The sequence below is a fragment of the Sceloporus undulatus genome, chromosome 9, assembly GCF_019175285.1.
Source record: "Sceloporus undulatus isolate JIND9_A2432 ecotype Alabama chromosome 9, SceUnd_v1.1, whole genome shotgun sequence".
Taxonomy (NCBI): Eukaryota; Metazoa; Chordata; class Lepidosauria; order Squamata; family Phrynosomatidae; genus Sceloporus; species Sceloporus undulatus.
The window spans coordinates 3,593,294-3,717,000 of NC_056530.1; the positions used below are offsets into that span (position 1 = coordinate 3,593,294).

Genomic DNA, 123,707 nt, shown 5'->3' on the forward strand with positions numbered 1-123,707 from the left:
ATGACAGTTATTGAGGGAGGAGTCTTTTCTTCCAGGCTAGCCCTTGTGGAGCTGGGCTTGCCTGGTCAACTCCCTCACAGGCCGGAAGATGACAGTTATGAAGGGAGGAGTCACTTAGGGAGTGCTTAAGTGCACTGATAAGCGGTATAGAAATGTACTTACTGTTGCTATTGCTATATCACTTGTTCTCAAGTGCTGTTTTAAGGGAGGTGAAGTCTCAAGTGTTGTGTTTGTGACCCTGTATCTCTAGTGGAACACTGAGCAAGAGTTCTTTATGCACAGATGGGATTCAGACATTTCTGTGTCATTTCAGTGTGTCACCACTACCCCAAGTCAAGGTAGACAGTGTCCAAGGACAGACAATTTTTTTTTTTGGCACAGAAGTCCGAACATCCCCCAAACAGCTTTCTCCATCCCTGGCAGTAAAAACACAATACAAACAAAACAACTATTTTGTGCCATTTTATGGCACCCCAAATCAGACTCACTCTGCTTAATGATAGGCCTAGTCCTGAGTTTGGTAAAGAACTTGGTTATACTCGCTGGAGGGAGGGAGATTTCATTGTTGCTCCATGAACCAACAGACCCTAAATCACTTCTCGCTACCTTCAGCTTTGCTTCATTGTGCCTGTGTATTTGCACCAAGGAGGACCAAAGGAGAGGTTAATTGGTAGCTAGTGTTAACATATCCCCAAATTTCTTTCCATTAGCATTGATTTTCAAAGGGAGGAACTACTCAGTGATTCAGCTGCAGTCTGTTTCTGGGAGCAAAGCTGGAATGTGATGGAAGTGCCTTGGCCTTGCTATTCTGACTTTAGCTGGAGGCTTGGAAAGGGAGGGGTTTGAGGTTTAACTATGTCCATGGTTGCTGCTTTCACAGAAACTCTGGCCTTGGAAGATGTGTTTAATTTTCTCCTTCCAAAGCGGTGTTAGCAACACTAAGATGCTACTGCTGCTGCTTTTTAATACAAACAAGTAGAGATTGCATAGCCTCTCCAACCTTGCTTTTCCTACAGCATCCCACTATTTATTATTTATGGTATTTATACCCCGCCATTCAGCCATAAAGTATCAGAGAGGCTTACAATTATTATTTTTAATTAGACGATTCCCTGCCCTCAGGCTTACAATCTAAAAGACACAACACAAAAGGAGAAGGGAATGGTGGTGGGAAAGGGGATGAGGTCCAGTGGTTATTCCCTCCCTCTAAGGCCTGGACGAAGGTAGATGGACTGGAGAGAAGGCTCTCTTTCTTCAGGCTAGCCCTGGTGGAGTTGGGCCTGCCTGTTCACTCCCTCACAGGCTGAAGGATGACAGTTATCATGGAGAGAGAGCTCTCTTTCTTCAGGCTAGCCCTGATGGAGCTGGGCCTGCCTGTGCATAACCTCGCAGGCCGAAGGTCATGTAGAGAGGGCTCTATATCTTCATGCTAGCCCCTGGTGGAGCTGGGCCTGCCTGTTTACTCCCTCACAGGCTGAAGGATGAGTTATCATGGAGGGGGGACTATCTTTCTTCAGGCTAGCCCTGTAGTAGCTGGGCCTGCCTGTTCACTCCCTCACAGACCGAAGGATGACAGTTATCATGGAGGGAGGGTTCTCTTTCTTCAGGCTAGCCCTGATGGAGCTGGGCCTGTCTGTTCACTCCCTCGCAGGCCGAAGGATAACAGTTATCATGGAGGGAGGGCTCTTTCTTCAGGCTAGTCCTGATGGAGCTGGGCCTGCCTGTTCAGTCCCTCGCAGGCCGAAGGATGACAGTTATCATGGGGGGAGGGCTCTCTTTCTTCAGGCTAGCCCTGGTGGAGCTGGGCCTGCCTGTTCACTCCCTCGCAGGCCGAAGGATGACAATTATCATAGAGGGAGGGCTCTCTATCTTCAGGCTAGCCCATCACCTCAATTCCCTCTCTGGGACTGAAGTGAGATTAGGCACTGCCAGCTTTAATCATTGTTAAAAGAATGCCTTCTCATCATGTGAGTTGCCCGTGTCAGCTGGGTTCTTGGCTAGATGGGTTCAGACATCCGTGTGCTGCAAAGCAGCAGAAGCAAACTACTATATATACTCGACTGTAAGTCAGCCTCATGTATGTCGAGGACAGGTTTTGGGGCCACATTTATGGTTTTTGATATGGCCTGTGGTTAAGTCGAGGGTAAAACCTAGGCGCATGTAAAAAAGGATCTAAAGGATGAAGCAAAAGAAACAATGCCAAAGAATTTACAAAATTCCAGCAGGCTCACACTGAAGGCTGGATGGATGAGAGAGTAGAGCGTGTGTCTGTGCTTCCAGAGCAGGTTACACTTTTGCCTTTCACCAGCAGATGGCTCCTTTTTAAATAAGAGTTCAAATACAGTACAGAACCAACACTGGACCAGGTATGTCTGATCAAGCTCCCTTGTGTTTCTTCATCTCTCCCCCTCATGGACTAGTGTTTACTGGGCAATAAGGTGACCGGTGTTGTTGTGTGCTCATGCTGCAAAATTGTTTCCACCTTATAGCAACCATATTGTGGGGTTTTCTTGGCAAGATTTGTTGAGAGGAGGCTTGCCATTGCCTTCCTCTGAGACTGAGAGTATGACTTGCCCAAGGGTACCCAGTGGGCTTCCATGACTGAGTGGGGATTCAAAACCTGTCCTCCAGAGTCACAGTCCAATGATCAAACCACTACACCATACTGGCACGGAGGTGATCATTATTGTTTTAAATTCTTACCGTTCCCTGGAGTGGGTGGGCGATTTGGGACATAGCGGATCATTCAATTGCCAGCTCAAAGCTGTCCGCCCCTCACTGGGACAAGCATTCAGAGTGAGTCCTACAAAAGCATTAGATCTCCAAGGATGCCAACTTTTGGCTCTGGTTTGGATTCATCCCAGCATCAGGTTGGGAGGGGAATGGACACATTTGGAAAGACCTCTAGGATTTCTGTGGGTCCTGTGAAACATAGCTCATCCAAAATTCTGCTCAAACCTACAGCCAGTTATGCCAAGTCTATAAATGACTTGGTAACCCCTGAATAACCTGGCTCATCAAGCTCTCCTTCTCTCACCTGAAAGCTCCCAGCCTTTGCAGGTCACCTTATTCTTCAGAAGTAGGCAAGTTATTAATCCTCTCTCCCTTAAAGAAAATATGGGGGGAAAGACAGGCAGTTTGGCATGCTTTTTGAAATGCCTTTCTAGACAGACTCTTTAAACAGCACACTGCGTTGTTGCCTTTGAATTGCGTATTGTCTTATATTAATGGACTTTGTTTTAAAACATTGTGCAGAGATCACCTTGAGTATTCCACTCATTAGAAAGGCAATCAATTTTTAAATTGGACTAAAAGCATTTGTTGGCTTAATCGCTAGATTAAATCAATTAAACCTTTTAATTTTATTCATTGCTCACAGGTATGGATTCCAGCTTCTCTTCCATTCCAAATAACAACTAAGGACAGGGTTGGTGTCAGGGGTTCAACACTCTGCTGAGGTAGGAGGCCAGCTCCTGGAGATCCTGAGCTCAAGCCCCAACCTCTTTCTGTTTGTTCAATTGCCTTCACCAAGCAAGCAAGCTAAGAGGAGCCTTCCCTTCTCTTCCTGGGTGGCTGCATGGATTGGGGCCAAGGAGAGAGGACAAATAAATGGGGAATGGCAAAAGCAACATGAACTCATTGTCAGAATCCACCTTCAGGCAATCATTCAGGGTGTATTCTGCCATAAGGTTTGTAGAGATAGATAGATAAGACAGATTAGATAGATAGATAGATAGATAATTTGGGTAATTTGATAGTGAACATATTTTGGAATGCTTACACTACAGGACTAGTGAATAAATAAATGGATGTTTTAATAAACAGTAGTGGCTGTTCCTAGGCTGGGAGAATGCTGAACAATGCCACTGTGTCAAGGTGGGTGAAGGTGGACAGCAACTTCTCCTCATGGTGCAGGAGTTTGATGGCAAGGCAGGGCACTTCAACAAACCTTGCCTCAGGCTATCAAAGCCACAATGTCCCTCTTAACTCACATTTTTCTATTACAGTGCACCCTTGCTTTACGCGGGGGATCTGTTCCAGACTTTCCAGCGTAAAGCAAATACCACCTATGCTCAAGGCCCAGGGCTCGTCACGCGGCGGTGCAGTGACATGCGTGTGCCATTGGCATGCGCCCCATTCATCCCTATGGGACACACCGTCCCTTCTCCCCGTGCGGCTTTCAGCATATGCTGAAAGCCGCGTAAAGTGCACCCGTGTATGATGTGGTGCACTGTACCACTAATTGCAGCAGTTACATTTTATTCATAGTCTGACCACTGGGACTCTAGCATTTGAAGTCTTTGATAACATTGTGCTATGATAAGGTTACCTTACAGTTACCGTTAAGGTGCAGATGTTGCCTTTGCAGGTCTGCTAGCATGTCTGATACAAGGAAAGTGATAATTAAACAGATGTCTATCAATGTCTTAGCACAGAAAAAGCAGCACAGAAGCTTCTTAACAGCTCAGTTGTGCTTCTGATTGCCAGGCACAAACAGGGCACAGCTATTACATTACATTTGCCCACCAGCTTTCTCAGGGTTCATCAATGGCCTCTGTTGGCGGCCATACTGCTGGCCTACAAGGAACACCATTCCCCAACATAGGATCCTTCAGATATTTTGGACTACAACTCTCATAATGTCTAACCACTATCCCTGGCTTGACTTGATGGCAGCTGCAGTTGAAAACAACAGAAAGCACCAGGTTGGGGAAGAATCAGACCCTTGGTCTGATTCAGCAAGATTACTCCTACGGGTTTACAGACGGAAATGGATAAGAGGAGTATAAATCCATTGTCAGACCCAACAAGAGCAGACCCATTAAAGCAAATGGAAACTTTTAGTTGAAAATAATGTATATAAAATAAATGACACTGACTGCATCCGGTGTACCTTAGTTGGGACTAACATTGGATTTAGCTCAAGATTACTGTATTTTCTGGCATATAAGACTACTTTTTAACCCAGGAAAATCTTCTCAAAAGTCGGGGGTCGTCTTATACGTCGGGTGTTGTCTTATAGGGCAACTTCCAAGCCGGACTGGAGAATCTGCAGTCACCACATATGTAACTGAAGGGCGGAGCAAGCTGCAGGCGTCTGGGAAGCCCGGGGTATGGAAAAAAGAGCTGTGTTTGCAATACCGCTCTGATAGTCTTGGAGACAGGGAGGGCTGGGCAGGCAGGGAGAGCTGACCAATCCAAGCAGGCTTTGTATACAATAAGTTTTCCTGCTAAGTATCTGCATGTCATAAGCATTTGAATTAAAATTACCAGATTGAAATCAAATCTGATTTTTTAAAAAAAATTATTTGGTGTGCTTTGGAAGAGTAGTAGTCTTATACGGCGAGTAGATCCCAAACTATATTTTAACTGGAAAAGTTGGGGGTCGTCTTATACGCCCAGTCATCTTATATGCCGGAAAATACGGTAGTTTATCCCTGTCCTGGAGCACAGGGGAATTTGTTTATACAGACCAGTGAAAGGTAATCTTTTGTGTGTATGTGAATTCATATGTACACATGCAGCTCAGCACACTCCAAGAACTACAGCAAAGAGGGATTCTAGTACAACCTCCAATACAATCGCCAGAATAATTTTCTCTCTTCCAAATCACATCATTCCCCTTATTCTCAAAGAAACAACATGGATACAACTGCAAATTGGCTAGAAGGGATTTATCACTTTTTAAAAGTTTACATAGTAAAAAGTATTTTTAAATCACATGTTCATTACAAAAAGTCTCCCAAGAAAAGAGAGAGACAAGACTGAAAAGATTATAAAAGCAATATTTAAAAGATTGGATTAAGAACTGCAACCATAGACAATAAGATGAACAGAGTGAATGAGGGTGCCAAAGTGAAGCGACATTACAGATACTAATGATGATGCTCCTCCTCTTCACCCGAGATGAATAGGCTGCAATCTGGCACTGAACAATGAATCTTGTACAAAAATATACAGTACATTGTACTGGCCCCAGTACTGAACAAGGGTAGGACATTACAGAATTTTCCCTGCTAAAACCGATTTTCTTGCATCCATCCTGGACACCATAATAGACAACTGCTAAGTCTATGGTGACAACCAGACTCTGGCACACGGTAGGTTTTCAATGTACAGTTGGCCCTATATCCATGGATTCAACCATCCATGACTTCATAGTACTCAAAAACACATATAAATTCCAATAAGCAAACTTTGATTTTGCCATTTTAGTTAAGGGACACTATTTTACTGTGCCATTGTATATAATAGGACTTCAACATCCACAGATTTTGATAGCCATGGGTGTGTGTGTGTGTCCTGGAACCCCAGTGGATACTGAGGGCCCACTGTACAACAAAGAGGATGCTTGTCTATATGCTTTATCTCAAGAAAGCCAGTGAAAACATGAATGGTCATTCATATAAGATTTCAGAGTGTTGGCCTTAACTCAGAATTCAGGCATGCAGGAAACCCCCAAATCTAACAGCCTTTCCCTATGGCTAGTATGCTGAGATACCTTTACAAGAAATCAACCTTCATCAACATGATACCCTCCAGCTGTGTTGAACTTAAATTCCCAGCAGCCACAGACAATGCATTCACTAGCTGTGCTTGCCATGGATTATAAGAGCTGTGGTTCAAACCATATGGAGGGGAGTGGACTTGGAAGATAATGTAGAACCTTCACCATCCAATCCTTTGTTTTAGCTTAGTCCCTGTGATACATCTGAAATAGTTAATCTTATCAATATAATTGTCATATGAAAATAAGGCACTTATAGAAGTTATTTACCATTCTAGATAGGAAAACAAAAATGTTAGTTTTTGAAATCAATTAAATGAATCAAGTTAAAAGCTGCAATTAAAGAAAATCAAATTCCTACCCATTTCCCACACCAAGACCAGTTCTTTTTTAATTGCTTAACAAAGAAATCAAAAGCAGCATGGCTTGAGTCTCTGAAGGCACAGGTACAGTAGCCCGTTAAAAGGGCACAGTTCCTTTTAGTCAGGCATATTGTTTGAGAGCAGGCACATTTTAAGAGTCCTGGCTTTTCCAAAAGGCTGTTTGAGATAGGTCAGTAGCTCTCTGGGACTCTGAAAAGTCCCTATCCTTGGATTTGGTCAGCTGTGTAGGAGAAGCAAGGGAAGGATTAAAAGTTCAATGACTATAATACTTTTGGCCCCTGTATTCTGTATCTGCAGGTAGTCTGCAGTTCAGAACTGTAGTCAAAAATGAAGAGAAAATACTGTAGCCCAAGACCACAGAAAAAAGAGGGGAGGGGCAAGCATAAAATATTCTGTGAAATGAAAAGAATACAGAATGAATTGACGCCATTTCTGCCATCTGCAAGCAGCTTTAATGAATTTTCTTAAGAATTCTGAAATTTGAAAAGAAAGGTGAAGTGTGAAGCAAGATTCCTCCACCTTTGTTTAACTCAGTGATTTCAAAACTTTGGTCCTCCAGATGTTTTTGACTCCAGGTCCCAGAATTCCTGATGTTTTGCCAACCTGGATAGGGCTTCTGGGAGTTGAAGTCCAAAACACCTGGAGGACCAAAGTTTGGGAAACATGAAAACTGAATCAGGGTTCCTGCTCTCTAGAATGCTGCTAGTGCTATACCAAAATTCAAGAACCCAAGAAAATTAGCTAACAAAACTCATAGGTTACCACCAAAAGATCAGAGCAGAGTCAGAAAACCCAAAGCAAAAAGAGTTTTCAGAAATCTTCCTTGGCAACCATTTCCCCTCTCCCCCATTTTGGATAATCAGTCACACTGACATTTCAGGACATTTGTTTCAGATTCAAATAAAATAAAATAAAATAAAATAAAAATCAAGGAATTTTTTTTCTCCATTTGACAAGAACTGCAAGCACAATGTAGGATGTGGCCTGTGTATTCCCCACTACTTGGCTAGTGAACTGTGAGTGGAGGTCAAAAGCATGTTGGCTTGCCCTATCTTTGAATGATGCAATCTGGAGACAATTGATTTTTACAGGGTATTCGTGTTAACTATGCAGATCATTCTCCAGGTCATTATATTTCTTCATATAAGGCAGAAGGAGACCTGCTAAGAAGATGGAACTATTATTAACTATTTCTGAAGTCCTGGGTAGAGTTCTTCTCCTGGGCCTCTATTCCCCCTAGCATGGAACTACACAGAGAATTGCTTACTACTGAGTCAAGCCATTGGTCTGTCTAGCTTAGTACTGTCTACACTGACTGCAGTGGCTTTTAGGAAGGCATCTTTTCCAACCCTATGTGAATATACACGGGGCTGAGTGTGGCAACTTCTTCATGCAGAGAAGAAGCTATAACACAGACAGCTAATGTTCTATCTACTGCTGAAGGAATACAGACAGTTAGCACCTCTATCAAAATGCTTAGAAAGCTAAGTACACATTGGAAACCTCATGTTCATATTCTACACTGTTTATGGATTGTCACTGCCTCCATTTCTGTACATTCCATTGCCAACTCAGATTGAAACTGCCACCCAGTGTGCCATCATTTACAAGAATATGGGAGTGGGGAACACATTAGCTAAAAAAAATCCCAAGTGTGGCATGATGGTGACGGCATGTTTGTGGGTAAACAGGCCAATATAAATGACTGAACACTAGGATTTGTATGGTGTAGTGTCTAAGTTATGCATTCCAAACCACAGTAGAAATGGCACCTTCAAGGACAAATGTTATATGGTGGGATACAGACCAGCAAAATGTAGCATGGTGGCGGCAGTAGGGTTAGGAAGCGCGCACCATTCAGACGCTCCCTAACCCTAGTACGTACTAGAATCATAGAGTTGGAAGAGACCGCAAGGGCCATCCAGTCCAACCCCCTGCCATGCAGGAAATCCAAATCAAAGCATCCCCAACAGATGGCCATCCAGCCTCTACTAGGGTAAGCCTAGTACGTACTGGCAGCAGCAAAATGGCGGTGCCCTGTCTACATGGGTGCCACCATTTTGACGCGATGGACGCTTAGTGTCCGCATGTCCTGGCATCATAAGGACATCACAAGTGCACCATTGGTGCACTACGACGTCTTTATGGCGCTGCAAGAAGGGCCCGCTTTTTGCAGGTCCTTTTTGCTGCGCGAAGGAGCCACACGATTTGTCCACTGCGGCTCCCTCACACAGCAAAGCAAGACGCCGAGAGATCGGCCTTTTTGGGTGGTCTGTATACTGCCCATGTGAAAGACAGCAGCTAGTTTCTCCTGGTCCTTTAAAATATGTTCTTTAGAACTAAATGAATTGGACAACCTAGAAGCATTATTATAAGCATCTTGTCTTCTAAGATCTAGAGTGATTTTTAAAGTGTGTAAATCACCAACAAGAGTGAATTGCCCTTTCTTTAAGATACTGAAAAAATATATTCAAAGCTGTTCAGTGCTGCAAACAAAAGCACCAGAATTCCAACAAGGAATGTCTGAAGGAACTTTCCCAGTGGAGTTTATAGATGAATTCTCCCCCACTTGGACATTAAATTAAGTCTGAAGCACATCCTTGTCTGCTTTTGAGACTTTGGTTCAAGAATGTGAAATGTGTGGTCCTTTACCTTTTGAACTCTTAACTCTGCATATTCTCCAGTATTAACTATGATGGATGGGGCCAATGGGAGTGACAATCAAAAAGCATTCAGGGGGCCACACACTTTCCCATCCCTGCTTTGGTCCCTTGGCTAAATATAACACTGAGCTCTAGGCTTTGCTCCAACACCCAAAGTTCTAAAAGAACCAGACTAATCATCATCATAAGAGCTGGAAAGAGAAGACAGACAGAAAGAAGATTACATCTCCACCAGCCAATATTATCTTTCCCTGGTGTTAAAGTCTTACAATGAAAAATGTAGTGAGAAAGAAGGGAAGGTAAAGATAGGCAATTTCAGATTGGTAAAAAGGTAGGAGGGTATCCTAGTGGCACCTAAAATCAGCACCTTCCTTATGAGAGTGCCCAGCATCATTCAGTAAACAGGATCCCTCATATTAGTTTAAAGGCTTGCCCTTTGACAGCTTAAATATCAACTTGCAAGGAAATCCTTGCAAGATAGAGGTATGCACACCTAATGCTGCTGTGCTGATCTTAAAAGTAAAATTTAGTGAATATTTCCATTTATAACAGTTGTCCTCCATGAACCACTCCTACAAACTGATGTTACAAATCCGTAGATTTTATGTAATAACAGAGAAGGCTAGCTACTCAACGGTTAAAGTAGAAGTGGGGAAATGCAGCCCAGAGGTGGCATGCTGGCCCCAAGCCTTAAGACTCAAAAATCTCAAAAGTCCCCAATCCACTTTTTAAGAGGAAAATCTTTGAACTTTGGCTTACTTTCTGGTTTAAGAAAGCCCCCCCCCCCACCCCCGCACCAAGAAACGGTGAAACTGTCCCCGCCATATTACCTGCTGGTCATAGGGGAAGGGGGGATTTGCAGCTTGTTTTTGTGGGGAAAAAAGAATGGGCAGAATAGTGTGCCTTCCAAAGTCTAGTGAGGGGTGTACCCCTTAACCTTGGTTTACTGCCCATTCCCAGGCCAAACCAAGTTAGTATGGTTGACTATACAATGTACATTGCAGATGACCAAGCTCATCCATAAGCAGGCACTCTGTGATTCCTCAAAGCCACATGTGATATCTAGAGGGGTAGGGTTCTTGATCCAATAGCTATGATTTGCCACTGTCACCCTTTTCCAAAAAATATCCCTCCTGGACTAAGAATATGGACTCCATTGCTTATAATTTCCTATCTGAGGTGCTGCAAATTCTTCCCAGTTTAAGAAATACCACATCCATTAATAAGAACAGTTGAGCCCAAAAAAATTGGCAAAATATTTTTGTTTTCTCACACATTTCTCCCATTTTGTCTATTTTTTGGAGGGAAAGTAGGTGTGCAGTTCCACAATATTTCTTGTTAAAAGCTCTGTATATGGTACAACTCTTAAACATTTGTTTTAAGTTTTGAAGTTAGCATTCAAGAAGACTGTAAAAGGGATAGAGTGGGAATCAAAATCTGAGCCCATTTCCTGGGTAAGAAGGCAAGTCACTATTTCATAGCATCATTTACTGTTATGCATTTCCAATGCCCAACATACAGCTACATAGAAAGAGCATTGCCTTTAGGTTTATTGCCCTTTAACATGTTTGTCATCTTAACAAACACTTTTTGAATGCAAAAAGTGTCCTGCATTGTTAAGTCTTTTTAAAAAGTATATTCCTAACCCAAAATAAATCTATAAATAGACTCTGCCCGTTCCTTGGACCCTGAGATTCTGGAGATATGGGGGAAATTTTCATTTTCCTCCTTGCTGGGCAGGAGGCATAATACCAATAAAATAAAGATTATTTGGAAGCTTGATACTTGAATCTTTGGTTATTGGTCAAGAGATAAAAAGTGAAGAGTTTTTGCAATCTGGGAAGTTATGTGCATTTCTCTCTCTGTTGCAAGAAAGCCTGAACGATGGGTTGAAATTTAATCAGACCAATCATCCTCATCAAACTCTGAAGAATCATCCTCTGAATCGCTGTATTCTACTGCAATGCGGCGTGAAAGGATGGTTGCAACATCGTTGCCCACAACATCTCGTTTCTCTTGTTCGCGCTGCTCCTCTACTTTGCGAAGCTGGAATCCTGGCAGGAAAGGAAGGAAGGTTATTGATTGCCATTTCCAAGCAACAGGTTACTTTTAGTGTCTTTCATAAGGGCCAAAGGAAGGGCTACTCTAAGTAAGTAAAACCACAACTTAAATAAGGATTGAATTATTGATATAAGCACCCATTGTTAATAGAATGGGCTTGGGGACAGGATCTTCAATAGGACCAAATGAAATATCCCATGATAAGTAACTTTCAGTCTATGGACTACTGCTTTATGTTAGCCAGCCATTATTTTGATATTCAGTTTTATGACTTTCAATTGATCCTTAATAATTTATTCAATTATTTCTCGTTTGAATCAGCCTGAACTAAACTTCCTATTGGAGCTTTCTGATGACAAATAACCAAAAAGCAGTCAGGAAGTGTGGATGTTAACACCGTTTTCTGAAATGCCACTTGGTTAGGATGTGTGGTGTATAGACCCAGTTGAAATAAAACTGAAAGGGGATACTCTTAACTCTAAAGGCATTCCCAGTACGTTTTTATGGGCAAAATACAAAAAGTAATATTCAGTTTCAGGCAGTAAGACTTGGATTTACAAAACAAAAAAGGACTTACCCTGACGAATGGCAGAAAGCAAGTCACTTCTAGCCTCACTAACAGCAGGCAAGGAGGATTTGGGCTTGGAAGGCACTGAATCCGATTGTGGAAGAGGAGCTTCTGAACCATCCATGCTACCAAAAGATGAAGGAGGAGGACCAGGAGGGGGGGGGGGGGGAGGAGGAGGAGGTGCATTGCCTGGCTGCTGGGATAACTGGGGTGTAGGTACAATGGCATACTCTACTACTGGAGGTGGCGGTGGTGGAGGGGCTGCAAAATCTGGGTGTGGTGGGAATGAGGGTGGAGATGGTGGAGGTGGGATGCCTGCAGTCGGAAAGCCAGTAAGTGGAGGCGGGGGAGGAACACCTGTCATAGGTGGTGGTGGTGGTGGGGCAGGAGGTGGGGCAAAGCCTGGTCTGGCCCCCTGTGGTGAGCCCACAGGTGGAGCTGGTGGAGGGTGGCTTGGGCTAACTAGGCTGGACTTTTTCAGCCCTCCAGAACTGCTTTGATTGTGTGCTGGATAGCTGTTGAAACAAAGATTGAGAGGAAAGGAGAAGAATTGAAATGTTCAATTAGTTAGAGCATAGACAAAGAAATCTGCTATGCTGAAAGGACAGCAGTCCATCTCAGCTTTTTCTGACATTCTTCCCTGCACAAGAGCCTACTCAATTGGTTCTAATCTATTAGTCCAGGGGCAGGCAACCTTTTTGAGCCGGGGGCCGGGTTGCTGTCCCTCAGACAACTGGGGGGGCCGAAGCCAAAAAATAAATAAGTAAATAATGTTTTAAAAATTTAAATAAATAAATAAACCGGGACAAATGTAGTACAAAATTTTCACATGGTGGACACTTTTTTAAAAAATGTGGAGGACACATGAAAAAAATTGCTGATTTTTTTTAAAAAATGTTAATATAAATGCATGTTTCTGAGGCTTCTATAGACAATTGCCCCTGCGCGCGAAAGGCCAAAGGCCCCGGCGGCAATCGGCGGCAAGACCGGGCTGGGGCCGGTCCCAAGGCCTCGCTGGGCCACATCTGGCCCGTGGGCTGCAGGTTGCCTACCCCTATATTAGTCAGTCAGTCAACCCTTATTAGGCATAGAAAAACAACATGCATTTACAATAAAAATTTACAATAAAATTTGCAATAATCTATTAGATCACCCTTGCCTAAAAAATCTTGGGCTTTGGGAGTATTGAACTACAGCTCACTCTCTGGACCTCTCCCAAGCATCAGTCTCAGCATGGAAAAGGGGAAACAAACCTCAGCGTGCGTGCGCGCGCGCGCACACACACACACACACACTCTTCCCCTTACCAAAAGCATCTCCAAGGCACATGGCTTGCGAAAAGGAGGACAGACCCCACTGTCTCTCTGCTTGTCACCCCCAGGACTCCCAAGGCTCATAGCTTGCAGAAATAGAGGACAGGGCTTTCTCTCTCTCTTCTTCTCACCCCCAGAACTCCCAAGGCTCATAGCTTTCAGAAATAGAGGACAGGGCTTTCTCTCTCTCTCCTTCTCACCCCCAAGGCTCATAGCTTTCAGAAATAGAGGACAGGGTTTTTTCTCTCTCTCCTTCTCACCCCCAAGACTCATAGCTTTCAGAAATAGAGGACAGGGTTTTTTCTCTCTCTCCTTCTCACCCCCAAGGCTCATAGCTTTCAGAAATAGAGGACAGGCTTTCTCTCTCTCTCCTTTCTAACCCCCAAAGCTCATAGCTTCACGAAATAGAGGACAGGGCTTCTCTCTCTCTCCTTCTCACCCCAAGCCATAGCTTTCAAAATAGAGGACAGGCTTTCTCTCTCTCTCCTCTCACCCCAAGGCTCATAGCTTTCAGAATAGAGGACAGGGCTTTTCTCTCTCTCTCCTTCTCACCCCCAATGGGGGCTCATAGCTTTCAGAAATAGAGGACAGGGCTTTCTCTCTCTCTCTCCTTCTCACCCCCAAGACTCATAGCTTTCAGAAATAGAGGACAGGGCTTTCTCTCTCTCTCCTTCTCACCCCCAGAACTCCCAAGACTCATGGCTTTCAGAAATAGAGGACAGGGCTTTCTCTCTCTCTCTTTCTCACTCCCAGAACTCCCAAGACTCACGGCTTTCAGAAATAGAGGACAGGGCTTTCTCTCTCTCTCTTTCTCATCCCCAAGACTCATGGCTTTCAGAAATAGAGGACAGGGCTTTCTCTCTCTCTCTCCTTTTCACCCCCAGGACTTCCAGGCAAAATGGTGTACAAGCCTGGGCATACTTTCTTTGTGCTCCTTCTCTCAGCAGCAGCTTGTTAAGTCTGGCTCTGCAGGAAGGCTGAGAGCCTGGGAAACGGACACACACACACACACAGAGGGGGAGAGGAGGAGAGGCAAGCCAGCGCCCGGGCTTCAAACAGGGAGCCGTTACAAGGCTAAAGAGGAAGGTGGGCACTTCTTCTTTCACAAAATCTATTAGCATTAACTCACTGACCCTTCCACAAGTCTACCCAGGATTTTGGAGTTCATTTTGGGGCATTAATTTTTCGACTTATAGTTGAGTATATACGGTAAATGAATCCATGTATTTTCCCAGGTCTTACTATCAAGTGAAAGGGAAAATTCTGCTTCCCATCCTGCCTTATGAAGCATTGGATTCCCAAATGTTTCTTCTAGCAGACAATGATATATGCATGCTATTTGGCCTTTAGAATAAACAGCTGGAGAGACGCACATGTTCTTTAAAAAAGTAAGTGGGCGAGGATATTCCTGTATCTGAAGCAGTTTCTTTAAGAATAATTGTATCTGTATTATTTGATACCAGTTCTGATGACCAGGGCCCAGAGTACCAATTAGTTGCTCCATTGTGACAGTTGTCCCATTGTGGAACAGGTCCCTAACTGTATATATGCCATAAACCTGGAAAGGAAACTACCTTAAGATAAGGTGACTATAAGAAACACCTCCAGAATTACTCTGAAAATGGAAGGTGAAATATTAGAAGTTGCTTTTGCAAATAACAAAAAATTCATGATCATAGAAACATCCAATTTTATTTAAATAGTTTCTAGTCCTCACAGAAATAACATGTACATAGGCTTATATCTCGTGTTTTCAAACAGCAGTAGTTACTCCCTATGTAGTAGATGTCCCGCTATTTGTAGATGAATTTCAGCTATTTCCCACAAGCTTGCTTTACAATGGCTTCAAACAAGACAGACTTGTTCCACACAATAACATAACACATTTTACCCTACATTGGGGAAATATACTGTCTTCATGTAGGATAAATGTGCTGTGTGAAACAGTGTAAAGATGATCTGGCAATAATACATTTTCTCATGTTTTTGCATGATGAAGGCAACATATTTATTGTATAATGCTTTATGGATTTCTTTAAAACAGTCTCCTGCAAAAACACTTGGACACTTCATGAATGAAGCTGATGAACAGGCTCACTTTGGCCCTGCCTCAGCAATTGTTCTAGAAAATGACTAAGTACATTTTTTTCCCTTTGCCAACTGTGACTTCAACAGTACTTACGTAAACTCCATTGGTGGTGGTGGAAGACTGTCATCTGTGAATGCAGGAGGGGATGGTGAAACTGAATCTGGCTGAGGAGGAGGGGGATAGTAGTTGGCATCAACACTTTCATTGGAGCCAATGCTACCATTCTGATAGACCATGTTAGATGGGTACCTAAAAATCAACAAAACCCCAACTATTATGACAGATACCATACTAGCCAACATTCTTCCTTTTAACTTCTTAGAATGAAGTGAAGAATATTTTGAGTGTATTTGTCAGGAAAAAGAAGATATGGGGACATCAAAAACAACAATATTATGGTACTGATACTATAAGCATCCTATTTGACATTTTGGACTGAACTTCTTTTGACAAAGGTTGTTTTTATTGTACAAAGAAGGAGCTTTTGTAACCTGTGTGCATGCCTCTTTCCCTGGAGTAACAGGAGTTGGTTTTCCTTCTGAGCCCATTTATATGACTTATTAAATGTCGTCTCTAAATATTTCTGGTGATGTAAGATTGGTTCAGTCCTCTGCTATTCGTATGTCTATTTGTATATACAATATAGCCTAACACCAGAAGCATTCTTCTGGGTAACAGGGCAGGGGAAATTAAATCAGGTTTATCTCCAGCTTTTCCCCATTCTATAATTCTAATATATCACGTACTGCAATCACTATTTATTTATTTTTATTTATTTCCAAGATTTATATCCCACATTTCTCCACAATGGGATTCAAGTCTATACCAGTCTTCCTCAACCTGATACCTTCTAGATATGTGAATGATGGTTGGGGTAATGGAAGTTGCAATACAACAACAACAACAATAATAACAATTCCGACAGATCCTGGACTGGGAAAAACTGCCACCATTCCCAGTACTACAGTACGAGGAAGAACCCTGACAGGATAGTGACAGTAGATGATATATGTCTGAATGCTCCCCAACATGTCAGGAACCCCATGGCAGTTAAAAGTGAACATGTTGGGAGATAGTCCTAGTTCCTGGTGTGTTAGTTCCCCTGCTGCAACACCTGGGAAGCTTATCAACATGTGATGCTCCAGTGGCAATCTGAAATGATATAGTGCAGGAAGTGGCAGTGTGACAGAAGATATACTGTCAACATAGCTTAAGAGTTTGCCTGATCTTCTGTTAGCAATTGGATGGATTTTGTCAGCTGAATTCTTGAAAAAAAAAACCAGAGATTTCTTTTGTGCAAAGCAAGTTCTTTGACAGGTACCTGGTCTCATGCCTTCAGATTATCTGTATTTTAACACCCCTTACGCTAAATTGAGAAGACAGTACCTTTTCTTCAACAGCTTTGGGAAATATATTTTTTTACAGGTGTGGTTTACCGGGAATTGTTTCCATAACATCATAACAGCAATCTTACGGGATCACACCAGTAATCCACCCAGTCAAGCTCTACAGTGGCCAATAACATGCATTTTGGAAGCTCATGAATAGGACATAAAGGCAATCTGCCCATCCTCTTTTTGTGCCTGAGCAACAGTTACTGAATACCATGTAACTGCTGAAACCTAGAGGTTATTTATAGACCATTATAACAAGTCACTGAAACATTTTTTCTGACACCTTGGAAAAGTTGCTTTTAGATTACAACTTGGGGAAATTCCACCCTGCCAGTGCAGCGGCACCAGGGGTTGGGAAGGGGATTCTAGGAGTTGTAGTTTACAAAGTGACATTACCAAGCTATGATTTTTCCTGTAGCAGCAAATTCTGTATGTTAATTCCATGTGGCGTAACATGTATGTCCTCAATCTCTATGCATCAGTGTCTCTGTATAACTCTGAGCTTTTATTATTAGGTGAAGAAGAAAACATTGAGTATATCAAGTAATTCAAGAATAAGCAGTGGTGGTTCCTCTACTTAGGATGATTTCCCCCATCCCCACACACCTATAAGAGAAAAAATATTTAAAAGGGGAGGGGGAGCTTTGTGGAAGAGCAATCATGGGTCCACTTCCATTCAGACTGCAATATAAGCAAATTACAATCATTTAGAGCTGCAGTTCTTAAATGTAGCCAGCACTATGTCTGTACTAATACAACTCTGATCTACCAACAGAAAGAGGAGGAGCAATCATGTCAATCCCTATAGAATCAGTGCTGGCTCAAAACACTATCACACAAGTTCAGCAACTGATAGGACAAGACTGTTGGGCTGCATAGCATGCAATCAGATGAGTTTCCCATTGTACACCTAATATATATCACATGTCTCCTTTGCTCTCCATTTATACATTTCCTTCTTTTTTCGGAATTATGTACATACAATCTTGTGGAGCAGACTACTGGGAGCAAAATGTGTCAGAAATCCTCTAGAAAGCTATGTGATTTACAGAGCCAGAAATGCCATGCTCCCAAGCCTTTGGATGTCTAATCTGAACTACTATACACACACACACACACACACACACACACACACAGAGCTCATACATTTTTTCCAGAACACACTTTTCACTGTCAAATGGTAATCTAAAACCCCTCTAGGACGAGCATATCAAGGTGAGACCGGAAGAATTACAGGGCAATACAAATCACTTTCAGAGCAGCCAGAGCAGCCATGTCCAGAACTGGGATTTCTCTTACCCTCCTGGTTTTTCTCTTGGCTCAACAAACTCTTGTCCCATTTTCATTTTTTCCCATTCTTCCTTTCGGCTTTTGATTTTTCGAGGATTCACATTTCCTCTGTTTGGGTTATCTTTCTTTTCTTTCTATAAAATAAATATGTATTTTAAAGATCAAGCCAATATGATTTTGAATAAAAACCAAGTTAGATTTGTAAAAACATACTATTTTATTTCATTGACAGTAGCAAAGATGTCCCATCTATTCTCTGAGATCAAACAGGATCTTTTAAAAACTTATTTCCTCTCTGCTGGAGAACATTATTTATAATGTAAGAGAAAAGACAAGCAAAAGGCACAGAAATTACTGTAAAAGCTTCTATTTTATTTTCATCATTCTATTATCTGTGAAGTCTATTTTAAATAAATTCAAAAACTCAGAACTCTTCCTAATCCTTGTTTGAAATGGAAGGGCTAACTGGCTAGTTCAAGTCTTAGCTAGGAAAGTGAATGCCTGAACAACTGAATTCTCCAGGACAGTGCCCATTTCCCACATTGGACAGCTTGGAAAATAATGCTGTAGGAGGTGCTTTGGTGGGTGGATTTACACATTACTGAAGCAATTTCCTATCACTGGGTTTGACACTATCATGGCTGCATAAACTTGCAGCTTGAATGAAGAAAAACTGTATACCAGTGTCACAGAGTAGCTTTCTTCCAGTCACAGCATCCAGCTGTGGGAAGGAGCAAGTACATCTCTCTCCTACAACATGGTCCAGGGTACCATTTCTCAGGTTTCGGAAGTGGTGTGTATTTTACTTATTCCAGGGGTTTTCCTTCAAAGGGCATTTTACAAAGAAAGAGTGCTGTCATCATAGAATCCCTCTTTTCAAAAACAGAGCAGGGAGTCAGAGTGCATGTTTGCACATTCACATGAACATATACTGCCTGACAACTGTGAATGCCACTTTCTCCCATGCCACTGGGGAACATCCCCAACACGATCTGTGGCCCATAAGACAGGAGAAACAAGCATGATGTGCTTTCTGCTCAGCCAGCACAAGAAGCCATTCCCTCTTCATAGCCACAGTTTCTGAAACTGAAGGAAAGCTGAGTCCATTTGTCCTTAAAGAAATAATGTGAAGGGGAAAGAGGCCTGGCACAGAAAGCACAATATCTGGCACGTTATATTGGAGACTGACTAGTTTCAGCACTTTCCTGTCATCTTGAAAGCGATCACACGCCATAAAAACTGAAAAGAGAGACAGGGTTAGGAGACAGGGGATACATTATAAAAGGTAGGGTAGTATGATTTTACAGTTTACAGCCCAATTCTTTGTATATTTATTCAAAAGTAAGCTCCGCTGTATTCAACAGGACTTACTCTCAGGTAACTGTACACAGACTTACATCCTTAGCACTAAAACAATACACTGATAAGATTTTGTGATGAGGCTCTAAATATCGCCATGTAACAGAAGAAATAGCCAAACACCCCAAGGGGTAGGTCTGATGGAACTTTTTCTCCTTAAACTGAAATCATAAGAACTAATCCAGTTGTGTAACAGAAATGTCTATGTTCACCTCTAAAAGAAGCTTGCTTCAATTTTGATAGCTGCCACCTATTATGGTTTTCCTCCCATGCCTTGTTTAAGTGCTAAAAAAACTCAGTAAGAAAAAGATGCCCTTAGCCTCACCCTATGCTTCCGCTTCTCTTTCATTATATCCTTTGTATCCTGCAGCATCTTCTCCTTCCAAAGATCAAAGAAATATGATGGATTTGTATAGAATTTAAGTGCTTCTTTGCCATCATCCCTAGGAAAAAGGATACATATATATATACAATGAGACACACACAAACATCTGGCACAAGGAGGAGAAATGTTTACCTAGAGACCTAATACAATATGGCCCAGATAACAAGGTACAATGAAAATATTCCATATTGCTAGTCCGTAATGTCTAGTGCAAGAGGAAAAGGATCAAATGTTTCCACCTTATCCTACGCTAGGGTAGGCACCTACTGTGTCCTCATGATGTAGCAGGAAATATTTTTGCCACAGTGCATATAGCAACTACTTTGTAGCACGACCACATCTGAACAAAGACAGCTGTTTCAGCTATCTGTAATTATGTTTTACCAGTTCAAAGACAGTTACTTGTGTGGTCCAAGGAAATATGTGTATTCTGAGATTTATCCTCTCCTGAACCATACCTGATATCTTACAGGAGGAAAAGTGCAGCTAAATGGCCAGTACAGCATAAACTACTACTTTTTTCTTTGTCCTAAACCACTTGCCAAGTACCCTATGAGCCTAAGCTCTACTATTGTGAGATAAAAGTCTGTTCTCATCTCATCTTGCACTTTTACAAACCTGTATCATGGTGCCTTTCCCACCTTCCCCCATAATCTTTTCTCCCTACTACAAAGGCCAAAATATTTCAGCTTGTCTTTGTACGGAAAGCATTCCAACTCCCTGATTGTATGAGGTTGTCTTATCGGCTAGCTGACCACTCAGCAGCATGACCTTAAGAACTAAATGGGCAACCTTCCTGCTTAGTTACCAATACAAGGTATGTTACCTGTAGGAAGAAAGGTTGTTCAGAGGTGGTGGCATATTACAAACGCTGTATGTTTCAAGAACAGGCACAGGTAGAGAGTCTCTGTCAAAGAGTTTTTGGTCCTGAATTGTAGAACTTTTGAAGGCTTTCCTGGTGTTGATACCTTGCAGGGACACTTAAAGGGACAGAAAGGAAAAAGGAAACTGAGATGTCAGCTCAGACCAAAAGCTTGCGTTTGCCCTGTTAATATCTTTAATGCACTCAGCAGTTACAACGCAAATCCTTTTGCCATATTTATAAATAAACTTTTCAAGACAAAAGTCTTTTCTCAAAATAATCTGATGCTGTATTTCAACCCTGTTTACTAGAAAGATAATCAAATAGCAACAGCAAGCAATAACAAGTACATTTCTATACCACTTATCAGTGCACTTAAGGTAGTACTTCTCAAATAGTGGGGCGGGCCCCCAGGGGGGGCGCGAGGCTCAGGATACAGTGTTATGCAGAGGTGTACTTATAACAATTGTATAGACAAATGATACTATTTACAGTCGCGCGGGGGGCACGAAATGTTTTCTTCTTCCTAGGGGGGGCATGACAGAAAATAATTGAGAAGCACTGACTTAAGGCCTCCTTAAGTGGTTTATATCTGTAAGCTAATTGCCCCCAACAAGCTGGGTATTCATTTTAGCGACCTCAGAAGGGTGCAAGGCTGAGTCGACCCTGAGCCCTGGCGGGGACTGAATTCTCAATCATGTGGTTTGTGAGTGACTGGCTGCAGTATAGGCATTTAACCACTGTGCTACCGGGGCTCTTGCCCAAATGCCCATTAGCCTGTGTATGTGTATGCTGGCTTAAGAACCAGACTGCTTTGAAATTTTATCTTGTAGCTACAGCAGAATGCTGTTCAAAAAAACAGAACATAAAGATGGGACAGAACCTGCTTAAGAAACTGTTTGGAAATTTTTTTGGCTAGCAATATATGTCAGTCAAAGTATTTTTTCAGGAAAATATTGAACAAAATCACCATCACGTTTTATCAATTGATCAAATAATAATCTAATATTTAAAACATTAACCATGACAGAAACTTATGACTGTGACAAATATGACTGACTGTCTTTAAAACATCTCAGGAACCCAATCAAGTCCAAAGTCTTATAAAATCTTCAGTACACAGTAATCATAACAGGTACTGATAATTACAACTCTTGGGCATCAGTAACATGTCATTCTGAAAACAGCTGGTGTTTTTGTCTTCCTCAGCTTTGTGCTCATCTTCCTTCTTGACAATCCTGGCCAATAACCACCATGTCCAATGGCTGGGAATTAGGGGATTGTAATACAAAACATCTGAGGGAATCAAGTGGGGAAAGGTGGCTGAATGAGAAGAGGGGACAGAAACCCCTTGAAGGAACCTACAAGTAATGAGTTCATGCTCCTGAATTAGGTAGTGAGCAAAGGGTTGCCACTTTTGTCATTACCTCTAGATGACTATTAGATTGTCAGGAAATGACATTGGTGTGGCCACTAGGGGGAGCTGTTGTGCAGATAATTTACAGTTCCAGTGGCAGCTAATGTGTCAGCATTCAAACAGGGCATCATCGGAATGTTGATCTGTCAACTGTCAGTTCTCAACTGTCACTGAGGGAGAAGAGAGACAGTTGGTGCCTCAGAGAGTAGGCTGTGTCTGTTAATGAGAGGCAGTGAGATGGTTGTGTGTTAATGTGACTGCCTCAGAGGTTGTGTTATTGTTGGTTGGTGTAAATAGTGTGCATTAGAGACAGATGTCCAATACACTGTGTATATCTATGTTGTAAATACTGCAAAGGAAGATTAAAGCCCTCGTTTAGAGTGAAGACTTGTAAGAGTCGTTATTAGTTGAAGACATCTTCACAGATTCCTTCTTCTTGGCGTCCTGTCGACATGGTTGAACTCTGCAGGTGGTCGTGGTGGACACTGTGCGTCATTTCCATAGGTCCCAACAAAGGTTATGGGAGCAGCACACGAGCCGCAACATAGATAACCCTTCCTTACATTATGCATTTATACAGTAAGGAAGCACATATACAAAGATATCCTTGACGAAGTGTAACATCCAACACATGGTTGTCAAATAATGGGTGGCCTACTGACAGGTGTCCCAACCCAATTTTTAAGTTCATTCCAAAACAATAAGCCCTTATTAGCTGCTGTGGTGGCCCTTCAGCACAGCTGGCCCAAACATACACAGTTTTGCTCCATTACCTTCTTCTTCTTTGGGATCCAACTGAGTGACTTTGACCTGAAGGCGGTCGACTCTCTCGACTAGAGAGCTCACTCGAAATGCAAAAGTGTTCGCCTGAGTAAAAAGCTCTCCAAATATGTCCTCTGCAAATTTACCTGAAAAGGAAGAAAAGGTAACAGAGCATTACACTCCTGAAAATTTCCCCCTCCCCACATCATTAACAACCTCGCATGATCTTTTTGTTGATTATATTTTGCAGTGTATTAAAAGAAGTAATTAGCAGAGGTGTTTTATTTAAATTTTATATACATAACTATCTCTATCAAGTATAAAACTGCTATACAAGGAATTGAGAGGAAGTAGAATTTGATATACTTTTAGTTAAACATGTAAAAAAAAACCCTTAAGAATAAGAAACTTATCAGAAATTAAGCAGCGACCAAACTCTACTCTCTATTCTTTCATGCCTATCCCAATGTCCTATCTGTTGGTTTCCTATACAGGGCTCCCCCGGGTTACGAAATTAATTCGTTCCGCGGCGCCATTCGTAACCCGAAAAGCATTCGCAAAAGCATGCCAAAACTCAACTGTTCCAATGTTCATATTATATGACATATACTGTATTCTCTATTTCCCAGTTATAACTTATTTATGTTGAAGTAATTTTGATTGTTTGCACATTGACATTTGGCGTTGCATGTTGTAGTTCAAACTTTATCTCACTTTGAATGACAGTTGCCTCAGGAGAAATATGTGCATGTATATTCTCCCTAGAAAACTCTAGGCCCCAAGCACAACTCTATGGTCAAATGATATTTACAGGAACTCTGCTGTTAAATGTTGTTAAGTCTGGCTTCAACCTATGGTGACCCTTGAATCAGAGACCTCCAAGATACCTTGTTATTAACAGCCCTGGAAAATCAGAACTGTTGCTTCTTTGATTGAGTTAATCCACCTGCAATGTGGCCTTCGTCTTTTCCCGCTGCCTTCCACTTCCAAACTTACAGAAATTTCCTTCCTTCCTATGTATCTACTGTCCAGATCGTGGGGGATTTGCTAGGGCCAATCATAGGAAGTATTAAGCAATTTGAAGCAGCCTAGTGAATTTCTGGCTCTCCTGGCCTGAGCCCAGATTAGTTCTTCTCTAGAATAGAGTGAATGTACTTATACAGTTGAAATAGGACTATGATATGAATTAGCTTAATGTCTATATGGCATTGACAAGGTTTCTGTTTCTTACTGATCAAAAGGAAAAAAAACCATAATCGAATAGAATAAAATATAAAAAAGCAAACTTGCAGGACTCTCAGGCCGGGGATTTGATTCATCAAAAACAGCGAAGGCAGGCATTTCTCACAAATGTAGAATATGCAACAGTCATTTTAGAACTAAAATGTCTAAATGGCTCATATGCTTGTATGTTTTGTATGAAGGACTGCAATATCAGTGTGAGGAGGGGTATGTGCCACAAATCTGTACCAGGACCAAATAAAATAAAATAAAACGTAAGACTTTCCATGAAAACACCTAATACCAAAGGCAATATCAGGGCATTTCTTTTGTGCAGTACAGTCTCTTTATGGTTCAAGTCACCATATTGCTGCATCTTTAATGAGAGGATTCTGAAAAACTAGTATGATCACACAGGATATTGAAAACATAACTTATGACTGATAATAAGCTCTATATACTAGAGAGTCTCAAGTCCAGATCTTCTATATGAAGGTCATTCAAGAAGCCTGCCATGTCCTAATTCCATTTGTGCATTTGCTGCAGCTGCTTTGGGCACTCTCCAAAAACACTCACTTACACTTACTACAACAAGGCAAGGCAATGGCAGAAGGAAGAAATCATTGTTCGCTAACGTTGTGACCAGGAAGATCTTTTCATGCTATCCATGGAAGACAGATGGGGGAGAAATAGGAACAGAAGAGAGAGAAAGAAGCCCAAGAGCTCCTGAGGCAGAGCTCAAAAGTCTGCTATAGTACTCACTCAGGCTGCCCAGCTGTCGAATGACATTTGCCAGAGTGATGTTGGTCACACATTCCAGCTCACTGCGAACATTGGGCAATGTCTGACGGCACAGGTGCCTTGGCTCAATGTTTCTTGTTACTAATGGCATGGTGGACCAGCTTCAAGCGGTGTTCTGAAAGAGAAAAAAAAATCCCCAAACAGAAAAAGAATTAGTCAGCCACAGATACAAACACCAGAGGCACACTATTCATCTTATGCTCAGAAATCAGTTTTATCTAAGCCATCAAATTCCTATCGTCCAACCCCCAAACCTGTCAACACACCAAACACTTTCAAAATATAGTACAAATCATAGAATCATAGAGTTGGAAGAGATCACAAAGGCCATCTATCTCCCCCACCATGCAGGAACTCACAATCAAAGCACCCCGAACAGATGGCCACCCAGCCTCTGTTTAAAAACCTCCAAAGCCAAAGGAGGAGACTCCACCACACTCCAAGAGAGTGTGTTCCAGCTGAACAGCTCTTACTATCAGGAAGTTCCTCCTAATGTTGAGATGGAATCTCTTTGCCTGTAGTCTGCATCCATTGTTCCAGGTCCTATTCTCTAGAGCAGCAGAAAACAAGATTCCTCCACCCTCAACATGACATCCCTTCAAAAATTTAAACAGGACTATCATATCACCTCTTAACTGCCTCTTCTCCAGGCTAAACATACCCAACTCCTTTTTGAATTGTGGTGCCCAGAACTGGACACAGTATTCCAAGTGAGGCCTGACCAAAGCAGAATAGAGTGGTGCTATTACTTCCCTTGATCCAGACACTATACTTCTATTGATAGCTTCTTTTCTTTTTCCAGATCCAACAATAAAAGCATACTATTCTAAGACTTATTGAGAGAAGCCAAAGCTGCATCCGCACTGCAGAAATAATGCAGTTTGACATTATTTTAACTGCTATGGCTGAATTCTATGGAATTCTGGGAATTGTAGTTTTGTGAGATATTTAGCCTTCACTGTTTGAGAGCTCTGGTGCCACAAGAAACAACAATTCCCAGAATTCCATCACATTGAGCCATGGCAGTTAAAGCAATGTCAAACTGCATTGTTTCTGCAGTGCAGATGCAGCCATAAACATACAAATTACTATTTATAATGTAAAAGTAGTCTTCACTTTCCTTCACCACCACGACCCCCCCCCCCAGCCAAAAAGGATTATTTCTTTCTGAGAACTTAAAAGCACTGGTGAAGAAGAGAGACATGTTTTTATGAGAGATCCAAATAGTAAAAATAAAGAACACTGCAATTTGTTGATTAATTTCTTGGGAGGAAGTGGGAGGAGCCCTCTCCTAGGTCAGACAGTGAACTGCTCTGTTGGAGGAGACAGCTGTCTTATGACAAACACTCTGATCTGCTGTGGATGGGATAGAAAAAAATAAATAAAAGCAGCAAGCTGACAGCTTGGGGAACATGGCTTCCTGTCAGCAACTGCAACAACCAAGAATCATGGAGGGTTTTTTTTTTTTTTAAGTCAGCTGTTTGTGCTTGACTTAGAACCACCCTTTTATAGTCTCTGTGGCAGCTGGCAGCTTATCTCTGAGGTCCAGGAGTCATTCCTGGATGCTTTTCTATCAGGGTATTAAGGGACTCAAGCTGATATTAGCTTTTGCTAATTACCTCCCAAGCCAAAAATCTGAATTTCCAAATGTGACCTGGCACTGCAGAGGAGTTCAAGATCTGGAGGGCACAGAACAGCATCCAAGGTTTTATGTGTAACATAATGTTACAAAAACCTCAAGAAATTAATAGCCCGAGCCATGAGAAGTCAGAAAATCTTGACAGGAATACATTCACCTCTTAATAGAACTTGTTGTGCCTGGGTACTGCAGAGGTCCCACCATTTGCTATATCAATAATCACAGCAACCAGTAAAGATAAAACTAAGTGGTATTTTAACAAATAATTTGTTGTATTTCTCAGTGTTCAAACTGGTCTTTCACTCATCCTAATGCCAATTCTGCAATGTATTTTTTTTTTAAACAGGTGGAAAACAGATGAAAAAATTTGCTCTTTCTTAAGCCTGGTTCTACAATGAATTGTACCTCAGAGCAGCTTTTTTGGGTATGGTTTTTCCTTCACAGATCTGTCTCTATGCAGAAAGGATTTCACATTTGTAACATCTCTAAAATAATACTCATTTGGCTGTCATGGCCACTTAGCTATTACAAATTTCCATTCTTGGTGAAAAGCAGAACTACACAACATGCTGAGAATAGCAACCTTGTAGTGAGTTGTCCTCTGTAATGTACAGGATCACATGCCCAATGTTAGAAAGTTATCACCCTGTAAGTGTTTCCACATATATGCTTCACATACTGGCTGCCAGGCGAAAGGCAGAAGGAAATGGACACTGCATGGTTCAGAGTAATATAAATATTAGAACAGTTTTCAAAGAAGCAGCCATGTTAGTCTCTTGTAGCATAAAGAGGAGAAAGAGGGAATGAAAAAAGATAATGTGGCAGCCCCTTTAAAACGGTCTTTTATTTTCGCATGAGCTTTCATGGATATAAACCCATTTCTTTGGAGGCAGCACTTGATAATGTATCAGAACAAGTGGGTTTATATCCATAAAGCTCACGTGAAAACAAAACTCAGTTAATCTTAAAGGTGCTGCTGCATTTCTTTGACCCTCATTTTTATAAATATTAAGAGAGGTGGGCATTGCATTTGCGGCAACAGCTTTGCACAGTGCTTAACAAGCGGGATCCACATTTGATTTTAATTATTTTCCCCTTCCATCACATCAAGAGTGGAAACTGCAGTCCTTCAGCTGCAGTTGGGCTGCAAGTCCAATTAGCCTTACCCAGCATAGCCAATAGTCAGGAATGCTGAGAATTGCAACTACCATCTGGTAGACTGTACAACTTCCACTCCTGCATCATATCTAAAGTTACATCTACAGCTCATATCTTTGGGAACTAAAGACCCAGAATTTCAACAACACTGGACACATGCAAACTAGCTGAGCTTCACTAAGTTGTTGCTAGACATACTTTGAAGCTACCAAAGAATTCGTTGGAAGTGAATGGTGGGATAGCAATCAAATAATCAATTATAAACAAACAGCAAAATGAAATATGCACTAAACCTCAGGCATTCAAGAGTTACTAGACAATAAAAACAAACACTTTGTAGTATTCCTCTACTTTTATTTTAGTTCAGTAACAAGAATCAATTAAAAGTATGCACATCTGTAGGCAGGACCCAGATAGGTTCTAATACTGAATTTATGAGATCATTTGAGTTGACATTTCACATAGGTAAGACCGTGTTGCACATCCAACACAGTAAAGAACCAAAACACATAGCGCTAAATTATGAAGAAAAGCAACAATAGCTAATAGCTGACAAGACACGCCACAGTGACTACCTGAAGTCCTATGGAGTGGCAAAGAACTCGTTCTATGCTGTACGCATTGCGCCTGCACAGTCTCGTCCAACCCTCTTTTAGAACCAACAAAAGCCTGCTGTGATGCATTTGACTTTTTTGCAGATAAAATATCTCAGATAAGGACTGATCTGGACGCAGGCATTATAACAGAAACAACCAGAGAGGTAACTTCCATCAGGCCTAACTGTGAATGTACTCACTTCGCTCTCTTTAATTTTATTGTATTTTATTTATTTATTGTATTGTATTTTATTATCTTTATTTTTACTGTTGTAACCCGCCTGGATTCCTTGTGATTGGGCGGGCTATAAATAAATTATTATTATTATTATTATTATTATATCCAGTGACTCCGCAGACTATGTTAAACTGGATCAATTTGAGTTTCTAAATACCAATGAAGTGGACTTGGAAGTGTAAGGAGGACGACTTGCCCTCTCGACCCTTGCCCATCATGGCCGACCATCCAAGGAGGTGATGCGATAAAAACATTGCTTCAACTCATAATAAATGCATTTTTCAGGGAGGGGAAATTTCCTGAAAAACTTAAACAAGTGGTTAAGCCGCTTTTGGAAAAAACCCTCCTTTGACCCCCCCTGATTCGAAATAACTATAGACCGGTCTCCCTCTTACCATTCTTGGAAAAGGTGATCGAGAGGGCAGTTGCCACCCAACTCCAAGCTGTCTTGGATGAAGCAGATTATCTAGACCCATTTCAAACTGGCTTTAGGGCAGAATACGGAGTTGAGACAGCCATGGTTGCCTTAGTTGAGGATCTCCATCTGGGCATCGACAGGGGAAGTGTGACCCTGTTGGTGCTCTTGGACATCTCAGCGGCCTTCGATACCATTGACCACAGTATCCTTCTGGAATGCCTGAGAGAGTTAGGTATCGGGGGCATTGCACTCCAGTGGCTCTGCTCCTACCTCTCAGGCAGATTCCAGATGGTGATGCTGGGGGACAGCTGCTCCTCAAAAAGAGAGCTGACATCTGGCGTCCCTCAGGGCGCCATTCTGCCCTCCATGATGTTTAACATTTACATGAAGCCGCTGGGAGAGATCATCTGAACTTCAGGACCATCTTCCTACCATAAACATACTCATGGGGAAAAATATGGGCTATGATACAAAAAAATCCAGTATCTTTTCCAGTTTGGTGCTAGTAGCATATGCAAGAAAACCCCCCAAAACAAAACAAAAAACCCAAAACAAACGGCAAATATATAGTCCATTTACCATCACAAGAGGCAGAGTGGGAGTATCCTAAAATCAGCCTAAGATTATGTTCTCTTTATATAAATACATAAACAAGAATGATAAAAATGCAAAGGAGGGGAAAGGGAAATGTTAAAAAAAGAAAAAGAGAAGAGATGCAGATAATACAAGGAAGCAGAAGTGCTAACATACGTACACAGTGAAGTAAGAGAGAGGAGAAAAGATAATAATTTCCCCACCTGCCACACAGAGATAGCACTAACTCAGCTTTGCTCCATGGAAAACGAGGAGGGAGATTTCTTTGTTCTTGCTTTCAGACTTACATTTTTTACTGTACAGTTTCCTACTAACATATCTGCCAGTATGGCATTAACAAGGAAAGGCAACAACAGAACTCTTGGTTAACTGCATACAGGCATCCTCCCATAAAATGACCTGTAGTCACAGAATACACGATGGAAGGACTTTGCCAGTGGCATGCATCTTAACTCCTGAGCCAACGACTGGCTTTCTGCACTATAACAAGAGGCCACACCTCAAGTTATATGTTGATGTAATAATCCCCAGTGACAGCTATTTTAAGCTTCAGAAAGCAGAAATGGCCAAGCTATTGTCCATGAAGTTTACATACATGGCTGACTGTCTATTTCTAGCATTTCTGAACCACCACGATGGAGGCTGAAGAGTCCCTCTTGTATACAATGTGAACATGACAGACTGTGCTGAGAGAAGCATCACATTGTTGACCTGCAGAATTCGAAGATACAGCCATGTCATTCTGACTTACAGATTATTAATATTAAAAAACCCCTTCTTGTTACCAAGATGTTCTTAAGGAACACAGCTTAAAGCAGGTCTAAGTAACTCAGAAAGCCTCCGGGGCACATTATACTTATGCAAGAGCATTTAAGGATAAGACCACATCTGCAAGCATGTACACATAACCACATACACATAAATCAGACCACTATTCTGTGACCACCAAAATTCACAGCTTCTCACTGAAAAGACCTCATATGAAAAATCCTTTGATAACAAACTGCTGAGATCCTGTTATCCCTACTTAAAAGTCATCAGTGAACACTGAAAAGAAGAAAGTCAATATATACCCCACCCTTTCCTAACATAACTGTAAGAAAAACCTCACATGAGAAATTTCTGGAGGAAAGCAGAAGCCTGTTTCATCACTGATATTTATGGGGAAAGGGAATACATATAAGTTACTACTATCGGTCCTTTTCTGTTATGTTAATTTTTAGACATCCCCTCCCCCCGGTGTGAAAAAAAAAATCTAACAGAACAGCCACAATGGGCTGCTATTAATGTCAAACCAACCTTCCTCACTCACTGTGAAAGGTTTTGGGGAATCTAATTCTAAACAATGATCGAGTGACTCTAGTAGCTTCTTACTCTGAACACTGAAGGTAGGAGTTCCAACAATAAACAACACCTATCCACCCCTTTTTACAAGCCAGTACCAAGACGTGACACAGAATGAGGCTCTAAAGCACTGTGTCCTCAGGGTCAGTTTCAAATAATGCCTAACATTGGATTATACATAACAGAGGTTTCAGAAAAAAGGGAGAAAAAGTGATAAACAAAATACCCACCAGGCTACTGAACTAGAAGATTTCATTTCAATCAGCCCACACAAACCAACTGTTCCTTCCACTATCTTAGGGCACTTGGCCTTTTGAGCTTTCAAGCTCCTCTCAGCAGTCAACAGTTTCTCAGCAAGAGGCTAGCTTATGTAATTCTGCGATTCAGGACAAAAATGAAAATGAAAATGGAAAGGCATGCATCAATGAAATGTTTTTTAAAGGAAGTTCAGCAAAAAGTTCTGCTGAGAGATGAGAGCAACATTCACAGCCACAGCCTCCAGGATACCAAAAATTCTGGGAACTGTAGAGACCAGTTCAAGAGAGGAGCCTCAGCCATTAATGCTGGACCAATAATTATGAAGTGGATGTCACATGATGCCATACAATATTCTTTTCAACATGTAATAAGCACCCAATCCCTCCTAAAAATACAATTATCATATAGTTTTCTGTTATTAACAGCCCAGCTATAGCTAGTAGTCAAATAATAATTAGCAGGAAAGGGCAACCACAGGTTTTTGACAGGTCTCTCTCTCTCTTTTTAAAATAATTTTATTAATAAAATTACAAATAGACATACAATAATAATAATAATAATAATAATAATAATAATAATTTGTTTTATTTATATACCACTATTCCAAAGATCATAGCGGTGAACAGCAAGTAAGCTAATTAGCAAGTAAGCTAATTTGCCCCCAACAGTCTGAGTACTCATTTTAGCGACCTCGGAAGCATGCAAGCCTGAGTCGAGCTTGGGCCCTTTTGCTGGTCTTGAACTCACAACTTTGTGGTTTCAAGTGAATGGCTGCAGTACAGGCATTTAACCACTGCGCCACCAGGGCTCCAATAGACGTATCTCACCATACCACTTCACAACATATAACAAACAACTACATAAACCATAAAAACATAAAACGTAGAACAGATACTAAACTTATTCAAACTCTATTTTGTCATTATCTATTCATCTACTTCCAGTCTTCGTTATTTCATCTTTATCATAATACATTTCTACCCAATTTCCTAGGATTTTCCTATACCTATAAATGAAAATTCTGTATATTTATGTTGGTTTTACAGTGCTAATATTAGATTGCCAAGAGTTGAAAGACGTTTAATGCAGGAATATGCACTCCTAAATTACTTTCCTTCTCATAACAAGTTATTTATATGTGGCCTTTACCCTACTGTCCTACAAGATTTACTAACCCCAAAAAGCCAAGGTCAAAGGAAGATTCACTCAGTTAAATGGACTTCATATGCAGCAGTAGGAAAATCATGGTCTATTATTCTCATCTTCATATTTACAAACTAAGAGGCATTTTGTTCCAGCCCAATGAAAATCTTTAAAAATTGCTTATTTGAATAATCAATAGGTAACAATTTCATGGCTTTCATTCTTTTCTTACTTCTTTTTAAAATACACTTTTTGGCAAAGACTATCAACAATTGAATCAAAATAGTATGCATATCACTGAAAAATCACAGAATGTTTATTTTTTTCACAGATGTGTACATTATGAAACTAACTTCTGAAAATATTTGTACTGCCATTCTGGTATTTTCATAAACATTTCTAGTACTTTTTTTCTGATGTTAAATATTAACATACATCTATATGCTGAAATGTGAACTGTGTGGTGCTTTGAAATGTTGTTGGACTACAACTATGCTGGCTGGTGTTGTTAGGAACTGCAATCCAACAACTTCAGGAAGACTACTCAAGAAATGCCATAAAGAAATGAAACTACACTTACTTTGAGGGACAAATAAGGTGAAAAGTGCAGACATGGAACATATATGGCATGACGGCTATCCATCTGTCATTTTGGGACAACTTGTAATGGTAACCTTTCAGTTTTTTCAATAACAGAAAATGCTCTCTGTGATTTACATGTTCCCCATTTTTTGCTACTTTCCAAGGGATTGCACTTTTCCCCTTCAAATATAGCATAACTCAGCTTTATATATGATAGGCTAGCATTTATATATGCTACCGTACTGATGGTAGCCTGTTTAACTTAAGCCGTCTGAGGGCTCGCACCAAGATTCTAAACTATCTAGTCCATGAGCTGCTTTTTGCTGACAATGCTGCCCTCGTTGCCCATACAGAAGCAGCTCTGCAGCACCTCACATCTTGCTTTGCTACAGCTGCAGAGCTCTTTGGGCTGGAAGTCAGTCTGAAGAAAATGGAAGTCCTCTACCAGCCGGCACCTCAGGAAGAACACTACCATCCTCACGTCACTGTAGGCAAATCTGAGGGAGGAGTCTCTTCCTTCAGGCTAGCCCTGATGGAGCTGGGCCTGCCTGGTCAACTCCCTCACAGGCCAGAAGATGGCAGTTATGGAGGGAGGAGTCTCTTCCTTCAGGCTAGCTCTGATAGAGCTGGGCCTGCCTGGTCAACTCCCTCGCAAGTAGACTGGACCCAGGCCATGTAGGGCTTTGTAGGTAATAACACCTTGTACTGTGCCCAGAAGCTAATAGGCAGCCAGTGTAATGACTTTAGAATAGGTGTAATTCAGTCAAACCTAGATTTTCTGGTGACCAGTCTGGCTGCCATGTTTTGTATCAACTGAAGCTTCCAGACATGGCACAAGGGTTGCCCCATGTAGAACGCATTACAGAAATCAAGACGAGAGGTTTCCAGGACATGTACAACTGTTTCTAGGTCCCGCTGCTCCAGATAGGGGTACAACTGGAGTATCAGTCGAATTTGATAACAGGCGCTCCTGGCTGTTGCGTCAATCTGAGAGGACAGATGAAGTGACGAATCCAGGAGCACCTCCAAGCTGCAGACGCAGTCCTTCAGGGGAAGTGTGACCCCATTTAGGACTGGTGAATATATCTCCATATCCGAGTTGGGTTTACCTATCACAAGTACCTCCGTTTTGTTTTGATTCAACTTAAGTCTATTTTCCCTCATCCAATCCATTACCGACCTCAGGCAGTCATTCAGAGGAGAGATGCCCTCCCTGGTCACTGAAACAGTCCGAGACATAGAGAAATAGATTTGGGTGTCATCAGCGTACTGATAACACCCCGCCCCATGTCTCCAGATAATCTTGCCCAGCGGCTTCGTGTAAATGTTGAATAGCATTGGCAACAGTATCGTGCCTTGAGGGACGCCCAAACTGAGCTCCCTCTTGATCAAACAACTGTCGGCAAGCGACACCATCTGGAACGTGCCTGAGAGATAGGACCGGAACGACTGCAAAGCAGTGCCTCCGATTCCTAGTTCCCTCAGGTGTTCCAGAAGGATACCATGGTCTATGGTATCAAAAGCTGCTGAGAGGTCCAAGAGCACCAACAGGGCCACACTTCCCCTGTCAATGCACCGACGGAGATCATTGACCAAGGCAACCAGGGCAGTCTCAACTCCGTATCCCGACCTGAAGCCAGTTTGAAATGGATCAAGATAATCTGTGTCATCCAAGACTGCCTGGAGCTGGTTTGCACCAACTGACTTATTCCCTACATACCAGCACAACCATATAGTCAGAGCATTTTAGCCAGAGAAATGGGGCTATGGTTGAGGAGACAAGTTGGTTTTTTTTTGTAGTATATTTTTATTCACAGAGTTGTTATCAATACTGCTTCTCAAGTTATAAAAGAGGAAACTAGCAATAACAGTCCCAATTACATCTCATAAATGCTGCTGACTCCAAAGTATATGAAGATAAGACACACTGCTAACTGGTGAATTATTACAGGTTTTTCTACCTCTGCATCTACTGTGACCAGATGTTCCAGTGCAACATCAAACAGGGAAGTGAATCTAATCTTTGAGTTAACTAGATATATCAATGCAATTCTGCTTCACTAGAAACTGAAGCCACTTTTTGCAATCTGGATTTACAAATTACCAGTGATTATTCAGCAGTATTCCCAAGAACAGCATTTCAGTGGTGCATCTGACTGGCAAGGACACTCTCTTCTATTCCACAATACTGGAAAGACAAAAGCAGAGGATGCAAAGTATATGGAACCAAATACTGCATGGCTGGAATCCTGTAATAATTACCTGGAAGTAGATTCAATAGAGCTTTACTGCAATTTGCTGTAAAGCAGCCAGCTTTAAGATTATATCATCAGCCTTCCAGAGTCAATGAAAAAGCCATATTCAAATCTCTTTCACTATAAGTGATCTCCATGCCACAGGTGCAGACTACTGCACAGGACTGCTGTACCTAGAATGACTCATCCTTAATCCAGCATATGCCTTCAGAAATGCAGCACCAGCTGTAAAGAGATTTTTAAAGTAAGTAAATGATCACTCGTCTGGGATAAAAAAGAATTTTAAACTTAAATTTTAAAAAATAACAAAACCTTCAGGTGACTACAAAAACAAGCTTTCTGTAAATTGCTTCCTTTCTTTTTCCAGGCTCAACAATATTCCATTAAATTACCAAACTCTTTGTTGGTGAGTATGCATGACATATAGCTTTTTTTGCAGACAGATCCCCCATTTGTAAATTGTTCACTTGCTTTCATTTGTGTAGAGCTATTATATTGCCTTTTTCACCACTGAAACATTCTGTATTTTCTACATGCAGCTGGCTCTCCACATCTGCGACTTTTATTTTTGTGGATTTGATTATTTGCATTTTTGATTAAGATGTTCTCTAGGAATCTCTAGGTCCTCCGGTGCAACTCTGTCAGAAGTTGACCAGAGTTGTGCTGGAGAACCTAGGAGGTCCTAGAGAAAACATTTCTCTGGGCATTTGTAGGTCTTCTGGCATGATTGTATCATCAACCTCTTGCAGATGTTGACCACAGAGTTGCACTGGAGGACTTGGAGATTCCTAGAGAGATGTTCTCTCAGGTAGAAAGAATAGTGGGGGGTTTTATTTGTAGTTTTTCCACATTCACAGGGGCTCTTCACCTCTAACCCCAGAGAATGTGGATGGACCACTGTACTTAAAATTTAAATGAGCTAGAGCTAGATTAAAAAATACAGTCAGCTCTCCAGATTTAACATTTGTGGATTTGAGTATTTGCTAGTTTCACCATGCTTTCCCATCTGCCTGCAACCCAGAAGAGTGAGAGCACTCTCGGCAGTAGGGGGGGAAAGCCCAGGATGGGCCATCTTTCTTCTCCTTCTCCTCCTCTGCCTGCTCCTCTTTCTCCTGTCCTGGGTTTTTTCTCTCTCCTGGCAGGCGGGGGAAAAGCCAAGCCCAGGAACGGAGCAGTTTGGAAGTGTGTGCATGCTCCTCCTCTGTCCTGGACTCCCCTCCCATATTCACATTTTTTCCACTTTCATGGGAAGTCTTGTGCCCCTAACCCCTGCTAATGTCAAGGGCAGACTATAATGAGTTACACCCCTACACAGAGAGAAGCAAATGTAGCTTTCTTTTACATAACTTACCCTTCTCCTCACAATGTTTTAAACCAGCAATAATTATCTGCTGGTAAACTCCAGGACAATATGCTCCAAACTGTCATGTACACAAGTCCCTAGAAGCTATCATCTTTCTTACTCTTAATTCAGATTTTAAATTATGCACTGCTCTTTTAACAGCAATTCTAAATGACTGAAATAAAGCAGCCTCTTTCACAACAGCTCAGCAGCTCTTTCAGTTTCAACTTATGGCTTGTTAATTATATCCCAGTACTGAATATACACTTCAGTTTGTTGCACTTAGGGAATACTGGAAAGATAAGTCTTTTCTTAATTATTAAATGTAAATAGCTCATTAACTATAATCAAATTACTTTAATTGTAAGAAAAGGAAGTCATTACAGTATGTACACGCATTCTTGCCTGAATAGATTTAATATTTTAAATTAATCATTGCTGCATTCATATTAAGTCAACCTTTGACGTTATAAAAGCGACGGCAGCCAATTTCTTTTTAATTTTTTTTTTTACAGATAGTTCATTCTTTAAAGGTATTACAGTTGGCCCGTCCCTTCCATGGGCTTGCCTTCTGCGGACTTGAGCTCACACAGAAGGCAAGCCCAAATAAAAACAATGGGGCGCGCGCCTAGGGTGCGCACCACAGCATGCCGTGCCACGGGAGCTCACCCAATTATAGTTAGTGGGATTTAAACATACGCTCAATTCCCCTTATGCAGAGGTGTCTGGAATGGATCCCCCATGTAAGGGGCAGGCCAACTGTATTTGCAGAACCATCTCAGACATTTGAACTACCCCTCCCCCCTACCCCCCGGGGGGATGCAGGATATAGGTTCCAAACCTTAATATGGTATATTTTGTTGACAATCTATAATACAGACTCAGATTTCATTCTCTCATGGATAAACATGCAATTTAAGAAACAGAACAGGTTAGGCATGGGAACAATTGTAAACTTTAGAGAATAACAAGTTTAAAGTGTCTCACGGGTGCCTTTCATATGAGCATCATTGACTGTAGTAAAGAAAGCTAGATAAACAGGCTTCAGTCTGACGTACTCTTTCCAACAGAACACACTTTCCAAAAAAGTAGTATTGCTTGCAGTAAGGCATGTCATCATACAAACACAGAGTAACTGTTGCCTTATTATCCATTAGTTTGATGCTCTGTGCAACTGCCCAATGCTAGAACATCATGACTTGAGTGTAATGAATGTTAAAAGAAAATAAAAAGCTGTTTTGCAGGAGTGTGCTCATCTGAAGAAGGTGAGGTATCAAAGCAGACTGTTCCACAACCTACCGGTGTATGTGTGTATGTGTGTGTGTGTGTATGTATATGTACACACACACACACACACATACATATATACATACACACACACGGACTGAAGCTACTGTATTAGTTCCAACCATATCCCCAGAATCTCCTTTTATTATTCAGCTGAACTAGTAATTTGAAAGCTGACACAGCTAAAATGTTTCTGTTCACTCTAAAACTACATAACTATAAAATGCCATCTAATGAAGGAAATATAATGCAATAGAAAGAAGGCCAAAATCTTAATTCCAGTATTTCTAGCTATTTACCTTTCTACAGTTTTTTTCTCTTAACAGCACTTCAATACAGAGCCAAGTTCTTTTGAGAAATTAATTGGGTAATTATATACTTTAAAAGTGCTACTTTTAAAATACCAGCTCAGTTCTCAGTACTGGAAAACAGAAGATACAGAGATTTATAACAATGAAATTTGGAGGGGATGAATCTTAGATTAGGTCCAAGCTATCAAGTACAAACATACCTCAGTTAACAAAACCTCTGTCAAAGAAGCTCCTTTTTATAAAGCCTTTTTATGCCTGAGCAGCCTTCTTCCTCCTAATAATCCTTTGTGCTGGAGGATATGGTGCTGGAGAAGAATCTGTGGATGGTTGAAAAGACAAACAAATGGGTTCTAGAACAGCTTAAGCATAATTACTACATTGAGGCTGTTGTATTTCAGCCACATCATGAGAATGTTAGGTGCACTTGAAAAGACAATAATGCTAGGAAAGGTGGAGGGCAGTAGGATACTCAATGAAGGAGGCCACAGCCTGAGCTTGCAAAACCTAAGCAGAGTGGCTGAGGACGGGGGGTGGGGGGGGTGGGTCTTCAAGATGCCTCATTCATGGGGTTGCCACGAGCTGAGGTCAATTTGAAGGCAGTTAAGAACAAAATAGTCCATATTAGGATGTTGATCAATCCCAAAAAATAATTTGGATAGTCATAGCACCAGTTGAATATGCTGCTACTTAATGCTAGGCCATTGGATGGTAAAACAGCATTCAGGACTGGATTCTAGATTAATGTGCCAGCCTGGAATGTATTACAGGGACCTGGTTGGATAGGGAGGGATGATCTTTCTCAGGTTTGCCTACCAGGATTCCCTGTAGAGCAGCAGGCAAGACCTGGGGGATGAGGAAATGAAGTTGGTCTATTGGGATAATATCCCTCTGATGAGGTGTCCTAGCCCTCAGTCTGCAGGGTTTTAGTGTGTTTATTTGAAGGTGGGTGGCTGGCATAGAAGGATTCTGTTGATGTTTCACCCACACGTTGCTGAACAGTCTCTCTTCCTGAGCTAACCAGGGTGATCTTGGGGTGGTGGTGCTGGAGTCCCCATAGCTTGTGATGCCGGGGGAGTTCAACATCCATGTTGAGGCTACCCTATCAAGAGTGGCTCTAGACTTCATGCCAATCATGAGACTGCCCCAAATGGTATCAAACCCCACTCATGCTGCTGGACATACGCTAAACCTTGTTTTCTGTACAAGAGGGGATGGTGATGACCCAGGAATAGAGGAGCTTTCTATTGTCCCATTGTCATGGAAAAATCACTTCTTGGTTTAGACCTGCTCTGATTCTAATCTTCTTCAAGGAGAATGGTTTGGAAAGGTCTTGAGTGGCTTAAGGCATGTTTAGCCTGGAGAATAGGTTGAGGGGTGACATGATACCTATGCTTAAATATTTGAAGGAATGTCATATTGAAGATAGAGCAAGCTTAATTTCTGCTGTTCCAGAGATTAGGATATGCAGCAATGGTTTCAAGCTGTAGGAAGAGAGATTTCACCTAAACATTAAGAAGAATATCCTGACAATAAGAGCTGTTTGACAGTGGAACCTGCTGCCTCACAGTAGTGGAGTCTCCTTCTTTGGAGGTTTTTATACAGAGGCTGGATGGCCAACAGTAGCTAGTGCTTTGATTGTGTCTTCCTGCATGGCAGGGAGTTAGATTGGATGGCTCTTGTGATCTCTTCCAACTCTATTACTCTATGACACATTAAGATGGTCCACCCCAGGAGACTTACAGATCCAGATGGATTCTTGCTGGTTCTTTTGAAGTTTCCTTCAGCCTTTGCAGGGAATCCTGCAGAAGCCCTGTATTGATCTCTGGAATGGGAAACTGACCAAAACATTAGACATAACTGCTCCTAAGCACTTCTTCTCACTGAGTGGAGCTAAACTAACCCCCCCTAGTTTTCTAAGGAGCTGACACCAATGAAATGAGATGGAAACTAGAGCAATACTGGCAGAAAAATCAGATTGAGTCTGACCCAAAACAGACTTCTGATGGCCTATGTTGGGGCAGTACAGGCTGCAAAAAATATCTTTTTGGCTATCACCACTGTATCCTCACAAAAGACAAGCAGTTTTGAGTGGTCAGGGATACGGCCCAAAGGAAAATTTAAGTCACTCATCAGCCCGCTGTGAAGAATTTGCCCACCAATTTGTTGATAAAATCACTCTTTTTCACTCCCGATAGGACTGTCTGATGTAACCTTGGCCCTTGCTTGTCTAGTGTTAATGGATGCTTTTCAATTTGTGTAGCTTGAGAATGTGGACAGGATCCGTGGAGAAGAAAGAACCACCACATGTATATGGTAACAAGCTGAGCTGCTTTTGAGATCTCTATTTGCCTCATTTAAGCTTTTGAAACTGCAGAGAGATGTACTCCAGAGAAGTATGTCAGGAAAATAAACATGTTTGTTTCAGGAAGGGCACCAGTCTACGTAAAAACAAAGATAAGGTGAAGGCAATAGCAGGATTATAATAATAACAATCCTGGCAGTACAAGGATACTGTACACAAGAAAAGGAGACACAAAATCAGATTTGTTTGGGCAACTGGAATGGGGCTGTTGAACCTAATGAAGCTAAAAGTTCCAGTAAAGGTATTAAGGGTGATCAAGAGAGACTACCTAGAGACCTTAAAACAAAGAGAAAAACAGAGTACTTTGGATTAATAGGAGATATTTACAACCAAAGTTTAGAGACTACACTTTTTCCCTCCAGAGGTACATGAATCCTTTTCTACAATAGACACACAGTTGGCCCTCCACATTTGTGGTTCTGACTTTTATGGATTTGATGAGACAACATTTATCAAGGCATCTGAAAGTCCTCCAGTTAGAGAAGTCAGTTAGAGAAAGCACCTTTACAAAACTGGCCAGTGCTTCCCTTAACTTGGATTTCTTGAGGGAAAGACAAGATGAGGAAGGTATACTGGGGAGCTCTGCCTATCTGCTTTCTGATGGTTCAGTGTACCCAAACTTTGTTTCATGCACAAAATTATTAAAAATATTATGTATAAAATTACCTTCAGGCTATGTTTGTATATGAAACGTCTATATGAAACAAAAATGAATTTCATATTTAGACTTGGATACCATCTCCAAGATATTGCATTATATACTGGTGGTTTATGCAAATATTCTAAATATTCAAAAAAAATCTAAAATCCAAAACACTTATTGGTCCGAAACATTTTGAATAAGGGAGATACAACATGTATATCTTAACAGACATAAAGTAGTAATGAGAATTGCTTTACAATAATTTAGTTCCCTGCATGGCAGAACTTAGCACTCAGTGTCTAGATTCCATTACCTCTTGGTACAGTTCTTTATTTCTTTTACATTGTTAAAATAAAGCACTGCATAAATTTTTAAACTTCCAAGTACTGCTGGATTTAGAACCTTTAACTGTAAATGCCCCTTGCTCTGCACATAAACAACCATGACCACACCCAGTGTCTTGGGCAGTGTTCAATTCTTCCCCAAACTTCTTTCACATGACAATTCAAATATCAACAATATGAGTGAGATCACAGAAAAATGTGGTTAGTCAAGTCTGACAAACAAATCACCTGCTCCTCCTGAACTGACAGCAATCCTATGTATGTCATCACAAAAATAAGCCCCATGGGTTTAGTGTATGAACCTATACAGACTGAAGCCTCCATTCTGAAAAGCAACACAAGAGGTGAGCCATAAATCCAAGTCAATAATCTACTCTGAATGAAGACTTATTTCCTGATGAATAACTGCACAAAACAAACTAAACCATAAATATGACAAGCACTTCCTATCTAGCACATAACAGAATTTCGGGTAAAACTCGTTTGAGACTATTCTGACTGTGGATGAATCAGTTCCATAGTAGACAAGAAAAATGTTGTGTCAAGTTGGCTAACACTCCTACAATTCCACTGCTCCTCTATTAGGCCACCACAATCAAATATGTTTCTGTCACTCTTTGTTTGCTGATTTGTTTTCTATACATACAGCTCCTGTAGCAAAGCTAAAAAGAAATAAAACATACCCAAAGACACAGAGAAAGAATTTTCCATATTTTATCCAGAGAACATCCTGGTATTTACATTAGCAGAAAAAGCCCTGGCATTTGTCTTACTCAATCAGTAATCTATTTTTGCACAGGCCCTTCAATGACACAGGAATAAACAGATCTTGCTCAAATGCAAGGATACCCTCTCGGCTCTTTTCTGTTATTTTGTTGAAGCTTGCTTCGCACAAACATGAAAATTTAAACAGCGTTAAATGTAAGGTTATACTTCCACAGGATTTATGTTACTAAAACATAATTCTAAACCAGGGGGGGGCTGTCGGCAACCTCCGGCCCGCGGGCCCGGATGGGTGCCGCAGAGTCTGTTTTTGCCGGCCCCGCCGCCGATTCAGCTTTCCCGGGTCGCGGGGCACCGCCCATTTTTTTCAAATGGCGGCGAGTCCTCGCGTGAACTTCCCCGAGGGTCGCACGAGACCTCGACCGCCATTTTTGAAAAAATGGGCGGCGCCTAGAGGCGAAGTCTCACAAAACAGACCACAAGAAAGGGACGCGCGAACTCGCTGAGGCGCCGGAGCCCTCGAACAGGCTCCTGAACGGCTGCGGGCCTCCCAGAGGCCCGCTGCCTCACTGGGGTCCTCCAGGAGGGCCCCACGCACAGCGGCCTCCGCAGACGAATTAACTTGCTAATTAGCTACTTTCTTCACCGCTATGATCTTTGGAATAGCGGTATTAATAAAACCAAATTATTAAAAACAAATTTTGTATCTACTTTGTTCTGCCTTCCATGCAGTGAACCCTTGTTATACGCTGGGGTTGTGGTTCCAGAGCCCCGGTGTAATAACAAAATCCGTGTATGGCTAGTCCCATTAAATAGATGACCATAGCAAAAATGGTGCCTAATAAAAAAATGGAACATCAAGGTAAATTTATACTTTTTTGGAACATTGTCAATCCGGGTAATGCTTAAATCCGTGTAAAAAAAATCAGTGTATAAGAGGGCCGACTGTATTTCACTGCTGTAGTAACAGTATATGCTTTGCAATCTTCTAGAAATTGATCCTGAGAAATAGCATTCACATAAAATAATTAAAATCACTTCAAATTTTTTTTTATCCAAGTTGGAAACAACTTGAAAACTCACAACAACATTACATAAACAAAGAATTCTTAGAAAAGTAACAGCCTTCAGATACAAGTATAAACCAAGTTTAGTGTAAAAATGAGTGAGCTGCAAGGGACTTTAGGCTCATGCTCTTTCCCCTTGGCAAAGGATTCCAGTTTTAAGCTAAGCAGAATTCCTCATTATATTCAAGCTCATTAAGTTTTACTTAGTTCAAATACCAAGAATCACAGTGGCTTGTTTATAAACCTGGGTTATCCACAAATCATAGTTAAGTTCACCACAAGTTCTTCTGGTTCTGATGGGGAAGGGAAACACAAGAGACTCCTTGTTGCTCATGCCGCTCTGATAGCCTTGGCTGAAGAGCAGGGTATAAATAATTAAGTATTATTATTATTATTATTATTATTATTATTATTAACCTCTTATATACAAATACATATGACTTATTACTGTGCAAGCTTCATGGATCAGAGCCTAATTCACCAGATGCACAAAGCTTTAAAGGATATAATCAAAAACTGGCCAACTACATGTTAAGCGGAATGGAATATTCAAGGATGCATGTGCATCCTTACAGCAAAGTAATGAAAGCTACTGTGTAATACTGTACAAAACATTTGGTTAAGACTGGAGATCTCTGATCCATGCTCATCCTCAAGCACAAGTTCTGTGGGAGGCCAAGGCACAACGTAAACCTCAACATCCTAACTGGGAGGGAAAAGGAATTACAGTTAGCCCTCCACATTTGTGACTTTCACCTTTGCCGATTTGATTATTCATGGATTTGATTAATATGTTCTCTCTAGGAATCTCTATGTCCTCCAGTGCGACACTGCTGGACGCTGATCATAAAGCAATGCTGGAAGAACTAGAGACTCCTAGAAAAAACACTTGTCTAGGCATATGTAGGTCCTCCAGTGCAATTCTATGGTCATCTTCTGCCAGATATTGACCACAGAGCTATGCAAGAGGACCTAGAGATTCCTAGATAGATGTTCTCTCAGGTAAAAAAATATAGTGTGCCCGCGTTATACGTATAACCATGTGCCAGAAGAAACAATGGCGCGCATGCGCCACTACTGCCATTCACCACTGTGAGCACGAGCCCCATTACTTGCAATGGGGCTCAAGCATACGCATTTTTTGTTTTACGTGGGGGGTGGGTGGGTCCGGAACGGATCCCCCGCGTAAAACAAGGGCGCACTGTAGTGTTTTTTTTATTTGTGGTCTTTCCACTTTCACAAGGAGCTACGGCCCTAACCATAGCAAATGTGGAGGGTCCACTGTACTACAATCATAGATATACTAGTGAATTCCACAGGGCCAAGGAAGCAAGTAATAGTCACAATAAAGTGCTAGGTTCAGTAAAAAGTTCAACAGAAATGTTTAACACTAGTATTGATGATTTAACAAGGATGTGACCATTTCTCATAAACAGCTTTCCTAGCAAGGCTGGTGGGAAACCGCAGTAAGAAAAAGAGCCCTCCCTGCAATCCATCTGCCTTGGTCCAGGCCTCAGAGGGAGAGAAGAATGCTGGACCTGATCCCCTCCTCTCCTCACCATTCCTTTCTCCTTTTGTGTTGTGTCTTTTTAGATTGTAAGCCTGAGGGCAGGGAACTGTCCTCTCAGCCTCTGGTCCATGCCCTAGTGGTTTCGCGACTAGATTATTGTAACCTCCTTCTGACAGGGCTTCCTCTTTCACACCTCCATCCTTTAATCTCTGTCCAGTATTCAGCTGCCCGTATTGTCACATCTGCTCGCCGCTTTGATCATGTTTCTCCTCTTTTCTCCTCCCTTCATTGGCTCCCCTTCTCCTTCCGCACCCGTTACAAGCTTTTATTATTGACTTTCAAAGCCCTCCATGGATTGGCCCCTCTTTACTTCTCTAACCTTCTTTCTCCTTACATTCCTACTCGCACCCTCCGCTCTGGTAGTCAAGGTCTCCTGTCACAGTGTAGGACTACCACTGCCCCCTCTCGAATTCGTCCCTTCTCACTTGCTGCCCCTTACTCCTGGAACGTTCTTCCCCCACATGCACACCTCATCACTTCTCTACCCAGTTTCAAAACTGAATTAAAGACTATATTGTTTAGAGAAGCATTCCCAGAGGCGAGCCCCTCTCTGACCCAGGAAGCCTCCTTTTAAGCATCCATTAAGAAGCCAAGCCCTTCCTCCAGTCCATCTGCCTTGGTCCAGGCCTCGGAGGTGGAGAAGAACTGCTGGACCTGATCCCATTCCCCACCACCACTCCCTTCTCCTTTTGTGTTGTGTCTTCTTAGATTGTAAGCCTGAGGGCAGGGAACCGTCTAACTAAAAGATTGTATGTACAGCGCTTTATAAATAAAGGTTAATAATAATAATAATAATAATAATAATAATAATAATAATAATATCATCCCCACTGTTGTAAGCCGCCCGGATTCCCAGTGATTGGGTGGCATATAAATAAATCCTATTATTATTACTACTACTACTACTATTATTATCATCATCATCATCATCATCATCATCATCATTTGGAGGGCCAAACATTCTCCAGCTCCATAACACAATAGACATCTTATACAATGAGCTGTTCCCCAAACATTCATAAGCAAACAGCCAATGTTATCTTCATATTTTTATTTAAATGCAAATATATCCAAAATACAACTCTCTGCTATGCAAAATTAGCTACTAACTGACAACTGCAATCCCCCACATTGAAAACTGATAGACTTTTTAAAGCCTAACATGTAAGCAAAATTCTAGAACAATCCCACTTATAATAGATTTTAAAAGTAAGAGCAACTGACTGCATGCACAAAGGGTGAGATTTCCACAAGCAAAGCAAATTTCACAAAAACAAAATATATGAAGTGGATACAGAAAGTGATTCCACATGAACAAGATATGCTAATAAATCTTTATATTTGTACATTAAAATAATCACAATGTCCATCAGGTTTCCTTAAGCTCCATTAACTCTCATCATTTGCCATCCTGAATATGCCGGCTGGAATTATTATCTTAAAGTACCCACTTTGTTCAGATTAGAAAGGAAGCAAAGGCTGCTTTTAGAAATACTCCTTCCCCTAGATTCCAGTACAGTGGTACCCCGGGATACGAATTACCCAGCTTACGAATTTTTCGGGATACGAAAAAATCCCATAGGGATTTATTGTTTCGGCTTACGAAGGTTTTTTCGGGTTACGAAAAAACCTCGGCGCTATTTTCAATGGAGCCGCGGCAGAGCCGCGGCTTTTTTTCCATTAGCACCTATGGCAATTCAGGTTACGAAGGTTTTTCGGGTTACGAAATTAGCCGCGGAACGAATTAATTTCGTAACCCGAGGTACCACTGTACTGGAATTCCCATCCTAGTGTGCCCAAGTAATGAATTCTGATAAGGTAAACAGGATCAAATTTCTGCTGTCACAACATTCAGTGTATGGGTTTTTATGAAAGTAACAGTGATTTTAAATTGTCAAAGGATGAATATATTGCACTTTTTGAATTTTAGAAAATTGTAGCTTCAACATTTTCTGGAAATTTTACATCTCTAGTTATCCTGCTATTCATCATACCTTCCATATATATCCATGGCAAATATGTGCTTCCCCAAAACACAGCAAACTTGTAAAAAAGCCACCTGTCTTGCAAAGAAAAAATAGCTCTGGCCTGTTACAGACTGCCAAAATAAAGCTGCTTCGGGTCTCTTTGGAGGTATGCTGTTTAAATGCTGCATGCATCCTAAGAATCCGGAAGCTGCACCAAAGCTGCACTCCAGTGCTTAGGAATAGAGTGTGGCTTTGGTGTGAACTCCAGACTCTTAGGACTCATGCATCATTTAAATAGCATACCTCCAAAGAGACCTGAAGCAGCTTTATTTTGGCAGTCTGTAACAGGCCTCTCTTTCTTTCTACTGTATTACCTCTTCAACCCATTTCTTACTTCTCCATTCCAAGTACTCCTCCTCCACCAGATTAAAACCTCTACTTCTTCTGAATCATAGGTATCACTTCTAATTCTTCTTCTATTCTATGCTTCACAGTTTCCCTAATCTACCATATATCAAAGCCAGGAATCCACTCTGAGACCTATGTGTTTGAAGGATGAGGAAGTGAGTGGCACCTTAAAGCCTGGCATGTTTTGTTTGGTGTAAGCTCCAATGGGCTTCACTCTTGTGTATCTTTCCAAGCTTATGATGACTCTAAGTCAAGCAGATCATAAGGGTTTCTTGTCATAATATGTGCAGAGAAGGTTTGCTGTGCCTTCCTCTGAAGATGATAAGAGTGTGATCAAAAGCTCCCTTCACCCTCCATAACCCTGAAGGACTCCTTTTCAGTCCCATGTTTTCCTATTATTTTTATCCAGCCCTGCCACATACAGCACCGCCAATACCCTTTTCTTCTGCCATCACAAAAAGAACGTATTTTCCTTTGTTGGTCCCATGGTGCCCACATCCTTCCTATCACATTACACACAAAACTTCCCCTTCTTGTTACTAATAACCCTCTTGTGTGTGTGTGTGTGTGTTATGTGCCTTCAAATCATTTCCAACTTATGGCAACCCTAAGGGCAAAATTATCATGGGGTTTCCTTGGCACGTTCTTGGCCATGCAGGGATTCAATCTCTGGTCTCCAGAGTCACAGTCCAACACTTAAACCACAACTTCACACTGGCTCTCTATGGTGATCCTAAAAATGGGAGGGGCAAGTCTAAACCCAGCAGGCAAGCTTGCCAGGTATGTGACAGGAGGTGTCGGTAGGTAAGCTGTCTGTATCTAGCAAAAGCAAAAGGTATTTTACTGTGGAACACAGAATGGTCATACCTATGCTCTCAAACAGTAATTCACTACAGTATCACAATGATCCAACTGTTTGCTGTCTGCACTGTTAACTCAGGGTCCCATCGACATTAGAAATAATGCCATTCGGCACCAATTTAACTGCAATGGCTCCATCCTACATCATCCTGGGATTTGTAGTTTTGTGAGGCAGCAGCACTCTTTGGCAGAGAAGGCTAAAGACCTTGTAAAACTACAGATCTCAGCATACCATAGGATGGAGTTACAACACTTCAAGTAGTGTCAAACTGCATCATTTCTACAGTGTAGATGCACCTTCAGTGTATAACAAATGGGGCTGAAAAGCAACCTAAGTAGCAGGCAGTATGTACAAAGAGAAATGAAAGACTTTATTCAGTTACAATCAATGGATGACACTTTAGCACTCTCACACTGAAATCCTAAACACGCTTATTAGAAAATAAGTCTCACTTTATTGATAAAATCTCACAGTTTTTTTAAAGTTAATCTTTATTAAATTTTCATAATGTCCGTAAAAAACACAGAGACAAATCTCAACAGATAAACACCACATACAATACAAATATAACATTATAATTACTACAAATACTACACTCACAACAACCCGCACATCCACCCAAAAAACAATTTAACACAAAACAACAATTTGACCTCCTATGGAGGTACTGGGTCATTTTTCTTTGCCCGATAAAATCTCACAGTTTTTAATTTCATTTTAATTCTATCATTCCACTAGGTCTAGGACACCATCTTCTTCTACTACAATTACATCCTTTTGATGTAGCTTCAGCTAAGTGTTAGCAACTGATTCAGGTGTGAAGTTTCACACCAAGTGGAGATTTGAACCTATTCCTCCCCAAGAACTCTACACCTATTGGCTCTCACAATGGAAATTCTGAGAATTAAGTACATCTGCCAAAAAACAAGAGTGTACAGTACAGTTAAAGTCTGTTAATCTCTTCCAGAAATCAAGTACTACATTTCCTTATTCAGCTAAGAGAACAAAATGAAATAGAGAACTCTAGTGCACAAACTACTACTGAGCACAGTGTAGTCATTTGAGCTTTGGACTAGGACTCTGGAGACCAGGGTTCAAATCCCAGCCCAGCCATGAAAACCCACAGGTGACCTTTGGCAAGTCACACAATGTCAAACGCCCTCTGAAGAAACATGCCAAGAGCCTTATGGTTGCCATAAAGTGGGAACAACTTGCATACAACAACAAAGCTATTGCATCTTTTGGAACATTCAGCACACATGGACATACACATAACTTTATTCTCAATAACTACATTATCTCCACTATAAAGCCATTTTAGGCCTCCACCACAAAGGCAAATGTGTCAGATCCTGACTTAGTCATAAGAATCAAAGAAGAGACTCACCAAAATGGATAGGACTGATGTCACTCAGATCAACATTCCAATCAAACCCAATGGATGACTAACTATGGGTCTGGCCCAAATTGTTTCTCTTTCAAAATAATCATCCTTTGGCCCTCTGAAGAGCCAGCTTGCTATAGAAATACAGCCTACGCAAGCATCAAAATTATGCTAACAGTCGTAGCACTTTGTAACATGCTGAAGGTAACCATTCCTCCTTTCCTCGCTGTCCTCCAACTGTCCATACCCACAAAGGCGGCAGAGGGGCAAAAGAAACACCAAATTAAAATTCAAGCCCACCACAACAGACTCCCTCCCTCTTTTCCGAAGCATCCTGAAAGATCCCACCCATAGAGAGAGTCCTTTCTTCCCGTCCCTGAGACTTTTCCACATCAGGGAGGATCTACATACTGTATATACTTGACTATAAGGCGACCTTATGTACAAGTCAATGGCAGGTTTGGGGGCCAAATTTATGGGTTTTGCTATGACCTGTGGATAGGTCAAGGGTAAAACTTAAGGGCATGTAATGAAGGATGTAAAGGACAAAGGAAATGGAAACAACGCCAAAGAACTTACAAAATCCCAGCAGGCATAACTATTTGTGCTCATTCTAAAGGCTGGATCTGTGCTTCCAGGGCAAATTAAAGCCTTTTCTTTCACCAGTGGGTGGATCTATCTATCTGTCTAATGTGAGGTAAAGTACAGTACTTACATTGACCCATCAATAAGTCAACTCAATGTTTTTGGGTCGATTTTTTAACCTACATTTCTAGACTTATACATGACTATATACAGTAAATTAAATCTACAGAATGAAGAAATCTGAACAGTCAGGGATTTCCCATACCTTGCATCAAACACTGATCAAAACGGAGACTGCAGTCAAGAAATCAGAAGAAGACTAAGAATGGGAAGAGCAGCCATGATAGAACTGGATAAGATCCTAAAGTACAAAGATATACAGTGTGCCCACGTCATACTTGGGCGCGCTTTACGTGGCTTTCAGCATACACTGAAAGCCGCGGGGGAGAAGGGGTGGCGTGTCCCATAGGGAATAACAGAGCGCTGCCGTGTGCATGAGCCCCATTCATTTAAATGGGGTTCGACCATATGCAGAATTCTCTTTAGGCGAAAGGGCGCACTGTACAACTGAACACTAAACTCAGAATCATCCAAGCCATTGTATTTCCCATCACCAGGTATGGATGGGACAGCCGGAAAGTGAGGAAAGCAAAGAAAATCAACTCATTCAAAATTTGGAGGACATCTGGAGAATAGTATTGAATGTCATGGATTGCCAAAAAGACAAACAAATGTGTCCTTGAACAGATGAGGCCTGAAACCTCTCTGGAAGCCAAGATCGTCAAACTGAAGCTGTCATATTTTGGCCACATCATAAGACGGCATGACTCACTAGAAGAGACAATAAAGCTAGGAAGGGTGTGAGGAATTAGAATGAGAGGCAGACCACACACCAGACGGCTGGATTCAATCAATACAACCCTGAATTTACCCCAAGCAGAGCAAGGGAGGATAAGGAGTCTTGGCGATGTCTCACCCACAGGGCTGCCGTGAGTCTGGATCGACTTAAGGACAGTTAACAGCAACAAAGGAATGGGAAGGCAGCCATGAACGAACTAGACAAGATCCTAAAGGTATGCAATTGAACACTGAGGTCAGAACTGTCGGATCCACTGTATCTCCATCCCCACAAATGGAAGCGAGAGGGGAACAGGGAGGAAAGCAGACAGGAAGAGAATCAGCTCACCTGAGATGTGACCCCGAAGAACAGCACTCTGAGACACAGAAAAGGGTCCCTGAACAGATCTGGAGACCAAGATGGCTGTCATACTTTGGCCACATCATGAGAAGGCATTTAGGGCGGCCATCAATTGTGAATTTTGAATGTGGATCATTTAATATGTTTATATCTTATTTGTCCTTTTAAACTGGTGTGTATTTCAACAGATGTGTTTTAAGTGATGTGGTTTGCTTTAAAACACACTTCAGTTGTTGTTGTTGTTATTATATCTTCTTACTATTTCTTCCCCTTACTTTATTTCTGAAAATACTATGTGCATTTTAAAACACAGGCCATTACTATTAATGCTTACTTATTGCTTACTTATTATTCCTTATCCCTGTTTTATTTCTTAAAGTGTTATCTCTACTGATCCTGATCCCCTTCTCCCCCACCATTCCCTTCTCCTTTTGTGTCGTGTCTTTTAGATTGTAAGCCTGTGGGCAGGGAACCGTCTGTTATCCCCTTGATTGTAAACCGCTCGGATTCCCAGTGATTGGGCAGTATATAAATAAAACCTATTATTATTATTATTATTATTATTATTATTATTATTTACTTTAAAACACACTTCAGTTATTATTATTATAATTATATGTCTTACCTTTTACTTATTTCTCACCCAGACATCAATGATCATTATTGTTATTATGTCTTATTTCACACATCAATGAGCTGCACCTGGCTTCTTACCTCTATTTTATTTCTTATAACCCCAAACCTTCCGCTTCTGAGGGCGAGGAAACTTCATCCTTGAGCCCCTTCCCTTCCTCTGAGCAGCGCCCACAACCAGCCCAGCTTTACCTCAGCTCTTCACCTCCGCAAAGTCCCGTCCGCCATTTTACGGCTTCCCCCTTCAGCCCGGCTAGTCCCGCCCTCCACCCTCTCCGCCACCGCCGGTCCACACGCTCATTGGCTCCTCGCCACTTCCCGCCTTCGCCTCATTGGCTAAGCCCCTTGTCAATCAAACATTACCTTACGTCCTTTGCGTCGGTCCACCACTTCCTCATCTCCCAACAACCACACCCGGCCAAGCCCTTAACAAAAAAAAAAGACCGACAGTAATGTGGAACGTACCATTATTCACAAGAACAATGGGGAGGGGTTAAGACTTCAAAACCAGACTAATAGTAGCATTACAAAAGAAGACTCCATTTAGCTTATTTTTTTTTGTGGGGGGGAATACCTTAAAGTCTTTGCGTCGGTGTAAAAGGAGACATTTCCCCCCTACCACCACCGCTCCATGGTTTCGTCCATTCCGTTATTTCGCCTAGCTAGGGCGCTCAGCTCTATGGTCGCGGGAAAGGGCTCCCCCTGGTGTTCAGGGGGTATGATTGCAAAGTCAAAAGTTGGGGTTTTTTGGAAGGGAGTGGTGAGAGTTGTGTAGCAAGAAAGGAAATGCCTTTATCAGACATCAGTCTTACATACAAGTAGAACTTCTCTTTTAATATTCCCTGTTAACACTGTTAAAACTAAATGAACCAAAGCATTTAAAACAAAAATATTAACAGCCACAAATTTGGTATTTACAAACTTCTTTTTCCTTGTTCAATAATAATAATAATAATAGTAAATTTTTATTTATATACTGCCCTGTGGCGAACCAATCTGAGCGGATATATTTCCCTCCCCCCTTAAAAAGTTATTAAACAACATATCTAATTTAAAACCACAATAACTAGTTAAAATAACAATAAATTAAACAAAATAACACCAACCAACAAACCACTGCAACTTCAGTTCTAAAGAAAAGAAAAGGGGGCTTTGGAGACATTACTGAGGAGGGAGGAGATCCTGAGATCCTGAGGCCGGGATATTTCAGTCTGGGAAGGCCTGCCTGAAGAGATCCGTCTTGACAGCCTTTTTGAAGCTGTCCAAAGATGTTAATTGACGGATCTCGTCCGGCAGGTTGTTCCAGAGGCTGGGGGCGACAGCAGAAAAAGCCCTCCAGGAGGTCGCCACAAGCCTCGATTTTTGAGGCTGCAACAAGTTCCTCCCAGAGGACCGGAGAGCGCGGGGAGGAGGCAGTCTCTGAGATAGCTTGGACCCAAGCCATTTAGGGCTTTAAAGGTAATAACCAACACCTTGTACTGGGCCCAATATTTTCTGTGTGTGGAACTTTCCCTCCCCCTTAATTATCTGCCTGGGCTCTTTTATTTTTAAAAGAATTAATAATATTATAACCTACAGAAAACTATATAAGAATTATAAGGATATAATTACCTTTGTAAATAACTGCTGAATATATTTGTTTTTATGCAATAAAATTTTAATAATAAAATAATAATATTATAACTTACATAAAATACTATTTAAAATATATTTTACATATTTTAAATACTATTGTATGTAGGTAATAATAATAATAATAATAATATTGTTTGAAAACTATTAGAAAGTGTGGTGTTGAATTAGAATTCATTATTTCTATTCCATATTCTTAAAATTATTTTTAAAATATAAAATGCATTTTTTAAACATTTTTCCTCTCTCTTAACTGGTCGGTGACATTGGTCCAAAACACTGCAGAAATATGTAATCCCAGTTTGAGACCATTTTACCTGATCTCTGGCTCAATGCTAAGGGAATTCTGGAAGATGTAGTTTTGCAAGACATTTAGCCTCCTCTGTCACAGAGCTCTGGTGCCACAATAAACTACAATAATCAACGACTTGGATGACAAAATCGGGGGCATAGTTATCAAACTTGCAGATGACACCAAATTAGGAAGAATATTTAATAACCCAGAGGACAGGATCAAAGTTCGAAATAACCTGAATAGACTAGAAAGCTGGGCCAAAGCTAACAAAATGAAATTCAACAGGTAGAAATGTAAGATACTGCACTTAGGGCAGAAAAATAAAATGCACAGATATAGGATGGGGGACACCTGGTTGAACGAGACTTATGTGTGAAAGGGATCTGGGAGTCCACGTAAAACACAAGTTGAACATGAGTCAATAGTGCAATGCAGCAGCTAAAAAGGCCAATGCGATTTTCGGCTGCATCAATAGAAGTATAGTGTCTAGATCAAGGGAAGTAATAGTGCCGCTGTATTCTGCTCTGGTCAGGCCCCACCTGGAATATTGTGTCCAATTCAAAAAGGACACTGAGAAGCGAGCGTGTCTGAAAGAGGGCAACTAAAATGGTGAAGGGTCTGGAAACCATGTCCTATGAGGAACGACTGAGGGAGCTGGGAATGTTTAGCCTGGAGAAGAGAAGGTTAAGAGGTGATATGATAGCCCTGTTTAAAAATCTGAAGGGATGTCATATTGAGGAGGGAGCAAGCTTCTTTTTTGCTGCTCCAGAGACTAGAACACGGAACAATGGATGCAAGCTCCATTGCACCACACTCCTGGAAATGTGGAGGGATAACTGTGTTTTAATAACAATTTAATAAAATAATAATAACTATTTAATAACTATTTAATAACATTCAAAGATACTGTATAGGAGTTTATCACACGGGGGACAACTGGAAGTATAAACTGTGATTAACCCATGATAATCCCACAATTGTGCTAATGGTTTTCACATGACATTGTGTTCAAACCACTACTATTATCCCATGAATAACCCATGATAATCCCGCAATTGCGCTAATTGTTTTAACGTGACGTTGAGATGAAACATGATTAAAGTGCCATTATCCCATGACTTACTAGGCAAGAAACAGTAGCAAATCATTCATGAGATTTTCCCATGAATGACTTTTTGCTGTTTATACCCTTGTTATTCCCTGGTTAATCACTCTTGTGTTAATCTCATTTTAATTGTTTTAATGTCAATTGTGTGATTTTCACAGGTTAATCGTTGTTTAAACTCCACATTTTCCCACATGTGATGAACTCCAGAGCCATGCTAGTGTGTAGAATCAGTATACAGTATAGAGAGATCTTGTAGCACTTTTGAGATTCACTGAAAGAAAGAAATTGGCAGCATGAGCTTTTTTTGGTCCCATCCAATGTAAAATCATGTGCTATTTTTCACAAGTGCATGATGCAGCGAAGCAGAAGCAACATGTTCCATCTGTCATTAGGTTTGCCACATTGGTTGAAGGACACTGGAATTGTCAGTGTGGTCAGAAAACATGATAACCATATATTAAACCCCGACCCTTGACTGTGTACTCTGGAATTCTGATTGGAGTCTGAAAATATCCCACAGATCATTCAATGCATTTTGATACTGGCGCATGAGAAAATGTAGGATCACAAAAAATATCAGTTCATACAGAAAGTCTTTTCCTACTTGGATATTAAAAGATGCTAGTGACAGGTATTAATGGAGAGACAGCAAAGTAGTTTAAGCCAGATCCCATCCCTGCAGTCCAGCAATATCTTGACATCCATACAAGTCCCACACTTGAACAAGAGGATTCCTTCAAAAATAAGATTGTCTCTTGACAGCCGGTCAAATAGGAGACTCTTCTCTTTAAAGCAGGGTACCACTCCTCAATGGTATAAGCAAACTATGTTGTCAGAAACCATAATACACTCCCTCTTGTTTTTGGCTGGAATTTGATATAATCTCAACTATTACGTAGCTCAAACTGCACAACTTGGCAGTAGCTAGGGACCAAAATTAAAATAGGCTAAACTTCTTTGGGCCGCAGATAGCGCCTCACTTTCCAAGTAAAGATATAATTAACGATTAAACTATTTGCAAATAAACCATATTATTAAAAATTGGAAATTTTAATGACTATCAATTAATTTCAATTACTACCAATTAATTACACTTATTACTTATTTACTTAAAACAAACCTGTCCATTTTGAGCATGTATGATATGTGTTGTTGTTGTTATGTCCCTCAAAACTGTTTCTGACTTATGGCAACCCTCTCATGGGGTTTTCTTGGCAAGATTTGTTCAGAGGTTTGCCTTTGTGTGTACCAGCAACATAACACCATAGGATCCACCTCAGTTGGCAGGGCACTCTTTTAGGGAAGTGCATGATTTTTGCTGATTTTTTTAAAAGTTATTTTTTAATTTCATAGACCAACACTTTTCAAAACATACAAGAAAATATTTAACAGACTAAACTGTTTCTTTAAGAAAGAGAGCGAGACAGATGTGATTGCATGCCTATTTCTCATGATTTTGCAAAGTTGGGTATGGCTATGTTAGCTGGGGATGATGAGACACATCTGGAGGACACAAGGACCACGGAAGCTTGTTAGCAACAGAAACACATGATGTCACTGTATTATGTCCTGCTTGCCCTTGAACAATACGATGCTCCACTGTTATAGCACTATTATTCCACTTTAACTATATGCTTGTCCTTGAACAATATCATGCTCCACTGTTATAGCACTGTTATTCTGCACGGTGGTTTTTCAGGGCTATGATATTCTGCCTTCATGGATGGCCATCTGTTGAGTATGCTTTGATTGAGAGTTCCTGCATGGCAGGGGGGGTGGGACTGGATGGTCCTTGTGTTCTATTCCAATTCTATGATTCTATGCTTCTATGATTCTATTCCACTTTAACTGTTATGGCTGCCTCTTGTGGAAACCTGAGATTTGCAGTTGAGGGACAGGCCAGTGGCATCCCAACTTCCAGGGTCACCCGGTTTCGGGGGGCCTGTGGTGACCAAAAGGGCATGATCAGCTCTATTTTTCACTGTGGCAGCAAAGTTCTCCTTGTGGGGAGGCCTCCACTACTGTGGCAAAACCAGGACAAGTATGCTTTGTCCTCTCCTTTGCTGTGACAGTGAAGCCAGGAGGGATGCAGCAGGAGGTAGACCTGACTAGGTGTCACCCTTCTAGAGTATCACCCAATGCAGTCTGTGTTCCATGTACCCTCCTAGTGACGCCACAGGGATGGGCATTTACAATTGTCAGCCAGAGAGCTTTTAAGCTTCACTAAACTACAAACCCCACAATTCCACAGGAGGCAGCCAAAGCAGTTAAAGTGAAATAATAGTACTATAACTGTGCAGTGAGAGACAGTGCTAGAAAACAAGATTCAATGAATGATGTTGTATCACAGAAAACAAAAACTGGAGCTGGCATTTGATGCTATGGTACCTTTAGCGTTTGATGCTATGGTACCTTTCTCATCCTCCCACCATTTCCACCATGTTCATTTTGCCAAGGATTATTTTGTTGGAGTGCATTCTTGGTGCATCCCTCCCAGCGATCCCCAATTTCACAGCAGAAGGAACAGTGAAGAAACTATATCATGGAAAGGTCATCAAATAATGATTTCGCTTTCCCTGCTTCGATACACACAACTCTGACCCATGGCGCTCTTGATCCTTAGCAGAGACATATATCTAAATAAATTAAGAAGATTGCAAGCTTACCTGGATTTACGTCAGCAGCCTGAGTTAGTTCAGCTAAGGTTCAGCTCATCCTGCACTCTTTTATCTGGAAGGAGATCCCATTGAAGAAAACAGGGTTTGCTTCTAAGTAGGCAGACATAAAATTATACAGCATAGTTTTAATAATTGGTGTGGTTCAAATAAGAGCAGCTGAGAATCAATGGGTAGGACAACTACTCGGTAGATTTAGGTTCAGGGGCATGCTTGTAAATCAGGTGTCTTTTTTGATATCAGAATTGTAATGAAATACAGACTAAATTGGCACGTGTATGTAACCCGCCTTGATCACAGGAAAGGCGGGCTAGAAATAAATATTTTATTATTTATTATTATTATAAATGGTCCTTCTGTGGATGCCATTACTAGGATTCCTCCATCACACATAGGCTAGCACTAGGAGTTGCTTGGGCTCTGGTTTTCTGGACACTCTAGAGGAGGTGAGAAATACTAACAATGGGTTGACGCCAATGGGAATGACTCCAGTAGCCCTGTGCGCTAATCCCTCTTGCCTTGGAGATGCACGCCCATCAGTTACACTCACACCACAATGTTACCATCTCAGAAAACTGACTTCAAAGTGATTGAAACCCACTTCAAAGAAGGCACCATCATTTGGCCCTTTTGATACCTTGAATTTTGCCCCAGGGTTAAAATTCACTATAAATATTGGTGCCCTTCCTTTGTTTCCTTGGCTTACTCCAGTAATAGGCATACATGCTGCTGGTTTACTCGGCTAGCTCCTCTTTCGCTTACCAGTCCATTTGCCTCAGGAGTGATTACCGTATATACTCTTGCATAAGTTGACCTCATGTATAAGTCGAGGGCAGTTTTTCAGGCCAAAATCATGGATTTTGATATGACCCATGGATAAGTTGAGGGCATGTTACAAAAGATCTAAAGGGGGAAACAAAGCACCACTTCCCGCTCTACATCTCTCTCTCTGAACCTCTCTCAAGGGTCACAGTATCAGCATGGGGAAACAAGTCTGGGTGAAAATACACACACACACACCTCTTTGCATCAGCATTTCCAGACTCAAGGCTTGCAGGGAAAAAAAGAAGACACCAGCCTTGCTTTTACATGGCTTGGGCCCAAGTTACTTGAGGGACCGCATCTCCCCATATAATCCACCCCGCACACTCAGAACAACCGGGAAGAACTTGTTGGAAATTCCACCTTCTAAATATGTTATTACTTCCCAGATGGCCTTCTCAGTAGCGGCCCCACAAATCTGGAATAGTCTTCCCGACGAGCTCCGTCTTATCACCCCCCTGGAAAGATTTAAAAAGAGGCTTAAAACCTTCCTCTTCTGTCAAGCCTTCTCCCCTGGAAAATGAAGTCGTGTACTCTGACCCCATTGACTCTCTACCTCACCCTATTGATTGATTGAATGATTGTTATTAGATTGTATATTGTATTTAGTGCTCTTGGTTTTATCTATTTTATTATGTTTTTGTAATTGGTTTTAAACTCTATGTAAACCGCTTTGATCTTTTTGGAAAAACGGTATATAAATAAAATTTATTATTATTATTATTTAACCCCAGCATTTCCAGACCCATGGCTTGGAGGGGAAAAAGGAGGACCCCAGCTTTGCCTTTAACCCCAGCATTTCCAGACCCATGGCTTGGAGGGAAAAAAAGGAGGACCCCAGCCTTGCCTTTAACCCCAGCATTTCCAGACCCATGGCTTGCAAAACAGGGTCCAAGCCTGGGCATGCTCCCTCTCTCTGCATCCCTCTCCCTTCCCTCAGTAGCTGCTTGTTAGCTCCAGCTGCGCGGGAGGGCTGAAGGATCACACACACTCTCGCGCAGAGAGGAGAGGCTGCTGGCACCAGGACTCAAATGGGGACTGTTTACTTGGCTACAGAGGAAGATGGGCACTTTTTTTTTAATGAACCCTTATCAGCTGTAGTAACCTATTGACCCTTCCATAAGTCGATCCTTGATTTTGGAGTCCATTTAGGGGCATAAATTTCTCGACTTATAGTTGAGTATATACGGTAAGTTCCCTTTCATCTCCATACCTGTAAGAAGAGGAGCAGGTATCCATTCAGGTGAAGTAGCACTGTTAGTCTGGTCTACTCTCATTCAACATAACACCTTTGAATTTCTTACTCCTTGTGAACATGCGTGGTTGTGTGTGTTCCCGTATGATTACTAATTCCCCCTTTTAAAATAAAACTCATTATTTATTTAGGACCCTGCCTCTGGAATTCTTTGTGACTTGGTATGCATAGGGATTTGGTCCTAAGGCTGTGTAACCCAGCCAGCAGATATTACTACCATTGGGCTAATATCGATTCCCCAAAATCATGACAGTTACACAGGGAAAGCAACTGTTTAAAGCTAGAGAGCCACATTCCACAGTGCACTCTCCTCAGGAGAAAAAACCCTCCAAACTTTTTGTGCCACAAAATTCTCCTAAAACCTTCTAGGGGCACTTTCACCATGGTGTTAGGCTTTTCCAGCATGCTGTAGTGGTCTGAGTGTTGGACTACGCAAGCTATGGTGGCAAGGATTCAATTCCCAGCTCAGCCATAAATCCCACCTGGTGACACTGGGCAAGTCACAATTTCTCAACTTCAGGGGAAGGTAGTGACCAACCTCCTCCAAACAAATCTTGCCAAGAAATCCCCATAATAGAGTCTTATGGTCGCCATAAGATACATTGTTGAATTAGTGGTGTCACAAGGGTTGGTGTCACCCCAATGCAGTAACTCATGCTGTTGCCATCAGGTTTGGAGCCTCCATGCCAATGGTTCCTCAGGAGTAGACCGATTGCTATGGAAGAGAAAGGCTCTGGTCTACTTGTCACCGATGGCTGGTGGACTGAAGCACCCGAAAGGATGGTCTATATCCTGGATTGTTCACAAATCCCAAAGGGATCCAGGCACCATTCAGCAATGGGAGAGGCCCCAAGGAGATTGGCCATGGTGTGTCAACAGCATCCCAGCTGGCCTCCTTACCGCCTGCAGACATGTGGATTCTTCCCAGGGCCTCCAATCTCTGGGAATCCCAGTCTGCCCACAGAGAAGTTTGGTAGTACACTCCACAGACGAAGACAGACACCCACTTTTGCGGTGTCATCTGGTGAGATCTGCACCTCGAAATGCCCCTGCATTTAATACTAAAGTTAGGATTGTCCATGCTATCATTACTTCCCATTTCTATGTATGGTTGTGAAAGCTGGACACTGAAGAAAGCTGATAGGAAGAAAATCAATTCATTTGATATGTGGTGTTGGAGAAGAGTTCTACGGATACTGTGGACTGCTACAAAGACAAATAAATGGGTCTAAGTGTAAATCAAGCCTGAACACTCCCTAGAAGCCAAAATGACTAAACTGAGAATTTTGGCCATAATATGAGAAGACATGACTCACTAGAAAAAACAATAATTTGGCAAGGGTGAAGGCAGTAGGAAGAAAGGCAAACTGCATTACTGATGAATATACTCACTCAAGGAAGCCACTGTCCTCAGTCTGCAAGACCTGAGCAGAGCTGTTGATGATAGGCTGACTTGGAGGTCTCTCATTTGGAGAGTCACCATGCGTCGAAGTCAACTTGATGGCTAAGAATAAAATTTTAGCATGTGTTGCTTGTCATGCAAGCAGGTAACAAGGAACACTTTGCTGAAATTCATCTTCTAGACAACCATTAATGGTACACAAGCTGTCTCCAATTTTCACACTGGCAATCCTACAATTAATAATTACTTTTGTTTATTATGGGCCCATACAGACAGGCCAAAATAAAGTTGCTTCAGGTCACTTTGCAAGTATGCTGTTTAAATTATGTGTCCTGAGAGGTCAGAAGCTGTGCCAAAGCTGTGGTCCAGTACTTAGGACTGGAGTGTGGCTTTGCCATGCTGTCTGGACTCTTAGGACACATGCATCATTTAAACAGTATACCTCCAAAGTGACCCGAAGCAGCTTTATTTTGGCCTGTCTGTATGGGCTCCATGTTTAAATTGTCCCACTCTTCTTCAATGTTTCAACAAAACTGAGGGAACAGAAACTGATACTGGCTATTCTACCATCTCTGCTGGGAGGCTAGCTGTGCTTCTTTCTTTCTTTCTTTGGATCTTCTTCCGCTATCACCTAGCAGCAGACGTTACAGCATTTATACTAACTGTGGGCTGAACTTCCTTCTTTTGACAGAATCCTTTAGCCACTTTCCCCTCTCCTTCTCCATTCCTCATTTCTTGTGAGTCATGTCTTAAATATACATTGCAAATCTGATATATATTATGCTATATATATCTTTGCAAGGTATTCTGGTACTGGAACAGGTCATGCCTGAACTCGCCCTGGAAGCCAATATAATAGTTATTTTATTATTAATAGTTTATGTTAACTGATAAATTTTAATTGTAATGTGTTTAATTCTTTTTTAGGGGGGACGGGGATATTATATGTACCATATATTGTATGTTGGAATGATTTTTAGATGTAAACCACTTTGATTGTTCGGCAACAGAAAAGCGGGGTATAAATAAAAATTATTTTTATTATTACTATTTATATGACTAATTGAGGCTGACATATTTTGGGTACATCTTTAGAAGGCATGATTCAATAGAAAAGACAATGATGCTGTGGAGGATGGAGGGAAGGAGAAAGAGTGGAAGACTGCAGGCCAGATGGATAGACTGAAGCTGTATCCACACAACGGAAATAATCAATCCTATGGAATCCTGGGATTTGTAGATTTGTCAGAGCATTCTGACAGAGAAGGCTAAATGTCTACCATTCCCAGATTTCTATATCCTTGACCCATGGCAGTTACGGTAGTGTCAAACTGGATTATTTCTGCAGTGTGGATGCTATGGTCAAGGAGACTATGGTCATGAGCCTGGAGGAACTGAGCAAAGTGGTGAAGGTGTCTTATCCACAGGGTTGATATGAATCGAAGTTGCCCCGAAGGCAGCTAACATCAAGAAGAAGGAATTAGCAAAGCCACCTCTGATCATAGGCAAGGAAAAACTCACACATGGTTTTGCCAGATCCTTCTTAATGCCTTGAAGACACATACATACACACAAAGGATGAGGTATACATGTTTTAAATAAATAAATAGATGCAAATTTATTAAAGCCACATGACCACTAAGATATGTAAGAGACTGATTCCTCTTGTATAAGCTTTCCTATGGTATGCAGCTTTCATTGGAAGCCCTGTTACGAGGGTCATTCAATAAATACTTAGCCTACAAAAGAAAAACGAAAATTTTGGAAAAGTGGCAATTTATTTTTCAACATAGTCTCCTTTTAGCTCGATACACTTGACACAGCGATGCTCCAACTTTTTCAACCCGTCTGAAAAATACGTTTTCCCGAGGTCTGCAAAATAGGCCTCCGTGGCGGCGATGACCTCCTCATTCGACCCAAATCTTTTCCCGGTGAGTGACTTTTTCAGGTTTAGAAACAAAAAGAAGTCACAGGGGGCCAAATCTGGAGAATACGGTGGATGGGGCAGCAATTCGTAGCCCAGTTCGACCAATTTGGCCATGGCGACCGCAGAGGTGTGAGCCGGCGCATTGTCGTGGTGGAACAGCACATTTTTCTTTGCCAAACGGGGCCGTTTTTTCTTCAATTCAGCGTTGAATCAGCCCAATTAGTCGGCATAGTAGAGCCCCGTGACTGTTTTACCCTTCTCGAGGTAATCGATGAGGATCACACCTTGTGAATCCCAGAAAACAGTGACCATCACCTTTCCGGCCGATAGAACAGGCACCTGGGCGTGGCTCATCAAAAACCGACGTGCGGCCACGAACAAACTCATTGAACCAATTCTGCTGGACTCCTCCTTCGTCCCACCCCCATTTGTGTGCCCTCCGAAGGACTGCTGCTGCAGTGGTTGCTGTGGCCAGGCGGCTCTCTAGGTTCGGGTGTAAGTCTGCGCATCTGCGCACCGACCTAGAGAAGCCGCCTACAGACTTCCATCTTTGCAACAGCGTCTTCAGCCAGGACTGACAAGAGCCCGGTAACAGCTGGGGGAAGGCGGAGAGAGGGGCGTGTCGGTGGCAGGGACACGCTCAAAGCCAGCCTGCTGGACCCCTCCTTCGTCCCACCCCTGTTTGTGTGCCCTCTGAAGGACTGCTGCTGCTGCGGTTGCTGTGGCCGGGCGGCTCTCTAGGTTCGGGTGTAAGTCTGCACATCTGCGCATCGACCTAGAGAAGCCGCCTACCGACTTCCATCTTCGCAACTGTGCAACTGCGCAACTGGCTTCCGGGCGGGCTATAGAGTTGAGACTGCCATGGTCGCCTTGGTCGATGATCTCCATCTGGGCATGGACAAGGGTAGCGTGTCCCTGTTAGTGCTCTTAGACATCTCAGCGCAACTGCCTTATAGAGGCTGTGTCGCAGCAGAGGAATGATTGAGCTGCAGTGTTGTACGGGGAGGGGGAGAGTTTATGGTTGTGGATTGAGGCTAAATTCAAGGCTTCTACCCAGATCCCCCCCAGGGGTGGCGGACCTATTAGGATGGTCCACCCTCGAAGGCTGATGGAACCCAAAAGGTTCCAAGAGGCCCTAGAGGGGTATATGGTTGGCACCGACGGCGATTCTGTTGATGCCCTGACAAACATCTGGGATACTGATCCAGGGCTATACACAGTATCGCTCCCAAGCGTCCTCTCAGGCCTGCTTCCAAAAAACAGCCCTGGTATACGGAAGATCTCAGGGAAAGGAAGCAGGTTCTGCGACGACTAGAGCACGACTGGCAAAGACATCAGGACTTAGCCGACAAGGCACTCCTGGACTCTCTTTTGAAGGCCTACGGAGTAGCGATAAGTACAGCAAAGAATTAGTTCTATGCTGCACGTATCGCGTCCGTGGAGCTGTTCAGGGTAGTGAGGGAGCTTACTCAGCTGCCCTCCTCCCTGAACTCTATTTTGGAACCATCCAAGGCCTGCTGCAACGAGTTTAACAACTTCTTCACGGATAAAACCTCTCGGATAAGGGCTGATCTTGACACCAGTATTTCTTCAGGATCCAGAATAGAGGTCTCCAGAGCTTCCGTGGACTCAATTGTACTGGATCATTTTGAGTCTGTGAGTACTGAGGAAGTGGACAAGATCCTTAGAAGTGTTAGGAAGACGACATGCTCTCTCGATCCCTGTCCCTCTTGGCTAGCGGCTCAGGGGGGGCGCGGCTGTAACTAATATGTTACGTCGCATAATTAATTCATCTTTCAGGGAAGGGCGTTTTCCATCCAGCTTGAAATTGGCCATTGTAAAACCACTGCTAAAAAAAGCCCTCCCTAGACCCCCTGATTCATAATAATTATCGGCCTGTCTCGCTGCTGCCTTTTTTGGGGAAGGTGATCGAGAGGGCGGTTGCCATTCAGCTTCAATCGATCTTGGATGATACTGATTTTCTAGACCCATTTTGAAACTGGCTTCCGGGTGGGCTATAGAGTTGAGACTGCCATGGTCGCTTTGGCCGATGATCTCCATCTGGGCATGGACAAGGGTAGTGCTCTTAGACATCTCAGCGGCTTTTGATACCATTGACCATGGTATCCTTTTGGAATGCCTGGGGGAGTTGGGAATTGGAGGCACTGCGCTCCAGTGCTTCCGTTCCTACCTCTCGGGTAGATTCCAGATGGTGCAGCTGGGGGACGTGTGCTCCTATAAGAGGGCGCTTACATCTGGCGTCCCTCAAGGAGACATTCTGTCCCCCATGCTATTTAACATTTACATGAAACCGCTGGGAGAGATCATCTGGAGACATGGGGCACGGTGTTATCAGTACGCTGATGACACCCAGATATGTTTCTCTGTGTCTCCGACTGATGCCTGTCTGGAGTCAGTAATGGGCTGGATGAGGGAAAACAGACTCAGTTTGAATCCAGAGAAAACGGAAGTACTCGTGATAGGTTCCCCAGGCCCAGGGATGGAAATATGTCCACCTGTCCTGAATGGGGTCACGCTCCCCCTGCAGGACTCTGTTCGCAGCCTGGGGGTGCTCCTGGACTCGTTGCTCCACCTTACATCTCAGGTGGATGCGACTGTCAGGAGCACTTGTTATCAGCTTCAGCTGATACGCCAGCTGCGACCCTACCTGGGTCGGGGGGACCTTGAAAAGGTGGTACATGCTCTGGTAACCTCTCGGTTGGATTTCTGTAACATGCTCTACATGGGGCAACCCTTGTACCAAACCCGGAAGCTTCAATTGGTGCAGAACATGGTAGCCAGGCTGGTCACTGGATGCCCCAGGACCAGCCATATAACGCCTGTTTTACAAGATCTACATTGCCTGCCTATTCGCTTCCGGGCGCAACACAAGGTGTTGGTAATTACCTATAAAGCCCTAAATGGCTTTGGCCCGGGGTACTTGGAGGACCGCCTCTCCCCATATAATCCGCCCCGCACTCTCAGGTTGGCCAGGAAGCAACTGTTAAGAGTTCCAAATATGAAACATTCTGTGTCTGCACAAAGGGCATTTTCCAGCTCGGCCCCGCAGCTCTGGAACTCTCTTCCCGATGAGCTCCGCTCGGCTACCTCCCTCGACATATTCAGGAAGAGGTTAAAAACCTTTCTCTTCAAACAGGCTTTCCCCCAGACAATGTAACATCCGCTCTCCCCCTGATGTATTGATGCACCTGCACTTTCGCTAGCTATTGTTATGGTTTTAATTGGTAGTTTTTTAGCTGTTTTTAATCTGTTTGATTGTACCGCTCGCGTCTTTTATTTGTGTATGCTGTTTGAGATGTTTTGTGCACTGCCGTGCTGCTGTAACCCGCTTTGATCTGGAAAGGAAAAGCGGGATACAAATAAACAGTATTATTATTATTAGTATTATTGATGGTCACCATCGAAGGAGAAGAGTCACCGTACACAGCATCCAAGCGCTCTTTGATTTCACTGTGCGTTTTCCCTTCCAAAAACAAGAATCGAATCACCGAACGATATTGCTCTTTTTCCATTTTTGTAAAACCGACTGACACGCTCGCTTCCAAAGGCTATCAAAACAAAACAAATGAAGGGAATTGAGTGAAACTTTGACAGCAGGCTTCTAAAAGAATGTACTGCACAATGGTAAAACTCTTTTGTAACAGCAGCGCCATCAGGCGGTGAGGCTAAGTACTTGTTGAATGACCCTTGTATATGACCCACCAAACTGCCACCAAGAGAGAAGCTGATGGGAAAACAAGACAGGGCATTTAGTGTAGCTCCCTCCCAAGGAAGATCAGATTGGCATCATCCCTACTGAGTTTTAGATTGACTGTCTGAATTTTTTTTTCCAGGCATGTGGTGGTTTTAAATATTGTTCTGCCTTTGAACAATGTGAAGCCGTGTTTGGTTTGGGATTTTTATTATTACGTGTCAGTTTTTGTATTGTGGTTTTAAGTTACGAAGTGCTTGGAGGGCCGTGATAGGTAGAAAAGTTACTGCTACTAATAATGAACCATAACTTGAACTGACCATACATTGAATGTATTTGAACTGAATAATAAATTGAACAGATGAAATTGTTGAAGGCAACGGGAGGAAAAACAATTTGGAGATTTTAATCATCAGACTGCCCGCATAAGAAGACATTTGCTGCACGTATGGTCTCAGGAAAACAGCAGTGCTGGCGATACGTTTTGCAATGGAAGAAAGGGTCTCTGTTGTTTAATTCTTTAATGCTGAGACTTGGAAGAAGGAACAGAAGCTTTCAAAGGCACTGTTCGGGCTCCCCACCCTCCACTCCATTTCTTTCAGCCGGCTCTTGCCTGCTGCGTTTTCCTTTTTGACAGGGACCCACGCCAACGCTGATGGAGAGCAGTCCTAGAAACACTGCTGCCATGATCCCGCTGACATTTGCTAATCAGCTTTAACCTTAGATCTACACATGCACTGTCTGGCTTGCTGTCTTGTCTCCATGGAGACACATGGCAACCTTTGCCCACCAACTACCTCCAAAAAGCAAAGCCCCATCTTTCCTTCTTTCCTCTCCATTAGAGCCAGGTGGGTAAGGCAATATTGCCCAATGGCAGAAGGAGGGGGGAAAGCAACAGCCACATTCGTCTCTTTCTTTTGAGATCTCAGATCTTTTGGAAAAGGGTGGCACAACTGGCATGGGAGTTTGGTTCCCTCCCCCCTCCATCTGCAGCTCCAGGGCTGTATCTAGCCTACGGTGTTAATTTCATAAGCCCTCCGCAAGTATTCTGTCCAGGCCTCTGGCGAGAATGACCTGGCCTTCCCCTTGGCCGCCAGCTGGGTGAGACAAAAAAAAAATAGATAAAGAAAGAGAGAGAGAAAAAGGGTTGGCAAACAGAGAAGGGATGGCAGAAAAGGGCAGTGCAATTAGTTACAGAGATGGAAGGAAATGATGCCAGAAGAAGCGAGAGACAGGGAGAGAAGGAGAGAGAAGAGGCAAATAAAGAGAGAAAAAGAAAAGGAGAGGGTTAGGGAGACAACAAAAGTAGTTGTAGAAAGAAAGAGAAGAGAGAAAAAAATGGTGGTGATAGAAAGTTTGGGTCTGGTTGGCACACAGCAGGCTTTGGCCAAACCCGCTGCCAGGATGTGGCACCCAATAACTTACCAATGAGAGGATGCAGCTTTCAGTAACCACAACAAAGTGGTCCCCCACCCCTTTCTTCAAGGACTTGAATTGTACAAAGGAAATGTTTTCAATGTTTTCAGTGTCAGAAATTATGACGGTACCCAGCTGCTAACTTGGATCCATCTGAATTTGTCTGATTTGACAGCGAAGCAGGGCTGGGTCAGGTTAGTGCCAGGACCACCAGGTCGGGGAGAAAAGAATCCTGACTAAAATGGGAGAACTCCTGCCAGAGTTGATGGTGCTGGGCTGGATAGACCAATGGCCTGGTTCAGTCAAAAGCAGCTTCCTAGGAGATTAGCACACACAGGTTTTAAACCATACTTGCACCAGGAAAAAGTGGCTTTAGTGATACCTATCCCACGATGCCACCTCCAACCTGTAGCTGCTCTAGCCCCAATTCATTGTTTCTTGTGGATGAAGGAATCAATGACATCCAAAACCAATCATAGTGGTTTGAGCATTGGGCTTTGACTCTAGAGAACAGGGTTCAAACTCCAGCTCAGCCACAAAAACCCACCTTAGGCAAGTCACACCTCTGCCTCAGAGGATGGTAAATTCGCTCTGAAGAAACTTGCCAAGAAAACGCTGTGACAGGGTCGCCTAATCGTCATGACAAGTGGGAAACAACTTGAAGGCACACAACAAGAAAAGCTCATCAAACAGTATTTTCAGCAACTCACAGGGCTAGAAAGAAGCACAGCAGAACAGCTGTTCTTTCCTCTCCCTCTGGTGGCCAGAATTAGCAGCAGTTGGCAGCTGGAATGGTAGAAGGGGGGCTCTCTGCTGGAGCTGGTGCTTGGACTTTACTAGGGCTGCACTGCAGAAATAATCCAGTCTGACACCTCTTGAACTGCCATGGCTCAATGCTATGGTATTCTGGGGATGGTCGTTCCCAGAATGCCATAGCACTGAGCCATGGCAGTTCGAGTGGTGTCAAGCCAGATTATTTCTGCAGTGCAGGGGCAGCCAAGGTCACTTCAGAATGCAGCCCTCTTCCAGGTGCTGGTCCCAATACAAGTAGCAGTGAAAAAGAAAGAGGAAAGAAAGCATTTGCTGATAGAGGAATTTTGTATGGTGGGCCACAGATTCTTTAACCACGGATTTAACCATCCATGGTTTGAAAATAATAAAAAGAAAATACAAATTCCAAAAAGCAAAAGTTGATTTTGCTGTTTTATATGAGAGACACCATTTTACTATGCTGTTGTATTCAATGGGGCTTGAGCAGCCATGGATTTTGGTACCCATGGGAGATCATGGGACCAAACCCCAACAGATACCAAGACCCCACTGTTTTACTGTAGGCCAGTGATTCCCAAATTTTGGTCTTTTGGCCTTCAGATAGTCCCAAAAGATGAAACTCTCAGGTCAGAAGGCATTCAGTGAGGAGGAGGAAGAGTGTAGGGCACCCTTTATGAAAAAAGAGGAAAATACACCTGCATATTTAATAGTTCTGTGGGATGGGTAGGCAGTAAAGTGGTTGTTACAGAAAGGTTTTTGAACAGAGTGGGTGTGCTGTACTTTCATTCTCACTGTTGTTTCTTAAATTCTTTTGCAAAATTTTTAAGGGATGTTATTTTAAAAGGATAATTAATTTAATTGGTTTTTAAAAACTTTTAATCAGAATCATTTTTTAAGCTATGCATGATTTTAATCTAGTTTGTGAGCTGCTTCAAGCCTCATGTTGGGAGAAAGCCTGGATATCAATCAATCAGTCAATCAATCAATTCTGCAGGAAAGGGATTTTCACCATATGAAACTTGCATGAGAAACTACACTTGAGGAAATTCCCTCTACCAATGTGGTGTAGTGGTTTGAGTGTTGGATTATGGCTTTGGTAACCAGGGTTCGAATCCTGGCTTGGCCATGTAAACCTGCTGGGTGGCCTTGGGTGAGACATACTCTCCTGGCCTCAGAGGAAGGCAATGGGAAACCCCCTCTGATGAAACTTGCCAAGAAATCCCCAGGGTAGATTCACTTTAGGGTCGCCACTAGTCAGAAACGACTTGAAGGCAGACAACAACAACACTGTTAAAAGGTACAAGCCCTATCTTTTCTAAAATGTGACCATCTTGTCCTTTGACACAGGCAGCAAAATGTCTTAGGCAAAATGTCTTGGGCCAGCCCTACATGATTAGCAATGAGGGTATCCAGATCTTATCATTTTGAATATTCTTTCTACTATCAAGTTGAAAACCCTTCTAATTTTTAACACTGGGATATGGGGGAGATCATGAAGAATTCTGTTCCTAAGGGCATATGGGCATCCTCCCTTTTTGAAGAGGTGTCCAATCCCTGTATCACTCCTCTTAAAATTAATACTGGGAAAATGCCCATTACTAGCTAACAGAGAATGAGTCTGATTAGGTGGATCTCTGCCACCAGCCAAGATCTGAAGGAGTGCTCTGAACTCCAACAGAGTGAGCCAGTGCAAAAACAAGAGCAATAATAGTGTAAATAAAAGACTCTGGAAAACAGTGCTGGCTGCTCAAAAAGGGCACAGGCTGAAAGAGCTTTGATTATCTTCTGCAGCCAGGCTCTCCGTTTGAGCATCTGGCTTGAAAGAAAGGCAGGCACACCAACCAACCCTGCTTTTTAGCCCCAATGTGAGACAGATCCATTGCCAGGTGTATGCATGAATGTGGAGAAGACATTTTACAAAGACAGTCATTTGAAATCAGCCAGCAAAGGATTGATCACACAGCACAGTACAAGTAACATATGTATTAGAATCCTTGGATTCTATCAGAAGTAAATAGATACTGGAAAGGTTGGGGATAATAGGTTAGGAGAAATAAGAGTAGTGGGCTGAAAATATTTAGGCTTAGGCCTCTTATGCCTTGCTGCTGCCACTGCTGCCACTGCCGCCCGGGATACTCTGCTCCTCCAGCAGCTTCTGCAGCATGTGAGAAGTCTGCTGCGGAAGCCGCTGGAGCTGCAGAAGCTGTTGGAGAAGCGGAGTATCCCGGGCAGCGACGGCAGTGGCGGTGGCGAGGCATAAGGGGCCGGCTCTTGTCCTCTTTTCCTCGGCCCAAATCTGGAGCCATTTCTCCACCACCTTTTCCAGCAATGGCGGTGGGAGAGAGCCCGGCCGCAGTGCCTGCTGGGACAGGAACCGCAAGGACCCCAGAGACAGAGAGGTGGCTACACCATTCACCTATCTCTGTGGTCAGAACCTGGCATATAAGACAGGAGTAAAAAGTTGTCTTATACGCCGGAAAATATGGTAAGTATAAAAAGGGGGGAGCGAGGGGCTTTTAGATGGAAAAGGAGGGAAAGGTCTGTTGGAGGTGGAGTTGCTGGGGATTTTACGTATTATTATTATTATTATTAACCTTTATTTATGAAGCGCTGCAAATTTACACAGTGCTGTACATACAATCTTTTTAGTTAGACGGTTCCCTGCCCTCAGGCTTACAATCTAAAAAGACATGACACAGAAGGAGAAGGGAGTGGTGATGGGAAAGGGTAAGAGGTCCAGCAGTTCCTCTCAACCTCCGAGGCCTGGACCAAGGCAGATGGACTGAAGGGAGGGCTTGGCTTCAAAATGGAAGGTTAATCATTATCCAGGGAAAATACATACTCACAAGTAGGATAATACATATACAGTACATAGCAATACAGGAAATGGATCGATAAACAGCCAACAACAGAACATCAGATAGTAAGCGACAATTATGCGATGCCTGGGAAGGCTTCTCTGAATAGGATGGTTTTCAACTCCGTTTTGAAGCTGGTTAAAGAAGTGATGGCTCTTGCTTGTGGAGGAAGAAGGTTCCAGGAGTGAGGGGCAGCAAGTGAAAAGGGGCGAATCCGGGATGGGGCAGAGGAAATCCTGGGCTGGGACAGGAACCCTTGACTACCATAACGGAGGGCCCTGGTGGGAAGGTGAGGAGAAAGAAGGTCTGATAAGTAAGGAGGGGCCAGTCCATGGAGGGTTTTGAATGTCGACAGCAGGAGCTTATACTGAATGCGGAAAGGGAGAGGGAGCCAGTGAAGGGATGCCAACACAGGAGAGATGTGGTCAGAGCGGTGGGTGGAAGTGATAATGCATGCAGCTGAATGCTGGACAGAGATTAAAGGACGGAGGTGAGAAAAAGGAAGCCTAGCCAGGAGGACATTACAGTAATCAAGTTGTGAGATCACTAGGGCATGGACCAGGATCTTGGCAGTAGAGGCGGAGAGATATGGTCGGATTTTGGCAATATTGTACAAAAAGAATCTACAAGCCTTGGCTGTGGTCTGGATCTGAGGGATACACGACAGAGAAGAGTCAAAGATAAAGCCAAGACTGCGGGCTTGCTGGACTGGTTGAATGGAAATGTTGTCCACAGAGACAGAAAAGGAGTGTTGAAGGTTGGGCTTAGGAGGAAAGAGAAGAAGCTCCGTCTTGGACATGTTGAGCTTCAAACGCCGATGGCGCATCAACTGTGAGACAGCTGTAAGGCAAGACGAGACTTGATGTTCAAGCCTTGGAGAAAGGTCAGGGGCAGAAAGATACAGCTGGGTGTCATCGGCATACAGATGGTAGGAAAAACCAAAAGAGCTGATGAGTTTTCCTAAGGTCAGTGTGTAGAGAGAAAACAAAAGAGGACCCAGAACAGAGCCCTGGGGAACTCCAACAGATAAGGGAACAGGAGAAGAAGTCAGACCCCCTGCAACTACTGCAAAAGATCTGCCAGACAAGTAAGATCTAAACCGGTCGAGAACAGAGTCTGAGAACCCAAGGTCAGAGAGTATGTCAATTAGGAGACAGTGATCAACAGTGTCAAAGGCTGCAGACAAATCGAGAAGAATGAGAACAGAGTAAAGGCCATTAGCCTTGGCCAGTAAAAGGTCATTTGAGATCTTAATGAGAGCTGTCTCTGTGGAATGCCTTGGGCGGAAACCAGACTGAAAGGGATCGAGAATGGAGTTGGCTTCAAGAAACTCAAGACAGCGCGAATAAACAACCCGTTCCAAAACCTTAGAAAGAAAGGGGAGAAGAGAAATCGGACGATAGCTAGACAAAGAGGAGGGGTCAAGAGAAGGTTTTTTCAGTATTGTAATTTCTGGAGATGGGCAGTCTCAGCTTAGAACAGGGGTAGGCAACCTGCGGCCCGCGGGCCGGATGCGGCCCAGCGAGGCCTTGGGACCGGCCCCAGCCCGGTTCTGCCACCAATTGCCGCCGGGGCCTTTGGCCTCTCGCGCGCAGGGGCAAGGGGGGCAATTGTCTATAGACGCCTCAGAAACATGCATTTATATTAAAATTTTTTAAAAAATCAGCAAAAATTTTTGCGTGTCCTCCACTTTTTTTAAAAAAGTGTCCACCGTTTGAAAATGCTGTCCTACATTTGCCCCGAGTTATTTATTTATTTAATGTTTTAAAAATTATTATTTAATTATTTATTTTTTGGCTTCGGCCCCCCAGTTGTCTGAGGGACAGCAACCCGGCCCCCGGCTCAAAAAGGTTGCCTACCCCTGGCTTAGAAGCTGAATGAGTCACAAGTGCTGTCTTGGAAATCATCAATAAAGTGCTGTTTGTTTTGCATCAAACCTGACTGGTTGATTGATCCAAGAGCTGACTGACAGTTCTGACAATATGCTACACTCAGTTTTGACGTCACTGAGGATCTTTGACACAAAACTACTAGAAAGGCAGAGTTTAAGGATTATAGTGTGCCTCCTGTTTAGGAATAGGGTGTCCACAGGGGCATCATTAGGGGGTGTATGGGGTGCAGAATGCACCAGGTGACACCTCGGGACGGACACCTGATGTGCTGGCGGAGGGGTGCTGAAACTCCAGGTCCTCTGGCTTTGCTGGCCAGGTGGGAAAGGGAGTCTCTTCACTCTCCCACCTGGCAAGCAGGTCTGTCAGACTCAGAAAGGCTGTGGGGCACCAGGAGTGGATGCCAAAGTTCCAACTTCTGGTTTGGCAGCTTTGCCGGTTGGGTGGGAAAGTGAGTCTCTTCCATCTCCTCAATGACTAGCAGCTCCTTCTCCTCCTCCAGCTATTTGGTGGCAGCAATAACCTGGTGGCTGGGCCAGGTAGTGCAGAGGCATGCAGTGGGGGAGAGGAGTTTCCCCACCTGTCTGCCTCCATGCTGCCAAGTCAAGCCATCAGGCTGTTGCTGCCACTGAGGAGCTGGAGGAGAAGGAGGAGAAAGACACACTACAACGAGAGCAGCAGAGGTCGCCACCATCAGTTGAGGAAGGGAAGGGAACTGAAGGAATGGTCAGGCTGAGACAGTTGCTGCCTTCTGCCCTCATGCTCCAGAACCAAAGCAGATTGTACATCAGAGCACCCAGACTGCTGTTGTACTCCTCTACTTGTAGGCTGCAGTTCCCAAAAAAAGCACTGTCTCTGTCATGTGGGGGTTTGCCATCATCCCTCCCTCCCTGCAGTGTGTCTCCCCTGCCTAGGGTCCTTCACGACACCCCCTGGTTGGACCAACGGTCCCCATGCATGGCAGCAATGGATCAGATCCGTACATGCCATTGACACTACCATGAATTTGCATTTATCTTTCTCTGAGCCCAGCTTCTGTAATAATTAGTTCTCTCTCTCACTGCAAAACCAGCAATGGGCAATGGTGGTAGTATGTTTGCAGTAAACCAGAGAGACTTGCCTTTCAGAAAGTTATCTGCCAAGGCTGTGCATCGGTGCATTTATTCAGCCATAAGCTTGCCAAGCTAAAAGTCTCTACTTGCCACATGCTTCTCAGAGGCAAGCAAGAAAAGAAACAGGGTGGTGGGACCCTTTCCTAAGCTTAATCATTCAGGATCCTCTCATGCCGCTCTTCTGATTTTGCTTCCAATGGGCACCTGTTTCCAGATACAGTGGTACCTCGGGATACGAATTACCCAGGTTACGAATTTTTCGGGATACGAATAAATCCCATAGGGATTTATTGTTTCGGGTTACGAAGGTTTTTTCGGGTTACGAAAAAACCCTGGCGCTGTTTAAATGGAGCCGCGGCAGAGCCGCGGCTTTTTTTCCCATTAGCGCCTATGGCAATTCGGGTTACGAAGGTTTTTCGGGTTACGAAATTAGCCGCGGAACGAATTAATTTCGTAACCCGAGGCACCACTGTAAATGCATGTAAGACTACAACTCCCCTCTTCCATTTCTGAGCTGATTCATGCTGTTCTTCCCACCTGCCATTAGCACAGGGGTAGGTTTTGAACTCTAGGTACTCACCATCGTGACCCCCATAGCCACACTGTTAGCATTCCCTTCTTGCTGGATATGGAGTTTCATAATTAATATCTAGCATTGGCCATGTTTTGACACCACAATGACCAGCAGAAATACATGTGTAGGAGTCATGCTACCCAGAGGACATGCATGAGACCTAGATAGAACAAAAGGCAAGTGCTGATGCATTTTGCTGAACACCTTTGCACTTTGCACCTGCAAGATTAAATGCTCTTTGCATTTCATCTTGCAATGGAGGCAAAAAGAAGCAATTGTTACAGCAAAAAGTGGCCATACCCTTTACTCCTCCTTCTGGTGTTCCTACATCCCCCTTCCTGCTTGATCATGAAAGGATTGTCTCAGATTTAATCAATGCATTGACACTCTGGTGTTAAAACCATCAAGCTATTTGGAAGCTTTTCTCAGTCCCCTGGAACAGCCATAAAAGCCTTTGAGCACACAAAACACCTCTGGAAAGCATGAAATGGGATATGAATATCCCATAGTTTTAGTCACGTTGTTTGCAGACCAACCCTTTCTACAACCTTCAGATATGGTCTGAGCCATTTAAAACCATACTCAGCACTGTGTTGTGTTTTTCTACAGACATCTCTTCAGGATTGGTAGCTATCTTTTTTTCAGTCACTGAATTCCCTCTATCCAACCTCTCAAGCCTTTCTTTCTGATAGGTTTGTATGGTTTTTAAGCTTATCTGAGTTCTTGTATGATTGCATGCACTCTTGCACATTACTAAAAAAAAAAAAAAAAACAAGTTATTTACTGAAAACTGGAGTTCTCTGTGCAGTTAGTACTGGTATACACAGGTGAAAAGATCCTCAACATCCCCAGCTCCCTAAGTCGTTCCTCATAGGACATGGTTTCCAGACCCCACCATTATAGCCGCTCTTCTTTGGACATGCTCCAGTTTCTCAATATCCTTTTTGAATTGTGGTGCCCAGAACTGGACACAATATTCCAGGGGGGGCCTGACCAGAGCAGAATACAGTGGCACTATTACTTCTCTTGATCCAGACACTATACTTTTATTGATGCAGCCTAAAATTGCATTGGCCTTTTTAGCTGCCGCATCACACTGTTGACTCATGTTCAATTTGTGGTCTACCTGGACTCCTAGATCCCTTTCACACATATAAGTCTCTCGTTCAGCCAGGTGTCCCCCATCCTATATCTCTGCATTTCATTTTTCTGCCCTAAGTGCAGTACCTTACATTTCTCCATGTTGAATTTCATTTTGTTAGCTTTGGCCCAGCTTTCTAGTCTGTTCAGGTCATTTTGAATTTTGATCCTGTCCTCTGGAGTATTAGCTATTCCTCCCAATTTGGTGTCATCTGCACATTTGATGATTATGCCCCCAATTCTGTCATCCAAGTAATTGATGGGCCCAGGACAGAGCCCTGTGGGACCCCACTAGTCACTTCTCTCCAGGATGAAAAGGAGCCATTGTTGAGCACCCTTTGGGTTCGGCCAGTCAACCAATTATAAATCCATGTAACAGTTACCTTGTCTAACCCACATTCTACAAGCTTGTTTGCAAGAATGTCATGGGAAACCTTGTCAAAGGCCTTAGTGAAATCAAGATATACTATATCCACAGCATTCCTTTCATCTACCAAGCTGGCAATTTTATCAAAGAAAGAGATCAGATTTGTCTGACATGACTTGTTTCTCTGAAACCCATGTTGACTTTTTGTGATTATGGCATTGCTTTCTAGATGTTCACAGACTCTCTGTTTAATTATCTGCTCCAGAATATTTCCTGGTACTGATGTTAGACTAACTTTTTAGCAGCAGCTTCAAAAGCCACTGTGATTCTAGGCTGCATGAATAGGACTGTAGTGTCTAGATCAGGGGTCGGCAACCTCCGGCCCGTGGGCCAGATGCGGCCTGCTGAGGCCTTCCTACCGGCCCCAGCGCAGTCCTGCCACCGATTGCCGCCCCACCTCTGCACCACTCTGGGCGCCATTTTGTTTTAGAAAATGGTGACCGAAGTCTCGCGCGACTTTCCCGTCGCATGAGACTTCACTGCCATTTTCAAAAACAAAATGGCTGTGGGCCTCTGGGAGGCCCGTTGCTGTCACTGGGGCCCTCCAATAGGGCTCAGGCAGCAGCAGTGGGCCTCTAGGACATTTTTGCCGGCCTCTGATGTGGCCTGGGGCCCCGTCAGGGGCCGGCAAAGAGGGGGAGGCCTCCAGCGCTGGTGGCCCCCGCCTGCTTTTTTGCCAGAGGAGGCCTCCAGCACTGGTGGCCCCCAACGGCTTTTTTGCTGGCCTCTGATGGGGCCTGGGGCCCTGTCAGGGGCCGGCAAAGAGGAGGAGGCCTGGCCCCCGGAGGGTGGAAGCTCCCCCCGGCTTCGGCCCCCCAGCTGTCTGAGGGACAGCAACCCGGCCCCCGGCTCAAAAAGGTTGCCTACCCCTGGTCTAGATCAAGGGAAATAATAATACCACTCTATTCTGCTTTGGTCAGACCTCACCTGGCATACTGTGGCCAGTTCTGAGCCCCACAGTTCAAGAAGGGAATTAACAATGTGGAATGTGTCCAGAGGGGGGTGACCAAAATGGTAATCAGTCTGGAAAATATGCCTAATGAGGAGCAGCTGAGGGAGCTGGGTATGTTTAGCCTAAGAGAAGAAGGATGATGATAGACATATTTAAATATTTAAAAGGCTGTAGTATTGAAGATGGAGCAAGTTTGTTTTCTGATGCTTCAGAGATTGGGCATGGAGAAATGAGTTCAAACTACAGTGGACCCTTGTTATACGCTGGAGTTTGGTTCTTTATGACCTTATGATGCCCTTCGTGTGCACCGTCGTTCGGCACGCACACTCTGAATAGGCATGTACTAAAATGGTGCCCGGGCGGCAGACTATGGTAAACGCTCAGCCCTTCTCTATCCCTAGTCCACATAAAGTGCCAGTCTGTCTTGGCCCAGAGTCTCTTTCTTTGGAGGGTTTTAAAAGAGTCGGGATGGTCATCTGTCAGGAATGCTTTGATTGTGCCTCCCTGCATGGCAGGGGGTTAGGACTGGATGGTCCTTATGGTCAGCTCTAAGATTCTATGATTCCTTGCTGATACAGTTCCACTGGCTGTAGGCCTGCTTCTGGGCACATATCAAAGTACTAGCTATGATCTATAAAGCTCTATAAAACTCAGGTCCAGGTTATCTGAAGGACTAAACGACCCTGCCTATGCTTTGAGATCTTCCAAGAAGGCCTTTCTCTCTATCACATCACCCTCACAGGTATATATGGTAGGATCAAGGGAGACAGTTCAGTTTTATTGATAGTTTAATTATATTTTTAGTTTTTCTGAGATTTTTTTTAGCTGTATGTGTTTTAATTTTGTAAGCTGCCTTGAATCCCAGACTGGGAAAAGGGCAGAATATGAATGAACGTCACCCTCATCAAAATATTTTGTATCCTGGAAGCCATAGCACCATAACACCACTGTTAGGAACGGCCACACACTCCTTTCTTCCAGGAAAGGTTTTAACAATAAGTAGCTCGGCTCAGGTGATGGGTCACGAGAGACCATTAAAGCACCGAGTTTATTACAGGTTATGTCTCCCTTATCCAAAATTCCAAAATCCAGAATACTCCAAAAACCAAAACTTTTTTCATGGGTCCCTGAGATAGTGACACTTTTGCTTTCAGATGGTTCAGTGTACACAAACTTTGTTTCATGCACAAAATTATTTTTTTTAAATTCTTTATAAAATTACCCCCAGACCATGTGTATAAGATGTATATGAAACACAAATGAATTTCATGTTTAGAAGTGGGTCCTATCTCCTAGATATCTTGTTATGTATCTATATGCAAATACAGGTACTTCAAAATAATAATAATAATAATAAAATCTGAAATCCAAACACTTCTAGTCCCAAGCATTTCAGATAAGGGAGTTATCCCGGGATTATATTTTTTAACACAGGAGATCACAACTTGAATTTTCTAGGTCAAAACCAAAAATTCTTTGACCCTTTCTCTTTCCACTCATCCTTTAAACCCCAGGCTCCTCCTTTTATACATCTCCTCCTTCGTATTCTCATCTTCCCTGATCTTCGTCTACCATGCCCTAGATTGTAAGGCTTTGCCCTGCTGAGCAGCTACCAAAGTCCATTCCTCCGTAGCGGAACTACACAACTGACAACATCCCAACCCTGCTGTTCTTTCTTTTGTCCCTTGCTATGGACACCTCTTCATTAGTTCTCTCCAAACATGTACACAATGGCAAGAGCAAAGAGAATGTGCCTATACTTGCCTTGCCCTACTTATTCAATTTTCAGTTTTTTTCCCCTGGGCTACAATCTAGAGTTCATTTACATGCAAAGGTTTCCCAGGCTATAAATCGCCTCTTATCTCTTATTTGGTCGCACCCAGCCTGAAGGCTGGAATTTCCCATCCCTGCCTGAGGCAGTGATACAGATTGATCCCACAGAGAGAAAATCATAGAGATGGAAGAAGGGGGTGCACAAGCAATTCTAAAGACAGACATAGCAATGACATGGGGATGGGTCTGCTCAAGGAAAGAAACCCAGTGAGAACAAGAAAAAGAGGAGCCGTCTTCTATTGACTGGAACCATTGGTTTGTCAATCCTTTCATTGTCAACACCAACTAGTACAGCTCTAGGATTTCAGACGTGAGTCCCCTTTTCCCCAGCCTACATGGAGCTGCCAGAGATTGAACTGGAGACTCTTTGCATAGAAAGCAAACGTTTTACCAGAGAGCTATGGCACTTCCTAAACAGTTTAAGAGAAATATTTGTGTGTGGTGTTGCATGTCACATACAGTGTCTGCATCTTCAAGGCTGTGCTTCTCTTGTAAGCATAGTACATTTTCTAGGCATGGTGTATTCGGATGCATCTTAATGCTTTATCCCAGTGCTTTATCAACCGAATTGTGTTTTAACTGCAAGTCTGGAATTCTGAGCTCTAGGCCAGAGGTAGGAATAATGCAGCATTCCTCATCACTGACTGTGCTGCCTAGTGATGCTGGGAGCTGCAGTGAACCATCACTGGAGGGTTGCATGATTCCCATCCCTGAGCTAGGTTTTGTCTTCACTGGCTGGAACACTCCTGGTCCCTAGACTATATGGGCCCTGAATTCCCTCCATTACCTGTGCTCTCTCCATTGGCATCATTAGGGTTGGCATCACCTGGTGCAGTAACTCATGGTGTCCCCCCATTGACCTTCTCCTATACCACACCATACAGAATCCTTAGTCATGTGTAGTAATCTTACCCATAAATCATAAACACTGAATGTAATGACAATAGTTTCAATATAAACAACCGACACTTTTAAATTTCAACATCATGCGCATAGCCTCGATGTATTTACATAGACATAGTTTCATGTGCTTTAAGTGAAAATTGGTAAAATGTGATGTTTTGGTAAAATGTGATATGATGTTTGGTAACGTGATTTTTTTTAAAGAAAATTTTCAAAAAATAATAAAAATAAAAATTAATTTGTTTTGAAATTTGAAATTTTTAATTTAAAAACAACAACCTGGGGCCTCTCCTTTCTCCTCCCACTGAGCCTCCCCCCGTCACTCCATCTCTTCAGCATATTAATGGGGCACAGGCAAATGCAACAGCCTTTTTTCTGCTCAAATGCAGATATTTGAGGAGCAGTGGGATCGCCCCACCTTAGATGTGATCTGCACCTTCTGCACACTCCCTAGTGATACCACTGACTCTGGCCCGTTACAGACGGGTCTCTAAGTACGTGCTGAGCACGTACTAGGGTTAGGAAGCGGCGGCGCTTCCACACACACCCAACCCTAGTACGTGCTCAGCACGTACAAAATGGCGGTGGCTGTTCCACACGGCCGCCGCCATGACTACGTCACGACTGAGCCACCTCCAAATGAGGCAGCATGGTTGTGACGTAGTGGGGCCGTGCGAGGGCGCCTAGTGCGCCCTTTCTGTGGCCCCGAAAGGAGCTCTGTTTCGGAACTCCTTCCAGCTTTGCGTCACTGGGTGCAGCCCCAAGGACACCCCTTTCCAGGCCGCGGGGAAGCAGCCTTTTGCCGCTTCCTCGCGGCCTGAAAAGCGGCGGATCGGGTCTTCGGAGGCTGCTGTTCTGGCAGCTGAGGCCCTGATACACCGGGGAAAGGGGTAGGTGCAGGCCGCCCCAAACGGGCGGTCTGTAGCCCGCCTCTGTCTGCAATATTGGTGGCAGCTGCCTTCCCAAGCAATCTCCATTCATTGCCCAGTGCTACCACTGAGGTTGCAATGAGGTGCCCAGCACTCATGCCTGCAGCAGCAGCATTGGGCAGTTCACTGGGACTGTGTGTGAAGGCAGTTGCCTGTCATTGCTGTGGAGAGAGCTGAAACTTGGTGTAAAAGGTAAGGTTATAAAATTTGGATTAAAAGGAGAAAAGCCTACATTGGACATGGGCATCATGAAGACAGTCCATGCTCGATTTGGGGCTTTGGCCCTGCATCACGTAAACAGGAAGGAGTGAGCTCAGGGTAATTCAAAGTAAATAACCCATGTAGATGAGATCCTAGGTTTTCCAGACCTAAAGATGCAAAGCATGTGCCCCACAGCAACACCTTGGAAAAATTACTTTTATTAAAATTAGAAGTTTTAGAATTCCCCAGCCAACATTACCACTTTTCTAAGTTCTGGTTACAGGCTGTTTTTTTATCATATTTCAGAAGCCTTGCTCAGCCTCTGGAACTGGCTCTGGTAGATTGCCTATTTCCTTAGCAATGATCAATAGCTTCCGTAGTTTGAACAGCACCTAACACACCTTTAAGTACTCAGTCATTTCAGGCAGCATCTGCAGAACAGCTGTGCTTTTCTTATGTTGGACCATTTTGGGAAATTTTCATGCAGGGATAGTATGGGAAACTTACTTATATTTTGTTCCATTTCTGTCCCTCCTTTCCTCCTCTGGCTGCCCATTTTATTGTCACAACAACCCTGTGCAGTAGGTCAGGCTAAGAGACAGTGACTGGGCCAAGGTCACCTAGTGAGCTCCATGAATCAGTGAGGAAAAATCCAGATTTTCCAAGAACCCAGTTGAGTATTCTAACTATTACACACAGTCAGAACTAGAAATAGTGGGAATTCATTCATCATGCATCTCTGAAAATCTAGATTTTGTGACATTCCTGAGCAACCCTACTTACACAGAAGATAGAATTTCAGCAGATGTAACTTTTTGTATCCCTGCAGTGCTGATGTGATGAACTGTGCCTGTCAAAATTCCTTCTTTTCCTCTACTATTAAAGGGAGAGAATCTGCATCCTTTTCTATATATTGTCCACTTTATCCGATGTGTATTAGATCTGAGCCATTTTGCTGTGTGAATCAGTCAATGCATGGATTAGCTGTTGCCGTAAAGCAGCATGTTGAAGTTGACTAAAAATCTTTAATCAGCCAGTAGCCAAGAAGATTTTGCAGTTTGCAGAAACGGAGGACCGGAGGTTACTGTGTAGTATAGAAAACGGGAAAATGGTAACAAGATAAATTCATTTCCAGCGGATGGGGAAGGATGCAAGGCAACCTTTATCACCAGTATTGGCCAAGGCGAGAGGAAAGACTGAGGCAAAAGACAAGCTGGCAACATCTTCCCTTCCCCTGGAAATTCCACATACAAGAGCTGCCTGGACTGGCAGCTGACTCAATACTCGTAACAGAACAGTACCCTCCAAAGAGAGGAACAACCAGATTTATGAAGCTCTGGGGAGGTTGCTTGACAATTTGGTCTTCCAGCACCTTGTCCCAGACTCATTTATGCACTCTCTTTTTCTCTGTCATGCACACATGCACATGCTTTCTGCTACTTGAAGTGGATGGATGGCAGGGTTGAACCTGTTTCTCACCCGTGCAGCTGGTACAGGTGGGTTCTATGTAGGATTTGTCATTTCCTTTTAAATGGAGGTAGGAATTAGGGTTGCAAGAGTGAAAACGAGATGGCTCCTGTACTTTTAATGGTTGTAAAAAAAGAAGAAGAAATGGCGTGTATGTTAGAAAAACTCTTTGTTATGGGTGATGTCTCTTGCCTGGTGGTTCTGAACTGGTACCAACTGGAACAGATGCAGTCTTCTCTGGAACTCAGGAACAAAGTAACTTCAACACATATTTTCACTCAAATGAGGGTTTATTGACTTTGTTGCTATTTACACTTTCACAGCAGGCTACTATACATCTATTCTCTTTCAGAGTCCATGCTAGAAGAAAAAAACTTGAATATGACATCAGTCTTTGTTCTCTCAAAAGATTAACTCTCCCACCAAGTGGACACACCTCTTTCCCATGAAGTCACCATGCAACACAAGAGCATAACAACAACATATTTTGCTTATATTTTGTCTACGTCGTTTGTCCTTGAACATTTGTTCTTTCAGGCCTAGACTTCCTGGCTTTCAACCGGAAAAATTTTAAACTTTAGTTAACCCTTGACACATCTGAACATTTTTTCAATACAAATAGAAAAATATTTTAACAGTGTAGTATTTTTTTATGTTGGATTATGACTCTGGAGACCAGGTTCAATTCCCACTCACTCAAAAAACCCACTGGGTGACCTTGGGCAAGGGGAAAGCAATGAAAAAACCCCTCTAAACAAATCTTGCCAAGGCAACCCCATGAGCGGCCTTAGGGCTGCCATAAGTTAGAAATGACTTGGAGGCACAGAACACACACACACAAGAGAGAGAAAGGCTCCATACAGACAGGCCGAAATAAAGCTGCTTCGGATCACTTTGGAGGTATGCTGTTTAAATGATGCATGCGTACTAAGAGTCCGGAAGTTGCGCCAAGGCTGTGCTCCAATCCTTAGGACTGGATCGTGGCTTTGGCACAGCTTCCAGCCTCTTAGGATGCATGCATCCTTAAACAGCATACCTCCAAAGTGACCTGAAGCAGCTTTATTTTGGCCTGTCTGTATGGGGCCAAAAGGACAGTTTTGAAGCTCTTGGATCTTCCATTCCAAAGAGGGCTGCTCAAGAGTCAAGAGCCTTCTTTGCCTATCTGTTGTACTTCCAAAGGGGGAAGCATCCAAAAGAAACATTTTTGTCCAAAGGGGAGTTCAAATGCAAGCCTCAGATGCTGAGTTTGGGGGAAAAATTTGGGGGACTACAACTCCAACCACAAAGGATTAAAACCCATTACATTGCCTACAAGAAAACTCACATGGACACAAACCACACTGGCTGGTGGGTGCTAGGGGTTTGAGGCAAAAAGAAAAAAAGAAAAAAAGAGTAACATTTCCTAAAACCAGAAGTGTGAAGCATTTGCACACCTGCCTGTCAGTATTTCTCACATGATCCAAAACCAACCTGAATGCCTGGTGAATTAAAGAGGCAGACTGGGTCTGGGATGGGTGACAGTGGATGGGTATGCATGTCTGACTGAAGAACCACCAAAGAGTCTCAAAAACCCATCCATCTCCAAGCTTGGGAGGAGAGCTAGAGCTTCCAAGGGGGTGTTCTCACTTGTGATTTAAAACGAATTTAAATGCAGCGGTTCATTTTAAAGCGATTCAAAATACAGCGAGTGTTATCCCGCTTTTCAATTCGCTTTATTTGTATTGTTCCCATTTACTTAACGTTTTATTTTAATTTGCTGTAATTGACCCTGTTTCATCCCCATTCAAGGATGAATTGGTGTATATTTAAACCGGTTTTGTTACTTTTTCGTTCACATTCATTTGTTTCGGCTGTCAATCAAAGCGACGTCATCATGACGTCACATTAATTCAGAATAACATACACCGATGTAGCCTGTACCTGCGTTCCCACTACCTGGCCATTTTTAATTATAAATTAAAGTTATAAATTTCGCGGTTGTTTTTTTTAAAAGAGCCAATCAGGAGGCGCTTATTCGTCCTCCTCTGTGTCTCCCCATATTAACTGCCATAACTCAGTGCTAGGGAATCCTGGGAATGGTAGTTTATTATGGCACCAGCACTCTCTGGCAGAGGAGGATAAATGTCTCACAAACACAACAAACACAACCATCCCATAGTTCCTCTGGAAAGAGCCTCGGTAGCCCCAAATTCGCTTTGGCTGCCCCATGGGGAGAGAATCTTTGGGGAAGATTGCTCCCAGGGCTGTCAGGAGAGCCTTGAAGTTGGGATATGTCCTGCAAAACCCATCCCATAGTTCCTCCAAAGCCCATCTGCTGCTCAGGCAGAAGTGAAAAAGAAAAAAAGAATAGTTAAAAATGGTGTTCAGTGGCTCTCCTCACACATCGGTCTATGAAAGAGGAGCAGAGGGGAGGTTGCAATCCACCGGAGGAAAGGCTATTATGCGAATGGAAGAAAATGGCGCTGGCGATGCAGAAAGAGACCAAAGAGGGTGACACCCCCAGGCCAGCCCATCATGCTCCACTCCTCCCATCCAGTTGACCCGATTCAAAGGCCGAAACGTTCCTATTTAAATGCTCTGAATCCTATCCTGAATCAAGGAAAAATTGTAGGTTCGATCCTTCTATTTTTTTAACCCGGATTATACGCCATTAACACAGATTAAATAAAAATCCAGTTTACAATTCGGATTTTAGTGGGAACGATTGCGGGTTACTCTGGAACTGTTCTAGAGTTAATTCAGTTTCTAATAGGAACGCTATACCTTGGATTCAATTTGTAACACGGAGTATAAGCCAGTGAGAACACCCCCCAAGTTACACTGCGATATACTCCAATGTTGCCTCTTGAGTGCAGTGCAGCAGAAAGAATGTATGGCAGCCAGGACTCCTCTCCTCCTTCAATGGTCGACTGTGAGGTCGAGTTATAGTTGAGTATATATGGTAATGTTTTTGGTGTTTAGTTATTAAAATAACAGGGATGTAGCTAGAATGTTAGGAAGGGGGGGTCCAGACTAAGTGCCACCATTATAATGGGGCTTGGGTGCAGCGGCACAGCAGCACACACCATTTGTTTTTCTAATGGGAGGGGGGGGCTGGCCCCCAAGACCCCCCCCCCCCCGCACTTGGCTACGTCCCTGAAAATAATCAATTATTGATGCCTTGAACTGAGGATACGGATCGAATCTGCCCTTTTGGAGAGGGCCTTGTAGAAACAATGTCCCATGTTGTCATGGCCAGCCAAGATGAGCTCTCGGAGGAGGAGGAGGAGGAGGAGGAGGATGAGCCTCCTCCAGAGCAAGGGCTGATTGAGGCTACGCCAGGTGTTAGTTCTACTCTGCCAGGTCCCAGCTGTGCTTCCCCAGTCCCAGAGCAGGAGATCCAACCAGGTCCTAGTGCTGAGGAGAGGCCTCCTATGGTGCCACAGCCTAGTGGTGACTCTGCAGACGAGGCTTGCCTGCAGGTGCCTTCTTATCAAGAGAGAAGGGCCGAGAGTGCTTGCAGACGCAGATCCAGGAGGATTGCAGAAAGACAATTAGCAAACCAGCCTCAGGTGGCTCGAGGGAGAGTTTCCCTGATTTAAGTGGGAGAGAGGCTTGAGTTTGTTGCTAGAGTTTATTGCATGAGCCCTTGGTGTGATTGCTGTCGCTCTAGCTCCTGACATCTTGCTACCTTGTTATCTTGACCTCGGACTGGACCTCTGTTATCTCTTGGCTATTGTGACCTTGGACTGTTTTGACCATGCTGCTTTCTGGCTTCCTGACTTCGGCTCGTCTTTCGGTACGCTTGACTTTCTGGAACCCTGACATCGGCTTGCTTCCTCGGTCTGCTCTTAGACTGTTTCTTCACAAGGTTTGTTTTGCTTGCCCGTGTTGGCTGAAGGCTTGGTTATCAGCATAAGTCAGAGATTGCGGGCAGCAATCCTGGATACATGTGTTCTTTCAGTGTACCTTCTACAAGGACAATAGGCTGAAAGTAATCACACCTCTACTAAAAAATAAACCAAGTAGAACCCATGAATGGTATCTGAAGTTCCTACTAGCAGATGATGATAGAAAAGTTACTGAGGAAGTTGCAAAGTTTATTTTGTCTGCCATTAAGATTCAGAAAGTAATGTGCCACAAAAACTAAAAGTGAAGTAAAATAATTTGGACAAAACCCTTATGGGAAAAAGGGTAAAATGGTTTTTGATGTTGCAATTAAGCCTATATATATATATATATATATATATATATATATATATTGTTTTAAATCTGTTTTTAGTGGAATTCGTGTACAGTTGTAATATTGTATTTATAAGTCTGCTTAACTATTTTATGTCATTATGTACTGATTTACTTTTGTCTGCCTTCGGTCTGTTGACTGCAATAAGGGTTGTTTTCAACCATTTAATTGTTTATGTCACAATGATTGCCATTACATTCAGTGATGTATGGGAATTACGATTTACGAGTAACATTAGTATAAAAAAGCATTACTAAGGATTCTGTATGGTGTGGTATGGGAGGAGCTCAATGCAGGGTAGGGTGGCACCATGAATTACCGCACTGGGTGATGCCACTCCTTGTGATACCACTGTTGCTAATGAAAAAGTCCCAGCATACCTACTTTGGAGTTCCTGGATCCACTCAGCCAATGGAGATCAGATCTCTAGCAAGAGAAGGGGTTGGCCTGTTGCACAAAATAAAATACAGTGGTACCCCGGGATACGAAAGCACCGCCTTACGAAATTCCCGGGATACGAAAAAAATCAATAGGAAAAAACTGTTCCGGGTTACGAAGGTTTTTTCGGGTTACGAAAAAAATTTTGGTGCTTTTCGGCGCTATTTCGCACGAAATCACGGCTTTTCCCCATTAGCGCCTATGGCTTTTTCGGCTTACGAAGGATTTCGGGTTACGAACGCGGCGGCGGAACGAATTATTTTCGTAACCCGGGGTACCACTGTAAACAGAAAGAGCAGTCCTATGGTATAAGCTTTCATAAGGAAAACATGCAGTGATGACACCTGAAAAGCTAATTATTTATAGATATTGGGGGGAAATTGCTCCTGGAAATGGACAAGTGTTTTCTAAAAATTCAAAGGGGGATGGAAAAGATTTGGCTGTTTGCTCACACTCAGACCTCTGCTCAAATAGATTTTACAGGCTTAAGAAAAAAAGCATACAAGAACTTGTGCCAAGTGTTTACCTGAGGAGATAGCTGGATCCCTATTTCAAGTTGCCTTAAAAGGGAAGGGGAGAGTTAAAGTTTCTAAGTGGCATTTCTTAATTCAGTGCATAATGCAAGGGGCAGGGGTCCTCTTTCAGGCTGGACGAGACAAATTCAGTTTCAGAGATGATTTTGGGGTGTGTGTTTCAGTGATAGTTGGGTCAAAGGCCAAGGGGTAGGATGGCAGTTGTCAGCACAGTTAAACTTAAAGCACTTAACTACCCACTGTCTATGCCTTAATGAAGAGGTATTTTAGAGGGATAATTACAAAACTGGTAAAGCACCACACAGTGTTGTCATGGGATAAGGGATGTGGCTGTCTGGTGAACCCCAAAGGGTTAAATTCAGATCCAATGAAGATTGGATTTGCCCTCAGGGGCTGCACTACTGAAATAATGCAGTTTGATACCACTTTAACCGCCATGGCTCAGTACTGTGGAATTCTGGGATTTGAAGTTTTGTGAGATATTTCACCTTCTCTGTGATAGAGTTCTGGTGTCGCAACAAACTACAAATGTCAGAATTTCATAGCATTCATGCATGGCAATTAGAGTGGTGTCAAACGGCATTATTTTTGCAGCATAGATGCAGCAAAGGGTTCGTTCACAAACTGCTATAATGAATTTGGTCAGCTTGAAAACACCACTGAGCTCTTTGTCATCTTTTTCAGGCAAATCGGAGGGGAAAACACAAACTCAGCACTGAGGCTTCCCAGTTCTTCAACTGTCGCTTGCTCTAAACAAGTTGATCAAGGCTGCCTTTCTTCGAGGGGGTCTTGTTCCCACTGGGATCGCTACAGGAGTTCTAAGATGAATCGTGTGTTTAGCCTGTCCCCAAAGTTATGCCTTGTTTATAACTCAAGAAGAACTAATGAAAGAGGCACCATGTGATGGAGCTTCCAGAAAAATAAAGGCCTGAATATATAACATTGTTTCTTTCTCCCCGTTCAATGGTATTCTAAGGTCTGAGGGTGTACTGCATTGCCTTATAATAAATAATCCAATATAAATTATATATTTATCTATAAATATAAAATATAAAATACCTAATACCAATAAGCAGTAGGGACAAATGCAGTCCCTGTGGATCCATTTCCACTGAATGCTAGAACATACAAAGTTGATGCAACCTGATGCTGCATTTGCTTGCAGCTAAATATTCTTACTTGAGTCAGTGTTCCTTTTATACAAAGGAAAGGGCAAGTAGCCAGACAGACACTCTGCTTCAAAAATACTGATTCCAGTAAGCTTAGGGAATACCTGGTAAGATCCCATGGTCAGTAATGGTCAACGAAAAGGAAGTTTTATGATGGACTGGGAGTTCCTTAGAGGTGAGATACTAAAGACAAAATTGCAAAAAAATTCCAACGAGAAAGAAAAGTGGGAGAAGTCTAAAGAAATTAGGGTGGATGCAGTGAGGTAGACTTGAGTCAATTGCCTCGGACTCAAGTTAGACTCAAGTTGCTTCGATGACTTGGACTCGACTTGGCAATAAATAATTCATTGACTCGATTAAATTTGTATATTTTTAGCTACTGACTTGTTGGCATCATTCACTTTGTGCATCAGGCAAGACCTGTCCCCAGAGCTCAGGGTGCATTTCTTGGAGAACAGAAAATGTGTTGGACAATGGGCTTGAGATGGAAGGGTCCTTCTGAATCTTTCAAAAAAGTTTTAGAAGGCTCCTTCACTGTGCATTGAGGACAGGTTGCTGAACAGACCTCAACCCTATCTCAAGCTCATTGCTTAGTGCATTTGCTGTCCCCCTCCAAGAAATGCACCTTGGCTCCTTTTTTCTGTTACAAGACTTGAGGCGCGACTTGATACTCAACTTGAAAGTATCTTTCAAGGACTTGAGAATCAAAGACGGAGACCTGAAACTTGAATTGAGACTTGGAATAAAAGACTTGAATACATCATTGGGTGGAGGTACAAAGAACGTTTAGATGAGCTGAGATTTTAAAAGAATATGTAAAAGAAATGGAAGACATGTGAAATCGCCAAAGAACAATTTGAACAAATAGCCAGTACTAATAGGGAGAAAGCCAGAAAAACTAATGCTCAGAATAGGTCACATTGTATTGTATATTCTAATTCTAGACTGGGTCAACAGGAGTATAGTGTCCAGATCAAGAGGAGTAATAGTCTTACTCTATTCTGCTGTATCCACTCTTGAGCACCACAGTTTAAGAATAATAATGGCAAAGTGGAACATGTTCAGAGGAGGATAATCAAGATAATCAAAGGCCTGGAAAGCAAGCCCTATGAGGAGATGTTTAGGGAGCTAGGTATGTTTATATATATTTTGTGACACATGAGTGTTTATTCCTGCAAACTAAGCATTTAAAGCAACAGTGTTAAATAAGTACATACATTGCTGTTGTTATATGCCTTCAAGTTGTTTCTGACTTATGGCGATCCTAAGGCAACCATATTGTGGGTTTTTCTTTGCAAGATTGAAAGGGGGTTCATCTTTGCCTTCCTTTGAGGCTAAGAGAGTATCACTTGCTCAAGGCCACCCAGTGGGTTTCCACAGCCAAGCTGGGATTCAAACCTTGATTTCCAGAGTCGTAATCCAGAGACATGCCAAGCAAACCCCATGTTAGGGTCACCTTAGGGTCACCATAAATCGGAAATGACTTGTAAGCATGCAACAAGAACAGACCCAACACTCAAACCACTATGCACAACCCCCCAAAAAGTTACATATACCAGAGTTGCAAAAGTTTTCTGCATTGGCAAGGCCACATCTTCCTATAGTTTTAGGAGTTCTGTAACAATGTCACTGAACATTATTTTTGTCCTTTCTCTTGAGCAGGGTCGTGTAACACAAGGAACAAAGTGAGGATGTGTTAGACTGTTCTGTGCTGTTGGCAGACATTCTTTAGCTCTCTGCGCTGACCAAGTAAAGGGAAGGAAGGAAACGTCAAGTGAGATAAGGGACAATGAATCAAAAAGAATAAGAGTGAATGAAAGCCAGTCTTGTAAGGCCTCTACTGTCTTTGTTCATCTGTACTTGCTCCTCCTTTTTTGGATGTTTTCTTTTTCTTTACTGCACCCCCATCTAATGCCCCTAGGTTTGTCTCTCTGACTAGCGATTCAACCAAGAAAAGAACAAGGGGCTGTGTCCTACCTCAAACATGTGGATGTACATACAGTAAGTGCTCTATAGACCAACTGTCATTGGTCCAAGGCTGCAAGATCACATCTTTCCAGCATTTTCAAGATCACAGAAAAAACAATGACAACAAAATCCTTAACATGTTTGGCATCTGGGGATGTAAAACAAACACAGTTGTAGCTACAAAGCATCAAGATCCTGCAAAACAATGTGTTGTGGAGGCCTCGCCATCAGGAGACCCTACTGTAGGACAAAACACCAGAATATGGAGAAGCAATTGAGCATGCAGGCTGTGTGATTCTGGGAGTTGTAATTTCATGTGCTGCTGGAGCCAAACAACAGCATTATACTTTTCCCATTTCCCGGAAAGGAATACAACTGAAATTTTGCTTTCTTTTAGAGACATTACTAGAGATTTCTTCTTCCTTTTTAATCACTCCTTGTTACTATGTGTCTTCAAGTTGTCTGGTTTAAGGTAACCCTAAGGTTATCATGGGGTTTTCTTGGCAAGATTTGTTCAGAGGACATTTGCCTTTGCCTTCCTCAGAGGCTAAGAAAGTGTGATTTTGCCAAGATGACCCAGTGGGCTTCCATGACATAGCAGGGATTCAAACCCTGGTCTCCAGAATCGTAGCCCAATGCTCAGACCATAACACTATGCTGGCTCTCCCTTATCACTCCTTATTTATGTACAGATAAATAGGTAGGACAGAATGAAAGCAAAGAGTGCAGCAATCCCCATACCTAACAGACCTGCTACCCCAGACCTAGTCCCCAGAGAATGAAATAGTTGGTCCCCAAGGTGCCTTCAAAGTTCACAGCAAGCTCCTAGCTTGCTTTGTTTGTCTCTTTCAAACTTGCACCTTCTTTCACAGACACACCTTTAGGCAGGTCAAGGGAACTCTACTTTGGAGTTTATCACATGGAAGAAATTTCTCTTAATTTCAAACGAAAAGAAAGGGGGGCCAGAATGCATTCACATGAATTTGCTAGTTCACTGAATTTATGTGAATTTGAATTGCATTTGAACTGACTTCCCATTGCCTGAAAATAGCTTGCCATTGCCTGAAATTGCGTGTGATCACCTCTCACGCAATAACGTGAAACCCCATAATTGTGTTTGAACTGACTTCCCATTGGCCGAAATTGTGTGTGGTAGTCTATCATGCCATAACTCCTCCCTCCCTAACTGTCATCTTTCGGCCTCTGAGGGAGAGAGAAGGCTGGCCCAGTTCCATCAGGGGCTGGCCTGAAGAAGGAGGCTCCTCCCTCCCTAACTGTCATCTTTTTTTCGCGCCTTCTGAGGGACATGAGAGAAGGCTGGCCCATTCCATCAGGGCTGGCCTGAGAAGGAGGCTCCTCCCCTAAACTGTCATCTTTCGGCCTCTGAGGGAGAGAGAAGGCTGGCCCAGTACCATCAGTTCACATCTGCTATTCACATTTGCCCTTCCGTTGCCCTTCCGAATTGAGGGGGAATCGAATCCAAGGCAAATCACATGATGCGGATACATACAAAGCGGAGTGAGTGCAAATTGTATTACCACACCAGTGCATACCATGTGAATTAAATGATTCGAATTGGGAACGGACCCTTGTGCATGCTCAGTGGGAGTCTGGACGCTGTCCTTCTTCCCTGCCCCCTCCTTAGCTGTCATCCTTCATCGGATTGAAGGAGCAGGCAGGGGATGATGGGATAGGTCGCAGGGGGTCACTGGAGCCAGGATTTGGATGCAGGAGCAGGCAGGGGATGATGGGATGGGTGGCAGGAGGTCACTGGGGCCAGGATTCGGATGTAGGAGCAGGCAGGGGATCATGGGATGGGTGACAGGGGGTCACTGGGGCCGGGATTCGGATGCAGGAGCAGACGGGATGATGGGATGGGTGGCAGGGGGTTACTGGGGCCATGATTCGGATGCAGGAGCAGACAGGGGATGATGGGATGGGTGGCAGGGGGTTACTGGAGCCGGGAGGTAGCTGGGCAGCCATTTTGAGTGGTGACTGTTTAAAAAAATTTTAAAACTCTAGGGAGAGTGTGCTTGTTGCAGAGGGGGTGGAGCTTCAGTGAGCCACATCTGTGAGTCACTAGGGGGCGGAGCTAGCAGACTAGCTCTATATCACTCCTCCCAGAGCCTCTCCAGAGCAGTTCCTGCTACAGAGACGAAGAGGTTTTTTTTTTTTTTTTTTTTTTTTTTGTGCAAGGAGATCTTTTTTATTCTTTTTTATCCATGAGATCTACATCAGAGGCAGAGTTGATTGAGCTCACTGTCAGAAATTGGTGAAACGTCAAGGGCTTTAACGCTGGTGTTTTCTGGAGGATTTCTTTTTTTATGAGGAATCCCACAGTCTTGTTCCAGTAATTTCCTAAGACTTTTCAGTATGGACACTGACAGAACCACAGCAGTCACCCGCAACACTTGTGGGATGTTTCTCTTCTTGCATACAGACATGGAGAACTTCACATGCCCTAAGTTCAAGTTGGTAGCCCTCTTGGAGGAGCAAGTGCAGCAATTGGAGTCCAGAGTAGCTACACTTCAGCATATTAGGGAGCAGGAGGATTTCCTGGACACAACAGAACTAACATGCTGGAGTGGAGGATGACACTTCACCTACACAGGAGGCAGACAGCTGGAGGAATGTCACACAGAGAAGTAGGCCAAGAAGGGATTGTTCAGGGAGCTTGCAGCTAGAGAATCGATTCGAAACTCTTTCCTTTATCAAGGAGGACGAGGAAGAGCAGCATGGACAGACTTCAGGGACAGAGCAGAGCCTGAGAGTCCCACCCGAGGGAACAGTCGCTGCTAAGCCTCAGAGGAGGCGATTGGTCGTAGTGGGGGACTCCTTGCTGAAAGGTACAGAAGCAGATATCTGTCAGCCTGACAAGATGTCTCGAGAGGTGTGTTGTCTCCCCGGGGCAAAGATCCGTGGTGTGACAGAGAGCCTGACAAGACTGGTTAAGCCTACTGACCAATACCCCTTCCTTTTGGTCCACATGGGAACCAATGATACTGCAAGACCATCAAAAGGGATTACGATGCCTTGGTAGGAAACTGAAAGGAATGGATGCACAGGTTGTCATCTCGTCTCTTCTGCCAGTCGAAGGGCATGGTCTAGGAAGGGGGAGGAAAACAGTGGATGTGAACAACTGGCTCCACAGATGGTGCTGCTGAGAACGATTTGGATTCTCCGATCATGGGCTGCGGTTCCATGAGGAGGGACTTCTTGAAATGGACGGGTTGCATCTCACGCCAGTTGAAAGAAATGTTTTTGCCAACAGTCTCAAGAATTTGATCAGGAGGGCTTTAAACTGAGTTCCGTGGGAAGGGAGACAATATTAAAGAAGGCAAACGGAATGGTGAAAATAGTCAAACTGACATAGAGGAAACAAGGCAAACAGTGCAAGGACCCAACAGTGGGAGGCAAAAAAAACTTGCACAGGCAGCAAGTAAAGGGAACAAATGGTCTTAAATGTCTCTACACTAATGCACAGAGCATGGGAAATAAGCAAGATGAACTCAAACTCCTAGTACAACAAAGCAAATATGATATAATAGGCATCACTGAAACCTGGTGGGACGAGTCTCATAATTGGAATGTGGAAATAGAGGGGTATAACCTTATTAAGAGAAATAGGTCAAACAGGAAAGGAGTAGGAATAGCACTATATGTCAGAGATATCTACACCAGTGAAGAGTCATGGAAGCCAAGTGGAGAGCATCTGGATAAGAATTAAAAGGGAGGGAAACAACAAGGATGTTATGGTGGGAGTCTACTACAGACCCCCAGGTCAGATGGAGGAATTGGATGATGCCTTTCTAGAACAGATGACCACACACTCAGAAAGGAGAGATGTAGTAGTGATGAGTGACCTCAATTATCCTGATATTTGCTGGAAGTAAAACTCAGCAAAATCCACAAGGTCTCGCAAATTCCTCACTTGCCTGGAAGACAATTTCATTGTCCAAAAGGTGGAAGAGGCAACAAGGGGGTCAGCTATTTTGGATCTGATCCTAACCAACAAGTATGACTTGGTTAATGGGGTGCAAGTGGTGGGATCATTAGGTGGAAATGACCATGTTCTCCTGGAGTTTGTTATACAATGGAAAGGAAAAGCCAGGCAGAGTCAGACATGCATTCTAGACTTTAGGAGAGCGGATTTCAGCAAACTCAGAGAAGTATTGAGGGTTGTCCTGTGGTCAGAAATACTAAAAGATAAGGGAGTTTGGGATGGATGGGACTTTCTCAAAAGAGAGATACTGAAGGCACAATTTCAAACAGTTCCAGTGAGAAAGAAAAACGGGAGGTGTCTCAAGAAACCAGGATGGATGACTAAGGAACTTTCAACTGAACTAAGTTTAAAACGGAACATGTATAAGAAATGGAAAAAGGGAGAAATCACAAAAAAGGAATTCAAAGAAATAGCAGGCATGTGTAGGGGTAAAGTCAGAAAAGCTAAAGCACAGAATGAACTCAGGCTTGCTAGAGAGGTTAAGAACAATAAAAAGGGCTTTTTTGGATATGTCCGCAGCAAGAGGAAGAAGAAGGAAACAGTAGGGCCACTGCGTGGAGAAGATGGCAAAATGCTAACAGAAGACAGAGAAAAGGCAGAATTACTCAACACCTTCTTTGCCTCAGTCTTCTCAGAAAAGGAAAAGGGTGCTCAACCTGAGGATAATGGAGCAGAGGACAGAATAGGGGAATTTCAGCACAAAATAAGTGAAGAGATAGTAGAAGAATGCCTTGTTAATCTAAATGAATTTAAGTCTCCAGGACCAGATGAACTACATCCAAGGGTATTAAAAGATCTGGCAAATGTAATATTGAAGCCATTGGCAATAATATTTGAGAGCTCCTGGAGAACAGGAGAAGTCCCAGCAGAATGGAGGAGGGCAAACGTTGTCCCCATCTTCAAAAAGGGGAAAAAAGAGGATCCCAACAATTATCATCCAGTTAGTCTGACATCAATACCAGGAAAGATTCTGGAGCAGATCATTAAACAGAGAGTCTGTGAACATCTAGAAAGCAATGCCATAATCACAAAAAGTCAACATGGGTTTCAGAGAAACAAGTCATGTCAGACAAATCTGATCTCTTTCTTTGATAAAATTACCAGCTTGATAGATGAAGGGAATGCTGTGGATATAGTATATCTTGATTTCAGTAAGGCCTTTGACAAGGTTTCCCATAAGATTCTTGCAAACAAGCTTGTAAAATGTGGGCTAGACAAAGGAACTGTTAAATGGATCTGTAATTGGTTGACTGGCCGAACCCAAACGGTGCTCAACAGTGGCTCCTTTTCATCCTGGAAAGAAGTGACCAGTGGGCTCCCACAGGGCTCTGTCCTGGGCCCAGTGCTATTCAACATCTTCATCAATGACCTGGATGACAGAATTGGGGGCATACTTATCAAATTTGCAGATGACACCAAATTAGGAGGAATAGCTAATACCCCAGAGGACAGGATCAAGATTCAAAATGACCTGAACAGACAAGAAAGCTGGGCCAAAGCTAACAAAATGAAATTCAACACGGAGAAATGTAAGGTACTGCACTTAGGGCAGAAAAATATAATGCACAGATATAGGATGGGGGACACCTGGCTGAATGAAACTACATGTGAAAGGGATCTTGGAGTCCAAGTAGACCACAAGTTGAACATGAGTCAACAATGTGACGCGGCAGCTAAAAAGGCCAATGCAATTTTAGGCTGCATCAATAAAAGTATATTGTCTAGATCAAGAGAAGTAATAGTGCCACTGTATTCTGCTTTGGTCAGGCCCCACCTGGAATATTGTGGTCAGTTTTGGGCACCACTATTCAAAAAGGACATTGAGAAACTGGAGCGTGTCCAAAGGAGAGCGACTAAAATGATGAAGGGTCTGGAAGCCATGCCCTATGAGGAAAGACTCAGGGAGCTGGGGATGTTCAGCCAGGAGAAAGGAAGATTAAGAGGTGATATGATAGCCCTGTTTAAATATTTGAAGGGGTGTCACATTGAGGAGGGAACAAGCTTGTTTTCTGCTGCTCCAGAGAATAGGACCAGGAACAATAATAAATAATAAATAATTTTTTTATTTCTATTCCGCTTTTTGCCAGGCAATCAAAGTGGCGTACAACAGGTTAAAGTACATCCATATATACATAATGCCCCCCCCCCCAAAACAAGATTAATCAATGTAAGGTATATTAAAACTGACTAAGCTAAATAAAAATCATCACGGGCAGAGTTCACTGGATGAGAAGTCTTATTTGTGGCCGAGCATTTTATTCCAGGAAGGCTTGCTGGAAGAGATCCATCTTAATGGCCTTTTTAAAACTCTCTAGATTGGTAATTTGATGGATCATGTCTGGCAGGCCATTCCATAAGTTGGGAGCGGCTGCAGAGAATGTCCTCTGGGAGGTCGCCATCAACCTGTTCTTTAAGGGCTGTAATAAACAATGGATCCAAGCTCCAGGAAAAGAGATTCCACCTCAACATTAGGAGGAACTTCCTGACAGTAAGGGCTGTTCGACAGTGGAACACACTCCCTTGGAATGTAGTGGAGTCTCCTTCTTTGGAAGTCTTTAAGCAGAGGCTGGATGGCCATCTGTCGGGGATGCTTTGATATGGATTTCCTGCATGGCAGGGGGTTGGACTGGATGGCCCTTGTGGTCTCTTCCAACTCTATGATTCTATGATTCTATGATTCAGATGCAGGAGCAGGCAGGGGATGATGGGATAGGTCACAGGGGTTCACTGGAGCCAGGATTGGACTGAAGGAGCAGTCAGGGGATGATCGGATAGGTCGCAGGGGGTCACTGGAGCCAGGATCAGGATGCAGGAGCAGGCAGGGGATGATGGGCTGAAGTGAAATCGAAGTGAGCTTGATTGCAAATTCTGTGAATTCACTTTTTATCGAATACACCAAAATGAGGGGTCACTTTGGAATCACTGCGGAAGCACCACAGAAGGCACTCCCATAGAAAAGAATCTCATCTGATAACACATTCACGTTATGACGTGAATTCGCATTGTGGACCTGCAGTCACCCCGGACCTGAGCTCCAAAAATCCCCCAAAACCGTGTGATAAACACCCCTGTCTCATCTCAAGGCTAAACCTGATAGGATAAAGGAGTCAGGAGGTTGTGGTATTTATTGTTGTAGTTCTTGGAATATTTTTTTAAAAAACATCCAAACAACTTTCTAAAAAAATCTCAGACTTTTCTTCTGGCATTTGTTGGTTCCAAATGCCTGGGTGGCTGGAGGTTCTGGAAGTTGTAGACAAAAAATTAAATATCAACATATATCCCTCCTGTCTTGCAGTGTCTGTGTACTTGTGAACTCTTTAGTTTACTTCTTTGTATTAAAGAAAGAATAACATAATAAGGATACATTTTTATTTCTTACCCTCCTCTCCAGAAGGATCGAGATGGGGTACAACATAGATTAAAATACAATAGATAAATAACCATCAAATACACAAGTTAACAAGTTAAGGCTCTGGTGCTACAACCAGCTACCATTCCCAGGATTCCATAGCATTAAACCAGGAAAGTTAAAGTGGTGTCAAACCAGATTATTTCTGCCATGCAAAAGCAGCTCTTAAAGGAACTGCTAGATTCATTTCCCCCCTCCCATCCTCTTTTTTTCCCCTTTCTGCTGCAACAGATTATCAGGGTTACTTCTTTGAGGACAAATGCTTTCCTTTTCAAAAAGAAGCAGTGCCTTCCATTGCAGCCCCTCTATTCTTTTTTTTTCTGCCTTTCTCAAGGAAATTCCAAGGGAAAAGAGGAGAGGAAAGAGGCTTGCCCTGAGGCAGGCTGAGTGTCTTCTGGGCATTTCATCCCAGCTGATCCTTCTTCCCTGTTCAGGCATGTCTATGGCCCTATTCAGACTGGCACATTTGCACTGGAGGGAACTGGGTACAATCGGGGCCCTCCTCTCAAATGCCTCTGGAAGCAAGTGCCGACTATGAAATACCTTAATCGGGGTATTTAACCCCAGATTGCCATTGCAGCTCAGTTTAAAAGGAAGAGTCCTCTGCTGTCAATCAGAGGACCTTTCACAAAAGGTGACATTTCTTACAGCCATTGGCTAAGCAGATGGAGGCTTCCCCCCTCCTTTTTTTTATTAAAACTCGCGGGAAGGGTGTGCAGATGCTGTCAAATTTAAAAATCTCCGGTGTGTGTCTTGTGTGTAGCAAAAGCAAAAGCATGCAATTAGTATCAATTTGCCAAATTGAAAGGGAAACATTTGTAACATTGGCATTGTAGCATTCGCATTTTAAACAAATAATTCTAGGAGCAAGAGGAAATGAAAGGAAAATGTAGCGCAGGCATTCTAGTTGTAGCATCCGCATATAACACAAATAATAATAATATTAATAATAATAAAGGCTGTTATAAGGTGCAGTTCCAGGAGCAAGAGGAAATGAAAGTAGCACAAGCACACACACATTCTATATCACCCAAAAAATCATGCGCGTGATGGTGAACTTTTTTGAGGCCGAGTGCCCAAAGTGCAACCCAAAACCCACTTATTTATTGCAAAGTGCCATGTCCCTCTGGCTTTCTAGTAACAAACTCTGGCAAACTCTGTCCTGGGGCGACAGCACATGTGCCCACAGAGAGGGCTCTGAGTGCCACCTCTGGCACGCGTGCCATAGACTGTCAAAAATAAAAAATAAAAATCCGCAGCCCGATTTCCCTCGGCAATCCTCCTCCTCTTCCTCCTCCTCCCGATGCTGCTCTCCATGGCCCCCTTCTCTCCCCTGGTTCCTGCCTTCTCCTCCTCCTCCTCCCGATGCTGCCCTTCATGGCCCCCTTCTCTCCCCCGGATCCTTCATCATCATCCTCCTGATGCAGCCCTCCATGGCCCCCTTCTCTCCCCTGGATCCTTCCTCCTCCTCCTCCTCCTCCCGATGTCTGCCCTCCAGCCCCCTTCTCTCCCCCGGCTCCTGCCTTCTCCTCCTCCTCCTCCCGATGCTGCCCTCCGTGGCCCCCTTCTCTCCCCCCGGATCCTTCATCGTCCTCCTCATCCTCCTCTCAATGCAGCTGTCCACGGCCCCCTTCTCTGCCCTGGCTCCCTCCTCCTCCTCCTCCTCCTCCTCCCAATGCTTCCCTCCATGGCCCCCTTCTCTCCCCAGATCCTTCATCATCATCTTCCTCCTTCTTCTCCGATGAAGGAGAGGGAATGCTCTGCCCACTGCCCTCCCTCTGACCTAAATCCCTCCCCTGAACTTGACCCGATCATGACCGGGGGCAAGTTCATATTCATGGAACCCAAGTTTTTTTCAAAAGAGAGGGCTTTTAACTAAGGGGCATTTGCCACGAAACGCTTGTACACGCTTCGAAATGGATTGTGACAAATTCGGGAGAATATGAAGTTCACATGCAAGAATCGATTCCTGATCCAGGTTAAAACGTAGTCTGAATGGCCCCGATGAAGTAGGAATGTGATTTTAGGCTGCATCAATAGAAGTATAGTGTCTAGATCAAGGGAAGTAATAGTGCCAGTGAATTCTGCTTTGGTCAGGCCCCACCTGGAATTAATACTGTGTCCAGTTCTGGGTGTTATGTTTTTATGTTTCTATGATTTTATGTTCTTATGTTTTTATATTTTTAGCTGTGGTTTTAATTGTGCAGTAACTAATGCTGCAATATTGTAAGTGTAATTTTAACTCTGCTGTAATCCCACCTCGATCCATTGGGAAAGGCGGGAAGATAGAAATAAAAATTATTATTATTATTATTATTATTATTATTATTATTATTATTATTATTATTATTATTACCACAATTCAAAAAGGACATTGAAAAATTGGAGCGTGTCCAAAGGAGGGCAACAAAAATGATGAAGGGTCTGGAAACCATGCCCTATGGGGAACAATTTAGGAAGCTGGGGATGTTTAGCCCAGAGAAGAGATGGTTAAGAGGTGGTATGATAGCCTTGTTTAAATATTTGAAGGGATGTCATATTGAGGAGGGAACAAGCTTGTTTTTGGCTGCTTCAGAGAACAGGACCCAGAACAATGGATGCAAGTTGCAGGAAAAGAGATTCCACCTCAACATTAGGAGGAACTAACTTCCTGACAGTAAGGGCTGTTCGACAGTAGAACACACTCCCTCAAAGAGTGGTGGAGTCTCCTTCTTTGAAGGTCTTTAAACAGAGGCTGGATGCTTTTTCCTGCATGGCAGAAAGGGGATGGACTGGATGGCCCTTGCAGTCTCTTCCAACTGTAGGATTCTATCAATTTTATGATTCTAAGTCCCATGTCTAGGAAGCAAGCAGCCACCATTAACCCCCCCTCCTCTTTTTTTGGCAGAGGGTTCCCCACCTGCTCCCTCATTGGGACACCAGTACTTGGGGCCTGGCAGAAGAGTGAAGGAGTTGTTCCACCAGGTCCCATTGGCAGAGTTATAACCCCAGTCCTGGGACAAACCATAGTCCCAGCTTCAAGGTGGCCTAATTCTGAAGTTACCATATCCATTGCTTAGCTGGATTTTCTGTGGATTCCAGGTATTCCATGCATTATCTGTTTGCACTAGTATCTGGCCCAGATACTAAGCTTTCACTTAAAGAAGGGCAAGTATCTACTCTTTCAACAAGTAGAGTTATGGGGCAAAAAATACAGCCAGTCTTTTTGCAAGAAACAAGCCTTTGTGTGCATTCTGCTCACTGAATTCGCACACAAAATGGATAGAAGTATAATATACAGATCTACATGATCCAAGACCCATTATCTCTCAAAACATGTCTCCAGTTTCCTGGAGAGAAACATTACAGTTGGTCAAAACCCTTTGTCTCTCCATTTCTAGAGTCAGTATGACAAGTCTGCAGAGAAATCTCATTTCAAAGAAAGTCTGGCTGAAGTCTTTTTTGCAGAATTGATTGCAAATATTGCATAGAAAATAATGGAGGAAAGGAAGAAACAACAAGGCACAGTAAAACCAGAATATGATTATTAGTATTTAGGAGTTTAAGGAATCTTTTGTTTTTCATAAGCTATGACATTAGTTACTATGAAAGCAGAGCTTGTAAACATTACTTTTTGGAACTACACATCTCAGAACCCTTCAGCAGTGGGCAGTAGTCAGGCTGGTTGTGGGATTCTGGGAACTGTGGTTTATAAAATAAATGATTTTTATAAAGTATCTTAAGTTACATTTACATCATAAAGGAGTTAAGTTATTTTTTGCTGTTTTACAATGGTAATTGAACTGAATTGTGCCTTTGTTTGGAAAAATGATTTAACATTAAATGACAGCTCAGATGGATGCGACAGTCAGGAGCACTTGTTATCAGCTTTGGCTGATATGCCAGTTGCGCCCCTTCCTGGAGCAGGGAGACCTTGAAACAGTTGTACATGCACTGGTCACCTCTCAATTGGGCTTCTGTAATGCGCTCTACATGGGGCTACCCTCATGCCAAGTTCAGAAACTTCAACTTGTACAAAATATGGCAGCCAAGTTAATTACAGGTTCTCGTCATAACGATCATGTAACACCAGTTTTGAAATCCCTTCTCCAATTAGTTTCCGGGCAAGGTACAAGGTGTTGGTGATTACCTTTAAAGCCTTACATGCCTTGGGTCCAGAATACTTAAGGGAATGCCTTCTTCCGTACTGTCCATCCCGCATGCTAAGATGCTCGGAGAAAAATCTACTTCAGCCAATTAAAACTAGGCTAACTTCAGTCACCCAGAGGGCCTTTTCCATCGCTGCTCCGAAGACATGGAATGACCTGCCGAAGGAGATCCGTGACATTTCTACTCTTACAGCCTTTAAGAAGGCTCTTAAGACGGATCTCTTCTGGCAGGCCTTCCCTACCTAGTTCCTCTCCCTGTTTACTATGACTTACGTCACTCTGTCCACCAATTCTTCTCTTAAATTAATGAGAAGAATTAAATTAAAATTAATAAGAATTATATTCTTGCCTCAAGAAGAAAAGCCCTCCCTCCGTCCCAACTGTCATCATCAGACATGGGAGGGAGTGAAAAAGACAGGCCCAATTTCCATCAGGCCTAACTGTGAATTACTGTAACTAACGTCGCTCTCTTGTATTGTATTGTATTGTATTGTATTGTATTGTATTCTCTATATTTTTATTTTTGTAACCCACCCGTATTCCTTGTGATTGGGCAGGCTATAAATAAATTATTATTATTATTATTATTATTATTATTATTATTATTATTATTATTATCATCTTATTATTTTCAATGAGTTACTTCCAAGCTCTGTTTCATTTGTTCTGCCTCTTTAAACCAGCCTCCTTTGAATGAGCACAGAGTCTTCCTGCTGCATCTGGCAGCCTGGGACCATGCATTCTTTTGAGCTGTGGCAAATGATATTTTCTACTACTGCGCTGAAACATCTGCCTGGAAAGCCGACAAAGCCAGGACCAAGGATTCTTCTAATCCCAGGCCTCGCCACAAAAATCTGTGTGTTTCCAGGTTCACTTTAAGAGGTCACATTGACCGTTTACTGCTATCTTATACGCCTTTATGCATCGAATCAGAAAGTTGGATCACGTTCTGTAACTGTATTCATATGAATGTGGTTACAGAGGTACCATGATCTGATAAGGACAGATTCCCTATCCCAGAATTTCTCTAACTGCATTCAGCTTCAATCAGCTTGTGAAAGTCTATTAAGTGACTGGTTGTTTTATGATATTTGGTCGGGAAGAATATGTACCTGATCCTAGTTTAGTCCTACATATGAGCAAAGCTGAATACCACATAAATTTACATAAATTCAATTTAGATGGCAACGAAATAGAAATAGTAAAAGAGTTCTCCTACTTCTGATCAGTCATTGATCAGAATAAAGATTGCAGTCAAAAAATCAGAAGAAAACAGAGACTGGGAAGGGTAGCTATGAAAGAAATAGACAAGATCCTAAAATGCAAAGATATAAAACTGAACACTAACATCAGGATATTCCAAGCCATAGTACAGTAGCCATATCCATGGGTTCTTTATCCACAGATTCAACCATCTACAGTTTTAACATATTTTTAAAAATTTAAATTCCAAAAAGCAAACCTTGTTTTTCACCATTTTACTACACTATTTTACTACATTGTGGGACTTGAGCATCTGTCCACAGGAGTTCCTGGAAACAAATCCCAGTGGATACCAAGGGCCCATCACTAGGTATGGATATGAGAGCTAGTCAGTGAAGAAGGGTGACAGAAGGAGAATCAACTCTTTTCAAATGTGATGCTAGAGAAGATACTGTGGACAGCCAAAAAGACAAACAAATGGGTCCTAGAACAAATCAGGGCTGAATTCTCACTGGAAGCCAAGAAGACCAATTTGAGACTGCCATACTTTGAACGCATCATAAGAAGGAATGACACATTAGAAAAATCAATAATGCTAGGAAAGGTGAAGGGTAGTAGAAAGAGAGGAAAACTGCATGCCAGATGGCTAGATTTGATCAAGGAATCCACAGTTCTGGGCCTTCAGGACCTGAGCAGAGAAACTGAGGAAAGCAGGATTTGAAGGTGTCTCACTCATGGGGTTGCCATGAGATGAAGTCAACTCAAAGGCAGTCAACAACAACAGCAATGTAAAATGCATCACTTCACAACTTGCATGTAACCAAATTGTTTTTATCCCGGTCATTCTCAGATTTGGCTGGAGTTGGTTCCTTATTCCCAGTTCCCAGTTCCTTGTCTGTGCAAGTGTATATGCTCAGTTGCATTACGATATGCAGCTAAACCACAAATCATATGTTGTCAGATACACAAAACCCCACATCTCTCCAAGCAGAGGAGACACATTTTTCACCTACTAGGTACTGAGTGCATTTTTTCTGTGTGCTCTTGAAAACTTGCTCGTTAACAAACACAAGCTCATCCATGTATGGATTTCTGACTACAAATTGGGTTTGGGGTCCAGATTAATTCTTAGAGAAGGGAAATGGATACATTCTGGACAAGGACAAAAATAATTTTCTTACTGTAGTGAGGTACAGGTACACCCAGGTAGAGAGAGCTGAAGGGGCTAAGGGCAGCCAGGTGGTGGAGGTTGAGGGGAAGGAGGAAGTTAACCCAGAGGTGGAGCCAGTGGAGGAAGGAGGAGGAGCTGGAAGGATTATAAAAGCAGAAGGGCTGAAGTGTGCGGGGGGAGAGGATGGATGTGGAAGAGCTGTTCGGGCAGCAGCAGCCGGGGAAGGGAAAGAACAGGGTTTAAGGAGGCCAGAGAGGGACAGAGTCCCTGTGCCTCTTCCAAGAAGGGCCCTAAGGCCAAAGCAGAGACCCCAAGGGGAGGAGAGGCGACAGAACCCTCGAGAGGAGGGAGTCTGGGCTTTTGCGGGCTCTGGGGAGTGGACAACCAAAGGCCTTGAGGATTTGGAGGATGAGTGGTGGAGTCCACAAGAGAAGCCCTGGGAAACAAGCCATGTCCCGATGGGATGTGGAGATGTCTGACTAAAAAGACTGGACTTTATGTTTTGAGCTATCATCTACTGGATATAAAGCTATTTTCTTATTAAAGGTACAGTTGTACCACACTTGCCTGAGTAAGTTTGTTGTGCATATGGGAGAGAACATAAGGGGAGGAGTCTGTTGCCTTGCAAGATGGAGCTTGCTATGCCAGTCCCGCCCACACTTACCCATCCTGTTTTTGATCACATTTGGGTCTATGTGGATATCCATCGCCACCTTTCTCTTCTATCTTCTATTTTCAAGGGCCTTTTAAAAATAGCATATAGTAATAGTAATAGCATATACTGCAGAACTGGGAAAAGTTACTTCGTGGACTGCAGCAGCCAATGGCCATGATAGATGGGGATTAGGGAGACTTGGTAGTGTTGTGGTTAAATGCCAGTACTGCCACCACAAGGTTGTGAGTTCGATCCCAGAGCTCCAAGGTTGACCCAGCTTTCCATCCTTTCGTAGGTCAGTAAAATGAGTACCTAGCTTGTTGGGGGAAATTGGCTTACAGAATGTAAACCATTTAGAGAATGCTGAGTTCACTATTAAGCAGCACAGCAATGGAAATGCTATTGCTAAATGCTATTCTGGAAGCTGTAGTCCCCCGAATGTACCTTTCCCAACTTTGGAGTTACTGGAAAGAAAGAAAATGAGAACCAGATGGGTCTGTTGGAGATGTCCTCCCAGCACTATGGAGTAAGCTGGGAGAACAGAGCTAATAACAGCTCTGATTAAGCAGAATTCCCAGTACCAGAGGTTTCCTCTTTGCTGTCCCCCACCTCCTTTCAGCGATAACCAATAATAATATAATCCCTCTAATCCTTTCCCTTAGGAGCTCGCTTGCCGTGCACAGACAGAAAACCTTGGAGAGCTTCTGCCTCTGCTGATAACTCTTTTAACAATTTGGGGCTCAGTGGAAAATAAATACCACCAGTTGCCTTCCCCCTCCCCCCAAAACAACAACAGTTTGGTCTCCCCTCTCCCTAGATATAGCATCCTTTTCAATCCTTTCTCACTACCTCCAGCTTTGCTAGCCTCTGAGGAGCTGGTTCACAAACCAGCCCCAGCCCCAGCTTACTCATGGGTGAATCATTCGCAAGGTTTCATGAGAGGAGCAGTGAGATCAGTAATGGGATTGAGATGCTTGCGTCACTTCTGCCTCCCTGTTTCCAGATGTCATCCACTCCCCCCCCCCCCGGTTCCTTGGCATCCAAGCATGCCTCCAGATATTTTCCATGCTAACAGCCAGGTTCATTTCATGCATCAACAAGAAGACCTGGGGAGCTTTTTAGTGAAAAGTAGCCATTGCCACATTAGTGCATTCTCAGATATAGGATATATATATAAGATATATGAATATTTGAATCAGTGGAATAAATAAATAGAGCCAATCCAATACTTTTTGCTGCCTAAGGCGGCACAGCAAATGGGGTCCCCACATCCTCCAGAGTCCAAGCAACAGAATACCCTAAACCAGCCAAGTCATCTTGGCACACGAAGCAGAAAATTGCATAAACCCCCTCCCTGGCAGTAAAAACACAACCATTAAAGTTTTAAATGACTAAAACCTTGCTGCCCTTTCCTGACCTTCCAGATCTGCAGTACAGGTAGCCGCCTCACTTTATCTAATGGTAGGGCTGGCCCAGCAGGTCAGCTCTTTTGTTGTAAAGCCCATTTCAGGACCTAAAGCTGTTTTTCACCAGATATTGGTTCACTATAAGAACATGAAAAACAGTCTCCAACCAAATCTATCTAGTTCAGTTATTGTGTACCCCACCCTTTCTCAACTTCATGCCCTCCATCAATGGACGTTATCAGACAAGGGAAATTGGAAATATAATCCAACAGCAATCCAAACACAATCATGGGGTTTCACGTTATTGTGTGAGAGGTGATCACATGCAATTTCGGGCAATGACAAGCTATTTTTGGGCAGTGGGAAGTCAGTTTGAATGCAGTTCGAATTCACATAAATTCGCTGAACTAGCGAATTCATGTGAACGTGTTCTGGCCCCACTCTCTTTTCATTTGAAATTAAGGCCCCATTCATACTGGGGTAAAAGACATGGAGGGAACTGGGATGATCCGGATGCCCCTCCCCCGAATCGCTCCGTTAGCAAGTGCCCACTACAAATTGAAATCGAATGCATTTTGACAGAAATCGAATGCATTCTGTAGATTGGCCGCTGCCAATCAAGCTATCGTCATGGTGACGTTTGCAGGGCATCGGGGAAAGTCTCCTCCCTTTTTAAAGAGCCAGGCACAGGGGTTTCAGCGGCTGAAGCAGAGAGAGAGATGCCTCTCTCTCTCTCTCTCTCTCTCTTTAATAAACCTGTGGGCTTTTGGGTCAGATCTGCCCCTGTCCCAGGCAAAGGATGGGATTGCCATGCTTTTTTTTTTTTGCTTTTAAAAGCAACATTAGCTTTCCCTTTGCTTCCCTTGCTGTATCTGCTCACGAAGAGAAATCATTCGCATGTTCGCTCAAAAAAAATAGTTAAAAATGTAACATCGATTGTTTGCAACATTTGTAGCTTCCCCCTCTGCAAAAAGCAAGGAGATCCAAGGATATAAAGTGCAAGCCTGGCTCCATCTGCCTCTGGAATAGAAACAATGCCTGACATGAGCTCCGTTCATGACCTGATTTTTTCCTCCTGCAAGGGAAGGAATGCCCAGCGAGCAGGGAAAAGAGGCTCCGAATGCCTTCCCTTGCTCCCTTCTTCCCAGGGCTCTTTCCTCTTCCCCCTCCCCTCCGATGAGGGGAGGAAATGCCTTGCCCTTTGCCCACCCTCTGACCTAAAATCCCTCCCTCAATTTGCCTCGATCGTGATCGAGGCCAAGTTCTCATTCCCAGGACCCGGGGTTTTTAAAAAGAAATGGTATTTGCGCCGATTTCAAAAGACCTGCGCTAGGGGCCATTTACCACGGAACGGGTGTGCAAGCCCCAGATTCGCTTGTGTGAGATTCGGGGTGAGTAGGAACTTCACGTGATTGAATCGGTTTCAAAACCGATGTTTTTTGTAATGTGAATGAGCCCTAAGAGAAATTCCTCCTATGTGATAAACTCCAATGTTGGTCTAAAATTCCCAGAATCCCCAACCTGATGCCAGGCTGGCAAGTTTCTTCTAGCCCAGAGATGGCATGCCAGAGGAACAACAATAAAAATCCAAGCTGTTCTACCAGCCAGTATTCTGTCCTTCATTGTTGCTTCAACTGAGTGTGGCAAAGTTACTTTTTTAGTTTAAGTTCCAGGAAGTACATTCCTAATTTGTAGACTATATAAAGAAAATGGTAAAGATATTGCAGAGCTTTAAAAAAAAGTTATGTTTTAAGACCAGCTTTGAGAATTTCTCAAGCCTTGAATTCAGCTTATTTGCACAGCAGCATAGAACATTGGAGAGCCTGCATAGTGTAGTGGTTTGAGCATTGGACTATGCTGTTTATCACACAGAGATTTTTGAAGATTTTTGCAGCTCAGTTCTGACGTGACTGCGGGTCCAACGATGTAAATTCACGTGATAACGTGATGTATTATCACATGTGATTCATTTCTATGGGAACTCCTTCCATGGCGCTTCTGCAGTGAATCCAAGGTGAATCCTCATTTTGGTGAATTCGATAAAAAGTGAATTCACAGAATTTGCATTCAAGCTCACTTCGATTTCACTTCTAATTGGTCTGGTGTGGAAGATCACTCCGATGTCGCCTCCCCCTTGGCCCCCTGCATCCTGCTCCTTCACCCCCCCCCTCGTCCTTCATGCCATCTCATCCTCTCTGCCACCCTGCGACCTATCCCATCATCCCCTGCCTGCTCCTTCATCCCGATCCTTGCCCTAGTGACCCACTGTGACCTATCCCATCATCCCCTGCCTGCTCCTTCATCCCGATCCTGGCCCCAATGACCCCCTGAGACCTATCCCATCATCCCCTGCCTGCTCTTTCATCCTGATCCTGGCCCCAGTGACCCCCTGAGACCTATCCCATCATCCCCTGCCTGCTCCTTCAGCCCAATCCTGGCCCCAGTGACCCCCTGCGACCTATCCCATCATTCCCTGCCTGCTCCTTCAGCCCGATTCTGGCCCCAGTGACCCCCTGCGACCTATCCCATCATCCCCTGACTGCTCCTTCATCCTGATCCTGGCCCCAGTGACCCCCTGTGACCTATCCCATCATCCCCTGACTGCTCCTTCATCCCGATGAAGGATGACAGCTAAGGAGGGGGCAGGGAAGGAGGACAGCGTCCAGAACCCCATTGAGCATGCACAAGAGTGCCAATTCGAATCGTTGAACCCTCCGGTGTGGTAATACAATGTGCACTCACCACGCTTTGCTTGAATCCTCATCATGTAACTTGTCTGGAATCAAACTGACTCCACTTTCCCCTCAATTCGGAAGGGCAATGGAAAGGCAACCTATGTGTGGTAAAACATCATGTTTTAACGTGAATTCACATTGCTAGAACAGGAGTGACTGTGGATCTGAGCTGTAAACCCCCACGTGTGATAAGGCCCTATGACTCACAGCTTGGCCATGTAAACCAATTGGGTGACCTTGGCCAAATCACACTCTCTCAGTCTCAGAGAGACTAAAGCAATGGCAAACCCTCTTTGAAGAAACTTGCCAAGAAAATCCCATGATGGGTTTTCTTTTAGGGGCACCATAAGTCAGAAATGACTTGAAGGCACACAACAACTGCAGCAAAGGCTGCATCTGCACTGCAGATATAATGCAGTTGGACCCCGCTTTAACTGCCATGGCTCAATACCACGGAATTCTGAAATTTATAGTTTTGCAAGCTATTTAGCCTTCTCTGTCAGAGATCTGGTGCGACGACGATGACAAAAACAATGACAATGATGATTTCTTATCCGCCACTCCCCATGGATCGAGGGAGGAAACAACAACAATTACCAAACAACATCAGTTAAAACACATCAGTTAAACTATACTTCAGTTTAACTACATTCCTACATCTCAGGAATGCACTTCCTGGAACTTAAAGGACAAATCCCAGGATTCCATAGCACTGAGCCATGGCAGTTCAAGTGGTGTCAAACTGGGTTATTTCTGAAGTGCAGATGCAGTCCGAGAGTTCTCCACCCACTGAACAAGTCAATGTATACAACTATCCTTCTTCACTACCAGCAAAAGGGATGGGAGCCATGGTCTTATTGGTATTCCCCTTTATCCTGTGATTTTTTAAAAACATCTTTTGCCATCACTGGGTAATTTCCTTCTCACTCTCAAAACTACATTTGACTCTGAATGAAGCAGTGGAAGCAACAATACAAAAAGGTTCCCCTGTGTGGCATGTACCCAGTCTGTGAGCAAGTTTATTTTTTAGGTTTGTCAGACATATGACAAACAAACTTTACTGGGTTTTTGTTTTCTTTTGCTTTGAGGCTCACAGCCAGAAAACCACCCAGGTTGTGTATGTGGATATATTGCATTTTACTAAGTGTTTCCACCAATAGACCTGCCAGAACTCCTGCTTTGCTTCACCTCCTTGGCTGCCTCACCAGTTCTGCTGCCTCACCAGTCAACTCATAGGCTGAACATGCACTGCAGAAATAACCCAGGTTGACACCATTTTTACTGCCATGGCACAATGCTATGGAATTCTGGGAATTGTAGTTTCGTGAGCTAGTGTGACTTCTCTGTCAGAGAGTTCTGGTGCCACAACAAACTACAGCTGACAGAATTCCATAGCACTGAGCTATGATTAAAGTGGTGTCAAACTGGATTATTTGTGCAGTGCAGATGCAGCCAGAGAGTCATTTTGCAGTCCACCATCTGTCCCAGAAGGATTCGAAAACTACAGTTCCTCCACTTCCACAGATTTTGGTATCCAGAGGGGGTCCTGGAACCAAATCAACAGTGTGATGCGGCAGCTAAAAAGGCCAATGCAATTTTAGGCTGCATCAATAAAAGTATAGTGTCTAGATCAAGAGAAGTAATAGTGCCACTGTATTCTACTCTGGTCAGGCCCCACCTGGAATACTGTGTCCCGTTCTGGGCACCACAATTCAAAAAGGATGTTGAGAAACTGGAATGTGTTCAAAGGAGAGCGACTAAAATGGTGAAGAGTCTGGAAACCATGCCCTATGAAGAATGCCTTAGGGAGCTGGGGATGTTTAGCCTGGAGAAGAGAAGGTTAAGAGGTGATATGATAGCCCTGTTTAAATATTTGAAGGGATGTCATATTGAAGAGGGAGCAAGCTTGTTTTCTGCTGCTCCAGATACTAGGACCCGGAACAATGGATGCAAGCTCCAGGAAAAGAGGTTCCACCTCAACATTAGGAAGAACTTCCTGACAGTAAGGGCTGTTCAACAGTGGAACACACTCCTTCCTCAGAGTGTGGTGGGGCCTCCCTCCTTGGAGGTCTTTAAATAGAGGCTGGATGGCCATCTGTCAGGGATGCTTTGATTGAGATTTCCTGCATGGCAGAATGGGGTTGGACTGGATGGCCCTTGCTGTCTCTTCCAACTCTACAATTCTATGATTCTATGATTCAAATCCCAGTGGATACCAAGGCCCCACTGGATATTCCATTGGATGAATAGGTCCAAAGCAGTTGCTTCCCAAGACATTTTTCTATTTGAGACAAAGCAGGAAATGGTACCTTCTACCTTGAAATCATGTTATATATTACCTTTTAGGAACCTATGGCTGAAAATCTCTCTCTCTCTCTCTCTCTTACAGTAAAAATAGAAGAATATTAAATTACCAACTATTTCCTGCCTTTTTGATACCCCTAAACTCCCTGATGGTAATGTTGGCCCTGCAGAGTTAGAGTGACACTTAATATTTACAGCCCTTCTTACAGTGGTCAGAGTCAATCCTATATTGGCCCTGTACTATTCACCTGAATTACAAATCCCTCTCTTTTGCCTTCCTTTTCTGCATTAACAATTATTCCAATACCCCTCCCCCCGGAAGAAAAATAGCTAGGCCATAAAGAGAGGCTCAAATGAATTGCAACTGGTCCAAACAGCTGTTTCAGCTGTTATTTGCTTCTCCTGGCTAAAGCTATGAAATGAACTTCATGGTCATTTCCCTTCTCTCTCTCTCTGTGTGTGTATACGTGTTTCTGTTTGTGTGTTTAAATCTCTTCCCCAAAGCCTTCACCTGGCATCACATCCAGCAATAGGGACTTCAGGATGAGGCAGTCACACCAGCAACAGAGAAAGCTGTCCAACCTCCTTCTGCTCTGCTGTTGTGACAAAAGTGATACCAGCTGGATGGACTCAAGGCTCCTTAGCCTGAAGCTACCTGCCCACACTGGCAGAGACACAGCTGGCGAATTTTGTTGCCTATGTGGCAGGCGAGGAGGAACTGGAGAACCACATATCAAGCCATTGCCAGCCTCCTTAAATCTCAGTCCCTCTCCCTTTATCTGATCAGTGCCTGTGTGCAAGGGTCCATACCCAAAAGATCACATAGAATGGATTAGCTACTGTCTCGTTTTAGAATTGGGTGTAATTCCAGATCTCTCTTTGGTGCAAGAGACTGACACACATTACTGCTATAGCAATAAGCTTTACTAATAGTAAATGATGAAACAGATGATGTACAGCAGAGAAGCATTCCAGACCTTTTGCTAGTGGGGTCCAGCACAACCAATATTAGAAACTGGGGCTCCACATAAGTTCTACCCAGACTTATCCCTTCGTCAAACAATCAAATCAAATGCCTAAAGCTGAACACATATTTGAGTCAGTGTGCATGCTCTCCCAATCTGAGGCAAATGGAAGATGGTTGCTCAAGGGCTGTGTAGTTGAGAAGCAAAGACAATGAAAATGCACAAGTGTAACCCATCTTCTCCCAATAGCAATGAAAACTGTGGAAGTGGGTTGTTGTTTACTTGTTTCTTTGTAGTGTGCCTTCAAGTCGTTGAACAAATAAGTTGAACAAATAAATGGGTCCTAGAGCAAATCAGGCTTGAACTCTCTGTAAAAGCCAAGATGGCTAAACTGAAATTGTCATACTTTGGGCATATAATGTGAAGACATTAACTCCCTAGAAAATACAATAATGCTTGGTAAGGTAGAAGGCAGTAGGATAGACTCAGTCAAGGAAGCCACGGCCACCTTGAGTCTGCAAGACCTGAGCAGTCTGTTGATGAAAGGGTGACTTGGAGGTCTCTTATCCATCAAGCCACCATGTAGCCAAGGGTCCGTTTAGGGGAATTTTATTTGTAGTTTAGCTCAAATATTGCAAGAGGGGGCTGGCTACGTTAGCCCACCGAAATCGCCCTCTCGATATGTATACGGAGTAGACAAGGGGATCCCAATAAATGGAACTGAGACAGACTTCTAGAATTAATAACCAATTTATTTATAAGGGGAAAAACACATACGATTCACTAGCATACACACACACATACAAGGCTCAGGAAAAGCATAGGTTAGCATGGAATAGGATTTTAGGCATCACTGGGGTGATACGTACCAGAATGTAGACTCCCTCCAGGAATCCAAATGGAATATGATGAGGATGGCATGAGGCTCAGCCATGGAATGACTGGCCAGGAGCCAGGATTCAAAGGGACAGAGCTTCCCCCTGAAATCCAGACTGGCCCAGTGAACAAGCAAATCTGGGAGTATTTATAGGCAAAATCTTGCCTCTGGTAAAGGTGCTTGATGGTGAGAACAAAGGTGTTTAATTACTTGCTTTTCACCTGGATGTCCCTGTCTGATTGTCTTAGTGGTCTTAAGCTGCTCGGACAACAGACCCTGGGAGGGGGCAAGAGCCTCAGGGAAGGCAAACATTTGCTCTTCCTGGTCATATGATAATCTTCGTATGCGACTCTCTAGATATGATGATGTGGGTGCCCCTCAGGGGTGTGTGTGCATGTCCTCATGCCTTGCTGGCAATGGTGAACAGGCTATTAGAGTTCATCTAGGGGTCATTAAGGGTTATCATTTATACCAAAATTTATATGGAGCAGCATGGGTAACAACCATAAGTTGAAGTTGACTTGACATCAGTCAACAGCAAAGGAGTGGGGAGTACTCTCTATCTATTTTGCATATCAACTCCAAGAACCCCAGACAGCACAGTCAATGGTGGAGAACTCTGAGAATTGTCGTACAAAACATCTGGAGGGTCAAGGATTCCCCATTCCTATTCTAAAGCAAGGAACCACTGTCATCAGATGCTCTCTGTCAAGAGATGTTTGTCTTTAACTGCTACTTGACAGACAGAAATTAAACAGGGGCAGCTTTTCTTAACATAGAAATGCCAGGCTGACCAAAGTCTTACCTATTCCACTTCTGTTGGACTTAGAGATGTTAAAAGTCCAAGGGTCTGACTGAGAAGGGATTGTACTGATTCTGTGCTTGATGGAAGGTGGTAGTTGTTCACCCAGTTCTGTAATGCAGACTCTGAAATCAGTTAAGGTTTTTTGAAGGGAGAGGTTTGGAGATGAACCTATTCTCTTTTGCCCTTAAATGTTGGGCCAGCCTGTTCCCAGCAAGTAGACACTACTTTTACCTTCATATCAAGGCATCCCAATTCATACTGGATTCTCTTGTGCCAAGGGTACCTCTGAAAGTTATGATTTCAAATATGTTGTTGGAATTGATACAAGAGCCTGGCATCTCTAGGCAGCTGCCAGGGCCCTAAGCTTTAATAGGGTCCACTGTTGATGCCTACCTTGGAGACCACCTCGCCTCATCTGTACTGGGATCCTTTATCATGGTCTACTTTATATACATTTACATATACATACCTATATAGCAGACAAACTAAGAATGATCAGTGAGTTGTGAAGATGTGTAATGGGACATCCGGAAGAGTGTCCTGACGCCCGTGGGACTCTTCCATTGTGCATCATTGTCACTACCCAGCAGGTGTCCCAATGCACAACAGCACCAATGGGCATTCATTCCGTTGTGCATTGGTCCTAATGCACTTCAGTCACTTTGCTGAATCTCCTGTGCGTTTATTATATATTTATTTAGAATATTTATACCCACTCTTCAGACAAAAAGGTTCTCAGAGTGGCTTACAAATTGTTAATTTGACAGTTCCCTGCTTTCCAGCTCATTCCCATTTACATTTAAACCAGTTTGGGATTCGCCTTTGCTCCATGTTGGTAAATCGATAGAAATGATGCACTTTGAAATAGAAATAGAAATGATGCACTTTGCCATTACTTTAAACATTGTAGCTCCGTCCTATGGAGTCCTGGGATTTGGAATTTTACAAGCTCTTCAGCCTTCTCTGACAAAGAGAGCTGGTGTCTCTTTGTTGTTGTTATGTGCCTTCAAGTCGTTTCTGACTTATGGCGACCGTATTGTGGGGTTTTCTTGGCAAGGCTTGTTCAGAGGGGATTTGCCATTCCCACCCTCTGAGGCTGAGAGAATGTGACCTGCCCAAGGTCACCCAGAGGGATTACATGCCTGAGCTGGGATTTGACCCCTGGTCTGAAGACTCATAGCCCACTACTCAAACTACACCATGCTGGTGTCTCAAAAAAAAAAAAAAAAGATAAATAGCTGGATTCTGTAGGATGGCACCATGGCAGTTAAAGGGGTGTCAAACTATACCATTTCTACCATGTAGATGCACCAAAGACATAAGTCCACTTATGAAAAGATAAGTTCCCCAACAGGATGCCAGCAACCATTTGTAATGTGCACCATATAGTTAGTTATTAATGTTATGGCTGTGTAGAAAACACGTGCACTTCTAGGCAGAAGAGGGTTATATTTTTACTGCTAGTGATGTGGGGAGGTGGGATATGGGGCTGGCTGTCTTTGGATACTAATGCACCTTGGCTTAGGTTTTGATGGGGGCACCATTTGCTCAGGGTTTGGTTAAAGCCACCTTTTGGTACTGTGAGAATGTGACTTCAAGTTGCCTGTTGACTTATGGTGACCCCAAGGATTTCATAGGGTTCTCATAGGCACAGAATAATCATGGTTTTGCCAGTTCCTTCCTCTGAAATATAGCCTACAACACCTGGTATGTTAATTGGTGGTCTCCCATCTAAGTACTAACCAGAGCTAACCCTGCTTATCTTCCAAGGTCAGACAGGATCTGATGTGTTTAGGGTGTTTAGGTATCTTTTAGTACTAGGACTTCCAAAATCCTACATGCAGGGAAACTGTGGGCATTTTAGTCCACCCCAAAGTAACTATTGGGTCAATAGTTGAATTTGCTGTAACACCGGATGTAGCAAACTGTTCTGGACCAGTTGGCCTAGACGCCAAATAGTCAATGCCATTTTGAACTCTGAGATGTTTTCAACAAGGAAGGAATTCAATGACTTTTTGTGCATTGCTTTGTAATTCTATCCCAGATAGATGAAGTGAAGAAAGGAACTCGCATGAATAGGCCATTGTTTATGTTTCTTTTTTCTTCTTCTTTGCTTTGCTTTAAAAATGCTTTCCTGTTTTTCTTGCTATTTTTTTCTTCTTCTTCTTTATTTAAGCCTTTGATGGAATGGGAACTAGTTTAAATGGCACGAGGTTTGCACTCACATTTATCACACAAAACCACTGTCTAGTTTGGTTTATAACTTGAAAAGAGATGTTATGGCTTTTAGATCAACCCAGAAGGAGGCCAGATTTGCTCCTCTTGTTGGGAATATGTCCATGACGTTGCTTGGAAAAGTTACTTTTACAACTACAACTTCCAGGATCCCCCAACCACCATGGCTAGTCATGAAATAACATGTTTTAGGGACAGATGAGATATAGATAATATATGTAAAATAATATAAAATAATTATATATATATATATATATATGCCAAGAAACATGCCAAGAAAATCTCATGATTAGGGTTGACTTGAAGAGACACAACAACAACAACAACTACAACAACAACAGCACAACATTCACATTAAAGCATCATTCAGCGGCCAGCCAGTCCTTTTCATACACCACAGCTGAAGAAGTTCATTTCAAATTGCTGGCCTTTTATTTGGGTGTTCTGGGGCATGTTCCCCCCCCCCCTTTAACATGTCCTTTTTAAAAAAACAAAAAGATCTTTGCTTAGAAATCGGTTCAAGGCAACCTACAGGCAAAGGAACAAAGAGAGCATCCTGCAGGCGCAGAGCAGACTTCACACAGCAACAGTGCGACAGTGGTGTGAGAAGAGCTATGTTATATAAGCAGCCCCCAGTGACCCTTTTTTAGCCATGGAAAGGTTGGCATCCTGGGCTTCACACACTCCCCTCCCCTCCCTCATCTTGCCAAGACCCTCCAGTGCTGAGCTTGGACAAGACTTGCTGGCAAAACCCAACTTCAAAGAGCTTGCTTGTATAAGCCTCCTGCTGCAGACAAATGAGGCTCACACAGGCTGAATCCTATTCCCAGATGCTGATGTGCTGAAATCTTAGCTGGTAGTGAGCAGGAGCAAATGGGGAGGAGGAAGGCAAGGCAACAGAGATGGGGTTGGAAGAGAAAGATATGCCCAAGGCTGCTTCCGTTCCCCTTCAGCTCAGGCGCAAGAGGCTAGGTCTGAAGCCAGAAGAGCTTGCTGCAGAGTTTGGAAAAATAATTGGTTGAGGATGACTACTTCCATAATCTCACAGCAAGCATGGCCAGCCGTAACCATAAAGGCTGGGGGATTCTGGAAATTGGTGTCCTGTCCAAAACAGTACAGTGAACCATTGGTATCCCTGGGATTTGGTTCTTCCACCCTTCATTGATACCAAAACCCATGGATGTTATAATGGAATAGTGTCCATCATATAAAATGGCAAAATCAAGGTTTGCTTTTTTGGAAGTTGTACATTTTTTGCATATTTTCAAGCCATGGATGCTTGTATTTGTGGATAAGTAATCTGTGGATACGAAGGGTCAACTGTACTGTTTCCAAGTCATGGTTTTGCTGCACGGCCTTTCTGCTCCTGGTTCTTATCCATGGATCTCAGCTTTAGGAGCAGAACAGCAACTCAAAGGTTTAAAAAAAACTCAGGGAAAAATGACAACCCCCCCCCCCAGGTGATAATAGCTTTATTGGGACCAAAATGCCACAGAAAAGGTACATGTTGTTGTTGTGAGCCTTCAAGTTGTTTTTGACTTATGGCAATCCTAATGCGAACCTGTTATGAGGTTTCCTTGGCAAGATTTGCTCAGAGAAGTTTTGCCATTGCCTTCTCCTGCATCTGAGAGCGTGTGACTTGCCCAAGGTAACCCAGTGGGTTTAATGATTTCAGGTTTTCCAGTCCAGAATGTTTCCTCAGGTTTGGGGGTACCAAAGAATGGGGTGGGAGGATAGAGAAAGGTACAGGGGTGGGATCATCAAGTTTTCTGAAATAGAGAAAAGTAGCCCCAAAATTAGACCAAATATTGTTACCTTAAACTGCAATTCAGTTCAGTTCAGTTCTCTAAAACAGAATAGAACTGGTACAAGTCTCAGGTTACACCTAGCAATGGAGATTGTGATGAAGAAACAATGGCTGTACTCAGTTTCTGAAACCACAAACTGTGGCAGAGCTAGTAAGACAAGCAAAAAATTTGGGGGGGGGGTCCTTTTTGGATTACACTTCACTAATCTTCTAGTGACCATACCAGGGAGTTAGAAAATATCTTTTCCAAGCTCAAGATGGTCTTGATGCCCTCTGTGCGTATGCGCATATATATATATATATATATATATATATATATATATGCAACATGTATACACACACAATTCCTTGCCATGTCCGTGATGTAGTATCACCCCAGGACATTGTAGGAAATTAAAAAAAAAAAAATGGCTGCTTGACACAGCCACTCAGTGCTGCTTGTATTGCTGTTGCTTGCTTCCTTTAGTTAAACCAAAAGGTGTCAATCAACAGATAAAAGGGGCTACCAGAGATCACTTTGGCCACAGGCCCTTTAAACCTGAAGCCATGCCTGGCATTACACTCTTCCAGAAAGCTCTCTTTCACAAGCCTCTCTGGAACAAGTACGATTGCCATGATACAATCTCCTGCTGCACCTTACAATCTCCCACTAAACAGGGAGAATCTGGAGCCCAGTGTTTCTGCTCCTTTTGTCCTCATCCCACTCAGTGTTTGTGGCAGTTAAGAGCTTCTAAGGGCTGCATCCACACAGCATAAATAACCCAGTGTGACAGTTAAAGTGGTGTGACAGTGGATTATTTCTGCAGCGTGGATACAGCCTAAGTGTGCTACTCAGCATGCTGTAAAAAGCAGAAAAACCAGGGGATCAACATTGCTGTCCTCTGAGGCTGAGGGAGTGTGACTTTCCCAAGGGCACCCAGGTGGTTTCTGTGACTGAGCAGGAATTTGAACACTGCTTTCCAGAGTCACAATCCAATGCTCGAACCACTGTACCAATGTGAATGTACAGTATATGGATGAATACAGTATAAGTAAACACATGGCATTTACCTGCAAGGTACATCTCCCCTGCACCCCATTCTTCTTGCTTATGCCAAGGATAAGAAATTTGAAGCTCTGCAGAAGTGGCTGGACACAACTCCCATCATCCATGTCTTAACTTGAACCTGATGGAATCCAGCCACCTCTATAGCTATGCACCCCTGTTCTAGAGCCAGGAAGGAAAACTGGACCCCTCCCAATATTGCCAGATGCCACTTTCCATCAGCTCTAGCAGTCAGATCATCAAGCTGAGGCATAATAGTAATATTCATTTATTCTAGACACTGTAGGAAGGTCAGAAAATGTGACCTTTTGGACTAAGACTCCTAGCTTTTCCTAAACAGTATGGCTTCTGACCATAGTTATAGTCCCAAAAAGTAGTTTTTCCTACCTATGGCCAGAATGAGAAGGCTCATCCATTTAATGCTGTCCCCTCCACGCACACCCAAAGGGCAAATTGGAGCAAAAAAAAAATCAGGGCCTGTTCTTGGTAAATAAGCATTGCTAATGCTTATGATAGGACAGCCAGCATGGCGTAGTGGTTTGAGTGTTAGACTATGACATTTGGGGGGCATGATTCAATTCCCACTCAGCCATGAAGCCCACTGGGTGACCTTGGGTGAGTCACATGTTCTCAGCCACAGGGGAAAGCAATGGCAAATGTCATCTGAACAAATCTTGCCAGGAAAACCCCATGATAGAGTTGCCTTAGGGTCACCATAAATCAGAAATGACTTGAAGGCACACAACACACACACAAACACACATGATGCATATTATAGTACTGTACTGGCTCCATAGGTGTGGATGGAGTTCTCCTGTGCAATTAGAATTTTATAGCTTTTCTTTAACTGGCAGCCCCACTGCCAGGCATCACAGCCACTTGGAACACACACATACATGCATACACACACTGATTTGCTGTCATATTTGTGGGCTTTTGGATGCATTAGTCTCCATCCTGAATCTTGCAAGCTGAAATCTCAGAAGTTTTATTTGCACCTTCTGCGACATGTGGCCTCTTTCTCTCTGCCTGGGTTCCCTGAATCAGAATCGAGATGCCAGAGGGAGAATGCTCAGGAAAGGAGAGAAGGAGACACTGCAGCACAAATTCCACCCCAAGCCTCCTCAGGGTCTCCCAAGGTCAATGCACTTGCCTTTCACTTCATGGGGAAACAACGGCTGTGATACCAAGGAGAAAATGAAAATGGCAGGGAGGGCAGAGAGTATAGATTCAGCATGGACACAGTGGAGAAAATGGACAAGTGTATTTTTATAGCAATAGATTCAGCATGGACACAGGCACACCTTGCCTTCCATGGAAGTGAGTGATCCCTATAGATCTCTATAGGTCTGTATTTTGGAGAGTGTTTACAACTCCACTGACTTCTTTGGAAGGCCCCTGAAGAAGGCCTTTTCTCATTGTGGCTGAAATACATTGGGCTTTTTTAAACAGTGAATAAACATCTGAGCATCCTAGAGTACGTGGAGCTTGTCTCCTCACTGCCGTTTATCAGACGAGGTCTCTGCCGCACAGAACTGGGGCTTTTGCGTACTGGGCGATTCGAATTCGCGTGCTAACGTGAATGTACTTTCATACCTGGGAGTCCTTCCGCATTGGCGGGTTTCGAATTGCCCAATGCGCATTCGCGCGAAGTGTGTTGAGTGCAGAATGTTTTACCAAACTGGACCTTAACATGCAGATTGGCTGATTCGTATCGGCCGCCTCGCACATGCTCAGTGGTGCTCTGCATGGGTCGCGACCTTAAACGCTTCCGGGATGAAAAGGGAGGTCACGTCCTTTTCCTGTTTTTCATGCCTCGCATGACAGCCCGGTAAACAGCTGGAGAGCAAGCTCATGCACGTTAACAATGTGATACAATGTGCCCATTACTGTTTCCTCTCTACATTCCTGCTTGGTTTTAATGTAACAATTACCTTCACTTGCAACAAATTAGCAATGCCCGGTTCTGCGTGCATGTGTGTGAGTGTGAGTATGTATGTATATGAACATAGGAATGGAAATATATAATAATAATAATAATAATTTTTATTTGTATACCGCTTTTCCTTCAGATCAAAGCGGTTCACAACATACAAGCTACATGTCACATGCTATAGCAATACAATACATCAACAGTGACATACAATTCAATTCAACATACAATTCAACAAAATTCCTCAAAAACAATGTACAAAGCAGTCAAAGCCATCAGTTGAGGCTTGTTGCCGCCGGCCTGCCTCTCTCCCCCTGAAGATGGTGGTCGGAAGGAGGGCTTTTTTTCTTTGCAGGCGAGGCCTGTTGTTGCTGGCCTGCCTCTCTCCCCCTGAAGATGGTGGTCGGAAAAAGGGCTCTTTTGCTCTAGGTGTGTGTGTGTGTGTGTGTGTGTGTATGCACGCACACACACACATATATATGGAGATATATATGATTACATTAGGTCTAGGTGTGTGAGTGTCTGTGTGTAAGAGTGTGTGTGTATACACACATATGAAAATTATATACACACATAGAAGTACATATGCTCTGTGTGTGGGTGTGGTTGTATGTATTTATATATGCGCACATATATATGTACATGTTGGCTGTTTTGCATGTCAGTATTCACACACACATATGCATATGCATATATATGTAGTTTCATATGCTCTGTTTGTGGGTTTGCATATATATATGTATGCATATATATGTCTATAATTTTGTTACTACATGTTTGTTGTGGTTTGGTGTGTTGATGTGTTGTATATCTATATAGATATAATATATATTCACACATATTGAAATCAACCTATGCTCTGTGTCTGGTGGTGTATATATACATTTATATATGTATGCATATATATCCGGCAGTTTAGTAAATAGATAGACCAAAAATCATAATTAAAATTTTTATTTAACTCTTTGCTTGTCTCCCGGGCTTTTGTACAAGTTGGTGCCGGGGAAGTTCGGAAGAAAAACACACTGAGGATAGACAGGGCATGGTATTCCCCAAGCAAGTCCAGCAAAAAGTGGGGGTCCCAACTTCAGATGCTACAGTGTCCAGAAATGTCATCCCCCCGCGTGCTGCAGGATCTGAAAAGAAATGCAAACAAAGAAAATATTACTGATATCATACCCAGAAACACTCATACATGTACAGGAAGGTCTACAGGCGGGTAGATTAACTATAGCTATGAGCCGCATCATATATATGCACATGCTCGCTATGGGAGGATTGTTCACATGGGGTCACCATTTCCCTTCCTATGAGCTGGAGGTGTGACTCATCCAAGGGCTTTCTCTGGGGGTTGCAGGTCAAATTAGGGGGGCAGATAGGGGGCTAGGC

The 123,707-nt window shown here is 43.1% G+C and overlaps 1 protein-coding gene across 7 annotated transcripts; it reads right to left on the bottom strand.

The window, feature by feature from the left end:
• Positions 1-8,899: 8,899 nt before the first annotated feature.
• Positions 8,900-52,246, bottom strand: WASF2 (WASP family member 2). Of its 7 annotated transcripts, none has more exons than XM_042439393.1 (11): positions 52,180-52,246; positions 38,442-38,558; positions 35,151-35,234; positions 25,038-25,191; positions 23,066-23,200; positions 20,840-20,993; positions 19,954-20,071; positions 18,279-18,403; positions 15,679-15,834; positions 12,193-12,698; positions 8,900-11,608 (listed from the first exon to the last, which is right to left on the bottom strand). In XM_042439393.1, exons 4-11 carry the CDS (start codon positions 25,165-25,167, stop codon positions 11,451-11,453), a joined length of 1,482 nt encoding a protein of 493 aa, XP_042295327.1. In that variant the 5' UTR covers positions 25,168-25,191; positions 35,151-35,234; positions 38,442-38,558; positions 52,180-52,246; the 3' UTR covers positions 8,900-11,450. The 7 variants fall into 7 exon arrangements, with proteins under 7 accessions (XP_042295327.1, XP_042295326.1, XP_042295324.1 ...); XM_042439392.1 differs by having other exon boundaries at positions 52,069-52,207; XM_042439390.1 differs by lacking the exon at positions 35,151-35,234 and adding an exon at positions 35,309-35,526 and having other exon boundaries at positions 52,069-52,207.
• Positions 52,247-123,707: the final 71,461 nt, after the last annotated feature.

Excerpts from the sequence above, each read along its gene's own strand:
- WASF2 (XM_042439389.1), bottom strand. The coding sequence starts at position 25,167 with ATGCCATTAGTAACAAGAAACATTGAGCCAAGGCACCTGTGCCGTCAG. Across the intron at positions 20,994-23,065 it reads GGATCCCAAAGAAGAAGAAG|TGTCCCTGCAAGGTATCAAC; the intron begins GTAATGGAGCAA and ends TGTCCCTTTAAG. Across the intron at positions 11,609-12,192 it reads GCTTTCTGCCATTCGTCAGG|GATTCCAGCTTCGCAAAGTA; the intron begins GTAAGTCCTTTT and ends CTTTCCTGCCAG.